Raw genomic sequence first — 121,896 nt, 5'->3', positions numbered from 1 at the left:
GACCTCCCTGTGCGCACCTCACCCCAGTGCACCCTCACTGGTGCTGGGGCCTCTACACAACCCAGTAGTGTGCCCCAATGAGGTCTCCTCCTCCCCTACAGCCTCAGTCCAGTCCACCACTTTAAATAACAACAGGTAAAATAATAGCTTAGTGAGCAGCAGCACAGTAGCACCAGCAGCATTTCAGGCAGCCAAACTGTGAAAGAGACTTTCTCTCCTCTCCTTCAGGAGCTTCTTCTCTGGTGTGTGTTAAGGCGTGCCCTCACTGTGTCCTTCCCCCCTCTTCCCACTCCCTCTCCTTACTTTTGTTTCCCTGCAGGCAAGCCCAGCTTTAGCTTCGAAACTTGAAACGTTTTAAAACATTTTGAGTACTCTCGTTTCATTCAAGGCTGTTTTGAAGCCCTTCATTTCATTTTGATTTTGCTGTTTTGAGCTCAAAACAGCATTGAAACGAAACAGCCGGTGAAATTTTGCACAGCCCTACTAGTCAAGTGCCTATTACAGAACTGCCTCTCTGGTCAGGGTTATGAACTTTGTTACTGCCAGGAGGAGTACGCATACCCTCTTCCACATCTCTTTTGCATATGGGCAGTCAAAGAGGACGCGGTCTATTGTTCTGGCCTCCCACTGGCAGGATTGCCTTAAGCAGCAAAGGACCCCAGCAGCTTGCTTCGCCTAATTCATTTCCTGCTTCAAGAACCCCCCTTTCTCATAAACAGACTCACAAACCTCCAAGTCAAGGACTGCATTAAAATGGAGCTAGGTGAGATGTACTGGTACTACAAGAAGATGGAAGCAAGCAACAGGCAAGAGATGGCGAACATCTTATGGAAAAAAAAAGACTGGCATAGGCTGCTCAGAGGTGAGCCCTCTGAAGACAGCAAAGATGACGATGACAATGGAGACAACAATGTATACAATGAGTAGAAGGTGTGGGCAAATGGGTGAGGGGGGCAGTTGGGAAGGGGGAGAAGAGAGGGGAGGTGGGAGGGCACTGAGTAAGTCCTTTGAGTAATTTTGATTACTTAAATGAGACAATGACAGGTGCGCAGTGCAGTTTTTGTAATGGGACGAAGGATGGTGTAACTGTAAAAGTGTGTTTTGGGCTGTCTAATGAACCACAGTGGTCACAAGACAGCTTGGTAGTGTGTGTGTGTGTGTGTGTGTGTGTGTGTGTAATTGTCTTGCAAAAAAGAAAAAAAAAAAATGATGATTCAGCTTACGTGGTTTTACTGACAGGGGAGATAACCTTCTTCTTGGCCTTGAATGACTCAGTATCGTTAGAGGGTGAAGGCCTGTCCCTTGTACTGCCAGCAGGCTCACCCCTGCAGGAGTACATAATGCTTCCAGTCATAGCCTTTGCCACGGGATAGGGTCCTGCAGGATGGCCGTGATCTCCCCAAGACCCCCTTACCATGCCAAGTTGGCCCACTGGGCACCCTCTATTCTCGCCCACCACATTTTTGATGGTATGAATGATAGGGAGGCTGCCTCTAAGTCCTCTTGTACGTGGTCGAAATTGATTCTCAGGACCCCATGGGTCCCCGGACCTCTGGTGGGTCCCGCTCCAAGATGGATGTCACAATTAGTGTTTCAGGGCATCCTAGCCTTATGGGCTATGCGTGGCTCCAACCACCCCTTTACCACACCCCAAGCCTAGCAGATGGTACTGACGTTGTTTGGTTTGGGTCTTGTTGTAATTTGGCCCCCTTTTCCTCCCTGGGGTCTCTGCAGCCCCATCTCGCTCTGTGCCTCCCTGGTGCTCAGGCTCTCCGCAGCCCCGCAAAGTGCTGCGCCCTCTCTGGCGCTGGGGTCTGTGCACCCCAAATGCTGCGCCCTCTCTGGCACTGGGGTCTGCGCACCACCCCCCCCACTCCATGAGGCCTCCTCCTTCCCCTAATAGCCTCACCCAAACCACCGGTCTTATACAGCAGTGAACAAAACACAAGCCCCTGGGCTGCAACATAAATTCAAGCCGTCCCGCTACAACATCATTCAAACCATACCGGGGAATACTCTGTCCCTTAACAGTATCAGCTGTTCCTGCAGTCAGGCCTCTCCCCTTTGCTTGCTCTGGGAGATCTCCTTCCCCCTTGGCTGCTGGCAGAGACCTGCCCTCCTGGCCTCAGCCTCGGGCTTTATATACGAGCCAGGCCCTGCCCCTTCTGGTCAGCTGATCGCTGGCAGGTGTGGGCCACTAACCTGTTCTGGCTGCCCTGGTAACCTACAGCTGGGGCTTCCAACTCACCACTAGGGTTCTTCCCCTGGCAGTTTCAGTCCTTTAAACGAGCAGGGCACTAGTGCCCTGTAACAGCCATCCCTAGAGGTGAGCAAGCTGGGCAGCTGCCCCAGGCCCCAAGCTTTGGGGAACCCTGCAGACAGTGCCATACAGGCCCCACTGTGGCCACGGGCTCTGCAGTCCAACCACTTGCCACTCCCTCCCCCCAGCCCTACACAGGCTGGTATGCCCTGGGCCCCACACACCCCTAGGGAGGCTCTGCCTCCAGTGCAAAGAACTTGGCTACACAATGTATGGTGATGGGGGATTGCTCTTGTGCTTTCCTTCTAGCTTGCTCCTTTGGCTTTTTGACTCGGGACAAGTGAGACTGGGAGGCATCTGAACTCCAAGGCCTCCAGGCTTGGTTCTGGCACGTAGGATGCCTGCCATGGATTTGGGAGCGTCTGAAGCCTCAGGCTGAAGAGTCTGGGAGGTAGGATACTTGCTGATGGTAGTGCCACACAGACTTGAACAATTGAGCTCTGTTCAAGTCGATAGAATTTGGAACTGATTTGGCTGATTTGGCGCAAGACAAAAATTTGAAAGAAAAAAAAAGAGGTTGGACAAGCACACGAGCTGGTCTAGGATTTTGAAAAGGGGAGTGCAAATGGTGAGGTACAGCATCTCATATGAAACAATGCACATGTTTCTCCAGTTAGACACCAGAAGCTTTACTAGCATGCTAGGAGCCTGGGGCTGGAGTATGCAGCCTAAGATGGAAGCACAAACAAATATAGCTTCATTGGAATGAGTTAAAAAAAATCTGCAGGGCTGCAAAATAAGAGCTTCATGATCAGGAGCAGCTAATAGACAGCAGCATTACAGAACAAAGGCTAGCCTGATTGGTGGAATATCAAGACCATTAAAAAGAAGAGAGGGCTGTTAAGACCTGCAGAATGAAGAGTTTAGAAGGGATGGGGTAGATTATAATGAGCCAAGAAGAAAATTGACTCCCTCAGCAGCTAACTAGAAATGCTGCCGCCACTGCCAAGCAGTTCATTTTAATCTTTGGACAGAGCAGGAATCAAAATGGGGTACAAGTGTACTTGTGCACACCCCATGATCCATCCTGGGACAAGCATTGACTAGGGATAATCTAAGCATAGTTGTGCCAGGAGTGCTCTGCAAAGAGCAACAGTTGGAAGCCCAGGAACACTCCCCTGGCCCCCTTCCTAGATAGCTGGAAGGTAACAGAAGAGCTCTGAAGAGTAAGTGGATATTGGAGAGGACCATGCTCAGCAGTAGAAGAACGAAGCAGAGCTCCACAACCGGCATAGTTATGAAAGATCATTAAAGCAGCAAGCATAAGCTTATGGACGGGATACAGAAAGGGGAGTTCAGGCTCTACAGTTAGAGGGTGCAGTGCATGGAGTTATGTCTTGCAATCCCCAAGTTGCAGAGCCAAATGGAGGGTCTTTGTTTTTTCCCATGCTTCTGGGCTTTTCCAGATGCCACATGGGGTCAGAAAGGATTTTTTCCCCTCCTGTTGCTAGAGGGAGTAGGTTTGTCTTCTTCAGAAGCATTGGGTGTTGACTGCAGTCAAACTGGGGATTTTGACAGCAATGTGCCAATGCTCCTACTGGGACTAAAAACTGGAGGTTCCTGGTTACAGGTTCTTGCCCCACAATTTAGGGTCAGACCAATTGCCAGATTTGGGATCAAGAAGGAATTTAACTGCATGGTCATACTGGTATGGACTCTAGGGGGTTTGCCTTTCTGTGTAGCAGGAGCATGGCTTTCTTGGATCTCTCAAGTGCATTTTAACAGCCTTTGCAGCAGCAGGATGCTGACAGCCCTCATTCCCTTGCTTTACCTGTGGTGAGTGAGGTGCTTTTGGTGTCTTTGGGCAATATGCCTTGTATTTGTGCAATGGGGTTGATTGTGTAGTTTTAGGAATCAGTTTGACAAGGATTTGTATGGGATGATGTGGATACGGATGACCCTGCCTTGAATGGGGGGTTGGACTAAATGACCTCTAGAGGGCTCTTCCAGCCCTACTTTTCTGATTCTCTGATAATCTCCAGATATATTTTTACACAGAATAGAAACAAATGAGTCATTTTCATAATACGTTTTGCATTTTCATAGTGCATTTATTTTTTCTGAAACTGTTTAAAAATAGTATGTTAATGCCCTAATGTGACACCTTTATAGAAGGTAAATTATATCCTGAATACAGTGATTTAAAAAAAATAATAATTACGATTGAAAATATAGCAATGATTAAAGTGTTACTTTAAACGTGGTCTGCTGTTTTACATTTTTGTGGTTACTCAAAAATGCATCTTCTTTGCAAACTACACATAATTTAGTAGCGATCTAAAATTCCTCTTTTATCTCATCTTTAAAGAGTTGATGTCAGAGTATTTCCTTTCCACCCTTCCTTATTGAGCATTTATTGGTTTTGACTCATTTCTGCACGTTATGTACATCAACACCTGTGCCCATTTAGCAATGAATTTCAGTACAAATCACAGGGAATTGAACAGACATCTCAAAGATGCATTACAATTGTTGCAATATTTTTAGAAACTCAAACAAGGAAATAAACAACTTCAGAAAAAGTGATTTAAATAACAAATAACTTATCTTTATAAACAGCTTATCTCCTTGAGAACAAAGAATAAACAAGGAGACAAGAGCCTTTTTTTCCTCTTCCATTATTAATTCAGATCACAATATGAATGGGTGAAATGTCAAGAATAATTGGAGAAAATCACAGCATAATCTTCAGCAAAAACATCTGATTTCTTTAAATTGTCAGTGTTTTTCTTAATAGATCTTCTGTTTAACCTTGTTATCCAAGATAGTGGGTAAAAAACTTCACATTTTGATCTACTCTGAGTTTTTCAGCATAACTCTGTATGCCTGCTGTGGTGCTGTGAACCACTATTACCTTCACATTGTGTAACACAGATACATTGGGTTGGGCCTCGGAGGTGCTGGAATTACACTAGTGCACACCTCCCAAAGTAGTACAGTAGACTCCCAACTTAGGCGTATATTGCATTCCTGAGAAACCTCGTGTATGTCAAATTCACACGACTCAAGGTGAATTTTCCCATAGGAAATAATAGAAAAGTGAGGGGTTGCGTTCCTTAGACCTCACATTTATGACACCAAAGGTACCAGAATAAAACCTTTTTCAACCAATACTTTATTTATTATGTTACAAAAACATATTGTAAACATATGCTGCTACCACAATGGCGCCACTGAGACTGAGCGAGCCTCCAGAATCCTGCTTGGGAACCCAAGCTGTGCGTAACTCTGTTTGACTCAGTTTACGCATTTTGCAAGGCATTCACATATATACATGAATGACGGACGTCTCAGGGTGTATTTTTCTGCTTGGGTGTTAATATTAATTCGCGTAAACACGAGACACAGGTAAGTTGAATACATGTAAAAAGGGTGTCTACTGTACTTTGTTTTCCATGTAAACCACAAGTATTTCTTAGATGTTGCAGGCAGTAGATTATGGGAAATGTATTCCTTGGGAAATGCAATGTAATGAGTACAGGTCTGCAGCATTTTCAGTATACCTTATCCTTGATGCTTCTTCCTCTTTTGTTTCCAAGGAAGGGGGTTTTAACAGTGCAAAGTGAAACTGACATATGCCTGCCCAATCCAACCCAACTGATCACCAGCCAAAATATAGGTAATCTAGGGCACAACTGGGTTTAAAATCATGGCTGAGATTCACTTTTACTTGCTCATGAAAGCACAAATTACACCCCCATGTAAAAGCATGTTTCATTCAACCTTAGAGGAGCTTGCCAAACAATAGTTAGCCAGGACTGGCTCAAATTGCCCTCCTCTGGATATCTGTAGGAAGAGGACAGGTTTATTTACCCTGGAGGCTCTGTAGTAGTCCCACCAATGGGACCTGCCCTGGCCAAACTAGCCACATCTCTTTTCAGTCTAGTACTGGCTATTTTGGGACCTGGGCTAAATGTATATTGTCACTCCAGTAGAAATTAATTCATGGTTGCTTCTCAACTTTACAGCTTCCTCAAAAGAAATTTCACTGCTGAGTTCCAGTTCCTGTTCCTGGGCTCCTGCTAATAGGTTCTGAGCTGAGCCAGGGCTGCTTATATTTAAAAAGCAAACAAGCATGTTACCAACAACTCATACTGCTTATAATGTCTTAGATTAATAAGGATGCAGATTCGTTCCAAATATAATTAAGTTTGTACTATTTAAGCTATGTTTACTCACTTGGCTTGAACAGCAGAACTGTCACTGAAGAGTGAGCAGAAACATTATGGTTATCATGAGATGATCAAAGCACAGTCTTTAACATTTTGTTTTCATGACTACAGCAGAACTGCAAAAAGTGCTAAATATGGAAGTGGTTAGCTTTTCTCAGACCATGCACATTGTAACAGTGATATGTGTGCTTGTGGATTGTTACAAGATGTTTAATGTGTGGACATGAGATATTTCACGGGTGTGCTAGGATGCGTCAGTACTAATAGCACTGGAATATTTTCATCTAGTCTAGTCTAACTTGACTCCCTTAAACCTACTCAATTCCATGCCACCAATATGTATAGAAGTCAAATCAGAAATAATTTCTACGTTAAAGAGCCAGAAGGTGTAAGCTAAAATAGTTCTTAGAGTATATCCATTAGAAAATGTCTGAGTAATAGATGGACATACAAAAATAGGCCAAATAGAAAAAAGCATAGGACAGAAAAGTACATTTGGGAATCACTTGTAGGAATGGATGAGTGAACATAATTTTCAGTCAATCTGTGGCCAAAAGCTTGTCTAACATATTTCCCAAATAAGCAATTGGTTCTATAAAAAATTAACACAAAAAATCCTTGTCTCTCATACAACTTATTTTTTCTAATTTCATGGTCTTCTATATCTGCTAGTTCATACATACACATACACACTTAATCTTTTCTTTAAAAGATGACGATGACAAAAACATTCAAACCTAATCAAGAGCATCAGCTGCTTGATGCAGAGATCAGGAAATCACTTTTCCATGTAAAGTGTTGCACAATTGGTTCAGCATATTATGCTTTTTTTGTATACCTCTGAGTCAGCATTCCCCAAAATCTGGACAAAATGTGTTGACGTTTACTAAATGTATCATCTTGGGCGACTGACAGAAAGCTGGAGCATCCTGACTGGTTTCTTTCTGATTAAATATGACTGGATTTTTCTCCACTCCTACCCACCCCTCTTAAAAGTAAAGGATTTTTACTATAAAAATAAATAGAAAAGATTAATATATTTATACATATACTTATGGATCCACACTTCGTTAAGAGCAGTAAGAGTTTCCTGTATGCCAGAATAACTTTGTTTAATTGTAAAGCAAAAAAATAATGTAGCAAGTTCATGGGTTGTGATTCTAAACGCTGAATTTTGGATCAGAAAGGGATACCAGGAATGCAAGACATACTTATCCTAAACTGACCGTCATCTTCTCCAAATTCAGATGAGATTTTTTTTTTTAATTTTCAGGCAAGAAGAAGCTACCACAAATAGTCCAACCCCAGAAGTTCCCAGATTCCATCACATTCCAAAACTTCCTTGCAGGTAAGTTCGCTTAACTGAAAAATCAGAGAAGAGAGCTCTTAGCAAGTTGATACAAGCTCTTATTCACCCTAGCCATTGGCACACTGGCACAGAAGCATCCGCTTCCTCATAAGACCATAAAAACATAAGAATTGTCATTTACTGGGTCAGACCATGGGTCCACCTTGCCCAGTTTTACACAGTGGCAAAAAGTAGATTGGGGCAGGCAAAATATGGCCCATTGGCCAGATCCGGCCCTCCAGGCCATTCTGTCTGGCCTGTGGAGCCCCTAAAATTTTTTGATCATTAATATTTATTTGCTCCTGGATGACAGGAGACAGGGGCAGTAGGACCCAGGGAAAGCTGGCAGGACCCAGGAGGAAGGCCTGCCTGGCCTTGCCCCACCCATGGCCCCTCCCTCCTCCGCCCTCCCACCCAGTAGTCTCTGCTTGCTGCAACTTTCACTGCTTCCCTGTCCACTTGCCAGCCGCTCCAGCACCACATGGGTCCCGGCTGCATCGCCAGACTGCAGGAGCATGGGGCCGCACCAGTACCTTGAGGCCAGGAGCGGGAGGTTGTGTGTGTGTGTGTGTGTGTGAGTGTGCAGTGGCAATGTGTAGGGGGTGAACAGGGGTGCATGTGCATCCCCTGAGAATGCTGGTGCACCCCCTCATACCAGCGTTCTCTGCTTAGGCGATGGGCAATGGGGGAAGGTGGGAGTGCTGGTACCCCCACCTTAGAGCACCGGCTGGGGAGTGGGGGCGTCAGGAGAAGCACCGCTGGCACTTCCGGGCATGCCCCTGGCCCTTCCGGGCATGCCACTGGCACTACTGGGTTGGCACAATCAGCTGCGGGGGGACTCCCCCCTGGTCACTGACTGGCCACTGGGGGAGCAAGTGCCCTCCCTACTCAGGAGGCACCAGTCGCCCGTGTGTGTGTGTGTCTGTCCGTGCAATGAGGGAGGTGGAGAGAGAAACAGAGAGAACAATGAGGGAGGGAGGGAGACAGTGTGTGTGTGTGTGTGTGTGTGTGTGTGTGTGTGTGTGTGTGTGTGTGTGTTCATAGGGTGAGGGCCTTCTGGTGGCAAAGATTGGGGGTCAGGGGGCGGGACTTCCAGTCCTAAGATGGTGACCAGGAGGCGGAGCACCTGTCAGGGGCGGGGCTACCCCATGCAGCCCTCAACAGCTTGCCAAAACTCAGTAAGCGACCCTCTGCCAGAAATAATTGCCCACCCCTGGAGTAGATGCTGAAGGGGAGAGTGAACTGGGTATGACTAGGATTTTTTTCCACTGTTTCTCTCTTACTTGCAGACTGTAACAGGGAGCCAGTGGCTCTGTTATGGAGCCGCCTGAGATGGGTTAATTGCCCATTAAGGACGCGCAGGTCGGCGCTGGAGTTGCTCAGCAAACTTGTTAACTGCTAATTAAGGACTCCCTGCCCAGCAGCGGGGCTGGCCGGGAGTGTGTTAATTGCCACTTAAGGACTTTTGTATAAGAGGACCAGAAGCTGAATGAAGATTGTTCCCTAGAAGGGGAACCAGAGCAGTGGCTGAGAGCAAGCCAGAGCAATGGGGCAGTTCTCCTGCACAGAGGCGCAGACTCGAAAAAGAACAGAAGCTTTCTGTCAAGGACGACAGACAGTGGTGCCTGCGGAGCACCATGAGTGAAGCTGGCACGACTATCTCCAGGACAGGTACTCAATGTTAATGAGAGACTTTGAATGAATGAAAAGGGGACCAGATGTATATGCAATGTCCCATGTAACAGTATGTCGTTTAAGAACTCGCCTCATCCCAGATAGGAGTGAGGGAAGAGAGAAGATTACAAACTGCCATACGTGGCATTGATATGGTGAGCAGTTGTTTCTTTTCACAGTGGAGGGCAGGACGAGCTGTGGTTTGTGCTTCCTGAACCTAACGAAGTGTGACTGAGCTTGTACCAGCGTAAGCCTGAACCCGTGACAGCTGCAAGAGATAGCAGCAGTACAGAGAGCGGCATGTTGTAATCGATATTAAAAATCACCTTTCCACCTGTGAGTTTTTACATTTCTTTACTCCCATCAAGTCGTGGCAGGAGAGAACAAGTGCAGGTATGGGAGGCAGGACTGAACATGTCCTTTTGATCGATCCAGGAATCCTGCTCAGAAAGTTTTGATGCATTGGCCGGGAAACCTGAAATAGGAATGGAGGCAATGAACACGGAGATGCAGCCACCGAGAGATTGGCAACAGGCCCATACCCTCACGGTCAGAATATTACACGGGCAACAGGCCCAAATGGAAGAGCTAGTGAGGGTGCGGACACAAGAGGCAGAAGCCAGGATAATGTCACTATCACGACAGCAGGAGCTTAGTGAGAAGCTAGAGGCCTGACCCATAGCTATTCACATGGGGGTGGAGGGGACCAGACTGCCAAAAATGACACCATCTGATGATGTGGAGGCATTCCTGGAAGGCTTTGCGAGAGCTGCTATAGCAGTGGGATGGGGCAGAAAGGAATGGGCAATACAGTTAGGGCCCTTATTGACTGGGCCAGCACAGGCGGTATACAGGGCCCTATCATGGGAAGAGGCAAGGTGTTATGGGAAGGTGAAAGAGGCCATACTATATAAGCTACAAATTTCCCCTGAAACACACAGGCAGAAATTTAGGGCAAAGAAAAAAATGAAAGAATTGTGGCCCAGGGTACTAGCTCAGATTTTAAGGGATGCAGCCACCCAGTGGATACAGCCAGATAGTATAACTGCCGAAGAGGTAGTCAACTTAGTATTGCTGGAGCAGTTTGTGAGGTACCTGGAAGTAAACACCTAGAAATGGGTAAAATGGCATCAGCCCTGGTCCCGCACAGAGGCCTTAAGGGTGGTGAAAGATTATACCAACACTGAATTTGACTATGAACCTGCAAAGAGGGAAAGAATAGGGAATACAGGACCCCCAGAATAAAGGGTGGTGGAATGAGGGAGGAAGGCTAAGTGCTAAAGAAATGAGGAGCTGGGATGCAAGAAAGGAGGTGTGTTTTAAGTGTGGAGAGAGGGGACAGATAGCAAGGTACTGTAACAAAAGTGGAGGAAATGAAGGGACCCATGAGTTTCCTCATGAAGAGCAGATCGACTGCAGTTTCAGGAGGCACAAAGGGCCATGGCCCAAGGCAAAGCCTATTGTAGAAGTGAAAATAGGGGATCTAGTAGTGCTCGCTATTGTCGATACAGGATGCATCAAAACAATGTTAAGAGCAGATTTAGTGACACGAGAGGTGGGGGAATTGATAACACCGGCAAATATGGTCTGTATCCACGGAGCTTCAGACACCTATCAGAGGAAGAGATTGAGGTTAACAGCATTGAACCAAACAGAAGACATCGCGGTGGGCCTGGCCGAGTCACTCCCTTGCCCTATGCTGTTGGGAACAGACTGGCCTCGTTTGCAAGAGGTCGTCACAAAAGCTACGGGGGAACTTAGCACCCGAGATTATGTGAGACAGGTTGAAGAAGTCTTGGCCAGGGCCAGGGTTATAGCACCAAAGATGGACAGGGCCAAAGAAGCAGGAATAGATTTAGAGGATATAAAAGGAGAAGGCCACTTCAGAGAATCCCAAGAGCAGAAGCCATTGTTTTGGAACATCTATGAAGAGAACCTAGCCAAGAGGGAGGAAGAGGTACTTAGACCCGAGTTGGCGGAGGTGCTACCCCAGTTTGAGGTAAGAAATGGGATCTTGTACTAGGTGGATAAAGGCAAGGGAGGAGAGGAGGTGGCACAGATCTTGGTCCCAAGACAATATTGGTTCCGGTTGTTGGAAGTAGCACACGCGTTGCCCATAAGACAGAGGCATGATTGAAACACAGGGTTTTTTGGCCCGGTATCTATAAGCTAGTAGAGAAATATTGTAAGGAATGCTCAGAGTGTCAGAGGGTATCGAGTTATAAACCTGCGAGAGTCCCGTTGATACCAATGCCCCAGGCAGAATGTCCTTTTGAGAGGATAGCCTTGGATATTACGGGACCTTTCCCAAAGAGCGCAGCGGGGTATCAGTATGTGCTGGTATGGTAGATTATACTACGTGTTTACCAGAGGCGATACTGCTGAGAAATGTTACAGCACCTAAGGTAGCAGAGGAATTAATAAAGTGGGTATCTAGAGTGGGGATTCCCTGAGAAATTCTAACAGATCAAGGGAAGACATTCATGTCAGGAGTACTGAGGGAGTGTGTAAGATTCTCAAGATAAAACAGCTCAGAACCTCAGTCTGTCATCCCCAGACGGATGGACTAGTCGAGGGATTTAATAGAACACTGAAGGGTATGCTAAGGGCATGCATTCAGGGAGATTTGTGAAAGTGGGAGTCTCTGTTGCCCCCGCTATTGTTCGCAATCAGAGAAACTCCTCAGGCCTCCATGGGGTGCACCCTGTTTTAATTAGTCTACGGACATAAGCCAAGGGGACTACTCAATATTATATGTGAGGGGTGGTCCGAGGGGCACCCTGAAAGAATGAAACAGCCCCAGTTTGTGCAAGATTTTCAAGAACAGTTAGAAAGGGTCTGGGAAGTGGCCCAAGAGAACCTGGGACTGAGCCAGCAAAGACAAAAACTAAATTACGATATGCAAGGGAGAGAAATTTTCAAGTGGGAGATTGGGTTCTAGTGTTGTTGCCAGACAACAGCCATAAATTACTGTCCCAATGGAAAGGCCCATTCCAGGTGACTAGATGGTTGGGGCCAGTAAATGACAAGGTCCAAAAGACCAAACCAGTTAGGAGGAAACAGAACTATCACATTAACCTGTTAAAGAAATGGAATGGTAGAGATGCATGGTTGATGAAGGAAGATGTAGGGGATTTGGATGAAGTAAAGGATCTGAAAATAGCGGAATTGGAGCCAGGAGAACCCCAGGTAAGGGATAAACTGTCAATGGCACAGGGAGAATTAACGTGATTGATATTGGAATTCCCTGATGTGTTCAAAGCCAAACCTGGTAAAGCAAAGGGGGAGTACACATTATTAGGATACCCGAAGGTTGCGTGGTAAGAGACCACTGGAGGAAGTTACCCCAGCATTTGTGGGAAGCTGTGAGGTGTGAAATCACCCAGATGTTAGAGGCCAGGGATCATAGAGGAGTCCAGTAGCCCATGGTGGAGCCCGCTGGTGATAGTGCCAAAGGTGGACAGCACCATACGAGTTTGTGTAGATTTTAGAAAAATAAATGAAGCGGTGACTTTCAACGCATTGCCTACGCCCCAGATAGAGGAAATGTTGGAAAAAAATGGGCAGGCTAAGTATATATCAACCTTGAACCTAACAAAGGGTTACTGGCAAATACCCATGAATGATAGGGATAAAGAAAAACTGCCTTTGGGACCCGGTGGGGTTCATTTCAATTTAAACAAATGCCATTTGGCCTTCACAGGGCGGCAGCCTCATTCCAATGTTTGATGGATAAGACATTGGCCCCTCATCAAAATTACTCCTCGGCGTATATTGACGATATTATAATATTCTCGCAGACCTGGGGGCAACATTGCCAGCATTTGTGGGCAGTCCTGCAAGAACTAAGAAAGGCAGGGCTGACAGCAAACCCTAAGAAGTGTGGCTTGGGGCAGAAGGAAACCAAATATCTAGGTTTCCAAATAGGTCAGGGTCAGGTAAGGCCCCTACAGGTTACCTAGGACCATAAGACAACTTAAGTCATTTTTAGGGTTCGTGAATTATTATAGAAAGTTCATCAAACATTTTTTGGAGATCATGGCCCCACTTACAGACATGATGAAGGGGAAACCTTGACTGCTAAATTGGCCAGAACCCGCAATAAAAGGTTTTGAGGAGACCAAACAATTTCTCTTCAGGGCACCTGTCCTATACATGCCTCAGTTTCAGGAACCATTTTTCCTAGAGACAGATGCATCAGGGTGTGCTATGGGGGCAGTGGTGTTCCAAAAGTGGCAGGGACAGGAATGACCCATAGCATACACAAGGAAAAAATTCTTGAAATTGGAGACCAGATATTCAATGATAGAACGAGAATGCCTGGCTATCCGGTGGGGAATCGAACTGTTTAGGTATTATTTATTAGGTCAGAAATTTGTGCTGATTACAGATCATGCACCATTGAAGTGGTTACAAACCACAAAGACTGATAACTCTCAGATAATGTGATGGACTCTTGTGTTGCAGCCTTTCCATTTTACAGTGGAATATCAAGTGGGAAAGAGGAACGTAGGAGCAGATTTCTTGTCCCAATCTACAACTAACATGGATGAATGACATTAAAGATAGGGAAGTGGGCAAAGAGAACATGAAGAGATGCCACAGATAGGAAGATCAACGTGGGAGCTCCAACTAAAAGGGGAGGTGTATAACAGGGAACCAGTGGCCCTGTTACAGAGCCGCCCAAGACGGGTTAATTGCCTATTAAGGTCGGTGCTGGAGCTGATCAGCAAACTTGTTAATAGCTAATTAAGGACTCCCCATCCCGCGGAGGGGCTGGCCTGGAGTGTGTTAATTGCCACTTAAGGACTTTTGTATAGGAGGACCAGAAGCTGAATGAAAATAGTTCCCTAGAAGGGGAACCGGAGCAGTGGCTGAGAGCAAGCCAGAGCAACGGGGCAGTTTTCCTGCGCCGATACACAGGCTCGAGAAAGAAGGGAAGCTTTCCTTCAAGGATGACAGATGGTGGTGCCTATGGAGCACTGTGAGTGAAGCCGGCACGACTATTTCCAGGACAGGTACTCAATGTTAATGAGACTTCGAATAAATGAAAAGGGGACCAGATGAATATGCAATGTCCCATGTAATAGCATATCATTTAAGAACTCGCCTCATCCCAGATAGGGGTGAGGGAAGAGAGAGGATTACATGCCACCGTACATGGCATTGATATGGTGAGCAGTTGTTTCTTTTCATGGTGGAGGGTGGGATGAGCTGCAGTTTGTGCTTCCTAAACCTAACAAGCGTGAATGAGCTTGCATATATGTTGTACCAGTGTGAGCCTGAACCCGTGACAGCTGCAAGAGATAGCAGCAGTATGGTGAGTGGCATGTTGTAGTCGTTATTAAAAATCGGAAGCTTTCCACCTGTGAGTATTTACATTTGTTTACTCCCAGCAAGTCGTGGCATGAAAGAATGAGGGCAGGTACGGGACGCAGGACCGAACATGTCCTTTAGATCGATCCAGGAATCCCTCTAACACAGCCCTTAGAATTTATGGTCTAGAAAATTCTAATTTAGAGGCTGTATCCCTAACTCCCATGCTCAATAGCTACTGATGCCCCTTCCCCTCAGAATTTGTCCAACTTCTTTTTCAATTTGGCTAAACTGTCAGCTTCTACAGCATCTGGTGGCAATGAGTTCAACACTTGAATTACACACTTTGTGAAAAAGAACTTCCTTTTAGTTTTAAACTTACTACCTACTAGTTTCATTTTGTGACTCCTAGTTCTTGTATTGTAAAAGAGAGTATATAATAAATCCTTACTTAATTTCTTTTTGCCATTTAGTAGTTTGTAAACTCTTATCATGTCCCACCTCAGGCATCTCTTTTCTAAACTGTATAGACCTCTTTAGTCTCTCCTCATCTGGAAGCTCCTCCATAGTGCTAATCCTCATTGTTGCATTTCTCTGTACCTTCTCTAAGTCTTCGATATCCTTTTTGAGGGATGCAGACCAGAGTTGGGTATAGTATTCAAGATGTGGATTAGGGATGTGAATTGGTAAACATATTCTTAATACCTTACCGATTATCGTTTAGCGTGGGGCAGGCAGCAGTCTGGTGGGGAAGGGAAGCTGTGCAGTGCCTCTGAAGGTGGCAGGGCAGGCAGGACAGAGGAAGGAGGGAGGAGGAGGGGAGAGGGGACTAGTACTTAGTATCATGGGGAAGCAGCAGGGGAGCTACAAGAGGCCTGATTTTTTGTGGCAGTGTACCCCACCCCTTCCCTGCCATCTGCCTTGAAGTGCACATGTACCCTGCAGACCCTGGTGCAGATGCTTGCAGCCTCCTGGCTGCTCATGGCAGGCAGCAAGGAGGCTGCAAGCAGCTGCACTGGGGTCTGTGGAGTCTGGGCCCAGGTCATTGCCGGTGGTGGGTGCAAGCATGCCTTGGGATGGACGGGAAGGGGCAGGGCTGCGCTGCCACAAGAATGATAGGGTCCCTTGCAGCTTCCCCACCATCTGTCTTGAGCCTCCGTGGACCCTGGTACAGCCACTTGCAACCCCAGCCCCTGGGCAGCCAGATGCCAACAGCAGCAGCTAGCAAGGGGCTTTTCCCAGCCCACTGCTGCCATCAGTGCATGACTGTTTAGGGGGCAGGACTGCCTGCAGGTAGCAGCAGTGAGCCACACTACAACCCCATAAAGCTGTGAGCAGCAGCAGCAGACATGGGGCTTTTCCAGATCACTGCTGGTACCCAGAGAATGAGTGAATACAGGCAGGGGCCAGTTCCTGGTAGATACACGTTCTCAGTTAATCGTTTAACCAAGAACATTAGGGAAGTTTAAATGGGTACTTATTCGATATTTACATTACTACTGTGGATGCATTATGGATTTAGAAAGGGGCATAATGATATTTTCCTTTTTACTTAAATACTTCCTAATAATCCCTAACATTTTGTTTGCCTTATTCACAGCTGCTGAGCAATGAGCAAATGTTTTTAGTGAACTGTCTACAACAGTGGTCACCAACAAGTGGTAGATCTCAGAGCCTCTTGCAGTAGATCTCAGAGCCTCTTGTGGTCAATCTGAGGCTGGGGCAGGGGGCTGAGTGCCCATGTGCATGCACATGCATGCCCCAGCCCAGCAGGTCATTCCGTGGGGGAGGGAAGGGGCAGGGGCTAGATCAAGGCCTCCGCGGTGAGGGACAGTGCCGCGGAGGCAGGAGTCATTGTACACCAATGGTCTCCAACCTTTTTAAGTAGGAAATCACCTCTGCCATTTAAAAGCAACCCAAGATCTACTGTGTGCTGCCGCCACTCTCCCTCCCTCCCCTGCACCCCACCCAGCAGGTAAGTCTGTGGGGAGGGAAGTGGGGGAGAGATCCAGGCAGAAAAAATTATTTGGGGGCGTGCCTCCCCAGCAGGTTAGTCCCACCTGGCTGGGGCCCCACTCAACTTACCCTGCTCCTGCCTCTGCAGCACTGCCCCTTACCAGCTGGGGTGACGGACTGTTCCTTCGCTCTGGACTCAGACGGATATTTCTAAGTGACACGTGAAGTTATTGTTTTGTAATGGTCTTTATGGCAGTTTCTTTCGATGTGGGTGTTCAGGTACTTCTCTAGGGCTAAAAAACAGACGACTGGTTTAATTTGGGGCTGACTGCCCTGGGTTTTGACTTGCATCAATTCGAGATTTGCCTCAGGCACTTAAAATCGGGATGAGGAGCTTGTAGATCTGTCGGATCCCAGGCTAAAAGTCATTGTCTCAGGATAACCCGGCCCTCTAGTTTTAAATCTAAATGCCTCCAGAGTTGAGCTCAAGCAGCAGGCCTGGAGCACCGGGTAGAGGGCGATCATATCAGACCTTGCCCCTTGCCCCACTGCGGCAACGCTTGGCAACACTTCAACCCATTGCCACATGTCCCTTGGCTGCACAAACAGGCCCCCAGCGCAGCACCCCAGCATGCGCTGGCTTCCCCGCCAGAGAAGCAACGAAGGAGAGGAGCGCAGGGCGCCGGCCTCCTTCAGCCGCAGCAAGACCGGGCCCGGGCGCTAGCCCACGGCCTGCTCTCTCCGGCCCGCTGCACCGCCCCGCCCCTTGCGGGCGGACCCACGAAACCCCTTCTCAGCGCCCTCCGACTCGCGAAGCACTCTGGGAGCTGGAGTTCTCCACCCCTTCTCGCGCGTTCCCCGCGGCGGCGGGGGAACTACAGCTCCCGGCGTGCCCCGCGCGAGCTCCCAGCGCATCCGCTGCGGCCGGGCGGGGGTGGGGGCGCGGGGCCGTCAGCTGTGCGTGGGGGGATAAGAGGCGCGCGGGCGGGTGGGGGTAGGTACCGGCTGCCGTCTTCTCTGCCTACTTGACTCCGTGGGTACGGTGTGCGGCGAGGGGCAGTGCTGGCGCGGACATGGCTGAGACCGTGGCGGACACCCGGCGCCTCCTCAGCAAGCCCCAGAACCTGAACGACGCCTACGGGCCACCCAGCAACTTCCTCGAGATCGATGTGGGCAACCCGCAGACCACGGGCGTGGGCCGCGCCCGCTTCACCACCTACGAGATCAGGGTCAAGGTCAGGAGAGACCTAGGCCTGCGGGCGGGACCCCCGGGGGGTCTCCCCTGCCCGCTGCTCCTCCCCGGGGGCCTGCAGCCCTGCTCTGGGCTGGGGGGAAGGGGGCTTCTTCCCCACGCTGGGAGCCCCCTGCAGCTGTTGTTTTCCTGCCCAGGGAGCTGCTGCTCAGGACCCCTGAGGGGAGCTGGGCACTGTGTCCACCCTGCTGGAGGCAGGTGGGTCCTGAGGGGTTGATGTAACCACGTCCCCATCTGCAGGGGCCTGAGCCCATTGGGAGACTCTCCTAGACTGGAAGAGGGAGTGGAGCTGGGGACAAGCCCCTGGTCATGTGCCTGCTTGTCTGCCCCCTCTTGCCCTCTGTTCTCTGCTCCTGCGCCATGCTGGAGGGACCCACTCAACCCCAGTTGTTGCACTTGTAATGAGGCCTCTACCTCCCCCACCCTATCTGTCCAGAGTTGGGGTGGGGGCAGGCAGATCAGGCTTTCTACTTGGGAGCTCCCTGTTGTGTTTTGAAAGGCTTGTATGGCCCCCTGCTTCTGGCAGGGCTGGCTTTGTCCAGGAGTTCTCAACCTTTTTTTTTCTTGTACCAGCACCCATTTGTAAATACCAACAGCCAGTGCAACCCAGTGCCCCTCACTCCTGACCTGCTGCCCCCAGTGTGTGTGGGGCTGGGGGGCCCCAAGCAGCCCTTCATAGGCTGGGACTCTGCCAGCCTGCAAGGGAAAACCCATGGTTTCCCACCTTTTTTTCTTCTTTAAAAGAAGAATCCATTTTTAAAGCCTGTTTGTGACCCTTTCATATAGTCTTGTTACCCACTTCTGGGTCATGATGACCCACTGCTCAGCTGTTGGTGCCTGGCTTATGGGAGTCTTCCCAGTGTTCCCACCCCCACACACCTCTCTCCTAGAGGTAGGGGAGGGCCTGTGCTATTGCAACATCCTCTGCAGGCTCTTGGGCTCTGCAGGGGAGCACTCCTGTGAAAAAAATGCCGAGTTCTTGTTTGGAGCCATAACAAGAAGCCATATGAAATTGAAGCTGTTTTTTGTGGCTTTGCTGCTACCCCAAAGGCTTCTGATTAGGAGAAGTGAAACTAATGATGTACTGGTTTTCCACCCAGTGCAATTCCAGAGGCAGTGAAGCTGCCTGTTGAGAGACGCAAGTGTTTAATTCAGGTTGTGCGCCTCCTCTTTTTTGTTGGTAACCTAGAAATTGTAAATTTTAAGTGAAACTATTAGTAATCACTTATGAACATTTCCTGTGCTCTCTCAGATATTGCCACCAGTTAATGGAGAACCTGGCAGGTGTTTTGGAGGTTTTAATAATGAAAGTGCCCCAAATGCCAGTCTGGGAGAAACTGGCTGCTGGAGGCTACACTGATTGGAACCTACATCTTTCTGTCTTGATCCTTCTGATTTGAAACAAATTCACCTAATCTTTGTCAAGTATGGCAAGCTTGTACATCTTCTGATACTTGGAAGTTCTTCTGGATTGTCAAGCCCCCACTGACTTCTAACTGAAAGATTACTTCTACAACCATTTCTTGACTAGCAAAGGCTTTATTTGGTATTCATGCTTTTTATTGCAACTAAAATAAAACTGTTTTCTGACCCTGTTGGCACCAGTGAGAAGCCTTCATTGCTTTGGCTATGGAATTGAATGCCAAAAAGTAGCAAAACTGTAGTGCAACTTTTGAGGCACTTGGTTGCTGTCTTTCACAACTTTCTATTTTGAAATTTCATTCTAATAAGTATACTTGTACATGGTATACTGCCAGGTGAGAAGCTATTCACTAACTGAAGTGAGAGGTGTCAAAGTTGCTTCAATTACTTGGGGTGGGGGGAATACCAGAGCTGTACAGCTTCCTCTTGTTTGGTGTTGCCAGATAAAATGTTGGGGAAGATCCACAAATCACAAAGTGCTGCAAAAGGTAGAGTTCTGCACTCTGGTAGAATAAGCCCTGAATTGGGTATCTCTGGTCCCTGCACAGTGAGGAGTAGGGTGTCCAAAAATGGCTTCCTCTGAAGCCAGAATCTTGATTTTTACCCCCCCCCCCCCACCATAAAGAAGGGTGTGATCCAAATCTTTCTTGTAAAGATTTAAGTGTGTTGCCAACCTAAGTTCATGGGGAAAACATTTCTTCTACTTCACAACTCAGCCTTCACTACAGCCCTGATTCCAAGAAGATTTAAGTGCTCTTTGTTTTGGAGGGACTAGAGAAAGGTGGTAGCAATGGCTGCTGTTCACTCTCTCCAATAGCCCAGAAGTAAGAATTTTCACCCAAGAAATGGCAGACCTAGATTCACAGTCTTTTTGGCCTGAGAAGCTCCAAAACTGCATGTGCCTACCAGAAGAGTTTCCTAACTACCAGATTGCTTTGGGGGCAGGGGCATTGAGCTATTAGAAGCTAAAGCTCTTTTTTTTTTTTTTTTTTTTTTTTTTTTGAAGAATGCTCAGAAATAGACTTTTGAGGGCTGGAGGTATATGTACAGGCAGAGCTAGATGTTTTTAGTATCTGTTTGTCTTTTGTTAAAGGGACTTGGGTTTTTAAGTGGTGTTGCCAGACATCACTGCAGCTATAATGTTAGGCTCTGAAATGGGTTCCAACCCCAACTGATAATAGGGGTTAAATTCAGTACCTAAAAGCTAGATTTTATCTTTCTTTTTTTCTTCCTCTGGAGGCAAAGTTTATTGCAATGAGCTGAATAGCTAGTCAACCTGCTGGTTGTCAAGCCCTCATGATTTAACTGTACTCTACATAGTTAATATTAACTGCAAATAGTTAATGAGAAGCTACTCTAATTGCTAGTTTGTGTAGCTAGTCTAGTTAACATAATCAGGGTATGCTAAGCAATGTCTGCTCTACTGGACTAAGTAGTTGGTGGCAGACAATAAAACAAGAGGCAACAGTCTCAAGTTGCAGCAAGGGATGTTTAGGTTGCATATTAAGAAAAATTTTCCCATGAGGATGATGGTAAAGCACTGGAACAAGTTACTCAGAGGTGGTGCAATCTCTAGCTTTAGAAGTTTAAGAGCCAGCTAGACTAAGCCTTAGCTGGGATGAATCTAGTAAGATGGTCCTGCTTTGAGCAGTGGGTTGGACTAGATAACATCCTGAGGTCCCTTCTAACCCTAACTTTCTATGATTATAGCAGCATTTTTTTCAAACAAGCATGTTGTTCAGGTTGAAGGTGCAATATCAAGAACAAGTAATAGAGCTGAGCAGGACAGCAGGAGATGTGTGTATCATCTTGATAAATGGGATCCTGTTATAGGATTTCTAAAGTGCTTTGCTGAAATAGCAAATGTGAAGGAGACCACCTTTTTTTTTAAAAAGGAGGCTTAGGATAGACTTCTCAACTAGTAGTTACTGCCAACAGATGCCTTGGCAATGAGTCAATAGATGACAGGATCTCCACTCTCCTTGGAGGGGAAGGATGAGGTAAGAAGGAAGTGACCCAATAGGATCTGGGTCAATTATTGTTTGGGATTTAAACACTCTTAAATGTTGCTTCTCTTCTAGAGGATGTAAGTGTGCTGAACGTGTATTCCAATTTAAGTTACTTAAGGCTCAGCATCTTCCTCAAGCAGTCTCTCAATTTTTAGTTTTGTTCACGCATGTGGGAGACTCTTGGAGATGGTTACTGAAGTTACCTACTTGCAGATGATTGGGCTTTTGGGGATAGGAGTCTTCTCCAAATAAGGAGACGTTAGCACCTCTAGAGTAGGTTGGACCTTATTCCCAACTAGGTGTTGTCACTGCTCTTCTTCCCCCACACACCTCTTCTTGACTGAGGCTTGCAAGGACAAGTTCCTTTCTTTCTCCCTCTTATTGTCTAACTGGCTGTTAGACAATATACCATATTTCATCCAAGTTCAGGGAACTACAGTAACACCAATCCAGGCTATTCAACTACATTCATGTACTTTAAAAGCATATAAACCCCTAGCAGATTTTATGCTTAAGATTACAGTTAACTGCTTAATTGTTTTAAGGTGCAACCTGTCCACACATTCATGCAATTGATTGATAGGAAGCAAAACCAGCCTCAAAATTTATTACATAAATGCAATACATTTGTTTCCATCTAGCCTTAAAATGAGCCTAAGTGCAGTCTACCCAGCCACATTTTTCAAATGGGCCCTAGCATGTTCCTTGCTAGCTGCTGATCAGTAGCAGCATTGGGAGTACACCCAGACCCTAGTGTGCTCCCTGATGGCTGTTGAGCTATTTCAGTGGCCAGCGGGGATTACACTAAAGGCCAGTTGAGCCCTGATGTCATCCTGCTGCTGCTGACAACTGTTGATCACTTGTTGGGATTGACCCCAAGTTCCCCCTGCACTGGTGGCATGGCAGGAAGTGGTATTGGAATTGCAGATCAGATCCCATCATGCCTTTAACTGAATATTTATTGGCAGCCATAGGTGCAGGCCATTTTGTCACTTGTTCAACTGAGTCATTTGAACTTGTCCAAGAACAGTAAATCTGTAACATGAACCTCTCCTGCTTCAAGTAGTTTGCAAATGCTGTGGTGACTTTCTGCTAGCTACTAGTTTCATCAAACCTTGAATATCTTCAATGCTGATTTAAAAATGTCATGACATATAGTGATAAGAGAAATAAGCTCCTTGCTTATTGTGTTGTTTGAACCCAAACCCTGAAGTTCTAGATTAGGGTAAGCAACTAGAAGAGGAAAAAGTTGTGTTATAACTCGTTGCTCTGTAAAAATATTTGGAGCTTCCATTTATAGATGGCCTGAGTCCCTAGCCAATACTTTATTGCACATGAATCTGCCAGGCAAATGTTTCCTGCATAGCTCAAATTAACTTTATTTTAAAGTAGATTCTTGTGGCCAACACCCAATGACAAGATGCTTATAAACAAGATATTTTCTTGGCAAACTACTTAAAGCCTCTTCTGCCTCTTTTTAAGTCTCTCCTGCCTATCATCTCTAACCAGTGTGCCTGGAATTTTGGCAATAGGCTTCAGCAGTCTTTGCAGCTCTCTCTCGAGTGTTTTATATTGTTTATCTACTTTTATGGGAAGACTAAATTTTAATTGATATTAACTTGATGCATATGAAGGTGACTAAGCAGTTCTGCTCAGAAGGCCCTGTCAGTGGAACAGGGATGACGTACTTGAATATCTTTTGAGGTAGGGGGCAGCCAATGAACCTTTAATAGCAGCTCTTTCAGAATTGTGAAACTTTGATATTCTGTCCTATTAGACCTGCAGATTATCAAAACTCCAAGAGGCAAGAGAAGGTGAGACCTGTAGAATGGCAAACTTGATAGATGTTCCTCAGAAAATTAATGGTTTGGCCAATTACAGGACAGTTGGCTTGTCCTCTGATAGCATACAATACTCTAAAATTCTTTTGAAGGAAAGAATTAAGGTAAACTAACAGCCAATAGAAAATGCTTTGAAGCATTGCAAAGAAAGGAGGATTGGGAGATCTAACATGATTAAGCAAGTGATTTTCTTTTTTTTCTTTTCTTTTTTTTTTTTTCCCTTTAAACTATTCCATTCCATTCCACTTCTGTTTGCAGTCAAAGTGCAAAGTCATGCACTTAGTCCCTAAAAGCTTGGATCTATTAGTAGTAAATGATAGGAGACATGGGTGTGTCTTAACTGTCACAAGATGACTGCACCAACAATGTAACATCTGAAAATGGCAAATTATTGCCTGATGGACTATTTAAGTGCATCTCCTACTAGAATTAGAAGTACTCACAATCTTAAAAGGCCCTAGTAAAACCTTATCTAGGACCTTCTTTAAAATCTTCCATGGTCAAGAAAGGTTAAATTAAACTGGAGTAGGCATGAAAAGCTGCTAGGATGACTAATAAATTTAATCCTTTTTAGGAGAGGGGACTACTACTAGAGTTTAGCTTGTCAATGAAGTTTGAAAGGGGTTATGAGTGTTCTGTGTGGAACAAAATATTTTGTTCCCTGGAGCTGTGGATGGGTGGGGTGAACACCAGGGCGGAAGATGCTATTTCAACTAAAAGACTATGCTGCCATCTTGCACTTCTTCCTTGTGCTATAGACAAACTTGGGCTGTAGAATATAGAAGAGATTGATTAGCAGAGTTGAAAGGTTGTAGAATGGATGTTGGGGGGGGGGAGTGCAAAAAATAGGGCTTCTCCCTTATAGGCAAATATCAATCCCTTACATGATAGTTGAGACCGGTCATGACTCTGTAGGTTCTTCAGTACTGTCATGCAGTTGTCCCAGTAATGTGAGCTGTTTGTGGCCTGCTATTATTCTTGAAGACTGCTTTGAGACCTTCTGAATGAAACTTGTCTTCATACCTAGTCAGTTATGGGCCTCTAATGCTGCTGTCTTATCCCTACTAAATTTAAGCCTATCTTGTGTGTGTCTTAGGTCTAATGATGCAGGAAGCAATTCAGTCCCTTGTCCCTTAAAGCAATGCTAATTCACAAGTAAACAGCTGTGGTTGAACTGTGTGAATTAAAATAAATAAATAAATAAAAAAAATTCTTGACTGATCTAGGTGGAAGCAAAGAGTTCCTTTTTATCTTACAGCTTCCTTCCAGCATAAAGCATTGCTGTCTTCTTGAGCACTTTAAATGTGTACCACTTTTAATGTGAAACTTGACTAAATAGTTCTGGGACTACTACTTGCTAGAAATATTCTTACGATTAAAATGTAATGGGCTATTAACAAAGCCACAAATAGTATCTTGGACAATTAATCAAACTTTTTATGTTGTGTAGCCAGATTATGACTGTTCATGGAACTAAATCAATGCTGCCTCACTAGCATGCTTTCCAAGCATAGTTATGGATGTAACTAAAATCTTGTATAGGTTTAGTAAAAGTTGTTTTTGTTGGGGGTGGGGGTAGCAAATCTGATTTGGGGACAGTCCCTGATAAAGGCTTATCTTTAGATTCAAAGACAGAAATTGACCTTGAAGAGAATATTCTCTTCAGGTATAAAAAGCCTCCATTAACATGGGGAGGGGGAGGAGATGGGACACATGGCTTATGAAATCTTGCATGTTCTTGGCCACTTGGCATGCCTGTAGCCTTCCTGCTGAGATGGTTCTGAACTCCTAATCTAAAAGGGGCATGCTCACTTGCCTTTTGGAGGTTAATAGCTGTGAACAATTGATCCATTGAGAGGTTCTGTAGCTGCCTTAATTTAATGGAGCTTGTTGAGAAGTCCTTGTTGCATCCCTCCTAACTGAAGGTTTAGAAAGCTAATAATTATTGATTATTACCAAATGGGAGGAAGCTTGGTGATAGTGGAACCCATGTTGTTACAGTCAACAGGAGGCAAATGCTTATACTTGAAGTGCAGAAGGAAAGTTAACTTTTTGTAGTCTGGTGGAGGTCTGTTGCTTTGTGACATACTTCATATTAAAGGTTGGGTTGTAATTGTGCTCAAAACAAACTTTACATTGCTTTGATTGCTACTGTAACAAGAATAATACTCTTAGTATCTGAATCTTGGTACTATTTTGTATATCCTTATAGGATGGTAACTTACTCTGGCAGTGACCAGCTAAACAGCCTTCTGAAATCTCTAAAACTTGAGAGAGGCAACACAACATAGTGAATTTCTTTGCAGGTGTTTTTGCATTTAAAACACTGAGTAGAAGCTATTCCAGCAGTAAGTTTGACTGTTTGCCTTTGTGCTATAAAAGGCACAGTACTAGTACCAAGCTTTACCACTTATTAGGCAAGAGTTAACCTATAAACTTACTCTGGAAAGGAATTAAACAGTTGGTACACAAGATCCCAATTACTTGAACAGCATTGGGCTACATGAGTATTTCATGGCTTAGATGCACCATCTCTGAGATGGATGGTGTTCTGATTAGTCAGAATACTATCCCTCTGCAAAGAATTTAGTTACTCTTCCCTAAAATATGAACTTCCTAAAACTTTGTATCAATACAAAGGAATACCTGCTTTTAGTTTTAAGTTCCTCGTTGCTGTTAACATTACTTAGCTGTAGATGCAGTAGTCCGGGAGCTGACCTTGCCTGTGAAGACTGAGGTGAAAGGCATGGAGTACTTCGGTCTTTCTTTCTGTTTCATCTGTCACTAAGTTGCCTCCCTCACTCAGTAAGGGACCCAAACTACTTCTAATCTTTCTCTTGGTTTCTACAAGCATGTTAGCAACCTTCACTTCCCTTCCAGTTGCACTTTGGCCTTCCTGACTTTATCCCTGCACACCTGAGCAATACTTTTATACTCCTTTCTAGTTTTGTTCAAGGAGTGGAAATCTTTTATAAACTTCCTCTTTGTGTGTTACTGCACTAAAGAGTTCCCTGCTAAGCCAAGCTGGTCTTCTGCCACACTTACTAGTCTTCCTGCTCACTGGGGTGGCTTGTTCCTGCATTTTCAATGAGGCTTCTTCAAAAATACAGCCAGCTGTCCTGGACTTGTTTTTTCTCCCTCAGACTGACTTCCCAGGGGTTCCTGCCCATGAGTTTCCCAAAGTAACTAGGTCTGTTTTTCTGAAGTCCAGGGTCACTATTCTGCTATTCCCCTTCCTTCCTTTTCAAAGGATTCTGACTGAGTCACTGTTGCCCAAGCTGGCACCTGTTTACTACATTTCCCCACCAACTCCTCTGTTTGAGGTAGCAGGTCAAGAAGAGCATGGCCCCTAGTTGGCCTCCCCAACTCTCCAAACTTCCTGGATGCCTTTGTACTCTTGTTTTGCTCTCCCAGCACATATCAAGGTGACATTTATTTTTAAGTCCCTCCTATGAGAACCAGGGCCTGTGATCTGGAAACTAATGCTAGCTGCTTAAAGAGAACCTCCACCTCCTTGACCTGGTGGTCTGTAGCAGGTGCTCACCATGACATCACCCTTGCTGCTCTGTCCTCTGCCAGGTGCAGTTTCCACCATGCCAGACCAGGACCTAGGTGGAAACCTTGACAATGAGTGGTCCTGCCTGGACAAACACCTCCCAGGTGCATGCAGAAGAGCAGGCAGTGGCAGTTGTTTTGGCATTGTAATATCTTCCAGCCGTTTATCTGGGTCTCTTAATCTGGACACCTCTTCCTGCCCCTCATCTTCAAACAGACTGTCCCTAGCAAACTCCCCTATAAGCTGTCTGTTTTCTGCTTCTTGATCGCAAAAGGTTCCCTTTTTCCTTGTTAACCTGTTTCTTCTTCCTTCACTGTAAGCTTGGTGAGATGGGAGGAGGGGGCAAATGCCCCCTCTTACTTTCTAGACTCTAAGTTAGACCCTTAACTGCTGAGCATTAACTACCTACACTAAATATGTAGGCTAGCTTTGCATGCTACAAGTGCACCAAATCACCAGACTTTTAACACCATATATGAAGCAAGGCTAAAGCTATTGCTATATGAGTAGGCAGAGCATAGCCAATATCAGTTGCTTCTTAACAGCTGATGCATCCTGCCCAGTGGGAGCTCCCTGTCCCCTTTTAAAGCAGCTGAAAGCTACCTGTGCCCCTGGCCTTAATTCAGTGGACCTTAACCAGTGTGTCAGGGTCTCCCTTCCCTGTCTTGCCCTGCCTAGTCATTTCCCTTAGCCCCTGACTGCCTGGCCTTTCTGAAAGGAGGTAAGCACTGTAATACATTCGGTATTGAAATGGGGTGCCACAAGTTATAGAGAAGTGCCTTGAGTCTTGAAAGGTTGAAAACCAACAGCCTGTTTAACAGAAGTGGGGGTGGCATGTGCTTTTCCCCCTCCCCCCCCAATAGGGTCATCCCTGCTGCCAGCAGATGCTCGCCAGCTCTGCCCTTCCCTCTGCTAGTAGCTTCTGTGGTTGCCCCCCCAGACTCGGGAGGTACCAGTCACCCGGATGTGAAGATGCTTAGTACATTATTTCAGTAATGCTTACCATTTATCTGAAAACTTACTGCATGCTCAACATCCTGCATTTCCTATATCTATCTTGAATGATGTACAGGCATATTGTAGCTGGATAATTTTTTTTTTTGTTCATACTTACTGTAGTCTGTAACCTGAAAATAGGACATTCTCTAGCCTCCCTTGGATAGCACCGGTCAGATATTTGAAGGAGTTCAGCTACAAGCTGCTACATCAATGAATAGAATAGAGATGCAGTACCACATAGTACACAAGCATAAGAACAGTTAACTTTGTAGTGGGTAGTATTGTACTCTAGAGATGCAGTACTATGTTAAAGCTTGAGAACAGGTTGTTAACACTTGGTGGCAAGCTGAGGAGGATGGGGCAGAAATAGTTGCTATTCAGATAATCAAGGATGTGCTATAACTCAATTCTTTTTTTTTTTTTCCTTCTTTCTCTCCAAGGGGGGAGAGAACCTGTTCTTGATTTAGACTGCTGAAGATGCAGAACTGCTGCTCCTTGAGACCCGAGTACCCATCACTCATCCTGTTTTTCTTGATGTGCTAACATGGTGAGAGGTTTCGGAAGTAAACAAGGCTGTAACAATTCTGGCTTTCCTAGAATACAAACTACTTGCTTATTGCCTCATTCTAAATGTGGAACACGTAACAATTGTTACCTTTTTGTTTCTACATCCAGACTGTAGCCCTCTGCTTCCACTGTCTTGTACTCTGTATCCTAAGTTGCTGCCATGACCTCCTTACCTATCCTGGTCCTTCTTGTATCTTTTATGCATATTTAGTTCAGACTTTTAGATATTAACTTCAGTAGAGGAGTTGCAGACACTCAAATGGCTTATGAGCAGGACTTGCTCCCTGTAATGAGTCCATGGAACTTGATGAATACCTAGAGTGTAGGGTTTTTGGCAGATCTTAAAGGGCTGGAAAGGCTAATCCATCTGAACAAGACCCTGCTTTAGAAGCTGTCATGAGGAGAACTCTTTGCTATAGTTAGGGTCTCAAATTTGCTAGCTTCATCAAAACATGAGCTGGGGAGGGGAAAGGGAGTCATTGCCTTCTACAGTACTCCAGAAACTAATTGGCAGGATACTTTGAAAAGGCATCATAACTCTCCCAATTTTGCATGCTACTGACTTGCAGTGCATCAGATCTTTTGATGTAAATAGTGTCATGAAAATGTGATTTTTTTTTTTTTTTTCTTTCCTTTGCCAAAGACCCCCAAAGGTTGCATGTTCATGGCTGTAAAGATCTTTCCATAACCTCTCTTGGAGCTAATGGCTTATGAGCCTGTAGCAGAAATAAACTAACTTTTTTTTTTTTTCTTTATCCAAACTATTTTAATGGAAATAGTTATATCAAGGCTACTATAACATACTTGAAAAGACAGCATCAAAGTAGATGCTATGGCAACAGGGCAGCTTTATTCTCATCTCTAAAAGAAGAGGAAGGGACCAATAATGCAGTGTTCTTGAGTCCAATTGGCAGCCTTTACTTAAAAAATGGAATTTTGCAGTCTTGAGGGAATGTGAAGTAACTGCAGCTATTGGACATCAGCTGTAGCAGCCCACAACTTTTTTTTTTTTTTAAGGTGGCTTTTTCCAATTCCTGCAGAACAGAGCAAACTGAATACCATGGAATGTTTTCAGCATGGCAGGGTATTTGCCACTTGATTCTTCTTACTGTTTTGAGAAATAATTAGTGAAACCAGTGGGCTTACCTGTAGGTTGTTTGGGGTTGGTTTTGTTTTGTTTTGTTTTTTTTTGGGGGGGGGGGGGTTTGGGTTTCTGTTTTTTGTTTTTTTTTTTTTTTTTTTTTTTTTGTTTGGCTGGTTTTTGTTTTTAAACAAGTCTAAAATATATTGGCACTAGTTCCACAAATACCTAGTTACAGGCCAATATGGCTACAACCTGTATTCCTACTTACAGGCAAAGCTTTCATTCTGATTTAATGACCAGTCTATGTGCAGTTTAAAGTAAAACTAAGTTACATGAAAAAGAAGGGAATGCTTTGCTGGAGCTTTTAAATTTGAATAGTTTTTCTTCCAACTTTTTTTTTTTTTTTAGGCTTAAGTGATTCTTCTGAATGCCAGCTCTTAGCCTTCATTTCTTGACTATAGAAAAATGTAATAGAGCAGTTCTTCAGTTGTGAAATAACTGAAGCTCACAAGAAGTCAGAATGGTGGGTGGTGGTGGTGGTCTTTTTCTTCTTGGCTTTTTCTGCTGTGTGGCTTTCTTGTGGTTTTTTTGGTGTGTGTAAACTTTTTTTTTTTTTTTTTTATAGATTCCTAATTTGAAGTCTCTGGGCTTATCTTGTGAATTATGTTGGCACTTAGGTGTGCAGTCATTGTATGGTACTCTGTGCCACCCTTGAAAAGATTGGGATACCCCAGAGCCTTGCAGCTTCCTAGTTGAGCATTACTGTAGAGGGTGAAGACCAACTTGCAATAAAATAACTTGCCTACAATAATGGGTGGGCAAGCAGATTGAGCCCTGGCACCCAAGTGGATCATGAGTGGGGTGCCTCACCCTGCTGTTTCTATTTTGCCCTTACATTCATCCAGCTCCAGCAAACAACAGTGGTGCAGGAGCAGACCTCTGAATGAAAAGTTGTGTAGAATGTAATTCCATAGGGTGGCAATAGCTGGAGTTAGCTGCTTCTGGGGGGAGAGAGCCCTCTCCTACATGTCAAAACACAGGAGATGTCTGTCTTTTCTTCCCCCTCCCCTCCCAACTTTTTTTTTTTTTTCTTAACATCTCCCCTCAATAGTAGTGAACTCAAGCTGTAGCATCTGCCTGCTGTCAGCCCTGTACATGGGTGGGAGGAGTAGCCCTGGCCAGTTGAACCTTGGCTGACTTAAAGACCTTGTTGCACACTACACTGAACTTATCAAATACCAATCCATATTGGTGCTGGCTCAAGCTTGGAGCAGTTGCACAATCAGGCTAGCGGAGGCCTAGAGGACTGAAAGGTAAGAACCTAGCCTTCCTCCTCCAGTTTACTTGTGGCTGCCTGCTCTGTCCATCCTGGGGGAGCAGGCAGAGAAGGGTTGGCCTACCTGCCTGGCCCCTGTCACTGCTGCTCTTCTCCAGGTTGAGCCTAGCCCAGAGAGCAGTGGCAGCAGCCAGCCAGGCAGATTAACCCTTCTCTGCCTGCTTTCCTGGACAGACAGCATGGGCAGCCACAAGTAAGCAGTGGGGGCAGTGGGACTGATCTGGGTCAGGGGGTTGACACTAGAGTGGCTACACATTGGTGTAACACAAGCTAGCTAAAAGATTGGAGAGAATTGTGCCCTGGAATAGTGCAACTCTGGAGCACCTATACATATGCAGAGTGGCTGCTCTGACATGCTGTAATTGAAATGTCTCCGAGCAGATGTGAGAATCACATGTGCATCTGTATCCCTGTGCTGAAAAATGGTGGTGGGGGCACTCTTAAAGCTTGTTCAAGCTTTAGTTAGTGCCCCAGTACCTTTTTTCCAGCACTGGGATTCTAATGCACATGATGCTCCGGGTGCTTTTTAATTGGAGCAGCTTGGAGCTGCTTTAAAGCACTCACTTCCCCGCCCCGCATGTTCTATAAACACCACTACTGCCAAACAAGTGCTTTAAAACTAGTTTCAGGTGTTAATATGTAGACAGTCCAGGAGTTAAATGCTCCAGGAGCTGCCCAAAATCACAATCTAACAATACTGTCTCTCCATGTGCATTGTATGCCATGTACTTCACCTCAAGTGTCTTAAATACTTAGTGTTAGCCAAGAACAGCTGCTTTGGCCAGCCCACAGCCAGACTGCTTCTAGAACAACTCTGCTTAGATGGGCAGCTACAAGAACCAGGATTCAATTCTGAGGTGCTGGACTTCTTGCTCAACTTGGAGTTGCAGGTGGGGCAGTACCCAGAGCATCAACGCACAAATTGGTGTACATAAATAGCTTCTCAAAGAAGGAAGCCATCAAGGTGACTAGGCTATTCTTGGCTTCTGCTAACACAGTAGCAGGCTCTAACTACACTCTAAATTCTGGAACAGTAGGGTTCTGTTACGGGGCATTCCTATGCCTGTACTCTTGAATGGGGAAGAGTAGGTAAGGGAAGTATACTTAGCCTGGTTGCAGGGTGACCCAAGAGGGAGGAAACTTTAAAGATAAGACAATGATATGTCTATCACATCTGCCAAGTTTTATAGCAGCACTGATCTGAGGCTTGTCCTACACTAATGTATGCTACCTCTCAAAACTGAGGCTACTCTACTGCAAGCACATGCCTGTGCTCTGCAGATGCTACTTAGCTTTGTCTTGAGTGTGTGTATTGGCTTGTCAGGACTGCTCCTGAGCTATGTTCTTAGCCACTTGTTTTGCACCTAGCATATTCTAAGGTTTAGTTCATAGGTACATCATGACTCTGGGTTCGGTAGATTAGAAGAAAGGTCACTTAAGTTCCCACAACTGTAAACTGGAGGAAACAAACCCTCCACTAATTCTGTGTAGTTAAGTAGTAACCAGAAGTCCAAAGAATTTTTCCCCTTCTCCAGAGTTCTGCTTTAGTAGCACAACTGTACCTTTTTTTAACTATTTCAAAGAAAACAATCATGATTATTTTTATGCACCTTTGTAGAGGTGAGAAATGGTGTAGGACCCTGTGCATGTTAGCCATGTGGATATGTAGTTGGTGTATGTTAACATAATCAAAGACACATAATCTGGTAGCCAGTGGTAAAGGGGTTAAGAAATTACTGCATAACACTTGAAACCAGACCCCATACATAGTAACTGAATTGATGTGGAGTTTACAAGTTGTAAAACCATCTTGGGCAACATTTTATATGCTAAATTGCTGTTGTAAGAAATGTTCAAGAGCCTTAAACAGTCCTTGAGCCCATGATGGGTGTATGTGTATTGGTGGAGAGTGGGGGAGAATTCAGTCAGTCCCCTCAGTCTCTCTTCTGATGGGTAGTCTCGCTCAACTGTCTTGAGCACATCATGGGTCATCGCCGATATCCAGACATCTGACCACCTGGTATGTATGGTGTGTGTGGGTTTTTGTTTGTTTGTTTGTCTAATACCATGAGGTGCCTCAAAATTGACTAAACTAGCAATTTAGCTGGATTTGTACCAAACTTTTTTAATAAACTCCCTGAGCCAAGTCTAAGATGGCATTGCCTCTGTTTCAACAGGAACTACAGCTTCTTTCAATGCCTTTCTAGGCTTAGATCTGAATCTCTTGTGGCTCTCTTACAGTGTAGGTGGCCTAGTTACTGTGCAACATGATGCTTTCTTGAATATTCCTGAATGCCCCCAACCCTGACTGACTTTTTTTTTTCCTCTGTTTTGGAAGGGCTTTTTGGGGTGGGGGTATATGCTTCCAGAAATCCTAAAAACAACAGCAGTGGTCCTGAATTAAAGCAGGAATACCAGCCACTAGTCCCAAACACTGTTTAGTGTAACATGTCTCTTCCAACTGAGTTTAGTAGAACTAAATGTCTATTTCCAAGACCAGCTACCTGTGCTCCTAGAGTATCTGGTTATGGTTACAGTTGAGGTTCTTGGTGCTTTTGGATCGTAGTTTAAGCCAGGGAAACTCTGGCCTAGTTGTCTGATGTCCATTTGAGCAGCCATGTGCCTTTTTAAATTTGGAAGACTTCAATGTATATCAGTATTTTAAGCTCAGTAAATAAGATGTTGTCTAGATCCTTTTTTAATTGGTAGAATTTTGTGAAAGGGAAGAATGATTCTTCAACTAGACTATAAGAATAGATGTTAATTCCAGCTTAAAATGGACTGTTGGACACAATCAAGTGTCTAAAGGTGCCTCCATCTATTGCCAACAATGGGGTTGGGGGTTCATGGGTCAAGCTCTGGCCTAAGGAGTTCTTCCCTATAGCCCACACTGCTGGGAAGAGACTAGAGTCATCTGGCTACAAAACCACCTGTAAAAGCCAAAAACATGCATCTTGAGCTGGTAACTCCAGGATTGACTTGCAGAATAAATCTTATTTCTTACCTTTTGGTTGTCTTTTCCTAGTGGAAAATGAAGCACTGGCTTCAGTGGCCAGATTTCTGTAGAGTACACAAGATGCCCTGATGGTGCATAATTTTGACAAAATGTCACCTCACTTCTCTTTGTAACATGAAAAGAAAAGTGGCAGGCTCTTGGAATAACCCCTTGGTGTAATTCTAATATTGGTAACGGAGTCAAAGATGCTATTTCTGTAGTCTCTTCCCTCTGCTGATGATGCTTACTGCTCTTTTAATCATGGAAAGTTGTCATTGCTCTAGAGTGAGCTAGACTCATCATCTGTTGCCTATCTACTAATGACAAGTTCAGATTGCAAAAGCTCTTCAATGAATAGTTCAGAAAGAATGTAGCTGGACTTCAGGAGCAGTTATCACTCCCTCATGTGACTCTTTACCTGACTTGCTGAGTAACAGAATGAAAAGCTAACTTTGCTGCTTGTGGGAAGGAGAGTGCCTAATGCATACATAGGTTTAGGAGGGCTGCTTGCTTGTATTGACACCACAAATTGTACCTACTTCTGACTTGGCAAGATCTCCCTTAAAAGGGGAAATGGGGGTTTTAAATTTGTTTTAAGCCCTTGCCTTCTAGCATTTCACTCCTGAAACAATTTGTGGTACAGTAGATAGGAGCCTGACTTGTTCCTCTCAACTCCTTGGTACGTAAAATAAATCATGGTTATCTCTATCAATAACTTACTAGTTACATGACCAATTCATACAATACTTAAGAGACTCATCATGACATGTCACTTAATGTGCAGATGCATTGGATAGAGATTTCCCAAATGCTATAAAGTGGACCTAGTTGTTCACTAATCTTCAAAACTGGAGGAAGTGTGGCTCAGGAAAGAAAAAATGCATTGCAAGTACTGAAATAGTTAACTCTATGAGTTGGAGAATCGCATGCGTGTCAAAAGTTCAAAAGGGAATGTGGAAGGTAAGATGAGCTGAACTGGCACTTCTCCTGCATTGTATCTGTAAGCCTGATGTATTGTTCAGAGATTAACTTCATAGACTTCATACCCAAGAATTTTCATACTTCTGGAAAACTTCTTCGCAGGTTTGATCTTAACATTGAATAAAAGAGCAGCTAATCCCTTTTGTCAAGTAACTTGAGGAGGAATCTTAATGTAAACTCTCACCTGCAGAAAATGCTCTGTATAGTAAAGGCCTCCCTATCTTTAGACAGTTTACAAAGCGTTAATATCTTAATACAGAAGGCTGAACTTGGTTAAAAAGCCAATAGGTGAAATCAGAGAGAGATAATCCAGTGCTCTGTTCCTGGGAATCTTCATTCTACGCTCTAGGGGGCTTAACTTTATTCCCTGTTGTGGGGGGGGGGTGGAGATTATTCTCTAGCACAAAGCCAGCATCCTTAAATATAAGCTTGACTTTTAGCATAATAAGAGTTTTGTTAGGTGCAATTTTGATCTTAGTTATTGCTTGTTGTAGTTACCTGGGAAAGACTTCAAGTGCTTTTAAACCTTCAGAGATTAGACTGCATGCCTGAAACATTGTGTTGCAATAGCCCCTGTGGAAGGTACAAAACAAAGCAGAGTTGCTTATGAATTTCTGGGAGTTGGTACTAAGTTTGTCTAAACTGAACAGTTCTATAGAGAAACTTATTTAGGATCTATGCATACATTGTTTATTTCATAAGATGCATGGCACTTCTAGGTCACTTAACTTATCATTCTGCCTAAAATTAAACCTTGAGTAACCACTAGGCTTAAGTGCCTACTTCAAACAATCCTCTAAATGTCCCTCAAATATGCAGTGGTCAATTTTTCTCCTTTTTTTTCCCCCCCCCCCTCCTCATTTAGCTTTAAATCCAGGGCTGTCCAACTTTTGTGGCCCTGGGGAAAGTGGCCCCTACAAGGCTTACTAGTGGAGCCACAGAGCCATGTAGGCACTGCCTACCCCATTCCCCTGCTGCAACATGCAGGCATACAAATGGGGTTCTGTCTTCCTGCCCCTTGCTGCACAAGATGTCTTCTACACATGAACCTGGGCTTGCCCTCAGTGCCTCTTGCCCCCTCACTGCCACCTGGGGGTAGAGGTGGGTTGGGGAGCCTAGAGGCTATGGCTGCTGTTGCTGTCAGAGCAATAGGGGTTGGAGAGAAATTGCAGGCCCCAGATGGCCATATTCCAACTCCTTGCATGCAACTGTGGGCTGCCAGGTAAACTTCCCTGGTTTAGTCTATGAAATCTTTAACTTCACAATGAGTTAAAATAGTGAAAAGTGAAAGCTGTTCAAGCAGCCAGTGGCTGCACTACCTGTTTGCTAGTGAGGGGTTTGGGGATAGAGGGGTCCCTATTTCCCTCCAAGGTTCCTGGTGTCTCCTAGAATACCTTTACCCATATTTGAGGATCTTGTTAAAGTCTGGGCAACTCTTCTCCCCCATCCTTGGCCATGAAATAAATTCCCTATTCCTATTGCTGCATCAAGGTTGGACTTGTTACCTGTATTAAAACAAAACAAAAAAAACCCTACCAATATCTTTTCTAGCTTGTGTGCATGGACCAAGTCTCCTTCTTCCATATCACTATACATGGACTTTGCCTACTTTCTATGGGGAGCATTCTCCTTCCCATGTATCTTCTATCCTCCAGCTCTCCAGTTGCTCAGGATTCCTTCTTTCTTCTCCCCCATTCCACAGCAGTGACTTAGGTCACCAGGGACTGTAGAGGGAACTCTAGCCCTTGAGGGGTAAGGACCACTATCTTGTGCCAGACCAACACTGGGCTTAAGGCAAAATTACATCTCTAGAATTCTGCAGTGTTCTCCTTGACTAGAAGAAAGGGTCTTGTGCATCCTGACTCAGACTTTTGTAAGAAGCAGTTTCCTCTTCTATCATTCTTCCTGTAGTGGTGGCTGATAATAGTGATGTGCTCTCTTTTTCAGACTAATCTTCCCATCTTCAAATTAAAAGAATCTACTGTCAGAAGGAGGTACAGTGACTTTGAATGGCTGAGAAATGAGCTAGAAAGAGAAAGCAAAGTGAGTAATGCTAAAAAATGTAAAGCTACCTAGTGCTCAATTACAAAATTACCTTGTATACAACCATTGCATATTTTTACTAGTGGTGGCATGGCTTCTCTGTGGTCAGCCAGGTGTTAAACAATGGTCCAGTGTTGCAATTTGTCCTTTTTATTTCAATTAAAAAATAAAAAACAACTTTGAGTGTTCTTAGCACCCTGAAGTGGCTGAAAGGTCTAACTGTACTTAACTCAGAATGAGATTTGTGTGTGACCCTGCTTCTGTGTGGGCAACACTAGCTTATTCTGATGAATGGACTACACTACAAAGTCACTGCTAGAGACCATCTTATATGCTTACTGGTCAGAATTTATGGAGATAAATGGACTTCTTTTTTTTTTTTTAATTTCAGGTTGTGGTACCACCTTTACCTGGAAAAGCGCTGCTTCGTCAGCTTCCTTTTAGAGGAGATGATGGCATTTTTGATGATTCTTTTATAGAAGAAAGAAAACAAGGTCTTGAGCAATTCATAAACAAGTGAGTTGTGAACTTTTTTGATTTATAATGCTAAAAAAAGTTGAGTTTTCTAAAAACTCAAACTTCAGTGGCAATGCTATATACAGAACAATCATAAACAGCTTTCTAGCTGAAGCCAGAACCCAAAACCATGCTCACCTCAGTTATTCAGGTGTTAATATTAAATTTCCAGTGTTAAACTCCAAGACTTTATTTATGCAACTTACTGCTCCAATTACAGCATTCAAAAATAGTTTTTGCTTGTCAAACTGAAGAAGGTATGATCCATCAGTTGAAAAATAAAGTTTACAATGGATTTGTAGCTATTTAGTTTCCTTGCAGATGTAAGGAAGGTGTTGTTGGCTTATGCATATTTTTATTTTATTGTAAAATATCCTTTCTGAAAAAGTATAAATGTTTCTCTCCAATAGAATCAGGGTTGAAAGGGACCTCGGGAAGTCATCTGGTCCAACCTCAAAGCAGGACCAACTCCAACTAGATCATTCTAGCTAAGGCTCGCTCTCTCCATAGCCACAAAGCCAGTCGTCTAACTGCCTTCTATGATGAAGTTGGTTAGGCTTGACTCAACATGGATTAACCAGGGACGACTGTTCCTGATCACCTTCTTCAAGTGCTTAGAAATAGTCCTTGAGGACTGTCACTGCTGTGCACTGCAGTGAAGGGTACGAGACCTTTGAAGGCCGTCAGGCGGGTACTTATGATGCTTGGAGTGGAATTGGGCACAGACGCTTATCGGTTGCAAAGCAAGATTATTTACTCATGCCGTTAAGGTGGTGAAAGACAGAGGTCGGAGATATTTGGTTAGTTACAGCTTAAGGTTCAAAGGTCGGTCTGCATGAAAGTTTGTCGGGCAGATAAACGGGGGTGGGGGGGGGAAATCGGGCCGGCAGGTCGGTGATTTACGTCTTAAGATTGGGTCGAGACGCAAGGGGGGCACTGGCAAGTGATCACACGTATCAGAGTAACTGACAACTTGATCAGAGGTCTCCAAGGTTCATACGGAGGTCCCCCCTTCTTCACGGAAGTGAAGATGGGTTTTATTTGTATATTAGCCAATTGTTTTTCGCCATGTCATAAATTTAATTACTATCGCCAATTGTATAGTGGTCTTAACTAGGGTGTTATCATAGGAACACTCCCCTGTCATTCCGACCACTTACAATGATTTATATAAAGCAAAGAAGGCAAAAGTTTTTATCTCTGTTAGTGGCGCATAAATAAATTTCTTTTTGACATGCGCAGAAGAAAAAACTTGTTATTTTCATCTTGTTAACCCTTAGTTACCTTGTATAGATTAAAACTGTTTTGATTAATATATTTCTTGCTTGTGGTATGGGCAGTACTTAATTTGGTTGTGACAAGGACCTGCTCCATTATCTGGGGTTTCTTTTTGTTTCTTCCCACTCCCATTCCCCCAAGGGCTGAGGTGAGGCTGGCCAGTCTGTAGTTCCCCCACATCCTCTTTCTTAAAGATTTGCACCATTTTATTTGTCTGAAGAAAGCCTCACAGACCTCATCCTCCTGGTCTTGTGGTCAGTAGTAGACATACCCACCATGACATCACCTTCCTTGCTCTTGTTTCCTACCCTAACCCAGAGTTTGCGGGCCTATGTCCAGTTTCATACTCCTGTCTTCATACACTCAAATAGTGTTCTAGCTACATGCCAAGTAACAAACTACCCAGGTAATTCTTTTACTTCTACACAGCCCAACTTGGGGTAACACAAGAACTCTCTCTCAAGGAAGCAAAGCTAGCATCTTATTACTTGAGTTTAGACCTGCAGTGATAGAAAGCTTAATACCAGTTGCATCCACAGATTATTGGAAAGTGAAGAGAAATGCTGCATAGATCTGTGAAGATGCATTTCTCAACCTTGATTTTTTTAAAATTTGAGGTTCTGAGGAAATAATAAGAATTAATCGTACTAGAAGATGAATAAGTAAACTGCAGCATTTGTAAACATGTCTCAATGTACGTAGGTATTTGTTCTCACTCCAAATCCATTGGAGTACCCAACAGTTTGGTTTGACTTTGGAAAGGTTTGTGTAGGTATGGGCATGTCCACAAGTTGGAGGTTGTGTAGATTAAAAAAACAAAAACAACACCTCAGTAGCTTAAAATGTGGCTTAGTTCAGTAGGGGCATGTGTGCACTGATGGATAGTGTTTGTCTTTTTAAAAAAAATCTCAGTTCAAGATATTCGTTGGCCTCCAGGTATTCAGTACTCGAACTCTTTTTTTTGTGTGTGGGGGTTAAATGCATATTTTTGAAGAGTAACTTGAGACTGGGGCTAGCAGATCTACTTAAGTATAAACTTGATCTGTTCCAACTCACTCTAGAGTGCTTCATTTGTCTCTAATAACAGACCCTAGTTCCTCTAAAATCATTTACAAATGGTTTTCTGAATACCCTCTTAAACCAATACTAAACCCATTTTTTCATTCATGCTTGGTGTGTCCAGACATCTTTATTACCCATGTGCTTCATAAATCTGGACTGACTAACCTGTTCAGAAGTTTGCCACCTTCCCCAGATCAGTATGTTAATGATGCTTTTATTGGTATCTCTTTTCAAAAACTGCAAACTGGGATTTGGAGGCTGGTAACCCTCTTTCCCCCTAATCATTATTGCTAAATAACCACTAGTGCTTTACCAAGCAATTTGTCTCAATCAGTGATGCATACAGCCTTCTTCCTAGAGAGAATGCCTTTAAGTAGATGGCTCCTCTTATGCCTGTAAGAGGATTTCATGGTAAAGCACTCCAAATGTCTTCAAGTTGAAGAGTAGAGCTCATGGCAAGCCTCCTTTTAGAAGTGGATACTGCACTGAGCAGAACACTTAACATGCATCTCTTGGAGGAAGACATGATGGAAAGGGAAGCAACTATTTTACTGGCAAGTTATTTTGAACAGCATACAGTGAAAACAAAAAGCATCTTACAACAGCATAGTATTTGGGTTCCTTGTAATTGGCTGTTTGCCCCTAGACAGACTTATTGCTGTCCATAAGCTTGCTGGGAAAAACTGAATCTATTTTGAATAGCTAACAATGCATTGATCTTGTGGAAATGTTGACTTCATTTGTTTCTTCTACCTGCAAGACTAGCTTTTAATGTAGTTTATTGCTGCTGGTCCAGCTGTATTTAAAGAGGCATCAATTACTGCTTTTTTCAGGCAACTCCTGGGTCTGTTTTTTGGTGTTTTGTGTTAATTTATGAATCAATAGAGGTTCAGCATAATCTACCTTAATGGCTTGAGCTAAGCTAATGAAAAGAGCTTTTTCTAACAATGGAGCATGCTGCTGTTTGGAAATAAACATGGTAGGGAACCAAGATCTCACCTGTTTAAATCAAGCATTTGTCATACTATGCTTCCATTTTAAAACTAAGGCTGAAGTTCAGCTAGGACTAGTTTTAACACTAATTCTCCACTAGGTCAACTAATGTAAAAGTTGCTAGGACACTTAAAGCCAGCAGGGAGTAGCTTCTAGGGGAGCTGCTGCCAAAGCTTTCAGTTTCTGGAGGCTTGTGACTTAGTTTTTTTTGTGTGTGATTTCCTTGGTAACCTGCAGAGACAAGCTCAGGTTGAGCTTTTAAGTAGCACTACATCACTCTGGCTGGGGTGGGGTTTTTTGTTTTGTTTCCCCTAGTGCAGTTGCCCTGATAGACTTATTGGCAGTCTGTGACAAGAGTCTTTGCTTCAAGGCTAATTTGTCTTGGTGACTTTAGTATAATGTACAGAGCAGACTTTCTGGTGTAGCTTTTGCAATGCAACTAGTGCTGCTGCTCTTGCCAGAAGAGGTATTTGCCACGTTTAGTAACATTTCAGAATACAATGCGTTTTAAAGCAAGTAGTTGGACCTGGAGAGGCAAGATTACCCTTTTCACACACCTTTTGGATCTTGGGTGGATACAAGATGGCACTTGCCTGCCTCCTTTCCTTCTTCCCCTCTCTTTTTTCCTTGGACTGATCAAGGCAGCTGCATTTTTGGGGTTAAGTTTGAGGGACAAGAACAAATTGACTTGTCTTTGGACACGAAGTTACCACTTTAAAGCACTATATTACCAGGTCATAGTTGGAGATTACTTTCATGTCTTAAATATGGCTTTTTTTTCTCTAATGAACTGACACACAATGCTTGCTTGAACATAGGTGTGGCATGGTACTTCCATAACATGGACAATAGACCAGTCTCCTGATGCTACTGGAGTGCTCTCTATAAACATACCACTAGGTGTATACCTAGGTCCATGAGGGCATCCACAAGCTGAAATACTTCAAGAGACTTTGTAGTGATGGCTCTTACTTCCTGTAGTGAAGAAAAGGTTGGCGTCCAGCCTAGTACTTCTTATGTTTGGTTGTGTATGCTAGACTTGTGGATGTGAGGTAGCTTTTTCAGAGCTCTTGGACTCTGACTTCCTAAAACCTGAGCACCTGTGTGGTGGTTTTTTTTTTTTTTTTTTTTTTTTTTTTTTAGCACTTTTTGCTTGCAATACTAACTAGTCTTTTTCTCTCCTAGAGTTGCTGGCCATCCTTTGGCTCAGAATGAGCGCTGTCTTCACATGTTTCTACAAGATGAAGTAATAGACAAAAACTACACACCATCCAAAATAAGACACACCTGAATGCTGAAAACATCTCCAACTCAAATGTTCAGTGGTTCTTACACTTGGTTTTAAGAGGTTATAGTTTGTCTTAGCATGCTGCAGATAAACTGGCACAGTAAGCCTCCACTAACCTCATCAGTACACTGCTTGGTCTTTGCATTTATTTTATGGTATTAAAGAGCTCACCCATTTGTAGTTAAATCCCTCAATCCCTATGACTAGACTTTTAAAATATGATGATCCACTTTCACAAGTCTCTCCACTCTTACCTGCAATGACCTAACAAAGTTTACTGACTTGGCCTTACTTTGAATTTGCACTGTTCTAGTATCACACTCACTTTAGTCAACTCTTATTCACTAGATTGTTTCTTTAACTGATGTAGTCTGTGTAACTTGTGTAGAAATGAGGCAGTCTGTTTTGGATACCCCCATGTAAGAAACACTTATGCAACTGTGTCTTCAAGCTTGTAAAACACTTTATACTGAAGTAATGAGGGAATTATCTTTATATTCTGTAAAGAAGAATCAGATTTATATACCAAGTCATTTGTCTAAAATTTTGAAATAAAAATGAAAATGCACTTCAGAGAACTTTTTTTTTTTTTTTACTGTCATTGGACACTTAATTTTATTATCTTCATAAAGTACTGAAACATTCATCTAATATCCCCACATCTCTAGGGGAGTATACTGCCAGCCCATAATGGGTAACAGTCTTTTTCCTGAGATAAAGGGAGCTGTGACATGGCTTTACGTTGGTTGGTTGGTTGGTTGGTTGGTTGGTTAGTTAGTTATCTTTTATGTACTATGCTTCCTATTGAAGAAAGAAAGACCTTTTGCTTTCATCTAAACTTTTGTTTAAGAGATTACAAATCAATTGGAGTGAGCTGGTAAGTCTTGTTTGCTTGTTATGGCAGAAATGTAAGAGATGGCTTGTCCTTGACAAATTTTAAACTTGAATTTTGAAACTTGTATCAGAACTTTTTATGGCACTTACTGAACTGCAGACCAGTTCACTTTTTTTGTAAATATGCAAGGTGTAAACCTGCAGTACTTTGACATCTAGACCTTTTTTTTTTTTTTTTATCACCCCTAGTAGGGGGAGGGGGGGTGGTGTGGTGGTGGTGGTCTTTTGTTTGTTTCTTGTGCTAGTGGCTTGTCTTTCTGGCTTTCAGGAAAGCCCTTTGGCAATGTGTCACTTGTTCTGGGTGGCACTTGCTGTCCAAAAGGCTAACAATGGAATAAGCATAGGCTTTAAAGCTGGGGAGACCATCATGACTATCTCTTCCTTATGGAGAGCTTGGATGTTTGGTCTTCCCTGGCTTAATGCTACTCAAATGTCGTTCTTAAGAATATATTAGAGTAATGAAGATTACTGAACTTGCATATAATGAAAACACTGCGGTAAATAACTTTTTTTTTTTTTTTCTTGGATGGGATGAAGAACAGCCATGTGGTTCTAGTAATGATCTAGATTGGGGTCGGGAAGATCCAACCCTGCCCAGGGTAGCAAGATGGGAATTGATGGTGCAACACAGATTTGTGGCGCACTTCAGCTTTGTAAGGGCGGACATGACAGCGCCTTACTACCACATAAGGGGCCAGGTATCCACAGCAAGAGTAGGGATCTGTGGTCTGTGATGGTTTAAAAAAATTGCCAACCCCTGCTAGCTGCACTAGAATAGAATGAAGGCTGTATTTCTAGGCTGGTTCTCAATCTCTTCAGACCCAAGAAAATGCCATCTCCCAGGACTGCAACTGATCTTAGGAGGAGGCCAAGGTCCTCAGCCAGTTTGCATAGAGCACATGCTTGAACATGCACATTTATGAGGGGCTATCAAGCTGCATACTGGAGTGCAGGACTGACATGTCAGCACCCAGTGCCATATAAAGGTCAATGCCTTGTGAGCACAGTGGGTCACCATCACTGACCACAACTGCTGGTTGGGGGCTGCCTGTAAGTCCATAGCCTTTTATGTAGTAACTGGATGACATCCTCATGCTCCAGGACCCTGGCCTGAGCTATGCCATGTACTTAAGTACAGATAGCCTCCCCTACTCCACTATAGCCTGTCACCTAGGGTGACATAGCCTCCTAGTGGCCCTTTCCCAGTGATATCCTGACATGCTCTTAGGCCCTGGCCTTGCCCAGGAGCCCAGGCTAGCAGATGCCCTGTCAGCTGCACAGCCAACCTGGTCTCCTGGACAGAGTTGCACCTATGGTACTACTAGCCCTCAGCAGCTCCAGCTCCTGCCCAGAGGGGGGCCTCTGCCTGGGCAGCCAGGTGCCACTGCCCTGTGCCCTGGGACACAGCCAGGAGCTGTACATCCTTGCTGCCAGCAAGGACTGACTTGAGCTGCCAAGCACACCTACCTAGTAAGCCCTTTACTGGGTGGGAGAGGCTGTTCCTGCTCCAGCCCCTGCCTGGCCTGGCTGCCTTCCCCTGGTCCTGGGTTGCCCCTGACAGCACACAGGGAGGTGAGAGATGGCACAAAAGCTTATTGAATAGCCTGTGCCCCAGCAGGTCTGGCTATGGCCCTCCTACATGTGGAGGAAAATGTTGATGCCAGTGATAATGGTGTCCTTGGCTGTGGGGGGCAGGGGCATGGAGCACAGCCACAGGTAGTCCTCCAGGTAGGGGTGAGGTTGTGGGGCAGGGTGACCTTGGCCTCCACCCTATCAAAGCTCTGGGTCCTGTGCCAGGTTTGCAGCTGTACCTGGAACACCATGGTGATCAACAGGGCACAGTGGATCAGGTACCCCCTGGTCCATGCAAACAACTCCTTGCAGTGTGCCTGGGACACTCAGCAGGGGCACACTTGGGGTACAGAGCCACTGTGGGGAGGACAGCTGGCCCTAGGATGCCTCCCTGGAGAGACCCCTTGGGGGGAGGGCAGGAATACCAGATTCTAACTGGGAACCCCTCACTCCCTGAGTGGAGGCTACAGAGGAAGACTGCCAGGTGATAGACACTATCCTGGCCTGGCGGTTGCCTTCATGCCACCTGCTGCCCTAGCCCCAGCTCTACCTTGCCTGCCTGCCTGCTGGCAGCTGCCTACCACCCAGCAGCAGTCCCCATCCCCATGGGCCTGAGCTGAGGTGCAGCAGCACCTCCACTGGTCAGCTACCCCTACCCCAGGGCCCCCAGCACCCATTCTCCCCCTGAGCTCAGCTCCACCACTCATCCTGGCTCCAAGGGCCCTGGAGCAGGAGCTGCCAGCAGTGGGGCCAGCCCTGCAAGTGGGCTGTGCTGGCCCTGCCTGCTGGAGGGACAGCTGGCTCCACTGGCAGTGTCTGCCATCACCCACAGGTGAGCCCTCTGCCTCCTGGGCTTGCTGCAGTATGCACACCCATGGGGGTGCAACCAGAGGCTGGAGTGCTGGACACCTGTCCCTGGGTTCCACCCCCTAGGTGCCCCCACCCCACTGCCCCCTATCGTAGGCAGGTGCATACAGCACACACTGTACATAGTCTGTATGGAGATGAGGATGCTTTATTGGTGGTGGAGGGGCTCTGTGTGGAGTGGGGCAATAGGGGTCTGGTATGGAGTGGGTAAGGGCTCTGTTGTTGGGGAGGGAGGTGGAAGGGGGAGGTCTGTGTTTGTGGAGGGGAATAAACTGCTTTTCTGAGAACTGTCTGCAGTGAGTGTGGTGCTGGCAGAGTGCAGTGGGGCTGGGGCTTGGGGCCAGGTGGGCTACAATAGGGAGTGCAAGAGGAGGTGGTTGGCCTCCACTGATGGGTGAGCAACTCTCTTGTGGCCCTGACTGGGGGGCCATCTTTAAAAGCTAGCTCTACTCCCTGGCCACCTGCCTTCCTGGCTCAGTGCAGCCATAGCCTCTGCTCTCTGTGCCATGGCTGCTCCACCCCCAGGCCCTGGGAGTGACGTCCTCTGCCCTGGGCTCCTACTCACCACCCTGCTCACTGTGCTGCCCTGCTGTGGGGACTGCCACTGTAGCTGCCACCACAGCTGGTACTCCTAGTGTCAGGCATCCTCCACTTGCTGTGTCTTCTCCACTCAGGCCTCACAGAAGAGTTCCCTTCGGGCCTGAGAAATGTTATGCAGTTCTCTGGTTGCAACGGTGACTTGGGCGATGTCGGTCTCAGCAACTTTGAGGTGGGTGGTGAGAGTGCACCAGCATGTCTTGAGGCAGCTGAAGGCACACTCCACCAGGGCACAGGTCCTGTCCAGGCACCAGTTAAAGTGTGCCTGGTGGGAGTCCAGCTGGCAGTGTAGGGGTGCATTGGCCAGGGGAGGAGCGGGTAGGTGGAGTCCTGATGAGGAGAGGCAGGACTGCCACCTTGCCCAGCTGGAAGTCCAGCACCCTGGGCACAAAGCACCTGCTCTCCAGCAGGGCGGGCAGGGTTGCAGAAGACACAAGCATCATGGGCACTGCCCACCGAGCTGCCTCTTACATTGGTGGAGGCACCGCAGTAGTCAATGTAGTAGGGGCAGTCACTGCCGGATGGGCAGGTGACATGGATGTCAGTCTCATCCAGGGCCCTGATGCACTGGGGGAAGCCCAGAGGACAGACCCTGCCACCACCTCCAGGGGGTGTGCACCCAGAGCACGGTGGGTCTCAGCACATCCTGGAGGGCACCATACACCTCCAGGACAGCCTTCCTGAAAGTCATCTTGCCCATGCTGAAGACTTGGCTGACAGCTCAGGTTGGCAGGCGTGGCCAGCTTGAGCAGAGCGATGGGCTGGCAGGTCTCCATGGGGAGAAGCCACTACATGGTGGTGGTCTGCTGATTGAGAAGCTCCTGGAAGGTGGCCTGGGTCATCTGGAATGGCTCCAGCCACTGCTCTTTGCCCCAGGTGGTCTGGATGATGTGCAGCCACCAGTCCTGGCTGGCTGGGTAGGCCCACAGGTGGTGGGGTAGGAAGCCAAAGAGCATGTGGATGGCCCCCATGGTGGTGTCCAGGTGTGAGTTGTCAGCATCCTTGCCAGGGTCTGAGCAGCAGCACGGGGTCCAGGCAGCAGGCACATGATGGGAGGAGGCCTGGGACACTGTAGTGAGCCAGGCCAGGTGGCTGTGCCACACAGCAGGGCCACCAGGGCCAAGACTGACTTGGCCCAGGTGGTGGTCACCATGGCGGGGCAGCACAGCAAGCAGGGTGATGAGCAGGAGCCCAGGGCGGAGGACATTGCTCCCAGGGCCTGAGGGTAGAGCAGCCGTGACACAGCGGGCAGAGCCTCTGGTGAAGCCACCACGTGCTGGCGCTGTGCTCTGCAGGCTGCTCCAGGCCAGGAAGGCAGTTGGCTAGGAAGCAGGGAGTAGGGGCTGTCTTTTAAAGATGGCCACCAGGGGGCAGGAGCTGATTGTTGCCAAGAGTAACAAATCTGCTCCCAAATGCCTGCCCATGGTGGGTTTACTCCACAGTAAATTACTCTGGAGTAAACCCATCCAAGAGTATTCGCACATGTTGATGTGTGCACTGAGGAACTGACTTGGAGGAAGTGGCCACTTCCTAAGCGTGAGGGTTTACTTACCATGCTAGCTCCTCATACTTTGGTTTTTACTACACCTATTCATATTTGAGCCCTGCTAAAGCCATAATTTAGGGAAGGGCCTTCCAGTGAAAGTTTGCCAATAGAGAGTCTCATCCACCTTGCTGAAATGATACTAAGCTTATCTCTCTTTCTTCTAACACACATGATCTTCTGTAGGAGGGGAGTTCTGTCTTTATATAGCTGGTTCTCAATTCTAGTGCCTGGGGTATCCAGGTTGCACCTCATGCTGGGGCTAGGCCTACTGCTATGCGGATGATGACTTCAAATGCATCATCAGTGGCACTTGCTACTCTTTTTTTATATGGAGTGACTTGTACTGGGCCCTGAAACTTCTGTCCTCTTCAGTGGCAATGCACAGGGGGTGCATGGGTGCTGCCCCTGAGAACACTGATGCACCCCCTGACAGGCCACGCTGCCCGCTGAAGTGACGGGCAGGGGGTGCAGGTGAGAGCACTGGTGCCCCCCTGCGAGTGCCAGCCAGGGAGTGAACACGCTGTGGCCACTTCCGGGTGTGCCGTGGCCACTTCCCGTTCGGCGCGACTGGCCGGTCGCTGACCGATTGCTGGAGGCCATGTGCCTCCCCCTCCGCCCGTCTAAGGTAGCACCAGTCACCCATGGTCCTCTCTGCCTACAAGCTATGTTCTTCTCAGTCACAGTATGACGTTCCCAAAGCAATGCACCCAGTTTCATGCAGTTATGGACAAACACCTGTTAATTTGGCAGCGAGACTGCCAGTGTGTCCCTTGAATGCCTTTTCTAGCTATGGCAAAATAGATGTAAAAATGATCATTGGACAGTTTGCTTTTCTGAATAATTTATTTGCTGAAAGGCAGTTTCAGGTTAATCAATTCTCTTAGTAAATTGGAGAATAATATAGCTAGTAGTTTTGGTGGGATAAAGAAGAAAGCTTTAAACATAGAAACAGTTTGTTTTCATATTGCCCAAAAGTTTGAATTGCTTAGTTTTGGAAGACTCACGTGGGACTTCAAGCACCATTCAGAACCAGTGAGGACAAGAGGAGTGGTCTTTAACACTTGCTTGCAGGGTGGGAGGCAAAGGTTGAAATCCACTCAGTGCCTGATTCTTAGCAGAGATTTGAACTGAGGTCTACTCATATCTCAAAGGAGTGCCTGAACCACCAGGTTATAGTGGCATTCTCTCTCTCAGTCAATATGTTAACCATGCATGCACAGCAGAACAGCTTCAGGAGTGGAGCCTGAGACACATACTCCAGAATAGCCAGTGCTAGTGGTAGGGAGTTCTCCTGAAACGTGAACTTACTTCAGATTCCTGCTCTGAATCCAACAGAGGGATTTTGAACCCACCTTCCTATTCCTTGTTGCTGTATATGCTAGTGGTTAAGATACACAAGAGCAAGGTTCTTAGCACCATAGTGTTAGAGCTACTATAGGGTAAAAGGGACTCCACCATCATGTTGTCCTCTTCACTGGTTTTATGAATGGTACTTAGGTCCTCTTGTGAATCTAACTCTTCGCTTTTTTTAAAACATGCCTAAAAATGATTGTTTGTACAGAAATGGATTTTTAAATATATTTTTCAGCAAATTTATTTTTCAGCCAAATTTAGTTGGTTGTACACCCCTAGATCCAAGAGTCTGACCATCTTAAGGTACATACAACAAGGTCTAACGAATGCGGTTGCAGAATTATATTGTTGTTCCTGCTGTTTGCTATAATTATGCTGATTTTTGGTTCCTTGTATTTAACACAGCTGTCTATTTAAATTGGCATTAAAAAGATGAAAAACTGCATACTTGAATCTTAAAACAAGGTGATTTCACAGGCAGCTAAATTAGATACATGCGTACTAGCCAGAGCTTCATGCAGTCCATTCTTAGCACTTGAAATAAATTGCTGCTCTCTGCCATGTCATGTTCCCTCTGCTCCTCCCAGGTGCACAGAGAGCAGAAAACACAAATCCTTACATGTGTTGTGGGATTACTGCATAGACAGAGGGTTTAGGGTGAACATAATTCCAGGATTTGCCTCACTTTCAGAAGGATGGTTCCACTCACTCCATAGCCACTCATACAAGACGGCAATTCCTCAGATGCTGAAAGCCGCAGCATCTATACTTTGAAGAACAGCCCTGTTTGCTTTATTTGGCCACTTTGGAATGTGTGACATGCAAAAGTCTTCACAGATCTGAACAACTGGAAAACATATGGGGTGAAATCTTGGCTTCACTAAAGTCAGTTTTACCACTGAATTCAGTGAAGCCAGGATTTCATTTCTGGTCTTTATTTCTTGACATTTAGAAATAGCAACATACTGTTGCATGCTGGTACCTCCATATAGTACTTTCACTGTATGTTCTTCAGTCACCACTCAACAATCCTTGTCCTTCACTTTCTTCCCTGCTTTTTGTTGACCTTCTAACTTTTTCTCTCCATCTGGGAGCTGATTCCCTTTCTCTGGATTGAATGCATAATTGCACACCTAAGTAAAACTGTCTTAATTGATTTTTGCCTCAAGAGCCTCTTGTTAGCTGCATAGTTGTTTAACTATCAGCAATGTGCATAGCATAGGAACTGCCATGCTAGAATAGATCTGTGACCCACCTAGCCTTTTATTTTGTTTCCAAAAGGAGTTGTACCAGATGCTTCAGAGGAAGATGTAAAAAGGCCTGTGGCAGGTAGACATCTATTTGAAGAATATGCCTGCTCTCTGCTTAGAAGAGTATAATGCTACCTAGAGGAGATTAAAACAGGGGTGGAGTGAAACAAGTTAAAAAAAACAAAGAAAGGCTAATTTAAATCCAATATATTTTTATTCTTTGTAAATACAATGAGTACAACTTTTTAACTTCACAAATCAGTTAATCCACTTTGTACAAGAAAAGTTTTACTCATTCTATGATAGTCCAAGTGCTGATTTTTCTCAGTGCTAGTTTCTAACAACAAATCAAAATTTGTAAAGTACAGCAGCTATCTTTTAAATGGTTTTTCCTACTTTTTCATATGTATTCTCATATCAAATAAGCAGCTTATAACGTGTGTAGATGATCAAGGCTTTTGTTAGAACCTGGAGTTTTCTAAAAAAAAGGCATTGGAGAGTCTCAAAGACGGTTAGCATTGTACCAATCAACCATCTTTATTTCTTCTAAAGTAAGCTTTTTCCCATTATTTTTGTGAGTTATTTCACCTTTCTGCACATCTCACTGACAAATAGTTTGGCCACCATTGCCTTTGGTTTCAGCACTATGTTGATGGGACAGCGATCTGCATGCTTAAATCAATCGTCTCCATTTTATTTGGTTTTGCTGTTTTAGACTTCCTTATCAGACTTATCTTTTATTTTGTTTTTAGGGATGGATGTGCGTGTGTGCATGCTTGCGTGCATGTGTGTGTAAAGCTCTTTTGTCTTTTAGGTGTTAACCAAACCAAAATTCTGGTGAGATTCTCATCAACGTTCACCAGTTCATTTCACAGGAAGGCCTGGCCTATTGGTTCCCAAACATAACTGCCAACATAAGCTACTTTAAAATCAGTTCTGAAGGCCACTTTATGATGTATTACAACAGAAGCAATGTTTTGGTAACCTGATTTTAAATGTTTCCTATAATATTAAGAACATATTCACCAATATAAGCTACTCTTAAAACAGTTCTGAAGGCCACCTCATGTCGCATAACAAATAGGAGCAAAGTTTGGTTACCCAATTCCAAATATTGAAAGAAATATAAAGTACCTTCTTTCACATTTTATCTTAATCTGCCGGCTAAAGGAGAGAATAACATAGTCTTTGTTAACTGTGACTGACAAATGAATTGCTACCACCCTGTAGTAACAGGAGAAGCAGCCAAATTCCATCCATTGCAGTCCATCTGTGTGGAAAAGCATTCTCTCCATGATCTAAAACACTCTGTTCAAGGCAGAAGAATCATATCTACTGGGATACTTTTCCTTTGTCAATGAGTTTAAAGGCTAACCATTCCCAGGCTTATGGTTCCTGTAGAGTGTGTTAGTTGAGGCTTATTCTCCATGAATAAAAGTTCTTCTCAAACTGTCCATCCTGATTGTTTATTCTTAAGGTAATTTATATGTCACTGGATTTGTACATATCTGAAAGCAGTCTTGTAATTGGCACATTCCCTATGGTCTTTTTGAAAAACACTTCTTCTATTGTAGATGGGCTTATTGAACGTAAAGCCGGCAACAGCAATAAAAGTTTTCCAAAACGGCAGGGTTGTGTGGGATACCTAGAATACAAAAACATAGGGAATCTTACTGAGGTTTTCCGTATTTCTCTAAAAGTCAAATTAGCTTACCTCATGGAACAGCAAATACCTGAATCAGCAAATTGTATGATTGGATGTTACTTGTGGGTTGAACCTTTATATTATATGAGTGCTTACTTATAGATTCATAGATTGTAGAGTCAGAAGAGACCACAATGGATCATTGTGTTCAACCCCCTGCCCCTGGCAGGAAAGAGGACCGAGGTCAGATGACCCCAGCCAGGTGACTATCAAGCCTCCTCTTGAAGACCTCCAAGTTAGATAATAGTACCACCTCTCTTGAAAGCCCATTCCAGATTCTGGCCACCCTTACTGTAAAAAAATTCTTCCTGATGTCTAACCTAAATCTACTCTCCACTAGTTTTATCCTTTTCTTACGTGAGCTGAAATGTTGACTTTAGTGGAAATGCTCCCGAGTCAGTTTAGCAGGATTTGAGCCAATATTTGTTATCTAGATATTTTGTTTAGTTTCCTCAGAAGGATAACTCCTACAGGGACAAAATGTTGTCCTGGCATCTGAGACAATAATCATGAATTAGGTGCAATTCACATGAGAATCATAAGTAAACTGTGTTGATAATATTAAAAATTAAATCTACCCAGCATGTTATATGAATTATTTTGCATGCTTCTGGGTGCTATATAAATACTGTTTAAATACTACGAGTTTACATTTAAAATAGTAAAACTCTGATTAAGTAGCTAAATTGCCTCCCCTGCCCTCAGAAAATCTGCATGTATAAAAGGCGGTTCTACATTCTCTTCAGTCACAGATCCCTTCCAGTTTTTAAAAAGTAAAACAATATGAGCCACATTTGGATCTTACTCATGCTGGTTTAACACCAACATAACTCTGCTAAATTCAGAGCAATTACTCCTAACTTAGTGTAAGTGAAAAAGGAATTGTGTCTAATATGAGAACATTCCTACTGCAGCCATTTAAGCCTGGACCAGTTGCCCTGAAATCAAATGATTTCACCAACGTGAAATCAAAAGATTGACACAAGTGTAAAATGAGAGAGAGAGCAGAATCAAGCCATTTCTGTTCATGTAATGGTACGTAGTGAAACTTGAGAATGAAATCCTGATCCCATTGAAATCAATGTGAGTTCTGCCATGGATTTCAGTGCAAGCAGGGTTTCACCTACAAAATTCCACACACTATTATGAGAATACATCAAAATATAGTGCAAACCATAAGGCACTGCAAAAAAAAAGAGAAACAAATGTTTTGTTTTAGATCCAGAAAACCTAACTAACAGCATTTTTTAATACTTGCCTTTCCAGAAAAGTGGCATAGATTTTTCTGCATTAGTAAAATGCCAATCAGTATGGATTTAAAATAATGAATTACCGAGGAAGGCTAGAGAGAAATAATGTTGTTCCTAATTTCTGCTTTTACTTTTTACCCATGTGGTATTGGGCCTAATGCTAGCTGCTGCAGAAATATTCATGGAAGAATATGATCTATCCAATATGTTTTACTGCCTGGCATCCCTGTTGACAGCAGTCTGGGCTGCGGCATAGTTTTTGTGTCACTCAGTCCATAAATCCCAAGCTTATGCCTGGGATTTTTGGAACCTAATTCTCCTCCAACACTGAAGCATACAGAACTATACCAGTGTACAACTAGTGTAAATAAGAGGATTTCCAAGGCATTCACCAGCGGAAAATCTGTTCCTGTGGAACTTGGAGTGTAACATCTTTGGCTTCTCCCTCTGACTGCTCATGTAAGCCTGAATCCCGTGGCATAATATTGATGTGGAGATTCTTCCAGAGGCCACAAAGATGCCACTCTGGCCCTTTCACTATGTACTGCTGCAACAGGCTGCTGTATGTTTGTTAACTTCCACAGTGTAGGTTACTTTCTTTAATCTAAACAAGTGGACTTCAAAGACAGTGAGCATTGTTTTTCTTATACATATAAAACAATTAAAAATGTTCTTGGGTTTGGAAAATAATTGAATTTAAGTGTAGGTGATAGCTGTGTTTAATTTTTAGGATTTCCTTAGGGATGTGTTGCCATTTGAATTCACACATGTAACTCACTGATCATTAAATCATATCCTTTATTTTATTCTGTTTCTATATAATGCTTATCACCACCATTTCTTAGTTAGTCACATATTTGTTCTCTCCTTCTGTCACCAGAGACAGAAATGTGTCTAGTGGAGTGTTTTGTATTAGATGTACACACACAGATAAATATGTAAATGGACATTGTTGTATGTTCATATTTAAGGCAAAGTCAAAGGAAGGGCCTGGTGCTTGGAGCAGAAGATGGTGAGGTTCGTGGTCATTTCTAAGGGAATTCATTCAACAGTCTTTGCCTGTCTTCTGAGAAAGCTATTTCTTGCACAGAAGAGCTTTATTTTTTTCACAAGAGAGCTCCATTGTCCCAGAAGAGTGAAGGGGTCAGTGGAAAGTGAGGAAAAGCCCTTGTTCAAAAGAGTAAATTTGAGTGTTGCTCATTCTTAGAACAATAGTAGAGGAAGATGCCAACAGTGGATCCAGGATTTCTCAAAAAGGGGTGCAGGAGCAGCAACCTGCACTACAGGGGTGGTTGCACCCCTAGCTGCCAGCCTTTTTTGCCCCCCTGATGCAGAAAAAACCCTTTAAAAGCCTCCAAGTCCCTAACGCAGGTGAAAATCCCCACTCTCCTTCCCTCCCCTCAACCCCTCCCTTCATCTGGGGATGGAGATAGCAAGCCACAGCATGACAGAAGAGTAGTTCCCTCCTCCCTGCTCCATTTCCTGAAAGCAGCTGCAGGGCAGGGGATTCTCCCTGCACATCCCCACTGCTTTTGTCACCATCCCCAACTGAGCCCAGCCTGCATGCAGCCAGACTGGAGCAGAAGGAATAGCCCCTGGTGCTTCTCCTACCCCCAGAACAGCAAAGAAAGCAACAGCAGCAGGTGAGAGAGATAGAGAAGAGGAGGGGAGGAGGGATTTGCACCTCCTTTAGGACCTTAAAAAAGTCCCCTGAGGCTCCTATGGTGTGGTCCAATCCAAAAAGGGAGGGTGCAGCCACACTACTGCACCCTCTGTGGATCCAGGCCTGGAAGAAGCAGTTTGATATGATTAGACCAGTGGTTCCTAACCTTTTTTTGCTGCAACCTGGTGCTGGGAGTGGACTGCAGTAGCAGCCTGGGAGCACGGGCTGGGGAGCATGTGGTGCAGCTTGTCTTTGGTGTGCGGTGCCACTGACATTGCCTCCGCAACCCTCATTTGGGTTGCGACCCAAGGTTGGGAAGCACTGCACTAGGCATTACAAAAATTTAGAAGGGGACAAGGGTAGTGAACTGCAAACGGAATGGGAAAGCTGCAATGTACCACAGAGAAGTTACACCCCTTCCTTTCCTTTCTACCTACTCCCTCCATCTCTAAATTGCCTCTCTGAATTTCAAGGCTAACTTAAGTAGGGGCAAGACCATTCAGAACTTACCACTGCAGCCCCTCAAATGGATGGAAGAATTGCAAAGAATGAGCTAGAAGATTCACCCTTTCTTCCGTTGCACTTTTCTCCCCTATGCATCTCTCCTCACAGTCCTAGTTGCCAAATGAACTGCTTGGGCCACACTCCTAGACTTGTGGCTCAAGTTGGGAAGTTATTCTAAGCAGTGGTAATATTGAAAAGACAGCTTATATAGTAAGAAGAATAGTAGAGTGGTTTGTAGATTGCATAGTGCCTTCCCAGTTTTATTCTTGTTAATTTTAAAAGGTGACAGTTGCACCTTCTTATGGTTGTTTTCTGCATCTTGATTATGTTACACAGGACTAGACTGAAGTGAAAATCTTCTTTAATGTTTTAACTCTCATAATTTTTGTTGCTATGGCCTGAACTAAGAGTCACAAGATCTCAGTTTTTCTGTTCCCATCTCTGGAATGGGTTCACTCTAGGGTCTTGGATGAGTGATTTCACTTCTCTGTGCTTCAGTTTCCCCACCTCAAAATGGGTATAGCAATACAGTAAAAAGATTTTAATTCTTGGAAGAAAAGTGCTGCTATTATTATATGTGTTATTGCTTTTATTGTTTTTGTTATTTAATGCTGTGAAAAATCCCAGATGAAAAAAACTCCATTTTCCCATTTATCTGAATAAATTCCATATCCCTTATTCCATTTGCAGAATCTAGGTTCTGCCACAGACATACATTCATCATTGACCTGGTGTGTGAAACTCTGGCCCCATTAAATCAATGGAAATGTGCCACTGCCTTCATGGAGGGTACCTACAACATTTTAAAAGCATATTGAAAAAAAACAGCAGTCACCTGGTATGGATGTAACTGTTCAGAGTGAGCTGAGCTTCATCTTGAAGGGCTGCAATGGCGGCAGCATTTCGAAAACTTCTGAGTTCAGAACCACTGTGTGTAGGTACTGGAAAGCAGATCCGTAACCAGTCAGTTTGACTCTTCAGTTGGTCAAAAACATTTACATTAGTGTTAATTAAATTTATCTAAGAATGCACTGTGATGTGTACAATGTTTTTAACGCTTACATGAAACACTGCCTATCAGTACTGAGCAGCAGAAAACTGTAAGCCGATGTAATTGGATCTCTGCTACAAAATGTTGTTTTAAGTAGCTAACTGATAGTAATCAGAGTGAAAAAGCAAGGGGATATTTCTGCTTACCAGCTTTAAAAGTGACAATGCATTTGAGACAGGCAAATTCGGTAGCATCTAGCCGAAGTTGTCTAAATCTAGCCACAACCTCCTGTAAAGCCTGTATTTCTGAAATAATTTTATTCAGCTTCTGAGAATCTGTATTGTCACCATTCATGCCTACAATAAAAACATGTAAAATAAATACTCTAATATTAAGGCATTTGCAGTATTTTATATTGATTTCTGACAAAATCCTCTGTATCAATATCTATTCAATTGTCACTCTTAGATATCTGATGCTATGTAAACTGACTATATTGTATGAAAGTTAATATAAAATCTTCTCTTGGATGATAACAAACACAGTAATTTGCATTTAAATGACAATGCAAGCAGTCATGAATACAACAAAACAACATTATTTGCATTTAAATATAGATTTATAAATGACAGGTATGCTCTATTGTTCAGTACAAATTTGTTATTCTTTACATGTTGTTCTTTTTTCAGTAATGTATTTTTATGGTAATTTCTATAACAAAGTCATTAAATTGTGCAATTCTTACCAGATACAGCCAGTAGAGTGTTAGCATCAACTGGAATGGCCCATTGTGCTATTCCTAGAACAAACAGTTCTCTCCAAGCATCTTCCAAAAGCATCAGCTGTCATACAATAGATGTACAATATAACATAGTGTATAATTTATAGATTTATAAACAATTTCACTATGTAAATTTCTGTTATTTTAAAAACTACTTTAAATGCCTGTCATGGTATTTTTCCCTCTGAGTACTTTAGCTTTTCTTTCATCTTTTTTATAAGGTATCTATGCCTAACTATATGTATTGTAGATCTATTACTGAGACTAATGACTTGTTTTAGGCTGTGGGTGGAGAGAATCTCCATGGTGTTAGGTGCTGTACAAACAGAAACAGAGACAGATCCCACCACAAAGGCCTTGCAGTCTATATAAACATCTATGCATATTTTTCTTGAGTAGGCTTCTACAGTGAAAGGCCTCTTCTCTCCGTGTGCACCTCAGTGTTGGAGTCCCCTGGGGTTCAGTGGTAGAATACTTGTCTGCCATACAGGAGACCTGGGTTTGATTCCTGGATGCTTATACAATCACAGCCATGGAGGCACCAAACATCTGGACTCAGTCTGGCCTTTGGATTTGGTCTCAGTGGCATAAAGGGGAGATGAAAGATCTGGGTAGCCTCCACTCCTCCCTAGTCATATGTGTTGAAGGTCTGGGTGACCTCTCACGCATGCACCATGATCTGGAAGGATTAATGGTTGCCACTAAAATCCTCAGTGTTAACAGGTATACGTGTAGAGGGGGGAATAGAACCTGAACAGTTCTTTTGGTGATGTTGCTTCTACATTAGAATGTTTTATGTTACAAATATATGATTTATCAAATCAATCGTGACCTCGTTTGCTAGAGAGTCCCTTCAAAGCACTACTTTATGATCACCAGAAATAGCTTTTTTACCTTTAACCCATTCTTGGCTGAATGAATCTGTCATTCTTAGATGGTACACGTAGCTACTTGCATATTTTCAATTTTACTTGTTTTCCTACTTTTGCTTAAGATAATCCTTGCAAACTGGTTGCTGATTTTTTTCCCCTTCAGAGTGAGACCCTTAGCTACAAACTTCCCTCACCTGTTTGAATCCAGACCCAAGAATTTTGGTTTGTCCCTCTCTCTGCATAATGGACCAAACAATTCCAAACCCAAGCAACCAAGAAGTCTGGGGTACCAAGATTTAGATCTGATCAGTGCAGTTTCTAGCATGGTTTGCTCACTCATTTGGTGATGTAGATTTTTTTTCACAGGGAGGCTGAATGGTAACCACTGTGCTATGCTTGCCTCTTCTTTTGCAGAGACAATCCAGTTGATTTCACTGGAGATGCATTGGTGTACAGGAGAGGAGAATTCAGCTTTGTTATGGCTTAGACTGGTAAAAACAGCACAGTGTAATTTTGCATGTATGGACTTTTGGCCTAGCCCACTTCCTTTGCCAAAACTTCATTAGTTCCATGATCTGGGCTGGGGGACATGCCATAGAGAGCACATGGTGACTTCCCCATAATGAAGCTGCTTTGTCCTTTTAGGAAAGGGAAGCAAAGCTCAGGACTTGATGATGCTACTGCCATGCTAAGACTTCTGTAAGGGGTTGCAAAAGTGGCCACACCGGTGCTTTGAAACTGGAGGAAGAGGTGGAGGGATTCCTAACTATCTGATTAACCTCAGCCTAATAAATTTTGCATGTTAGCCAAAGATTTTGCTTATAAACTCAGATGTTTCAACTATATAGTTTATTAGGGAAAAGGGAAAGTCACTTATCAGGCCTACCAATTCTGGCAATGTTTCTTTAACATGGAAAAAAGGTAGACAAAATTGTAATTTAATTTTCATTTTCTTAGACTCAAATGTGTAAGCAGCATATATCAGCAGTATCAATATCATGCAAAAAATGTAAATTCCTTATCATATGTCTAATGTTTAATACTTAGTATTTCAAACTGCATAGATTTCATTAGATTGAGGGATAGAGCTTCGTAAGTCAAAATACTTATCATCACAGTCATTTCATACTATCTAAAATGCATTGCAGAGATGTAATACAACATTGAGATAGTGACTGAAAAGTAAGTAATCATAACTCTATTTATACATAATCAATATTTAAATAATTGCATTGGCTTTTACAGTAACAAAGACTGCACAGCATATTATGCTACAGTTGAAAAAATGTGAAGTGTGGTATCCATCTCAGGTCTGCTCTGAGTAGAACAGAACAAACTCCTAATTATTTCTGAACACTGGAGACTATAAGCTATATCCTCCTCCAGATAATCTCTGCTTTATAAAGAACTGATATCTCTTTTAGATATGCAGGTTTCTGTGTTGTATGAAGAAATCAATTCAGAGCCACTTATTTCCTTTAAAAAATCTTTTTGTCACTCAGTCATGCAGATACGAGAATGAACTGTGTTTCCTGGAAGATATCAATTTCGTATTTTCTTTCCCACCTGAAACCTGAAGACTTCAGAAAGTTAAAGGGCTTTATTCTCTGAAAACTGAGTTTCTTCAAATTCCTATGCATAAAGCTTTAAAAGCACCAGTTTGATTAATTCATGCTTAATTTATAAATGACCCTTGTTTCTCAAAGTAATTAAAAAATCTCTGGGTTTTTTGAGATTGGACACTTATTTCTACTTTGCTCCAGAATAGGCAATGGTCTTCAACAGCTGTGACCAAACTGGCTTCTGAGCTGCATGCAGCTTCCAGGAAGCTTATATGCAGCTCCTGAGGAAAATCATTTAATGACAAATTATTATTTGCGCCAGAGTACTATACTCCGATCATGGACTCTGGAGCGTATGCATCTCCAGAGTTGTGTGTCCTACAGGTGGTCTGAAAGGATGACCTTTTGTTAGTAATGGGTATATTGTCAACAGGCTGGTTTTCACACTTTTCAAGATAGAACGGTGACATATAGTTATAGATTCACAATATTTTAATTTTTCTAGAGGATTTCTAAACAAAAACAGATCCTAGGAAATGATTTCGGACTCTGTTCAGGCAGACATCAGAGATATACAAAGGAAATTCAGACATCAATATCCATACCACTGTCAAATTAAATTTAATAGTTGTTCAATTACAAGAATCAACTCTCTGATTAATTATGGGAAAAAAGGCTTTAAAAATCAGATCTTTGAAATTCTCCTGAGTATGATAGAGGAACCAAGGTAGAAAGAAATTCAAACAAAATCCAAGAACTGAAAACCTCTTAAGTTTGAAAAGTTTTGATTATTTGAGCCAGAGTACTATACTCAGATTATGGATTCTGGAGCGTATGCATCTCCAGAGTTGTGTGTCCTGCAGCTGGTCTGAAAGGATGACCTCCTGTTAGTGATGGGCATATCTAAAAAGATCCTTGAAACTTTTTCAACTCATCCATTTCTAGAAAATGTACAGAATAATGGGAAAGATGAAAGGCTTCCACTTTAAAAGAGACTCAATGGCTATTACAACTTCTTTATATTCAGTATATGTAAAATAAAATATGTAGCTGATTCTCTTAAGATGACAGGATATTCTGATGTCTGTGACAGGTAATTGTCCTATCTTTCTGAGGAATGTTGAGTGGTATAGAATGGACTGTATTCTCAGGAATTCTTCCACTACCCCACCTCACTCCTCTAGCAGGCATGGCCTCCGGGGGAATTTTTATAAATCAAGACAAATTAAGTCCTGGCCCAGGTGGACTGCCATTGATAGTAGTAGATTGCATTATGAGAGAGCTTTCTTACTGAAGTGGCTGTGATATTCAGAGCAAAACCCATTATGCATGTGGTCTGGGCCTAATTGTACTTCCTTTGAACTCTGTGATAGTCAGATCCAGCCACACAGGAACAACTGTAATTAAGCCAATGGTGGTGGCTTGCATTCAGCAGTGGAAGAATCTGGGCCATTGTCTTCATAAATACAGTTTCCTTTTCACTGTTAAGTCTTTGGCTTATGCCCTCACTGCAGCATCTCAGCCAGTGGCCTTGAATGTACAAATCTGATTCACCAGTGACAATACTTAGAGGGAAAATGAATGAGGCCCTGCCTATTTAATTCTACAAAAGTACCCTCAAAATCTGGGACTAGCCCTGGCAAAGGGATATTTCAATTTATCTAAATAAATGCCTTTCTGTTTTAAGAAGACAACACCATTGCCCTTCTAAAAAGATCTTTTTTAGCTCCAAATGTGCACTTGTTTTTGTCCAATAAGGCTTACAATGTTTGGTCTATGATACGTTAGTGTATTCTATTTGGTGACTTTTAGAAGAGTCAATTAATATAGTTATATGTGCTATTTAAAATACAGTGTTTTTCTTTCTAGTAATCATATTACATAATTAAACTCAATAACATCAAAATATTAAGAATATTTTGTGATTGGGGTTTTGTATTGATTTTTTCTTTTATTATTGCCTGATTACTTTTCAGAATTAATACAGTATACACAATGCATCATGTCCTCATCAAAAATCAAGTCATTAAGAAATGACTTGGTTTGCACACAATTTACTTGAGGCAGAGGCAAGTTGTCACAGAGGAAAACAAGACAAATTAAGGAAGATTTTAATTAACAAAAAAAGGCAAGGAAAATTCTGTTCTCATCATCACACTGGCATGAAAGTGAAGTAACTCCATTGACATAGAATTATTACAAAATCAACTGGCAAATGTATACTACTAGAATTAAGAAGTATAATATCTAACTCATAAAGTACTTTTCATCCATAAGCACCAATGGATTTTAATATAGAGAAAAAATATCATTACCCCCATTTTACAGAAGGAGAGGCTGAGACACAGAGAAGCTAAGTGATTCACCAAAGCTTACATAATAGTAAAGCTGTGGAAGAGCCCAGAAGTAAAATCATGGATCCATGAAGTCAGATTGACTTTGTTAACCATTGACTTCAATGGGGCTGGGATTTCACCTTAGATCTCTTGTTTTCCTGCCTTTTGCCCTGCCCTCTGGAGTGTACTGCCTCTTAAGAAAAATTATCTTATATCATCATTTGTTCCCTTTTTGAGTTTCATCTGCTCTATAAAATAACTATTTCAGTCACATGAATATTGCTGTTAAAATAATATATCTTTGTTACTAGCCAGAACAAAAGCATTTAGAGCTCTGGAATGGTAAAAATCCAGATGCAGATCTGAATTTTAAAGATTGAACCCCTCTTAAATACTGTTACCAAGCTAAGCATAATTACTTATTGTGTAATCCTTACCTGATCTTGTAATGACAAAGTGGAAAAGGCTGGAACACTTTTGGCCCATTTGATGCTCATAAAGAGAAGTCTGGCTGCGGATTCACAAACAGATTCAGTAGCCACTTCATAGAGATACATAGGTGTACCATTGACTTCATGTGGATACTGTTAGAAGAAATAAAATAAGTCAATATCATATAAGATGAAGGAAAAACATCACATTGTTCACACATATACCCACCTGCACTTCAGCAATTATTCTCCTGTACAGTATATAATTCCAGCAATCCTATCCTTCAGCCAACAAAAAAAATCTTCCATTGGTTTCAGTGCCCCCTCTCTAAAGCATGTTACATGATTGCTGTCCATGTGAATAAATGATGTAGGATTGCACTACATGAAAAGTAAAGACAGACTATACCTGTAACAGTTAGTAAAAAAAGTCTGCTGTTATATAGCTTGATCCCCTACCTGCAGAAGTATTCAAATTCTGCTATAAGAGCAGGGAAATACTATATATGTTAAGAGCCCCCAGTTCAACAACTGATTCAGGCTTTATAAACCAGTTTGATTTACAACAATTTAGATGGTTATCTGTGCAAATGTGCCTATATATATTTTGATAAAGCAATATGGATATATTTTGGTTCTTATGAATAACTCTTGGATAGCTCCTCATTTTTCAGGTTACTGAAACTGTCTATATCATTTCAAAGCCAAGAAATAAACAGGAAGATCGATCACATTTGTGAACACAGCCATCTGGATAGACTGCAGTGATTTGTTCGGAACCTGACAATGGATTAGGGACTAATCATTATAGAGGTGGACATTTATTGAAGAGAAAGTCAACAATTATCCTAGTTTAGCATCTAGTAAGGTAGAAACAAGCTGGCTGATGTGTAGTCTGTAGGTGGCAGTACTTATACATTGTTCCACTGCACATGTGTGCATTTCTATGTAACACATATGCATATGTAAGACTGTTTAAAGTGCACGTGAGTGCGTTTAACTGCATAGAGCAAGAAACTCATATTTTACCCTCCATGTCAAAATGATCTTATGAATATTGAAGGTCCCATCTGGCAGTTCTGATTCAAACACAATTCTTGGGAAAACCAAGGGAATTTCTCATCCCTCTTAATGAACCCAGCTCTAAGCTGAGGTTCTCCCCACCTCAATTTTGTTTCTCAGTATTTTGCCTTAAATGTAACATCTTCTTGTCAGTCCTCTGCTGAGTAGAAACACAGAAAGATAGGGAAGGAAGGGACTTCAAGAGGTTATCTAGTCCAACCTGCTGCTCAAGGCAGGACCATTCCTGGTTAACCCATCTCATCCAAGTGTTCATCTAGCCTGCAAAGCGCGAGGTACATCAGCAGGAGAGAGCTGACCTTTGGAGTTGGCTGTGCAAGTCCCACTAAGGTCTGCCTTTCTGGAGTAGTGGACACAGCAGCCAGCTCTAGATTGTGGGGTTCCAGCTGGGTGACAGCAGTGAAGAAGGCAGGGGCAGGTAAAGCAGCAGAGGGGAAGTGTGGGGTAGCTCCATTCTCTTCCTTGTGTCCTCTGAAATACAGAGCTACTTGCTTCCTTATTGTGGATGTCCGTGGGCCCCTTTCGTGCTGAACAGCTGGGGCGGGGGGGAAGGGGAGGGGAGAAAAAAAGGCTCAGTTAGAAAATCAAGTGACTCAGAAAGGCTCCTGTTGGCTTCAGCGGGGCTCCTAAGGCACAGTCACCTAGTGAGCTGTGCTGAAGTAGTGGATCCTGCATGGCCAATGCCTTCTAGCATGCACAGCATACATCTTCCAGGGCAGATTGTTTTACCCAGACCCAGTCATAGCACGATCTGGTGTGCCTGGACATGCGTAGCCATCTCTTCAGCCCTGCTCTGTTACTAGTTACACCAGTGCCAGCAGGAGATTTAGAGTTATCATCACTTTTCCCTGCCCTGCTCACAGGTGGGTGGGTGGTGGGTGTGTCACAGCAGCCCGCAGGGCAGATCTGCCAAAGCCCAGGTGTTCATACTTGGCAAGATCCTGGCTATGCCCTTGCCAGGCAGTCTCTCAGATCCAGCAAAACCTTCTGTTTGGACAGGAGTCAAGCCTGAGCAGGGGGGCAGCGATCACTCAAGGCTGTGACCCGCCTGGGCCCAGGAAGTAGCCATAAGATTCCTCTAAGTGGTAGATCTAAAAGGCTTCCAGGACACATGGGACCTGGGCTGGGATGGGACTGGCATTATACGAGCCTGTGCCTGCCTCACACATCCTGCAGCCCCTGCCTTTGCCCTTGACCCTCTCATCTCCCAGAGCCCAGGGGAGTGTGCGCCCAGATCTAGGCTTCATTTGCCCAGGCAGGCCAAAGGGTTCAACTACCATCTTTGTTCATGTTGACTTCCAGGCACTTCTTCAGCCGGCAGGCCCGGCACTGGTTCCGGTGCGTCTTGTCCACTGGGCAGCCCCCCTGCAACAAGCACAGCACAGCCCTGCCATGAGAAGTGGGGACTGGGACAACCCAGTGCCTGCCCCACCACCCAGACTACACCTTGGCCTGGGTCCAGAGGAGGGCAACAAAGATGATCAGTGATCTGGAGTGGTTCCCTAGGAGGAGAGGATACACTACAGAGGCTAGGCCTGTTCAGTTTGGAAGAGAGATAGATGCTTGATGGGGGGACATGACAAGGGTCCACAATATACTGAACAGTGCAGAGAAAGGACACAGAGATTTTTTATGTGCTCTCTCACAGTTCAAGAGCTAGGAGTCATGAAATGAAAGGAGTAGGCAGGCAGCTTAAACGTAACCCAAGGAGGTTCCTTTTCACCCAGCATGGCGCTGCGGTGAGGACAGAACTCCTGGCCACCCGGAAGTGGGGTAGCTGATAGGTTAGCCACATTCGAAAAAGAGCTTGGACACATTCTTGGAGGAAAGGGGCATCAGGAGCTATTAGGGACACAGCCTCTGAATCAGAACTAGACCTTAAACTGCTGGAGGCTGCAAGGCAGAGAGGAACAGTGAGGAGGGAGGAAACCCTGGTCAGACACAGTTCACTCCCCTTTTTAGCCTCCACTTTGTCACTGTGTGACAGGAGATGAAGCAAGAAGGACCTATGGTTTGACATTGGCAATTCCTATGTTCTTATCCTTTGGAAGTGCCCCAGGCCCCCTGGGCACCTGGCTCCAGATCTGGGCTTAGCCAGACCAGGGAAATCTGGAGTGGGATCCACACATGGTCCCAGCAGGCAAGCCCTGGGGAAGTGGTGTTGAGCAGGAGACAGCTACCAGCCAGAGGGCACCCAGCCCTGCCCTCACCTCATTCTTTCAGCCCTGCTCTGCCTGTGCCCCATGCCCAAGGCTGGTCCCCTCCTCTGCCAGCCTGTCCTGCAGACACAGAGGGACACAGGGCTGGAAGGGGGACATGTAGCTGGCTGGGGTGGGGGGAGGAGGGGGAGAGCAGGAAGCAGGGAGCTGGGGGTTGGGTGGGCAGCCTTGTCCCAGCCTGCCCCTCATCCTGTCCTGGGCCCCTCCAACCACCTGGCTGTGCCCAGGCCATCCATGTCCTGGAGACTGACGTTTGACCTCAGGTCTGGGGAGCAGTGCCAGGAGCTGCCAGTGTTCCCAGGGTGGGGGGATCCCATGGAGGCCCAGCAAGGTGCAGCCCCTGCCCTGCTGGCCCCTGGGCCCAGGTGGTGGGGGGGGATGCCCGGGCAGGGGAGGTGCCGATCCTGGTCCCTACAGCCTGGGGGGTACCGGTACCTGGTTTCCCGACTTGCAGACGTAGGTCCTGTTCCTGCGGATGCTCCTCTTGAAGAAGCCCGAGCAGCCATCACAGGCATAGACGCCATAGTGCTTCCCAGAGCTGCGGTCCCCGCACACCTTGCAGGGGATGTCAAGGATGCGACCTGTGGGTGGGTGGGCACAGGGAGCGGCGCTGAGCAGGGCTCACCAGGGACCCTGAGCCGGGCTTGTGGCCCCTCACTGCCGCGGCAGGAGCTGGGCCGGGGGCAGGGGCTGGGGTAACGACAGGGGCTGGGTGCCCCTGTCCCAGCAAAGGGGACTGTCTGCACAGGGCTCCCCTGGCACCACTCTGCAGCATTCCCTGGGCGGAGGGAGCCCCGAGGTGCGCACCCCGCAGCTCACTCCGACCCCATGTCTGCTTCACCAGCCAGACTCCCCTTCTCCCCTCCCGCAGTGAGTCCAGCTAAGCCCCCGGGCCCGGGCTCGAGCTGGTTGGCAGCCACGACCTTTGTTCGCAAGGAGCCCGTCGGGTGGGGGGCTGGGCTGGAGCCTCCTCCGCGGCCCCTGGAGAGTTTCGGAGGCCGGGCTGCTTTGAGACGTCTGCCCGCGGCTGTGAAACAGCGCCTCCGGCCAGACAATGGGGACATTAGATAAAGTGTTAACTTAATGATTTCCCCCATTGAGACCCGTTTGACTGCCTCCAATCAGCCCGGGCTGCCAGCTACTCCCCTAAATGAGACTCGACAGCTGCTATACACAGCGCGGCGAGGGGACGGGGATTAGGGCAGGGCTGGGAGGGAGGAGGGGGAGGGGAAACTTGGAGGCGAGGAGTACCCCGCGGCAGGGGACCCCCGCGCCCCACCGGCCCCGGGCCCAAGGGGCGCGGGCTGGGCCCGGGCCGGCAGGTCGGGGCTGGGCCGGGCGCGGGGCCCGAGGAATGACGAGCCCTCCTCGCCACCTGCCTGTTGGGTCACCAGTGACCCGGCAAAAAGAGTAGCATGGGAATGCGGGTAGCGCACAATGCGGCGGGGGACGCGCCCCCCGCAGCCTCCCTGCGGCACTTCCCGCGCGCGGGGGGGCGGCGGCTCCGCTCCCGGCTCCGCCGCCGCCCCGGCCCGCCGCCGCCCGGCTCCTGCGTTTATGGCAGGGACGAGTTTATCTCTGCTTTCGTCTCTCTCTCTCCTTGGCCCCCTCCAGGCTCCGTGCACCGGGACCTCGCGGGCCAGAGCCGGGCAAAGCAACCCGCCGCACTCGGGGCTGACACCTGCCCTTTTTATTTCCCAGACTGTCTCCTCTCCTGCAGCTCTTGCCCTCAGCATTTGGGGCTCCTGTGCCCCCTAACCCCCCCCGCGGCCCGATCCAGCCAAAGTCTCGTCTTCCCAAGGGCCCGAAAGCGTGTCCGGCTCCTCGGATCCCTCCTGCTTTTCTGCGCGGCTTGTGCCGAGCCGGAGACCCGGCCTCCGGCCTCCGTGCCGCCGCCCGGCTCCCCGAGCCAGGCTCGAGAACCCAGCTCTACATCGACAGCTACGGCTCCATCGATACACGGACAGTTGTACAGATATATTTGTGTGTGTGTATATATGCGTGTGTGTATGCTTGTATATGTGTGTGTGTGTGTGTGTGTGTATATGCGTGTGTGTATGCGTGCATGTATGTGTGTGTACCTAGATGCGTGTGCGTATGTGTGTGTGTGTGTATATATATAGGGGTGTGCGTGTGTATTTTTCGCCAGGACAAGGCTGCCAGAGGGAGGCTGGGGGAGGTCGGGAGGTACTTGCTGCCCCCGCCCCGGGCAGGCCTGGCCGGGCCGCGCCGGAGCTGGGTCCCAGGAGCCGGACGCGGGGAGCGGGGAGCGGGGCTGGCCCGCGAAGCCGTTTTGAACATGTCCCGACAGGGGGTCCCGCGGGGCTCTTTGTGTGTCATAATTGCTTAAAGATATATGGCAGCTTCGATTACTGTAATTACCATCAGGGCTGTTGAAAGAAGCGGGGCTGGGCTGCGGGGACTGCTGGCCGGGGTCTCGCCGCCACCCAGGCAGGGATCAGAGCGGCCCGAGCTCCTGGGAGGGGCCGGGCCGGGCCGGGCCGGGCCGGGCCCGGGCCCGGGGGCTGCGGGACCAACGCCGCTAGCCCTCCCGCGCCCCGGCCGCACGCTGCTGGCCACTGCCCGCAGCCCTGGGGGCTCTGCCCTCTGCCCTCCCCGTGTGCCCGTTCCCCCGGGGGAGACGCAGGGCAGTGCCTGCCCGGCCCGGCACGGCCCTGCCCCTGGCCCTGCAAGGCCCCGCTGGACGCCGAGAGGCGAAGCCGCTGCGGAAAGCGCCGAGCCCGGGTGCCGCCGCCTGCCCCCGGCCCCGCTGCGTTGCATTGCCCTCCGCGCCGCCCGGCCCGGCCTTCTCTGTCCCTCGGGGAGCGGGTCGGCTGTGCCCGGCCCCCGGGGAAGGAAAGGCCCGTGGCCGCGGCTGCAGCCGGGTCCCTGCCCCACGCACCACCCGGGCCGCGGGGCTGTCCCGCGGGAGCAGCTCAGGGCCCAGCGGGCTGGGGCACCCCGATGGCGGGATGCCACCGCCCTTGCAGCAGGCCCGGAGCGGCGTGGCGCGGGCGGGTTGTTTCCCCGCCGCCTGCTCCATCTCGCAGACCAGCTGGATCCCCCCCCGCCGCCCTTAAAACCCCGCAGGGATCCACCGCACCCGGGCCCGATCCCTGCCTCCTCTGCCCACGGCGGAGCCCCGGCACTTGAGATCGGCTCCTCGTGGCTCAGCCCGGCCTGGCCGGGCCTCGCCCTCGCGACACGCAGCGCCTTTCCCCGGCGGGGAGGGCGGCGGCGGGGCAGGCAGCGGGGCCGCGGGCTCGCACGGCCCGGGGACAAAGGAGGATTAGGGGCAGGAGCAAGGGACGAGGCGCGCAGCCCGGGCCCGCCAGCGCCCGCCGCCGCCCTGCCTATCCGCCGCTTTTGTTGCTGGCTCCATCCACTTTCCACCCCCGACAGCCCCGCCGGGGATTACCCGGCCCGGCCCGCGGTGCGCCGGGCTTTAAATCCCCCAGTTATGCGGGACGCGGATTTAGGACTTAAGGGAAATGTGACTTTTCAGTTGTTTCTGCTTCCCTCTCTGCAGGATTACGAAGTGCTGCCTCGCAATCCTCTTGCCCCCGAGGGGCGATGCGGCTCAGTGTCACCGACCCGGTTGAGTTCCCAAGTCTTGGGACTTGGGTTTTTCGGTATGTTTTAGTCTAATGGGGGAGAAGCGAGCGCACGCAGCGCCTCTCGGCCAGCACCCGCAGCGGCGCCCGCCTGGACGTGGGCAGACCTGTTGCGCGCCCAGCGGGGACCGGGCGGGCAGCGCGATGCGGAGCAGCCGAGCCGGGGGCAGCGCGCGGGCAGCGCCGCGGATGACACGAGACGAGGCTTTGCACCCCCCCCCCACCGCGTATTACCCACTTGTTGATCCCGCCGGCTTGCTCATGCTGGAGTCCCCCGCGATCGCGACCTCCGGACAAAGTCTCGCCGCGCGGGAGGGGGCCCCTGCCCCGGCCTCCTGCCACTGACAGGTGCTTCCCAAGCGGCTAGAAGCGGCCCCGCGGGGCCGGGCTCCGCATCCCGGCGGCTCCGCCCCGGGCGCGGAGGAATGTCCCCGGAGCCCGAGAGAAAGTTTGCGGGGCCCCGGGCCGGTCCTGCAAAGGGAAAACAACACAAGAAGCAAGAAGAAGCACAGAGGAGAATCCTTCCGGGAGGGCAGGGCTGGCCTGGCAGGGGCGCCGGGAGCCGGAGTAGGTAGGCGCTGGCCGGGGCGGCGAGGCAGCGCCGGCGGCGGGGACGGGCCGTATAAGAGGGAAAGGATCCCCGGGCCCGCGCCGCTTCCCTGCGCTTCCCCCCAACTCCTGGCGGGGTGTGACGTCAGCCGTGGGCTGGGGAGGGGGAGGGGGGCAGGGAGGGGGTTAAATGCTAATGATATTAATGAACCTCCAAGCGGCTCCGGCGAGAATGCAGCCGGCCCGGCCGGGGGGAGGGGGGGCTGCTCCGGCCCGCGTCCCGCTTTCGTCCCCCTCCCGCACCAACCCCGCGGCCGGTGTGTGTGTGTGTGTATATCTGTGTGCGTGTGCCCGCGAGTGTCTGTGTGTAAGTGTGTGTGTTTATGTATGTGTGCATGTATATTTGTGCGTCTGTGTGTGTGTGTGGATGTGTATGTGTGTGTATCTATATGCATGTGTGTATGGTTGTGTGTGTTTTTATGGATGTGTGTCTGTTGTCTGTGTGTCTGTATGTGTGCACGTCTGTGTGCTTATGTATGTGTGATATGTGTGCATCTGTGTGTATGCATGTGTGCATGTGTGTGTGTATCTGTGTGTATATGTATACGTGTATGTACATGTGTGTGTCTGTGTGTGTATATGTGTGTGCATGTGTGTGTGTGTGGGGGGAGGCCCTGACCGCCTCCGGGCCCCGAGGTGCCCGAGGCCCGGCCGAGGCAGGAGGTAAGCGAGGCCGCCCAAGCCCGGCCTCGGCCGCGCCGCAGGGGCAGGGGCAGGGGCAGGGGCAGGGGCGGGGCGGGGTCCCCGGCCGGGCTGGAGCCAGAGCAGGACACGACTCTGCTCGCGGGCGTCCCCGCCGGGGGTCTCCCCACGCCCCGCCGACCCGGCTGCACCGGCTGGGGCTCAGGAGCCCGCTTGCGTTGCAGGACGGGGCCTTTGGGGAGCCCGCCTGCACCCCGCGCTGCGGGCTGGCTGCAGCCCGGCCCGGCTCCCCCCGGTCGTGCCCCAGAGGGTGCAGGCGGGGCGGTTCCCTCTGCCCCACACCGGGGGCACCGCCGTCACGGGGACACGGGCCCCCAGGCTCTGCCGCCGGGCCAGGGCCGGGCGAGGGCTGCAGACAGGGGCTCAGGACCCGCGCCTGCCCCGCGCCTCCGCCGTCCCCGCGCCCGAGCCGTGCGCCCCGTCCGTGCTCGCCCCGCGGGCCGGGGAGCGGAGCCGTGCTCCGCGGGCCGGGCGAGGCGGGAGATGGCCCAGGCCGGCGCCAGCCCGCAGCTCTGCCCTTCTGCTAACGGGGCTCGGGGCCCCGCGGGGAGCCCAGCCTGCCCGCACCCGGGGCCGCACCGCGACGGCGGCGGTGCCTTTCTGCCCCTCTTTGCGGCGAGGCAGGCAAGGGCCGGACGCAGCGAGCAGTCCTGAGCCAAGAGCCCCCTCTCCTTCCAGCTCGGGCCGCTCCTGCCCGAGCCCCGGGGGGCCCGGCCCGGGAGGGACACAGCGACAGAATCGGATGGATCAAGACACACGCTCCCAGCCCACGAACTCCGCCCTTTCCCGGGCAAAGGTTTCACTCGCCAGAGAGCCCGGGCGGGGGGGCGAGAGACGCCGAAATGAAGATGGTAGCCTCCCCCTCGCCCCCGGCTGTGCTGGCCTCGCTAAACCCTCTCCCCCCCGCCCGCCGGCCTCGCCGCCTTGAAAGCAGGACTTCCCTTCGCAACGCAACGACTCCCCGCGTTTCAGAGCCTCGCGGTCCTCGGTGTAGGTGGGGTCGCTGCAGCTAGGGGCAAAAGCCAACGCTTGGCAGAGACGTTTGTTTCCCAGGGTTTGCAGGGGGACATCCCCTGGCGTGGGAGGAAAAAAAATCAAATCAAATCATCTTCTCCCCCAGTGTCTCTGCAGCGGGATCTGAACATGGGAAAGCAGAGCAAGACTTGTGGCCCGCACCCCTCTCTTCCGCACACACTTGCGTGCAAGCTGGCCTGGGCCGGGGCTGTGAGTTCTCCATGGAGATGCCGTCCGGTCCAGCCTCAAGGACATTTGGGCAGACGAGCCTTTTCTTCGGGTACTGAGTTGTTCCCGTTGCCTGTCTCAGGACAGTGCTCAGAAAGCCCCGCTTGGGGCTGGGCTGGACAGGGCTGATCTTGCCCCGAGCAGAGGGTAGGACCCGTGGAGGTCCCTTCCAGCCCCACTTCTCTAACATCCTCTGGTCCTGCTGGGATGGGAGGTGCTGGCAAAGCCCCGCTTGGGCTCCAGGGAGCCGAGTGAGAGCCAGCTCATCTCAGAAAAAAGGTGACTCGAGTGGGAATCGATGTAGACCTCGCCCCTTCTATTATTTAGCGTGCCACCCGATATTTTCTGGAGGAGGAAGTTAATAGCTATGAATGGCTTTGGCAAGATTATTTTACAATCCGCGGGGTAGGAGCATTCAACGGATAGCCTACATTCCTCCAGTTCCCTTCCTGTAAACGATAGCGCCTAATTTACCTGTCAAAGATGTGCCACTGCTGTAGGAAACGCTTAGCAGCTGCGCTCACGGGGGCACGTTTTTGGGTGTATCGGTGTGGGTGAAAATAGGCAGGCTCTATTTCTTTGCACGGGTCGATTGCCAAAGCACACTGATGTTTCATTTTAGAATTAAAAATAATGCCTCGCGCATTCCTATGAGCTAAAATAATCTAGCCTAAACGAGGGACGGCTCTTTTGCACCATAAAGACAATGCGCGGATATCCAGGTTATTCAAACAAGCAGAACTGTGCATCCTCGGATGCTTACGCTAAAATGGGTAGCAATCACGGAAGGAGGACTCTGTAGTAAAATAGCTGAAAATCTTATTACACCGAGCAATTTCCTGTAAGGCGCAGTGTCCTTTTTCCCCTACTTTGATCAGAGATGCTAATAACTTGAAGATGAAATTTTACTGTTCATATATATAAGTTCCTTGCATTTCCAAGACCACTTGTCATTCTTGTAAGAAAAAAAAGGCAAAAAGGAATTTGAAAAAATGTTGTGTGTTGGATAAAATTGTCATGATTGTGGATGCTTGGCTTTTCTCTATTTCTTGCATGTCATTATTTAATGCATGATTTGGCACAAAAAATATTGCTATTTAAGGGTACAGTCTTGCAAGATCTTACTTATGTAATCCCACTGAAATGAATAGGACTACTGCCATGAAAAAGGATCTACAACATCAATGAGTACTATTGAATTACATACATATATGCATGTATTGAATTACATACATATATCAAACCATTTTCTATGTATGTGCAATTATAAATAATAATATAATTCTAAAATAGTGTTGGTATTATCAACACAATGGGTATATACATATATATACAATCAATTGGTATATGTATGGCTATGTAATAATGTTAATATAGCAGTGAAACCTACTGTATTTCTATGCATGCTTTGGGAGTGTAAATGGCTATCACAGTCCACAAGTGGTGTTCATAAACTTTAAATTAAATTTCTTATGGGATTCCAGAATAATGCAAGTGTTATATGGTCATTTTTGGCTCTCCTGTGCTGTAGCAGCAGAGACAAGGGGATTTATTATTTATCCATGATGTTATTTCCTCTCATTGTGTCTTATCACCACCTAAAAACAAAAGAGCAACTCTTCTTGAAACAAAAATACTTCTTTTCCTCTTGCCTTGTGCTTATTACCTATTAAGTGGAACCAAAGTTCATAGCTCTACAGTGAAAGTAGTTTTTTGGAGGTGGGCGAGAGACTAGGAAGATTCAAGCTACAAGAGGCTGTGGCTGACTTTTACTTTCTGTTGACAAAAGTCATAATTAAACAATGAGAGAATTACTTTCACAAGAAACACGTGTGTATATATCTGAGAGTGGTGGGCTTGGCTGGACTGTGATGCTCTTATTTTTCTGTTAATAGGGGACAGAGCAGGAAGGTCAGCTTAACCTTGGAAGTGATGAAGCAAAAGACTGAGCTATTTTTCTGGGCTTGGAGAAAGCAGAATTTAACGGGCCATGGGGAGCTAGCCTCATTTTTTCCACTTTAACTAATGATACCAGATGGAAAGGGCTACCACATATCTCACACAGGAATGAAGCTTTTGCATGAAGGGTAAGGTGTCCTCTAAATGGTAGTGCAAGGAGTGCAGATGTCTTGAGAACCTAGATTAAAGTCTTCTGGATTTGTAGGTCCATCCTGGAGGCTGAGCCTTCTTCCTTCCAAGCCTTCTTTTCTATTTAAAACAGCCTTTCTTCAGTAACTTCCAGTGATCTCCATTCACTTTGTCTTTCTGGGGGAAAACACTGGATCATTCATTCCCTTTCAAAAAGTGTTGTAAGAATTCCTCAGCACTCAGTGACTGCTGACCCCTCCTGCCAGCCCCCCACCCCCCCAACAACAAAAAAGACCCATAGATAAGTCCTGAATAACAGGAAACGTACGAAAAACCTTGGACAGCATACTATACTATAGTCCCCTACCAATTGTAGTAAATGGTTAGCACAAGGCATTAGCAACATTTTAATGGCGACCATCCCAAATGTGTCACCATAGACTTGCTAAGGACTTTTCATGTATGTCTTCAGTGACTGTGACAGGCGAAAGCAGGGATTCTTTGGACATGGCAATGTGGTATGCTATACTGGTAGAAGTTGTAACTCCAGCTTCTGGAATGGGATGTATATGCCTTCCTGATATATTTCCTCCCTATGCTCAAGGATTTTTAAGTCTCAATGCATTCCTAGTCAGCATATCTGGGTTCTTGATCCTGTAAACAAAATCTTTTATTGGTCCCTATTTCTGGTGTTAATAAGTGTCTTTCTGCTTTTCCTCTTTCTTTTTATTTTGGAAGCCTGTGACTCATGATGTCAGACACTCATTTTGAAGGATTATGCTTTGCACATTTGGGGCAGTAAACTAACTCTGCTACTCACACTGAAAAGAGCTATTCTAACAAACTTAAAACTCAGTGCAAGATACCACTTTCAAGATGGGTGCCACCTAGGGAAAGCAAAGGTGTTACTTGGCAACACACCTATATGATCACCATTACTGGGTTTTTGGGAAAAGCCTTGATTTCTCTTAGGGAGTGGTGAATATGAAACCCTCAAAAGCCTCAGCAAGTTCCCTGATGAATGAAAACAACACTGGGTGAACAGGCTGTTGTATGGTTACATATAGGGGAAAGATATTTCCATTACTTGTCTGCTTTCTGTTTCTGCTCTTTTTCACACCACTGTTTGGGGCAGAAGTCTGGGCCTGGTCAGGCCATGCCTTACTAGGCACTGGGGCAAGGTCTGTCAAGGAACATGAGAACAAAAATAAAAGCTGAATATCTCATGCAGGCAGAAGAGAGCATAAGCTGGTTGGCTATCTCACAGAATAGGGGTGGGGAGAGAGTATGTGTATCTATTGGAAAGACTGCGTATTGTGGTATGAAATTCTATTTTACATGCTTATGCTTCTCTTGTCATTATAGTCTTGGTGCCTTCCAGTACTACATTAAACAGTGTGACTAACCTTTACATTTGTTCCCTCATCCTTTCCCCAGGTGAAAAAATGTATGCAAGAGCCTTCTTTTTTAAGTTATTACATTATAATATATACTCTTTATATAATATAAACTTACCTGTTTTGTGTGGTTATGTTATGTTTATGTTAGAACAAGCAAGATCTAAGAAACTCACCTTACATTTGAGTTGGTGAATTTTGTGATGGTATTTAGCTCCTGTGAGAGTTCATTCCACAGTATTAGTTTGGTCCCTGAAGCATAGGCATATCAGGGCACCTTCATGCCATGGGCAGCAACATCACATGGGGCAGTGCTGGCTGCTATGCTGTCAGTGGTCATAGTTCCCCCTCAAGGCAGCATCCAGGGCTGCTGCCCCAGTTGCCCCCTCAGTCATGCTACTGCTCTGAAGAAGCTTGTTCTGACACCGTGAAGCCTGAATGCCTAGTTGATATAAATGGTAGTGTGCAAGGGGTGTAGGTGTTCCTCATGGCAGGGATATGGTAGGGGAAAAGACATGTGTCCTTGGGTAATGTACATACTGAAGTACTGCAGAGGAGCAGAAAGGTGACAGATGAATACTTTTGTATTTGGATGTTTCATATGAAGAGTGCAAGGGTTTTCTAAGTGGCACTGCAAATGGATGGAGCATGAAGGGAAAGGGTGAGGCCGCATGGAGCATTAGATTATTAGAAGCCTCTTCACCAGGATCATGTTTTCTCCAGTGTGGGAGGGAAGTTGCTTATTAGCTGTCTCTCACCAAATATTCCCCAGAGTAGAGGCTGGTGGTGACCATCCCCTGCCCTTTGATTTGCAATCATTTTTATAGGTTAAATCAAAACAAATGAAAATGAGCTATTATTAATTTGAACAGAAATAACTGGATAAAGTTGTGTGGCCTGTGTTATGCAGGAAATCACATTGGATGATCACAGTATTCCTTTCTGGTCCTTTTTCTGGCCATCCATGAGTTAATGAGTTTTGATTTCACATTATTGGTTAACCATTGACATCTCTCTTGGGCACAGCCAGAATATCTGACCCAGAGTATTTTTCTTCAACTAATATTTTTTAAGTAAGAGAAACAAAAGTTTATAAGCAGAGAGAATGGTAAGTGGAATTGGTGCTTGAGACTGTCCTCTAAATATTATTCCTACCATGGTGCATGCATTAAATTTCATCTTATTATTTCATTTGTATTTTAACACACAAAATATTGAATGTGTCTATCAGATGCTAGGTACATAGTATTCAAGCGGTTCATTCTCTGTAATGTGTGATATATCACCCAATGATTACATTAGATGATATTCATATAGCCTCTATGTATAGGTTCTATATGGATATTGTCAGGAGTGGCATTAGGGGAGGTTTAGAGGGCTATAGTTACCTCAAAATTTTCCTTAGCCCCCACATAGCCACCCCTCCCAGTGCCACCTCTGTCCAAGCCCTCTTCCTTCCCCTCACATACTGCTGCTGCCCTGTTCCCACTCACAGCCCACAGAGGCATGGCGTTTAAGTGGGTATAGTTAAAAAAATGAGTAACTATGTTTGGCCAGAAGATGTATAACACAGCCCCCCGCAATTTTCTGTCCAACCCACCTTAGCCCCCCCCCCCCCCCATTGGGAAGAGGCTGGCACCACCCCTGGATATTGTATATGAATCTGGAGGATATAGGTACTGTGTGTAAAAGCAGAAAAAGTGCTATCTAGGAAAAGATTCACTGCACTTGCAAAATATTTCAGCCACTGAGCTTCTTCTCAGTACTTTTTATTCATCACAGATGAAGCAAGGCACTCAATACCACTAGGCTTATTCGCAGCATTAATGAAATGCCCCATTAATCGCCTATGTCCTTAGAAAAGGAAATGTCAGGCTCAGCATGTACACCCACATTGGTATCTGACCCCGTCAGGACAATCGGAAGCAAAATCCCTAGCAAAGCAGTTCTAACTGGTATCTTGACTTATTTGTTACTTAATTAGTTAGAAATAAATCCCAGTGCCTTATTAGGTTAATAGCTTAACTGCAGATACATTCATTTTGGAGAGAAAGTATTTAAATTTAATCTATTTATACAAATTTGTGTTACCAATTACACCAATGACTCCATTGAAGATAGTGGAGCAATGCTGATGTAAAACTAATTCAGTGAAGCTAGAGACAGATCCAGTGTATTTGGAGGAAGGAAAAGCTACAGTATACCAGATTTATGCTTTTAAATCATAAAAGAAAAGACACAGACAAGTAGCTGTTGATACAATATGTAGCTATGCTGCAACATTTTAAAACTCTTTGTACAAAAGTATTAAAGAACTAATGGGGGCAAAGGTGCGTGCATGTGTGTGTGTGTGTGTGTGTGTGTGTGTATTTGGAAAGGCTGTCTCAAATGTTACTCTTTTATAGATTAATGACAGGTGGACTTGTTCCACACTTTGTATCACACTTTGTGTGATATCAAACAAAGGATTGTAGAAAGATAAGGCTGGAGGGATCTCAAGGGATCTCTAGTCTGATCTCCTGCTCAAGGCAGGATCATCCCAGTTAAAGCTATACCAACCAACATTTAGCAAACCTGCATTTAAAACCTTTCAAGAATGGAAAATTAACTTCTCATATTTCCAGGCTTGGAGCAGGCAAGCAGGTGGGCAAGGGTCTGCTGGGGATTTTCCTTGAAGATATATCCTAGCAGCCCAGAAATCCTTGTATCAGATTCAGGTAACCCCGGCACCAGTCTGGATGCAGCTACATGGGTATGAACCTCTATAGGCAATCTGTTCTAATCTTCACCTACCCTTACAGTTACAAAATTGATCACCATCATGTTTATAATGGCCCTTTTCATATTTGAAGACTGTTATCAAACCATTCCCACATTCACCTCTCTTCCTAAATCCCCACAAGGAATAACAGGTTGCACTAAGATCCTGGGAACTCATTCTGCATGTCTTTTCAAAGGACTAGATTCTGAACTGTAAGCAGACTCCACTAACTTCAACTGTGTCTATTTACAGCAGCTGAGGCAGTGCTCCAACATGTCTATTTAAGCAACTTCAGAGCCAACAGAAATAAAGATTTCCATATGCAACATGGAGTCAGTTGATGGTGTTCATTGCTGCTTGAGACTATTGAATCAAGGAGTGTAGCTCCATCTTATAAAAGGTTGAATAATAGTATGATCACAGTAACATTTATTGGCTTGCTGTATGATGTCAGATAAGAAGTTGCTTAATCACTGGAGGTGTTCAAGTTAGAAGAGGCTGGACAGCCACTGGTTGGGGATGAGCTACGCCTATGTTCTGCTATAGGTATTTCCCAAACTTTTGGGCTCTGCTGATTGCTGGGGGAGGGAATTCTGCCTCCTCTGCCCCCCTGGATGCTACATGTGCCAGGGTTTTTTTTTAAGCCTTCTCACAGGCACTGGGCTTTGGCTTCAGCCAGGGCTGGGGATTTTGACTGGGGTTTGCCCTGTTGGGAATTAAAGCTGGAGGTTTCTGGTTAGCTAGAGGGTCTTGCCAGACTGATCACCATATTTGGGGGCAGGAAGGAATGTTATCCAATGGTCACATGCTTCAGGGTGAATAAAGATCACTTAGAAAGGTTAGGAAGCAAATATAGCACTATATACTGCATTGTACAATTGGCCAGATACAGAGTCTGCCTTCTGACATTTTGGTCACTGATGAAGGCAGGCTAGTGAATGAGATGGACTAGTGGTCTGATTTAAACACAGCAAATCCAAGTGTTCTATGAGCTAAGTAATTAAGAAAACATAGAGGTTTGTTATAGGCATACAAAATCATGCTTATCAACCAGCTGTACTCACCTGTTTATACTTGAATGTATTATGCAGCATCCCACATGCATGTTTGAGGGACAGATTCTAACCGTGCAGTCCTTAATCATAAGTACTGGCTTAATTGGCTTCAGTGGGTCTGCTCATGTGAATAAGGCTTGCAGAATAAATGAACAAATGCTCAGATAGACACACGTGCATGGATTTGAAATAACAATTGATTATGAGTTAGCTGAGGTTTCACTCATTGAAATGCAATGCCCTTCTTTTTCAGTGGTTCTTAAAGTGTGGTCCCTGGAGTTGACTCTGCAATTTGTAGTCTGATCTGTACCATGAGCAAAGCCATCAACTCAGGAGCAAGGCAGAGTTCTGCACACTTTAACTTTGTGTGTTGACTTCCTTTTCCTGACTGATGCAGGGACTGCTAACAAAAACTGGACCAGCTGGCCCTCAAGGGAAACTTACCTTTGTCTATGTGTACCCTGCCAGAACAGAGAAGCTTTAGCTTAATACTGGGATTTCCTGGGAGTTCCATTGGTGAATCCTGCACCAGCATCTCTCCTGGGTATCCTGATGGAGCAGGTGTCGACCACCGTGATGTGCTGGTCAGCTCCTGGCCAACTACTGAAGCTTGTGGAACTCTTGCACCACTGCAATTCCCCCACATGCCATCCTTGAATGGATTTTTCATTTCCAGGCATCCAAAGACTAGAAGATAAATCACCTGTATATTGATGATGGCATATGAAACAATCTGTGACAATGCAGGGCTTACTCTTAAATGCAAAGAGGCCAATATCTACTTTTAACAGTAAAATCAAGAAGGACACACATATTTTAAACTGAGTACAGATCTTTCAAGATACTTGCTGTCCTGGCTGTTGAATTCACTTGTTACCTTTCACAAAAGGCTCAGCATCCTACTGGAGTAAGGCCTGACTGAGGCCAATGGATAGTTTAGTGGTTTCGGCAAAAAGAAAAACCTGCAAGCCCAGAGTCGAACACTAACAGCAAAACCAACCTGAATCACAATAGACCTTGAAGGGACCTTGCCTTTTCTCAACCTCTCCCCTGGCTATTCTTTGTCAAGACCTTGAAGGGACCTTGCCTTTTCTCAACCTCTCCCCTGCCTATTCTTTGTCACCCTTGCTCATTTTGTAATTTCTGCTATTTACTGGTAGATTGCAAACTGTTGTGTACTGGTGCTGTGGGTGTAATTCAGAAACTTAAGGAAGTGTAAATGAGATCTTCCCCATATGCTTATTTTATATAGTCTTATATACAGGGCTGGATTAATGTATAGCAAAACTAGGCACATGCCTAGGGCCCTGAGCTGTGGGGGCCCTGTCCTTCCCTCCATGGAGGTGGTATGAGTGGCCCCGTCTACTTCTCTTGCCTTCCCCTCCTCTCTTCCAGCCTTGCTGCCATGGTGGCTGCTTCCTAGTGGCAGCTCTGAGCCCCACTCCCCACAGGGCACAGAGTCAAAGTGGGGAGCGGGGTCTCAACTGGCCCAGGGCCCATGAGTTTGTTTGCCTAGGGCCCACTAAAAGGTTAATCCGGCCCTGCTTATATACACTTAGAACTGCTCTAATGTTGCATAACAAAGTTTAAAAGAGGATAAGTTATACATTGTAGAACCAGAAAAAGGAGCAACTTAAACAGGCTAATTTTATAAGACCATATTCTGAGTCCATGAAATGTAGGTTACATCTACTTACACACTCTTGCAGCTCAAGAAAACTAGGGGAAGGAGGGGAATCAAGGTGAGTGTAAAGTGGTCTAATTTTTACCATCCTAATAAAACTTTGAACTTAGCCCTATGTTTTCTATGCCTTTTGTAAAGTGTTTTGTATAAGTCCATACAATAACAAATGGCAAGTTAGCAATACTCAAGTGATGATCATTTTGAGTGAAGTAAATTATCTTGCCTTATTGATAGTAGACTTTAAATGATCTGATGGAAGAATTAAGCTTGTTATCACCCAGTGATAGAATTTCAGTAATGTATTGCAAAATGTTAGGTTGAGTGTCAAACAGATTTTCAGGGCTCCCACTACTGTTGACAACTTGCCCTTGACCTACCTTAAAAGACTTACCTTGGAGATATGTTTCCTCAGGTTGGTTTTGTTCCCCTTTGGCCAATCTACTTGGGAACTTTTGGCTAAGGGTCTCTGTTACAAAAGAACTACTCATTATTGATTAAGCTGGCATCTTTTGCTGAGGCTGGACACCTGCCATGCACACATTTGCTGATCCCCAGTAGGATACAGTTTCTTGGTGTGTACAACCCTGACCCTATGAGTCAGGCGGTTCATGTCCTCCCAGCTGCTTTTGGGTAAATAGAGGGCTTTATGATCCAGCATCACAGGACTCACATAAGCTTCCCTTCCACCCACTACCTACATGCCTGTGAAAAGGTGTTCCAGGAAGGGAGGTGAAGTCACACATGAGATTAAATGTTGTTTTTCACTCTTTCCCAAATGGTTGCTCTAAAGAGAGATTATTGAAACTTGATCCATTACAATAGCTCAGCTTCCTGTCTTGTGTGTATTTCTGGATGTTTGATAGGGTGTCAGCACTCCAAAATTTTGTCCTCCAGTGCTAGGGTATGTTCTGGCCCCCTCCATCTCTGCTAAACTGTCTGCATGTTTACAGGTAGCACCTAGAATAGAGAGTCAGGGTTATATCTACCTGGGCCCTGTCCCTGTAGGGGCACGAACTGAGAATGAAGAGTCAAAGTGGACACAGAAGGGTGTGGTCCTACCAGAGTTTGGATGGTGCCATGGGACTGAGCATTATCAGAGCTTGTGCAAGCTGTGTGTGTCGGTGGCTTTGGCTAGTAAAAATATTATAACATCTCAGTATTAAACTCACTGCTGGGCTGGGACCATTATAGAGACTCTTCTGCTAGGATGGGGTATGCAAATGGCTATGGCTGGCATTTGAAAGGAAGCAGATCCTTTGCTGATATAATTGGTCCTAGCTTCACTGAAGTCAACAGGACTAGAACAGTTTACACTGGCTGAGGATCTGGCTCAAAAAAGAGTGTAGGGCTGTGTCACCTCCTCCCCACCCCTAGACCTAAGGGAGCTGTTGTGAAATGCTACCATTCTGGTCCATTCATGGGTTCTGTCCTTCTTATGCTGGTGTCACTGATGATCCTTGGTATAGGGCTCTGGAGGGTCAGGCCCAGCTTGATGCTCTGAGAGCTGTATTGACCTTCTGGCAAAGTGCTGGAGCTGGCAAAACTTGCCATGTTGTGTAGAAAGCATAACAACGGCATGTAAAAGAACCCCTCTGAAAGGCTTTAAGAAGTCAGAGCTGCTATACAACAGCCTGGGAGCTTGTTAGCTCCCCTGCTACATCTGTCTTGAGATGAACAAGAGCTCCATCCCTCCCATTTATTCTTCACTTGATCTGCTCAAGATAAACAAGAGTCCCCATCCATGGCATTTTACCTTCCCCTACTTCAGCCTGTCCCACTTTCCAGGACAGAACCACAGACAGACAGACAAACAGACAGACAGAGAGGGATGCACCTTTTTTTTAGCATGGCTTTTTGCTTTTAAAGGTTGCTGCTGACAAATCTATCTATTTGGGGCAAATTGTCAGTGAGAAACTTCCGCTCGAACTCTTTGGGACAAAACTGGCTCTTTGAAAGGGTAAATCCCGTTGCATGAAGGTCTGAACAATGGCCAAATGTGTTGCTGCTGCTGCCGCCACTGCTGCTGCTGCTGCTGAGGCTGGGGCTGTGACAAAGAGCGGATTAATTGGTGCCGCGGCTGACTGGTTCGAGATGGCTCCACTCAGCCCGCGCTGCGGGGAGCCCCATTGACTGGGCCCCGAGTCCCACTTTTCACAAACTCCAAACAAAAGTCAATTTCTTTTTTATAAGGCGGGGGAAGAAAAAAAAATCAGTTCATGTTTGAGCTCGGGAAGTTGACTTGTTGGATTATCGGGTGTTATGTTCTCCCTGTCTCTCTCTCTAGCTTTAAAAGTTGCTTCTCCCCAGAAGACAAGAGTGAGAAAAAAATGGAAGTAAAAGCAAATCATCCATGCTGGGGGCTGTGTGCGTGAGTGTATATGTACCAGGGAGTAAACTCCAGCAAACAATCTCGGTTCTAGTAGAGTGAGGACGTAAGTGTTGGGGATTTGTGCTCATGCTCTTGTGTAACAACGATAAAATTCTCCATATGGTATAAGACCATTCTTGTCATTTTGTGCAATGCTTTTGATCCTTGGCTGAAAGGCACCATATGAGTACAAGATTGCATAAGGGGGATCATACATATGAATTACATTCATGCAGGACATCATGGCCTATTCCTGCTTTACCCTTGTTCATAGTCATTATGTAGACTTTCTCTTATGAGAATGGACTGTGGAAGTTTATTATTTTATATCTGACTTGTGCAGCCTCTCCTGCATTTCTTGCATTCCTCCAAGCAGAATAAGGCCCATAAACAGTATATTTGATGCATTCAGGCAAGCTTTGCAATTTATATAGGAGCAATCAGACAGAGAGAGAGAAAGAGGAAATTTCCTTTTTAAACATCCGGTTGTATACAGATGCTAATAGTAATTTCTGCAGTCCTACTATAATTAAGGTAATATTGGAATATTTTTGGGGTAGTTGATCATATCAATGGCTATGACGATCTCATGGTATTGGTATAACATTTCATCATGTTTAGTCCTTCTGTCAAAAGGCTTGTTCCTTTTAACATCACATGTAAAGAAAAGAGTTGTTCTCATATGGCTGCTAGCTTTCCCTTCCATAGGGCAGTGTGACAGAACCAGAAACAGAACCTTTTCTTGTCTTTATTCAGTGTAGCTGTTTGATTTTGCTCTCATTGGTTTTCCACCTATTTGGGTGAATTGCTTTGATAATGCTTATTACACCTTACAATTAGAATTATTCCACTTAAGAAAATTTTATATTTAAGATATTATTTTCAATCTAAATATTAACTTTTAGGAGAAATAACTTGTACTGTTGCCTTTAGCTTCGTAACGGATTCTGTATTATTTTCTATGGCTTTGTGATGGATTCTATAGTAGGCAAACCAAGCTTGAAATTGAGGCTTAAGAGCATGAAGTGAAGTGGTGTCTATTTCCCAGTTTGATTTTAAATGGTTTTCATGTATTATGTCTCTGTGGCTGCATCTACACGAGTCGCTTACTGCACAGTAACTCGTTACTTACTGCACAGTAGCTTGCAACCTGTATGTACTAGGCCTGAGGTTATGATTTGCCTTCCACAAAATTGATTATTGATTTTTAATGCTTTCAGTGGAACTTACACATTCTAAAAGTAGACACTATTAGAATTGAATGGTAGCAACATCTATTTACATTGCTCATGTAGCTCTGGAAGGATTTTTCCATTTGAAAAGAGCCTTCTAGTGAGAGAAGGTAAGTAGCGTCACCACTGAATTGCAGAGTTGAAAAAAAAATCCCCCTTGAATCCTTGGCTACAACCCCTGGTATGCAAAAGGATCTGCTTCTACTTTATATGAACTATCCTGAAAATCTATCTACCCTGGCTTTGAACACATTGTATAAAAATGGTTCCACTACTCCCATTGCCTGATCCTCTTATTTTTGTTTCTCCCTTGTATATCTAGCCTGAACTATTCTATTCTTAGTTTTCATAGATTCATAGATGTTAGGGTCGGAAGGGACCTCAATAGATCATCAAGTCCAACCCCCTGCATAAGCAGGAAAGAGTGCTGGGTCTAGATGACCCCAGCTAGATACTCGTCTAACTTCCTCTTGAAGACCCCCAGGGTAGGGGAGAGCACCACCTCCCTTGGGAGCCCGTTCCAGACCTTGGCCACTCGAACTGTGAAGAAGTTCTTCCTTATGTCCAGTCTAAATCTGCTCTCTACTAGCTTGTGGCCATTGTTTCTTGTAACCCCCGGGGGCGCCTTGGTGAATAAATCCTCACCAATTCCCTTCTGTGCCCCCGTGATGAACTTATAGGCAGCTACAAGGTCGCCTCTCAACCTTCTCTTGCGGAGGCTGTAAAGGTCCAGTTTCTCTAGTCTCTCCTCGTAGGGCTTGGTCTGCAGGCCCTTAACCATACAAGTGGCCCTTCTCTGGACCCTCTCCAGGTTATCCGCATCCTTCTTGAAGTGTGGCGCCCAGAATTGCACGCAGTACTCCAACTGCGGTCTGACCAATGCCCGATAGAGGGGAAGTATCACCTCCCTGGACCTATTTGTCATGCATCTGCTGATGCACGATAAAGTGCCATTGGCTTTTCTGATGGCTTCGTCACACTGCCGACTCATGTTCATCTTGGAGTCCACTAGGACTCCAAGATCCCTTTCCACCTCTGTGCCACCCAGCAGGTCATTCCCTAGGCTGTAGGTGTGCTGGACATTTTTCCTCCCTAGGTGCAGCACTTTGCATTTCTCCTTGTTGAACTGCATCCTGTTGTTTTCTGCCCACTTGTCCAACCTATCCAGGTCTGCCTGCAGCTGTTCCCTGCCCTCCGGCGTGTCCACTTCTCCCCATAGCTTTGTGTCATCTGCAAACTTGGACAGAGTACATTTCACTCCCACGTCCAAGTCGCTGATGAAGACATTAAAGAGTATCGGTCCAAGGACCGAACCCTGCAGGACCCCACTGCCCACACCCTTCCAGGTCGAGACCGACCCATCTACCACGACTCTTTGGGTGCGACCCTCTAGCCAATTCGCCACCCACCGGACTGTGCAGTCATCCACATCACAGCCTCTTAACTTGTTCACCATTATGGGGTGGGATACCGTATCGAAGGCCTTCCTGAAGTCTAAGTATACGACATCCACCCCTCCTCCTGTGTCCAGGCGTTTCGTAACCTGGTCATAGAAAGAGACTAGGTTGGTCAGGCACGATCTGCCTGCCACAAACCCATGCTGGTTTCGCCTCAGCATAATTTGTCCTGCTGGGCTCTCACAAATGTGAGCCTTGATAATTTTTTCAAATACTTTACCAAGGATGGAGGTGAGACTGACCGGCCTATAGTTGCCCGGGTCCTCCTTCCTCCCCTTTTTGAAAATGGGGACCACATTGGCCCTTTTCCAGTCCTCCGGGACTTGGCCCGTGCGCCACGAGCATTCGAATATTCCCGCCAGTGGCTCTGCAATGATGTCAGCCAGTGCCTTCAGCACCCTCGGATGGAGCCCATCCGGGCCTGCCGACTTAAAGGCATCCAGTTCTTCCAAGTGACTCTGCACCACCTCAGGATCTACGCATGGAAGTCTGGCGCCTTGCTGCTGCCTCTCTACAACCCCAGTGAGAGACTTGTTGTGCCCCTCGCTTAGGAACACTGAGGCAAAGAACTCGTTGAGGAGTTCAGCCTTGTCCCCCCTATCTGTCACCAATTGTTTCTGCCCATTTAGCAGGGGTCCTATTCCTCCCTGGGCCTTCCTTTTACTCCCAATATATCTAAAAAACAATTTCTTGTTGTCCTTTACTTGGGTTGCCATCCTCAGCTCCATGGTAGCTTTGGCCCGCCTAACTGCCTCCCTACAAGCACGAGCAGAGGAGGTATATTCATCTTTAGTGATCTCACCCTGTTTCCACTTTTTATGTGCTCCCCTTTTGGCCCTTAGGCTGCCCTGGATTTCTCTGGTCAGCCATGGAAGCCTCCTGGCCCCTTTCCCTCTTTTGCCTTGCTCGGGGATCGTCTTGCTTTGTGCCCAAAGGATCGTTTCCTTTAGGCACAGCCACCCTTCTTGGGCTCCCATCCCATCAAAACTCCTACTCTGCAGTGCTTCCTTGACTAATCGCCTGAGTGCAATGAGATCAGCTTTCCTAAAGTCTAGCACTTTCACCCTACTAGTTACCTTACCCACTCGCCGTCTTATGTTGAATTCTATTATAAGGTGATCACTGTCTCCCAGATAGCTACCGATCTGGAGGTCCCCTATCATGTCATCTCCCGTTGCCAATACCAGATCCAGTATGGCATTCCCCCTAGTGGGACCATGCACCTCCTGTGTCAGGTGGAGGTCCTGTACACAAGTTAGAAACCTGCGTGAGCGATGGGACCTTGCTGTCTGCGTCTCCCAGCAGATGTCCGGGTAGTTTAGGTCCCCCATGACTACCGCCTCTTTAGCTTTTATGGTCTCCGAGAGTTGCCTCAGGAGCCCCACATCTATTTCTTCCCCTTGGTGTGGGGGTCTGTAGCAGACCCCTACCACCAAATCCCTTTCTCCTTGCCCCCCATGTAGCCTAACCCACAATCCTTCTACTTCCTCAACCTCGGATTCTGTCTTGATTAGGGTTGATGTGTATTGCTCACTGACATAAAGTGCAACCCCCCCCCCTTTCTTCCCCGACCTGTCCTTTCTATACAATCTATAGCCCTCAATATGTACCGCCCAGTCATGGGATGAATCCCACCAGGTCTCTGTTAGCCCCACTAAGTCATAGGTGTTTAGTGCAAGCAGGAGCGCTAGTTCATCCTGCTTGTTCCCCATGCTCCTAGCATTAGTACATAGGCACTTGAGCCCTGCGACTGGTGCCTTTGCTGCCCCCCCGCTCCCAGTCCCATGGGGCCCATTGTTTCTTACCTTCTTGTTCCTTACCTGTTCTGTAGTGCTGGCCTCCCCATGGCTTGCAGGTTCCCAATGTTCTCCTTCTTCAGGCTGGGCTGTCCTTGTGGGTGCCACATGGTTTGGTGGTCCACAGCTTCCCCTGCCCTTGTACTCCCCTCCCCCCGACGAGCCTAGTTTAAAGCCCGCCGGAGGAGATCCGCCAACCTAGAAGAAAACACACGCTTACCTTTGGGGGACAGGTGAAGCCCATCCCAGCTGAGCATGTCCCTCATCATGATGTGCGGGTCATTGTCCAGGAAGCCGAAGCCTGCCTCAAGACACCACTGCCGAAACCGCCATTCTGAATAAACACAATCCTTACAATAGGTAAGTCTAAGGAAAGGTCATATTTTGTTTACAATGATTCCCTGTTTTCATCCTGTTCAGGAATCCCTACGTGGAGAGCATGAAGATTTAAAAGGCAAAATCTTCCACAAATTGAAGAGGGATTCAAGGTGTGAGCTATGGCTTGATGGCAGACTGAGGTCCTTATGCAAACGGGAGATCATTAGCCTGAATCCTCCTCTCGGCTATGTTTTGCTCTCAGAATCTTCATGGTTCCTTACGTGATAAAAGAACATGAAGACCATTCTTGCTTCATTCTATCCAGTTATGATCATGATTCTGTGTATTCAGCTAAAACCAAAAAATGGAAATTTGTGGGAGAGTGACCAAGCTGTATGAGGCTTCAAGGACAGGAATATGAGTTGTATCAAAGGTGGTGGAAAATTTTTTTTAAAAGGATGAAGAAGAGGCAGTTGGACTTGACTGAAAGGAGGTCGTTAGTGATTTTAGTGAGAGCAATTCCTTCAGAGTGAAGTGGCTAAAAAAACAGATTGAAGAGTGCCAGAGAGAAAGAGAATAGGTGAGTTCAAGAGTATGGGAGCAAAGTACTCACTTGAAAAGATGAGAGGTGAAGAAGAGGAAAAAATGTAATATAGGTAGAGAGAAGGGGAAAAAAATGGGAGAGGCATGCATTTTTAGTGGGGATACAGGTGCTTATTTGAAAACAAGGCAAGAGATCATTTAGGGATCAAGGAAAGAGAGAGATAAAAGTATCAAGTAAATGAAAAAACTGGGTGTAGGTGAAATCTAAGGGGCAGGTTGTGGGACTAGATGAAGAAAAGGGGAAAGATCTCAGATCCAGAAAAGATGGAAAGGACAAACAGATGAAAGCAAGGAAGAGGACTTTTTTCCCCAGGGCCATTATGCACACTATAAGCAAGAGATGAGGGATCAGAGAAGAGTAGGAGTGTTGGGGGAATTAAAAGGCAACGGGTGTCAGATGCTGGGGAGAGGAGAGTTGTAGGCACATGCTGCAAAATCAATGGATTGGCAGGAGGGCAGAGATACTTAAAGGCTGGAAGTACTAAAAGGCATGAAAGGAACAGGCGATGATGGAAGTGTGGAAATGGTGGTGAGAGGGACTGAAAGGAACACTGTTTCTTTCTCTTTCTCCAAGTCTCCCTCTCACCAACATCTCTACACTTTGTCCTGTCATAAAATGGTCCTGGCAGTAGAGGTTATCAGGAGACTTTTGGGGGGCTCTACTGCTGAATGAGGAGGAGAGGTGACAGGTCTTGCATTTGAATAGGTCAGTGTTTCCCAAACTTTTGATACCTAGGGTCCCCATTTTTTCTGGATTAAAATTGGTGGCACAATTCACTCTTACACCTGAAATGTGTGTGTGTGTGTGTGTGTGTGTGTGTGTGTGCAATCTTCAAAACAAAGGAAATCATACCATCTTTCTTCAAACAAAGGATTAGTCTCTATACCAGGAATTCTTAACCTTCTTAGCCTCAAGGCACTACTGCATAATTTTTCTGAATTTTATAGGACCACTGCTGAAAATCACTGAGATAGATCTAAATTCCAAAAAGATACAGAGGGGGACCTTGAGAAAAAACGTTGAGAAGCACTGATCTAGCTGGTGCCATTTAGGGGTGGTTGGGGCAGACCTCACACTGCTGTGCCTTGCTCTTTCTGCTGTCTACCTCCTGCCCCTTCCCACTCCCTGGTCTCTACCTTAGGGGTCAAAGGCAGTCCCTGCTGCTGAGGTTGCTCCTCCAGGGTCCCACATGTTGGCAACCATTGCCATGGCCCCTTGTACCTGTGCGGGCCGGGAGCGGTCCGAGGCTTTCGGGGGCGCGCGGTGGGCTGTGGCCGGGAGCCCGCTATGGTAGGGCGGGTACTTTTGCACGACGGACTAGAATTAGGCACAGACTCGTAGCGGTTAATTAAAGATTGTTTTACTTACACCGTAGGTGGTCGCGGTGCAGGCAGGAAAAACTTTCTTGAGTTGCAGTTACAGACAAACACAAGTGGAGTTTGCTAGGCTCCGCCGAAGACACACACATGGAGTTTGCTAGGCTCCGCAAAAACAAACACGACAGAGCTCTGGATACCCTTGACAAGCGCGCAAAACCGTAGATACGTCTTAAGAATTTAACGAACGAGACAGGAAGAGGTTGGTGGTTGATCAGGCCGCCAAAATTCTCTGAGACACACACAAAGTTTCTATTACTCTGCCACGTGCTCAGAGTCCCCATGAGATGGTTGTGGAGTCCTCTACAACTTGGGCAGAAACTGCTCAAACTTCTTATACGACTAGCAAGCCAATCACTAGCCGCCACGTGGGAATAATTTAGAAACAGCCAATAGTGGGAAACAAATTTACATACGGGTGGCGGGAACTCCTTTGCACCGGGGTTTTCTCTATGCAGCTGAGAATTGCACCGTGCAAAGAAAGCTCCATGTTGCGGGAAATAATTCTGCAGTGCCGAAGCGCACACAGAATCATTGGGTCATAACATCCCCCCTTGCTGAAGGCACAGCTGAATTATACTACATGCTCGTCACTCGGGTCGCCAGCAGCTCTTACAACGGGTTGTTGAACTAAACGGGTAAACACAAAATCAGACAACATAATATATTCGTCCTCCAGGGATCGAATCAAATAATAGCCGGCACAAATACATACACACACAATTATATTCATAATAAAGAATTGAACTATTAGGGCTTCAGTGGGCGTCATGGTGAAGTCGCACGTCAAGCCCTCACTTCTTCGATGATGTTGTCCTTCTTGGGGCTTCTCTCTGCCACGCACTCTGAATTCCAGATCTGTGAAAAGAATTCTCTTAAAACAGTTATTTCACTAATACTACAAAATTCACATGGAACCGCACGACAAGGCAGTCAATTAAACTCACTATCACTCCCAAAACATATAATACAGGTGTTTGAACACAACTCTACTCTGGACAACCCTCTCTTGTACACTCAAGAAGATGAAAGCATTGAGGATTCGTCATCCAGTTCTTCTAAATAATGAAAACCTAACTCATACGCCAGTTGCCATTGGCCTGCGTCTCCTAAAATCTGAAGTTGCCGCTTATTGAGTCCAGAACGTTGTAGGAGAAATCCAAACAGGAATTACTCCTCTGGTGTTCTCTGTGGCAACAGTGGGAGATTAGATTCGCGATGTCTTGCGCCTTGAGCCTCGGTCGGGTGTCGACGTTCCCGATCACTAGATATTCTTGGCTCCATCAGGATACGCAGTCGTGACAACTGACGAAGAAGATTACTCAAACTCCATGGACATGAGATCTAGCCATGAGGCTAGAGCCTCGTTGGATTCCATCCCAGATTCTCCGTAAAGCTCTTGTAGCTCTGCCCAAACATGAGTGTGACAGGTGGCAGTGCAAACTGCACCCTGTGCATCAGTCACTGGGTTGATCGTGGCTACAGGACGAGCTGTTGCTTCGGGAGTCATTGCTGTTATTGTTTCAGGCAGGAGGGGCGGATGCACTCCTCTGCTCGATTCTCCCTTCCGTCGGCAAGAAGGTGTGGTCGCTGGAAGCGACGCTGCGTCGGTGGGCGGGGTCGCCGGCCGAACTCTCGCGGGTTCCTCGGAAGCTCCACCCTTCTCTTCCGGTTCTTCCACGTGGTCTCCCTCTTGCTCGGCGCCATCTTGGAGCGGCGTCTCAAGATTTTCTTTCGCAGCCATCTCTTTAGCCGCTTGAACGGCCACACGCAGCTGGGCTCTCAAACTTGCATTTTTCTGTACTAAATTGGTTACTATATGAAACATTGCAGTTAACATTTTCCCCTTGTCATACCTCGGGGCTACCCTTCCATCTGCGGCACGTTCCTCCGTCTCTAAATCTTCGCAGAGCTCGGATGGAAGCTCGCAACTCCTCAATTTAGACGCCACCATGAAGGGGCTGAACCAGTCAATCTGTACCGGTTCCTCACTCTCTCGTGCACATCTTAGGCAACGGGCACGCTCCTGGGCGAGGGCCGGGTTTACTGCGCCTGCTGGGCTGACTCTGGCGAGGGACACAATCTCGAGGGGCCTAAACAGGACCCGCTCATCATTCATTATACACCCGAATGCCGCGGGGTGAAGATACACTTCCCTCTGTCTTGGGGCTCCGTCTTCGGAAGCTCCCTCTTCTCCCTTCAGCGAAAGATGTCTGCTGATAAACCTCTCACCCGTTCCGCCCGCCTGGTGGTAAGCGATATGCACCTCCAGTTCCATGATGTTTTCTACTTGGCGTTTTCCACTGCACCAAGGGCAGTTCTTAACTAATTCTAGTTCCATCGTGCTTTCCCTGGATCCCATCCTCGTCGCCGTGTGCGGGCCGGGAGCGGTCTGAGGCTTTCAGGGGTGCGCGGTGGGCTGTGGTAGGGAGCCTGCAATGGTAGGGTGGGTACTTTTGCACGACGGACTAGAATTAGGCACAGACTCGTAGCGGTTAATTAAAGATTGTTTTACTTACACCGTAGGTGGTCGCGGTGCAGGCAGGAAAAACTTTCTTGAGTTGCAGTTACAGACAAACACAAGTGGAGTTTGCTAGGCTCCACCGAAGACACACACACGGAGTTTGCTAGGCTCTGCAAAAACAAACATGACAGAGCTCTGGATACCCTTGACGAGCGCGCAAAACCATAGATACGTCTTAAGAATTTAACGAACGAGACAGGAAGAGGTTGGTGGTTGATCAGGCTGCCAAAATCCTCTGAGACACGCACAAAGTTTCTATTACTCTGCCACATGCTCAGAGTCCCCATGAGATGGTTGTGGAGTCCTCTACAACTTGGGCAGAAACTGCTCAAACTTCTTATACGACTAGCAAGCCAATCGCTAGCCGCCACGTGGGAATAATTTAGAAACAGCCAATAGTGGGAAACAAATTTACATACGGGTGGCGGGAACTCCTTTGCACCGGGGTTTTCTCTATGCAGCTGAGAATTGCACCGTGCAAAGAAAGCTTCATGTGGCGGGAAATAATTCTGCAGTGCCGAAGCGCACACAGAATCATTGGGTCATGACAGTACCAATGCCAGGAGCATGGGAAGAGTGGAGGGGATGAACTGCATAGTCTGCATCCACCTGTTCATGCATTCCTGAGAGTTGGGGAGAAGGCAGCAGAGGGGCTGCCTGGGGGCAAGGAAGGGTAGGTGGAGGTAGTAGTAGCAGCTCCAGTCCTCAGAGGAGCAGCCACAGGCACCACTGGAGTAGCTAGGGCAGGTGCAGCATAGCGGACAGGGGAAGAGAGCATTTACCCCCTTACACAGGGGAATCTCAGGGCATACTTCCATTCCTCTTGCAGCATGTTAGTGTGCTGCTGCACATCCTTTGGAAATCACTGGAATAGATTGTCATGTGCTGGTTGAAATCCATGGTGTTTAAAATAGGACTATAAGTAAAAGGAGACAGAGAAGTCAGGAAGACAAGAGGAGGAGCAGGAAGAGGGTACCAGGAAGACTATTATTGGAAGCAACTTTGAATAGAAGAAAAAAGACTTGCACCTTAGGTATGAATTGCAGGTAGGATTACAGAGAGATGAAGGGGAACTAAAATGGGATGGGACCTCTTTCAAAACAGGAAGTTTTGAAACAAGAATACTTGCAGGCACCTAGTCTCAGGTAAGGGTCTGTCTTAGTTGAACAGCGGGCGTGTCTACACGAGATGTTTTACTTGAGATTAAAGTTAATTACTGCACAGTAAGTGTCACTGTTTACAAATGCAGATGCTTACTTCACAGTAATTTGTTCTAATTGCCAGTACATTTGCTACCTGTAAATACAAGTAGAAAATTTACTCCCAATTACTTACTGCTCAGTAGCTCATGTGTAGAAGGCAGACTGGGAGCAAATGTGCTCCCCGTCAGCCAGGCAGCAGGGGGAGGGAAATTGCTCTTTGCCCCCAGGAGCTGCCTGCTGCTGGGCAGGCTCTGCCACTGAAGCTCAGGTGGGGATGATGTGCCCCTGCCTTGGCAGCAGGGAGCTCCCCACCCCCACTTTGTGATCATGATCAGGGAGCAGGGGCTTGGAGATTCTTATCTCCCAGCCCTAGCTCTGTGGTTGTGGGGTCTTGGCTGGGAGACTCTTATCTCCCAGCCCTAGCTCTGTGGTCTTGGGGCCTGGGCTAGGAGATTCTGATAAGAATTTCCAACCCAGGCCCCCTGACTGTGGAGCTAGGGCTGGAAGATAAGAATCTCCCATCCCTGGCTCTGCAACTGCAATTGCGGAGTGGGGGCTGGGAGCTCCCTGATGACAGGGCAGGGGAACTTTGTCCCTGCCCTGGCTTTCAGTGGTGGAGTCTACCCTGGCAGCAGGCAGCTCCTTGGGGCAGGGAGCAATGTCTCAGCCCTTTCCAGGAAACAGCCATCTCTTGGCCCTGTGATCCCTGCCAGCCCCTGGGCTAGCACCCAGGGGGAGCCTACAGCTCCCCTGGCTGCTGCAGGGGGCCAGTAGGGGGCTGGTGAGGGTGGGAGCAAACTGCTGCCATGAGTAGCAAATCTGCTCCTGCTTCCTTGCACATGTAGATGCCTGCCCTGGGTGGGTTTCCTCTAGAGAAAATCATTCTAGAGTAATCCCACCTTGGAGCATTTGCACATGTAGATGCACCCACTGTAGACATGGTGAATCCAGGTTTGCCCATTTTTATTGTTCTGTTCTTTATCAGCATGTCTCTTCAGTCCAATAAATCTCCACAGCTTTGATACTTCATTTGCTACAGTTTGCTCCTTCTGAGTGCTCAGCCTCAGGACTGAAAAATGGCTTTGCACTTACCCAGAGCTTGCACTTACTCAAATGTCATGTATGTAAGGCTCATTAAGTACATAGCACTGTGCTGTGGTAGTAGCAGTCCCCAAACTGAATAACTCTTATCCTTTCCAAGGCTTCTAAATGAAGCCCTGACACTGAGTAGATCCCCTTAATGTCAATGCGTCTAATGGCAGCCCTTTGACAGCTGCTCCCTTTCATCATCTCCAAGTACTTAACCTTACAATTACATTATAAAGCAGACAGTGGGCCTTAAAGATGCTATCACTTAAGTCAGAGATATCAAAGATATGGCTCACAGGACATAATTTGGGGTATAGACCCCTGATGTGATATGTTTTGGAGGTGGTGGGGTGAGGAATGGCTGCATTAAACTGTGTGACTCTCTCATGCCACTTGCCCTGTTGCCACTACTGCTCACTCTGATACCAGAGGTGGGTCTGGATTTAGCATGCAAAGAGCATGTGGTTAGGATCTGGCCTGGGGGTGGGAGCAAGTAAGTTTGACATCCCTGACTTAAGTGATTTAAGTTTTCAACCCAGTGGTTCTCTCAGGGGTGCTGTGGTGGCAGTGGTAGCCAGATAAAACTTCCCTGTGTACAGGGCTGAAGCATGTGTAGGCTTTGCTGCTAACCCTAAAGCAGGCATAAGAACTAGCTCATGCTGAAGCTCTTCTGGGTCTCCCACCTTCCCTCCTATGCTCTTCCCATATTCCCAGGAGATGCTGTGCAGGACCATACCAGAAAGGGTCGCAGTATGAGCAGGCTTTGTTGCCTGCTTTAGGGTTATCAGAGAACCTGAATGAGGCAGGGAAATGCATATGTGCCACCACCTTGTGCACCAGGTGTGCAGGAAAGTTTTACCTGGAACCAGTGTCATCCAGTTGAGAGCCACTTAGTTAAGTTGAACACAATAGTGGTTTTCATTCAGGGGTGCTACCACATTAAAAAAAATTGTGAAGGGGGACCCTGACTGAAAAGGTTGAGAACCACTGATTTAACCAATAGGTAGATAACTAGAGTATATTAAAATGTAGGCTAGGTCTGTGGTCTGCAAGGGCTTAAATTGCAGCCTGTGGGCTCTAACCTGGTAACTTCTTTCCTCATCACCCTGGCTATTGCCTGGGTCTCCAGGCTCCCCCTTCCTCCTCTGGCATTTGTTCTCCCTCCTCTTTATGACAACCTTTAAGATGTCTGAAAACTCCTATCATGCCCCATTAATTTCCTTCTCTCCATCATCACCACCCCCCAAGTCACTCCTAATGCAGCCACATCTTTCCTTCTTGGATCCTTCACTAGCTCCTCCTGTCTCATTCTTTCTCAAGTTCAAGGTAGTTTTTTTTCTCATCTTCAAGAGTCTTGCCTTTCCCACTTTCCTCTGTTCTTCTATTGCCCCTTGCCTCTTTTGTCCTACCATTGATGGCAGCTTCATATAATGTTGGCTACAAATGTCCAACTCGGGATCCTTAAAATTCTAGTTTATTAGGCGGATTGAAACACTGTAATGAGTTAAATCATAAACCTTGGGGCTGGTCCCCCCACACACACACATGCACACACATACACACACACACAGTAGCAGGCTACAGAGTCAGGTATACCTATCCTACAAGCGCTGGAGTCTGTTGTTGAGGCTTCTTTCAGCGTGGTGTTATCTTCCAGAAGGGGGTCACCGGCTGGTCCTTCTGGCTGGACAGGTCTGGTCGAGTTGGAGATCAAGAGGGTGCCACTGAGGGTCATTTTTCACTGCCTTTTATCTGTCCTTGGCAGACTTTGGTGACTCCCCAGTTTTCAGGTTTGCCCAATCCAGGGGTCATTGACCCTCATGGGACTTCCCTCCCTCAGTGGCTACTGGACGGCATCTGTCAGCCCCAGGGGTCGTCCGCATGTACGTGCAGGTTTGGGAGTCCATTGATGAATTTTGAATAAGGCTCTGGGAGCGGTTGATCTGGAGATACTCAGCCCAAAAGTTGGTCCCCGGCGTTGATTAACTCAGGCCAGGGCTTCTAGCCCTTGATCAGTGACTTTAGAGATTTCCTGGTTGCTACATTGTCTTCTACTGAGTTTTTCCATTGGTTGATCTGCAGCTTCCAGGTGATAATTGTGTCTGCTGCTATGTTACACATTCAATCACTGATTCACTCGCTCTTTCAGTGGCCAGCCTGATACAGAGAAGGACAGTTTAATTCCTGTCCTTGTTAACATTGTTACAATGTATAATTTACTTATGAAACTAAACACATTCAGTTGAAAGTTGAAAGGTGAGGAGTATAAACTATAAGCTACAAATGCCATGGCACACAAATAGATAAAAATACCAAACTACAAGGGGAGATACAAAATGCACACATACAAATTTTAAAACACAATTCCTTATCTTAAAGTGAAAGAGAGAGGAAGGAAGAAAAGGTAGAAAAAGAGAAACATATCCAGCAAATGCAGGCAAGAGGAAAAGGGGGCTTTCTGCTACACTACCAGTGAGCTTTCTTCTCCAACAGCCATCTTGGTGTTCTCTTCCACACTGCCCCATTCACGTAGGACATCCAACCTAAATCCATCAATGAAGCCACCTCACTTGTGATGCCTGCAAGAAATCAGCATAATTCAGGACTAACTGGCTGTATTTAAGTCCATTATCTTCAGAATGATCAGTTCAAACAATACCTATGTACAGAACCACATGATTATGTTTCCATTGTTCTTGTTTCCTCCCTTACCCCTACCCTCCATTGACTTGTCCAGTGCTTAGCACAATGTGGGGCCTGACCCTGACTAAAGCCTTCATGTACCAGTTCAATACAGATAGTGAGTAATATCAGTAAGAAGTGGAGGTTGCAGGATCATGCCCTTGCATCTCAGCTGGTGCATCTACATGTGCACTTTACTGAGGAGTAAACTAATTAGCTCCTCAGTAAAGCATCACCATCTACATGTGCACCGGTGTTACGGCACAGTAAATTAATTAAGTCTGCTGTAAAATAGTACTGTTGGGGACAGCACTACCTTACAGCAGAGAACTTTACTTCACTGAAACATGTGTGGATGCCAACCCCAGGTATAAATTGCACCTGGTCAGTGAGGACTTGCTCTCTAACCTGACTCAAAGTGCTGCTGTCCTGGGCACATGTATAGGTGCTGTGCCCAGGAGCAGTGTACTCCAGCACAAACCATACCAGAGTTTATTGCATCACATCAATTGCATGTGCAGATGCACCCAGCATTTCTTTTTGTGGTAAGAATAGCTTTCTTTGTTTTTCATGCCTAGTGCACTTCTGTTCTGAAAAGAGGCTATCTAGATACTACGGGCCAGATAGGCAAGGGGACCTTTTGGAGTCTAACACCTTCCTTTAGTGCCTACATCCAAAATACATGTAAGCACCTAATCCCCCTAAGCACCTAAGTTCCTCTGAGAATTCTCCTGGGTGCCTAAGGTTCTGCTGCTGGGCATAAACAGAACTGTTTATGTCTTGACAGTTAGTACAAAAATAGCTTGCAACTTGTTACACAGCTAAACCCCAATAGGATTCACAGCCTTACCCTCTTCAGGATCTATTGTAGCATCTGATTTCAGAAGTGTGCTCAGAGTACCTTTTACTGGGCACTGAGCCTATTGCTCCACAGTTTATTGCTCTCGGGAAGCTCCTGGGTGCATGGTTTACATGTGCACCCAGAGTGCAATGCATTGAGCCAGGTCACAGCAACCCTGACTGGCAGGGGGGCCTGGGGTCAGCCTGCCAGCCTGGCATTGCTTTGACTGGGCTCAATGTGCTATGGAGAAGCTGGCTGGGGCATGTGGGCGCTTCAATATGGGGCTAGCCAGCAGGCAGCCCCTGCACTGAAACACCCTCATGTCTCAGGCAGCCAACTCAGCTGCAGACTTGTATTTACTAATAAGTTTTGTGCACTCTAATAGAGACACATGTGTAGATGCTGAAACATTTATTGCACAGTTAATTAGGCAACTAAGCAATAAATGTCTCATGTAGGTGTGCCCACTCCATATGAAACCCAACCAGGAGCCGGAGGCATCCTTTCTATACACAAGTGGCTAGTGCACTCCTCGGAGACATGGGAGGCCAAGTTTCAGTTCCTTCCTCAGCCTGATTTAGAGCAGAACCTGGAACCCAGATCTCTGAGTAAAGTACCCTAATGATGGGATGCTCCAAAGAGGCTCTTTCTCTCTTCTTGTAGCTGTCCCAGTTTATATAAAAATAGTTAAATATTTATTGGCACAAGGACTGGATCCTGGTCTCCCGGAATAGCCAGGCATTCTCAATTTTTTTCTGGCTCATGAATGAATATTTAAGAAATATGTATCAAATGGATTAGTTTGAGGGAGAGAGGGAATCCCAGCCCAGAATCCCAGCATTAGGACATTTTTCTAGGAGGCAGGAGAACTGAACTCAAATCAGATAAGGGAGAGATTAAGACCTGGGTCTCCATCATGCCACTGACTCCAAAATGCAACCCCACAGCTACCATTTTTGGCACAATAAGACTAGTCTGGCTGACTCCAACTGGGAATTCCAAGCAGCTATTTGGTGGAGTGCAGATTAGATCCAAAAATCACTTTAGCATTTTCTATTGGCTATCTTGGGTAGTGCCTGCTCTTTATGGCAGCTGCCCATTCTGAGACACCTAAATCTCTCCATGCATTATGTAAGGATCCTCAGGTTGCAAAATCCACTAAGGACACCTAAACATTGGGGATTGCAATGCTTGGGACCATATAATGTGTAAGTCCCTCTTGTTAATCTAGTTTGACCCTTTTACTTGGCTCTGGCCTGAAAGTGAGCATAAATGCTAGAGTTGTATGGGATCTTTGAATTAAATCAAGCCCATTGTGTTCAAATGTCATACAGCTGACCTGTTCTGTACATGTATTCAGTCATATCTGCTGACCTATGTTAGAAAAATGAGTTTTGATGATTTTTGTTGTTAGCTCTGTGGAGCCATTACTGCAAACAGTGGGAGCAGAATTCTTTTCCACTTCGTATCTTGTCAACAGCACTGGCAGTGGCTACTCAGTTCCCATTAGTAACACATGGGCAAGCTCACTGAAGGCCAAGTGTTGCTCAGGTGTGGCTTTGAGCACAAATTGGGCTACAGAACTCTAATTGACTCTTGACCAGCTACAAAAAGAAAAGAGCACCATTCAATTTGAATAGCACAGGGTGAATTTTGGAGGGCTACCAGGTAGACAAAACATGTGCAAATTAAACACATCTGATGTGAAATCTTTAAGACATAATATATGTGCAATGCCCTGCTATTCTTTTTTATGAAGTCACGTTTCAGAGATGAATCTAACTTCAAGTCCACAAGGACAGCAATTGATATCTTTATTTTTGATGAGTGGACATGTTGACTTCTCTACGCAAGAGTGTTCTCCCTTTCTTGGATAAAATCTGAAAGTATGTCATCTTGTTGAATCAGTCAAGCCAGCATAACATGGATTCTCTGTGAGGATGGAATTTTAGTCAGCTAAGCTAAGTTTTAAAGCGAAGGCTTTAATGTCTGTAGCTTCCAAGACCAAATCAGAAAATGAGGTAAAAGTAGTTCAGTAAAATGTGCATGCGGTTAGTCATAATTCCATTGCTATCTTTATATTAATCCGTTCAAGTGGATTTTTTTACATAATGAGTTGGTAACGGAGCCAGTTTTCCACTAGAACTATTTTTCATGGCTATTTGTGCTACATTGTGGTTGTTTCTGTATAACAACTGGCTACATATAGTTTAACCGTGTAGTAGAACACTCTGCAACAATATCTGGTAAAAGCAATTGATTTAATTTAAATAGAGTCTGAAATTGAAGGAAGGGACTAAATTCTAGTCAGTACATTTTTGTGGCTTGCTGAGTCTGATTTGACTCGATGGATTCAGATAGCTAACTCAGATTCTTATGCACACAAAATCATCCATAGATTATGTGATATGAATGTCTCAAATGGCAGGAAATGTTTTCACAGTGATTTTGTTCAGTTTGACAACATTCCAAGATGTAAAATCTATTGTGTGGGGTTGAAGACAAATTTTATATGTTACTCTAAAACAGGGATGCCCAACTGGTGCCCAGGGCCCAAAGGGTTAAAGTGCAGCCTGTGGATATCAGCTCAGTCACCACTACCCTCATTGCTGCTGCAGTGGCCACTAGGGTCTCTGGGGCAGGGCAGGGTAGCTTGCTGCTTGTGCAGTGGAGCTTGAGCTTGCACATGGTGGGGTACGGAGCAGTGGCAGGCAAACCTTACATTGTGATGGGGCAGTTGGCACAGGCCCAGGAGCCCGCCTGGTGTGTAGCCCTCACAGCCTATAGCCCACTCAGTGTGCAGCACAGGGCCTGTGACTGGCGTAGCCTGTGACCCTAGGTGCTCTGAAGTTGTTAGGACAGCCCTGCCCTAACTCATTATTGAATTTATATCTGACCCATGTATCCAGAATTGACTCTCTCTGGCACTGTTAAAGACACACAGACAGTTAAAAGAAAATGTGCAATGCATCTAAGTTATTTATTATGCCCTTATTTTTATCATAGCATCTAGATGTCCCAACCAAAACCGGGCCCCTATTGCTCTGGGTAGCGTACAGGCACTCAGTCTCAAAGGGCTTAATAGTCTAAGTAGACAGGACAAGCAAAAGGTGGGAGAAAGAAGACAGTGCTATCAGGAATATGTCTGTATAGGCAGAGCCTGGCGTTGGGGCACTGAAAATGTTCAGCCAAATAGGTCACAAGAATAAAACGGAGTAATACAATAGCCAATAATACAGGGTCATGTGAATATTATCCAATAGCTGAGAACAGGGGTGCTCAACCTCTGGCCCATGGGCCAGATGCAGCCCATAGAGCTCCCAAGAGGTTGGGAAATTAATATTGTTACACCTCCCCCACTGCCAAATTTCCACACCCCCTTCCCCCAAAAGAGCCAGATTGGGCCCAGGCCATGCTCCCTTTCCCCCACATGGCTGAATTGAGGCCAGGCCATGCTCCCTCCCCCTAGTGTAGTAGAATTGGGGCCAGAGCACACCCCCTTCCACCCTGTGGCAGAATTGGGGTTGGGTCATGCCCCCTTTTGCCCTGCAGCTGAATCAGGGCTGGGCTACACCCTCATCCCCCAGGGCTGGATTGGAACCAGGCTGCTTCCCTTGCATGGCCAGATGGGGTCCTGTGAAGCTTGCCACCAGCTGGATCCAGCCCACAGACAGACTGGGCATTACCCAGCAGGCCAGATGGGGAAAAAGATTGGGCACCACTGGTTTAGTGATTAAAAATCATCACGTTTTCCACATAGAACCTGCTTCTGATCCAATGGAATTCCACAGGAGAAGGAGATGGATTTTTAATTTGAGTTTTTAGTTTAGCTAAAAATGTGTTAAAATTCAGGTAGCTACATAGTAACTTGCCTATCAACAACATCTCTGGAGGTTGGCCAGCAGGATATGATTTTCAGATAAACTCAGCTGCAATTTATACTGAGGAAATTGGAGTCAGACACTTGTTTCAGGGATTAGCGTTATTTTGGGGAGTTATGCTAGAGATGATTTCAACCTGATCCTTTGAGCCAGAATCCCAGATACTTTTTCAGTGCTGCTACAAGAAAGCATGTACGTGTTGAGGGGGGCATGAAGGGAAAGGGAGAACATGGGAGAAAAAAGGGGAAAATGGTTTTAAGCAAGGGGTCTCAAAGATGGATCAGATCCAGCCTGCAGAGACCTGCAATGTGGACCATGGGTCTTGGACTGATTGCATGTGGTGCATGCATCATGTGCCTGCCCTGACCCCATATGCTGCATGTGCCATACAGAGTCAGTCTGGCTTGTGCTGCATGTGGTGTGTGGTGCTGGAGCCAGTGCCGCAGTTGCTATGTGTGGCATGGGGGAACGGTCTGGGGTGTGTGCTGCATGCAGTGCCCCACTGGACTGGTCCTAATTACTCTGGAGCTAGTTTGTTTTGGGCCCACAGACCTGCACCATGCACCAGAGCCAGTGTGTAGGTCCTGTCCCGTGCAGGCACCTCATGCAGTGTGCACCCTGCACCAGCTCCATGCAAGAGCCCTGGACTGAGGCTGACATGTGCTGCATGCAATATGAAGGTTGTGCACTGCTTGAGGTGCCCATGTTGGTCCAGCTCTTGAGGGGCCGGATGAGTCTGACACACCTGCTTTAAGCAATCTCTGTCTCCTGAATTTTGGCCTGAGCTGGGGGTCTCCTGGTTCCCAGAAATATGGTCCTCTGTGGATTAGTTGCACTAGAAGAGAATAGTTGACAGCACTGCATTCTAGATATGTCCTCTAATTCAGTGTGGGCCAACCGTTTTGGCAAGCATGCCACAAATCAGCCCTGAAGCCTCCCCGAGTGCAACTCCAATCTTTTCCTCTGCCTAATCTGCAGCTCTGCTTTCAGTTCCCTGCCCTGTGCTCCCTACCTGATCTACTGGTCTCCTTTCTGCTCCCTCCCTAATCTGCCATATGTCACATACACAGACTTCCTGTGTCACTTGTGGCATGTATGCTGCAGGTTAGCCACCACTGCTCTGAGTCATGCAGGTGCCTCCTGACCAGTCCCTTAGTGTTACCACAGCATCATTCAGATTTTTGCCTTACGTGTTCAAGTGTATCCATCCTGTTTTGAGTAAATGACATCTCCTTTCAAGTTTTTCTATCAAAAACGTAGTAAATGCATTGAACTGAAGATACACCTACACGCTTCTGCTGTCTTTCAAAAGACATCACAAGTTATGTATCCAGGGCTGTGTATATCTCTGGTGACCTTGGGTACTTTGCGTATGAAGGGCAGAATGAAGCTGGGGTGGATCTGGGGAGGGGTGGAATGCAGTGATGCAGCCACATCTCACTTTGATTTCTGCGCCACCCAAAGTTTAAAACCAACTGCCTGGCACAAGCAGCAATATTTCTATTCAGGCAGCAGTAAAAGAGTCACTTGACTTCATGGCTCATTGAATCTACCCAATTCCTTCTAAACTCTTGATTCCACGGGCCTCTCCTTTTATTAATAGTCTTATTATTCCACTAATCAAGCTATCCTTTCTTCTGCAATTCTGCTATCTGTTCCTGGTAATGTAGCTCCTATTTCACAGCCCTACAGACACTTTTTAACTCTAGCTAAAACCATTAATTCAGGTGTGGAAAAATTCACTCAGGTGAACATCAACTCAGGTGGGAAAATAACTGTCAATGAATCATTGGGTGCACTATCAAGATGCTCAAGAAGGTTTGATTTTTGTTTTATGAATCTGAAAGATGTTCATTTAATTTGAATGACTGCGGGATTAAAGAAACAACATTTCTTGCCTAGTGTGTGCTCGTATGTAGTGCACGCATGTGTGTTACCTATTATTATTTTATTCTGTGCTATCCTTGTATTAGTCTACCCCAGTTAAAGAAAACTGAGGACTGTTAATTCCATGTATCTTCCATAAGTCAAATAAACACTAAGCCATTTATATCAGGTTTAGGATTCAAATTACTGGTGTGAAGTATTTATCGTTTATCATATGCTGTGTATTTTAATCACAACTTATGAAAAGGACATAATAGACTTGAGTCAGCAGGCACAAATGAGGACAGAGTTTTACTGAAGAAATTGTGGATACAGGAAAAGGCCACCACCCTTCCAAAATGCCCATTTGGGCGATTCAGTCAGTCTGAAAGAGAAGTGTATTTATCATCTTTGATGCCTCCAGCTCAATGGTTAGTGCATATTAGATTCCACAAAAGACAGTGGGTCAAATTCATTTCTGACACATCTCAATTGACTTCCATGGTTACATTCTTAGGATCAATCTGAGCCAATAATAAAGCAATAGTGTGTGTGTGTGTCTCTGCACTCTCTGCCTGAGACCATGCAGCATAAAGCCTAGGGGCTGTTGCAGTTGCAATTTGCTCGATAAATCTCATTCCTTTTGTTGACCTGCAGAAATTCGCATTCTGAAAAAAGTAATTTAAGCGTTCATTTGAATGTATATGCGTTTTGCTAATTTGTTTTATCTTGCATGGAAATATTGGTATAAAAGGTGTTTCAATTATGCTCTGAGGCAGGGACCTATGCATTCTCCACAGTCACAAAGACTTTAAATGGAGTTATTTTTCTGTCTATAATCGTTCCCCCTTTTAAGTACCCAGGCAGAAAAAGTAAGTTTACTGCTCCTAGCACAATGGCCCTCTTCACTTTTAGGTTTGGGAGACCTGGGTGACCTACGAAAGTTAATTAGAAGGTTAACAAAGACTAAGGCAGAGTAGAATACATCGCCTCTCCTCCAGCCAAAGATGTCATCCATTAATTAGGGAAATCGTTAAGGTGGCCTTTATTGAATCCATAGAAAATCGGCAGTTGGCGGTCGACAGTTTTGATCAGATTTTCCTCTCCCCAATAATGCTACCCTTAATAGTACGAAAAGCAGAGGGCTTGGGGTGGACCTGGGGGGGTGATGGGCTGGTTAGGGGGGGAAGTAGAGGAGGGTGGGAAGTATGTGTTTCAGCGACATTACAGTTAAACAGCCGCCAATTGTGACGGCTTTGATTCTCAGGCTACATGGCATACTTTTTCCATGATGTAATCTTTATTGAACCTGGAAGCTTGGGGTAGGGGGGAGCAAGAGAAACTCGCTGCTGTTGCTGCTGCCTCTCAGCCGCAGGAAGCTCTGAGAGTTAATATCCCAGGCATCGTGGGCAGAACTCACTGCTTTTGCATGGTAATACACTAGCTGACCCCCATTCCTTCCTAACATTCAATCTGTCTACTTCAGCAAGGGTGAGCAAACAGGCATCTGCACAGCAAACACTTTGTCCTACATTAATACATTCACTATAAGTTGAAGAGCTTTTATGGAATCCTTGCAGTTTTGCTAAAATTCCAAAGTGATGTTGCTATGGTGAACTTCAACTCAAACATTATATAATCCCAGCATTTTTAAATGATACATTTTAACCTATGTAAGCAAGCACTGGCTAGAGTTTAGGGGGATTTATATCTTCATGACTATTTAATTTCTAATTTTGCAGGTCATATTTAAACTACATATTGAACAAGCTTGACCTGCTCCTGTGGTTGTGGAAAGTTTAATGTGTACTTATTGCTAAATTTAATTAAGTCTCTGTGCACTTCTATCTAATTAATCTCTTTCAATGTACTGCTGATCATCCTAGTATTGGAGCGACATTTCACCTGCTCATGAGACGATTACCCTAAAATGATGTTTTTATGTTTAAACTCAGCAGTCAGCCCCACATTCATTGCATCTATTGACTATAGTGATGATTTTGAAAGGTTAAGAAATGTAAGATCTGATCACACTTGAGTGTCTGGATAGTTATCCAACTTTAGTGATGCCAAATGATAGAAAATGTATTTAGAAACTTAAAAAAATAAAATAGTTGCAGGAATATTACTTACAGAATTGGCTTTCTTCATATAAATAATAAATCTGTATAAAAATGTCAGACCATTACATAATACCAGGTCACTGAAAAACATTTCTACTCTTAATTTCTAACTCGACCCCAAATTCTCCTCATAGCAATAGGAATTTTGCTACTATTTCATCCCACCATAACATTCTCAAATGTTAAACATTGGTAGAGACTGCTGCATTCTAGAAAGAAATGATGAAAATAAGATACGTGCAAAATAATACTATTTTATTCTCTGCATTATTTTATACTTTATAGGTACAAGTCAATATTACTTCATTTTGTTTTAAATGAGTAATGCAATTTGTATCTAAATCAGTTTATTAAATCATTAAAACTATTAACATAGAAAACAATTTGTCTGGTAGAAAGCAACCGACAACACATAAATAAAAAATTCCAATATATTAATTAGGAGTCTTCTACTTCCTGATTTCTTAACCTCTGCTCATGTAAATAGTTACATTCATGTCAAGGGAGTGAGGATCACCTAATGAGTAAGGGTCATCATGTTGGAGCATTTGAATGGACATTTCTAAACTTTTTCCCCTAATTTTTTCAGTGGTGGGGATAATACCAAAGTGGGCAACACACTGGCTCTCTTTTTGGATTATCACAGAGTGCTTGGAATGCAACATGCTGCTGGAGGGGAATGGGAGCAGGTGGAAGAGAGGGGAGTGTTTGCAGTTCTTTACTTCTAGAGAACCTTTGTAGGGTTTACCACTAGCTTGACTTAGCTGAACTTCTGAAAAGTGTCTTCTTATGTTGAGCATCTCATTTGAGACATTTAATGCCTAATGTCTAGGAGTGCTGAGTACCTACAGCTCTGGATGGGCCCTAATGTTTTTGTGCCTTTATGCTTTGCCCTATCAGGTATGAGGGATATGAATCCATCATTGTAAAGTACACTGAGATTTACAGATTAAAGTGCCATACCAATGTTTAATACCATTATTATTTTATTATGACGCAGCTCTTCTTCCTTCATATGACTACTTGAAAAGTGACATTAAAGGTCAGCATCCAATGTTGTCATCTGCTCTATGACTTCTGTTGACAGAGTAAATTGAGGCTGTTCCTCTGGAGAAAGACCTTAGAGGGCAGCAATTCACTATGAGCTCCATGGTTTGGATGTGTTCTGAATACTCATACTGGGCTGTCCTTCATTTTGTACTGATTACAATATCTCTGTGAGCTCTGATCCTGTTGGCTGTGATTCATAGCTTTTGTGGCAGAGTGAAGTCAGGGGGTTGATCTGAAGAATGGGCAGTCAGGCCTTAATTCTTGACCCCTACTATTTTCTTATAGCTTTGGTCATGTGTCTTGTGGTAACTGCTGAAGGTTTTGAGAGCTATGGCCACATATCAGAAGGGATTCCTGGATGACGGGCAGCACCTGGCTTAGAGGATTTCTGTAAATCTTTACAGATGGCGAGTCTAGTTTCGTTGCTGCAATAATATTCTTTTATTATTGATGCTCTCTTTGGAGGGATGGAGGCAAAATATGCATGAGGACAGAGTCAGACTGTCAGTGCTGACTTTGGCATCCCTTTGATAATTCTCATTGTAGTATGCAATGACAATTTTTATATAAACTGCAGATGGATAGCACAGTGCCAATGTAGCACTGTGCAGTTGCTCTCTGGAGGCTTCCTTGCAAGCTCCATTGTAGAGGATGTGTGAGAGGGAGGCCAAAGTGTCAAGGGAAAGGAGCCAAGCTGTGGGTGATTAGCTGGCAGTTAAAAGCCCAAGAGGAGAGAAAGCAAGCAGCTGGCTGAGGGGTTCCCAAGGAAGCAAAGCCAGTTGGTTAGACCACAGGCTCTCAGACCCACTTATGGATGGTTTTTTGGACTGGCTGAGGGGGTCCTAAGAGGACAAAGTCTGTGTGTGTGGGAGCAGGCACACTGGCCTGCCTTCAAGGGGTTTCTAGCTATTGTGGACTGCAGAGCGCTTCACTAGCAGTGTAGAAGGTGAAGTGGGGTGCAGTTATTTAGGAAAACCCCTAGTTCTTCTAACTTATACCACGGGCTAGTCTGGCTCTAGGAGGATTCCCAAATAGGGAGGGCAAACAAATGGGCCACAGATAGGCCTTCCTATGATGTTGTTCCTGGAGTTGCAGCCTAGAATCCCACCCTTGGACGCGGGGAATGCACATCCCCATGTCTACTCCTTGAAAACCATCCCCTCTTCCTTCTTTCTTTTCCTTTCTTCTTCATTTCCCCCTGGTTTTGGTTTATTATGCCTCCAGAAGCCTTCCTCTTCCAGGAACAAATTCGTTTTGTTCTATTAACCCTCGTGTTGAAAAGTAAGTAGGAGGGTTTGAGTGGGCCAGTGCAGGAAATTATACTGCTATTATATATTCATCATATTTATCACAGTAGGGTCTAAGAACCGGCCCTCATTTTGCCAGGCCCTGGCCACACTGAGCAACAGATGGTTACAACCCTGAGGAGTTTACAGGCTAAATAGGCAAGGCAGACACAGGGTGTGAATGAGGCATAAGAGGAATGAACAATAAGATGGTAGCAAATGCCACACCAGTCCCAGGATATCTGGGAGGTTGGGTTTTGATAAGCTGAATGAATTTTTAAAAAGGGAAGGGAAGAGAGAAACAGGGCATGGAGAAGAGGTAAGAACGCCTGGGTAGACTGAAACTAAGATGAAGAGACTGTGAGCAATTGGAGCAGGCAATCAGTCAACACAGGGCAGAGAAAGTTCAGTCAAAACTACAGCAAAGTCTCTGAATGTCTAAAGGTTCTTGTTTTCATGGCCCTGGCTGGGCCCCATTTTACTCTCTCTCCTCCCAGTGAGGTAATATTTTCATGAATTGATCCTGTGTAACAGGGGCCAAGGCTGCTGGGGGAGAGCAGCTGGCTGCCACAGCAGGGGAGGGCAGGCTTGCAGTCCCACCCAAGTAGAAATCCCTGTATGTGGCTGGGGAGCCACATGGCAGGAAAAGGTGGAGGAAGCTTTGGTGTGCATGAGCCCAGTGCCTGAAGCCAAGTGGGCAGTCTGCCCCTGCTAACTGTTGGGAGAGGAGCTCCCAGGAGGGAAAGACTACTGGAGACCAGCAGGCAGGCACCCAAGGGATCTGGGGCAAGAGGGCTGCAAGGGAGGTATGGCTTGCAGGCAACATTAACCTTGAGGAGGAAGACTTTTGTTTTTGAAGCAGCTTGCTTGTGTTTATGTTACATTCTGAGTTTTATACAGGAGGACCAGCTTGTGACTATGGGGGCAGGTGTGGAGGCTACAGAAGGATGCCTGGTGGGCACTCTGCAATAAGCAGCCCAGTCTAGGATCAGGGACCCAGAGGGCTAAGGACTGATATAGGAGGCAGCTTGAAGGTCAAAAGCTGCATTGGGTTAGGGGTCCCCAACAAAATGAACATTAAGTAACATCTGTGAGGTATGGGCATGGCTTCAGTGGGGAGAAGGAGACCACAAATATAGCCTGTAAGGCAACTGATGTCCTGAGGTGCTGATAGGGCCATAGGGCTGTAACTTAGTGCCTAAGGGGCAAGACTGGGGCCAGCCAGGTGCAAGAGGTACCAGCTGGCCAAAGCACAAGGACTTACTCTGGAACACTGGGACAGCTTCTCCTACCATCATAATAGTACCATGAAGGCATGGCAGGTAGAAAAAAAGAGGGAGAGTCCCCTGAGGAGTTTGAATGGGGAGGCAGGAGCTGTGTGGACACCAGGGGGCATTGTGGCTGCCCCTGGCAAGTGGTCCTTCTACACCTGGAACAAAAAAGGGAGGGTGTGACAATAATATTTGCTCATGACACAAAAATTGGAGGCACCATCATGGGATCAAAAGAAAGCTGGGCAGGAAGGGACCTCATGAGATCCTGTAGTCCTTCATCCTTCTGAAGGCAAGATTATCCCTTACAACTGTAAATCATCCCAAGTGTCTAATGTTCTCTTGAAAATTTCCAGGGAAGGAGATTCCACAGATTTTTTAGGTAGCCTGTTCAAATGCTACCCTGTTAAATGCCACCCTTATAGTCAGAAAATTCTTCCTAATCTCCAACTAAACTTCCCCTGCTGCAAGTTGAACAACACAGCAAAAGATCAAAATATCCAATGGGAAGAAAAATGGATGACATCAAGGACTGCAGTAATATAAATGAAATGAAATTTAATAGTGTAGGGTACAAAGTAATTCACTTGGACTGTGGAATTTCTGCTGTAAGATCAGATGTTGGAAATGACAGAAGAGGAAAGAGACTTGAAGCAGCTGTAAGATGCATCAGACAAGGTATTTTTAGTAGAGATGGGGAAAATATTAATTCCACACAAGACAATATAGCGGTCACCTTTGCTTAAGAAAGATTGATTCAAACTAGAATAGGTGCAGATAAGGTCTCTTAAGGAGAGCTGGGGGTTGATAGCTTATTTTACAAAAGGAGCTTGGTTTTAGCCAAGTGAAAGGAAGGTATAATGGCCCTGTATAGAAAGAAAGGAAGGTATGATTGATGACTATAAATTCACCACAGAGCAAATATCAGCAGAAAAAAGAGTGATTTAAGCTTAGGGACAATTTTAGCAGAAAAGTAAACAAGTATAAAGAGTCCATAAATAAATTTAGAAACAAGTTTCTATACATTAGACAAGTTAGGTTCTAGAACAGATTCCAGTAAATGGGGGGGGACCCCTTGATCTGTTTTTAAGATAGAGCTTGATCATTTTACAAAAAGGATTATATAATGCAGCTGTCTGTGATAACAGGCCCTGGGCTCAATGGCTCAAACCCGTCCTGTTTCTTACCTCCCTGTGGAACACTGAGGACATCCCAGAGAAACAGGGACAAAAAGTCAAGGACCCAGTTAGAACAAGAGCTGAGAACTTCACACTGGGGAAAAGTAAGGGAGCAAGTACTTGGACTAGCTGTGGACTGGAAAATGAACTGGAAGTGGGTGCAAAACTCTCTAATTTGGTGCTTGATTCTTGTTGTGTTCACGCAAATAGGACTTTGTAAACAGATTTGCATCTATGGGGCACCTGATACTATCCTCCATCCACATCAGTTTCTTTCCTTAGTAAAAATAACTTTCACTCCTCAGGATTTGGGTCAAAAAGAAGGAAACGTTTTTGTCAAGGATGAGATTTATTTTTCAAAGGGAGAAATTATGACCTGACCTATCTATCAAATAGAGACTGAATAAAGGATTTTGCAGTGCACATAGAAATAAAAAAATGAGCAAAAAGAATTTTAAAAAGACAAAGGAAGACACAAAACAAAAGATGGAGACTTTGCAAAAGCAAAAGTATCTGGAAACTTCCTACAAAAGAGGGAAAGGTGAACAGTCAGACATAAAGTATTGTTAAAATAACAGCTACAAAGTGTCTGGGCAGATTTGGAAGCCCAGGTACAAACTTCTGTGGACTGGCAAGACAAATTATTGGGACAATTAGCAACCTCTCTATTGTGAACTAGACACTTCTCTAGGAAACAGGAAAGATATAGCAGAAATGGGCTCCACTAAAAATCTGCTCCAGGAACCAAAGAAACTAAAGGATTTCAGTCTACAATGGAAGTCAGCTGCCTAGACATAGAATTGTTCCAATTGGAGGCCAGACAGTAATGATTGTATATTCTGCTTGTAACCTACAGAGGCCCAAAAAAGGAGATGCTGAATAGTCCCAGCGCAAATAATGCAAACCCCCCATCCTTGTTGGGAAAATAAATCTGAGATACTAATTTGACAAAAATCAGCAACACAGACCAAATGAATGGCTGAGAAAATGGACAGGGCAGGAAGAAACTACCTCTGATTTGGCTGAAGACCTGAAATCCCTTGTGTTCCTGGGATAGTCAAATACAAATAGGAACTTCCCAGGTAAAGTGCTAGTGAGCCAATTTATAGCTCAAGATAAGTGAAAGAAAGCAAAATATTTTCCAAAAGCCCAGGGAATTGACTACTGCACTTGAGTCTGTTCTTGCAGTAGTGCACCAGAGAAGGAAGCAGTCATTAGTGAGGAAAATGGAAGTAGATCACTAGGAGCTCTTGTAAGTACAGCTCTGTGTCTAATTTGCATGCAAGAAAAAGATTCTAATCTCATGGAAATGATTAGAAAAAATTATACTTTTGGTTTGTAAAACAAGGAAAATTGGCAATAAGGAAAAAATTGAGGGAAGCAGTTTAATTAAATGCTATTATTATGGGGCGGGGAGTGCCACAAACAGGGATGGTTATACATTTGACAAGAACAAAAGGAGGCAAATGCCTAGTGAAAGCCCTTCTCCATATTTGGCAAATAGGAAAATTACCCAACCTGGAGAGTCCAAGCTTGGAGGTGCAAGAATCATTCTGTGAGGCTTGGTTTAGATCTCTCATGATTCTGGTTTAACTGGCCAGCTTGGATATGTGGCATGTGGAAACAGAGTGGGACTCAAACCTACCAGTTATTAGATCAAACATGCTGGAAAGGCAAAGTTGTTAGGAACCAGACACTGAACCTCATAACTAGTCTGAATTATGAGACACTGGCAAGGGAATGCGCATCCTTTCAAAAACTGGAGAAGCTGGGTTGGACAAATTGGTACCTGGAATCTGAGCAAAAGGTATGATACAGTATGAGGGTTCCGAATCTGTTTGGATTTTATTATGGCCAATGGGTGCATGTACATATACATTAATGTGCCGTTGTTCTGCACATTGAATTTAGTACCTGTAATAACAGGTACTAAATGTGCAGTAGCTGGTGCTACTGTGCAGTAGCACTGGAGCATGGTCTTAGTGACACTAAGATACAGTAGATTAATTCTACTGTGCCTTAGCATGGCTTTAGCCGTAACATTAGAATTAGCCTACTGCTCATTTAGCGTCTTGTGTAGATGCACCCAATAACTGTGTAATAAATACCAACAGAAGTATCTTACATATTTAATCTGTGAAAACTAAAATTAAAGATTTTTACAAATGAAAGATATGGCTCTGATGAAGCAAGTAATTAGTAGCTGATTTGTTTGCAGTGAACAAGTTGTCTTGCTTTTGTAGGGCAGAAACTATCCTAGCAGCTATGTGTTGTAATTCTTCTCCAGCAGAGGAAAGTTGGGGTATGGGAGGACGTTTTGAAAACTAGGATCCTGGTGGATTCTTAGGGTGCATCCCCACAAGCGCACACATGTATTTGCAGCACTGCAGACCTATCTTGTGGGACTGCAAATGGCATATGCCACACATGCAGGCATTTGCCACTCTGCTAATTTACATCCTGGTGGGTTTTTTTGACACTGGGAGAGCCTGGTGTCAATAAAAACCTACACCAGAAAAAAGTGGGCTTGCACACGTGGCAGCAGTGTGGAGCTTGGCCAGCCAGAGCCACGCTCTGGCTTCTGTCCAGGCCCCACACACCTGGGTTGTTGCTGCTGGAGTCTAGGAGGCCCCCAGAACCCCAGGTGCTGGCCCCAGCTTCCCCTACCCTACCCACAGCAACTTGCCATGTGCCAGAGTGGGTGTGCAGGGGCTTTCCCTGGAGACAACTAGCAGCAGCATACATTTGTGCTGCTGCTAGTTGTCCCTAGGGAATGCACGTTCCCACTTGTGGGGACATGCCCTTAGAGTATAACTAGATGTTGTCAAATGAAGCAGATCAGTTGTACTGGGATGTGTCCTAGCACAGCTGATCCACTTCATTGGGCAAAACACTTTGCTCATTGTCCTGCTGGTTGCTCTTGTGCAACAATGGGTGATATGTTCCTGCCCCTTACAGAGACATGCCCTAGGGAATCTCTAGGGCATGTCTCTATATGTGGGGTAGCAGACTCCAGTGTGGTCCTGGGGCTGAGACCAGCAATCAGTTGTTTGGCAATCTTAGCTTCAGGATCACACCAGATTGAATTTGATATTCTTTGATTGGCAGCTCCAGCCCTGAGACCACGCAAGAGTGTTGACAGGCAGCTGTGGAATCCCAGATTGAGGGACCCAGTCAACTGCTTCTGGAGGTGCAGGATGAGAGCACTGAAGGCCCAGGACCACCTGCTTAGGGCAACTGGAGACTGCAGACAGCTCTAAACTGACCATTTGTTCCAGCCATAAACCTAATAGATGTCCACTGCACTAAAGTAGCACAAATTGATACCACCACCTATGGCATGGCCACAAATTTTGGGTATTCGTGGTGCAACAAGGCATATGGATGACTGTTTGCTTGGCCTGTGTGTGACCATAAACATTTTTATGGTGGCACAAAGGCACTGTCTGTTTTTCCTCTTATTTGCTAAGAATCTAAAACTCTTACAGATCTGATCTCTTTTCATTTGCTGGTTCTTTTTTTTAAAATTTCCCCCCCAATAGGCTGTGAATAGTAAAAAATAAATAAATAAATAAATAAGTACTATGGTTGCAAAATATGAACTACTGGATCAAGTGTTTGTACAGGGGAAAAAGGTGAAAAGGAGTCTCAGTGTTTTAATTGGAATTGTTGTGGCCCAATACTGCACATCAGAGGTGTTGAATATATAGCCTATGGGGCTCCTTTAACTGGCCTGCCAGGCTACTGGAATTGTGGGGCATGGCATGAAGTAGGTGTGGCCTGCCATGGGGTACTGAGGCCCTGTGGCCCCACCAGACATGACTCTCAGCAGCAGGCGGGTGAGAGCTGTGCAACACAGACACAACAAGCGGCTGCCTGGTCCACAGCTGCTTGCCCCACTGCTACTGCTGTAGCTACTGCCTCATGCTTCAAGTCAGGATTCTGGGTGGGTTTGACACCCCTGCCCTACATGAATGAGTTTTCTTGGTTAGGAAGCAGGTGTGTTATCCTGATCCATCAGAGAGAGAGAGTGATACTGGGGCATTCTAACATCTTTAAATCATTGGCTCAGCTTTTAGAGGGAAGAGGCATGAAAGACCACTAAAGAAATGAGGCAGGCAGGCTAAATGAGGCTTTAGCTAGCCCTGAGCCTCACTTATAACTCTGGCTAAGGAAAAAGATAGCAGCACAAGATTCTGTTTGGAATAGGAAGCTAAACAAATGACTTTCCCCAGATAGATAATAACCTGCTACACTGGACACTAGTAGGTTCCATTCAATTTTCCATATTGCCTTTTAATAATAGGTATTGACAAGTGGAAACTGTTTCAAGGGATGGAGTAGAAATCGGCTTTCACAGCAGACCATGGCCTGTAGCAATCTGAAATATGGCTTTTGGTTCGTGCAGTGCACCTGCTATATCTGAACGGCTTTTGAAGAAGGTATTGCACAGCATGCTACTCTCACTTGTTTGTTATACCCAACTGATATCCTTGTTCATACTGGAACTTTTGAATAAGAACTGATACATTTCCAAATGGTTTGTGGCCCGTTTAAGGCTGCCAATCTGAAATTGAACCCAAAGAAATGTAAGGCATTCCAAAAAAGAGGTAATTTACCTTGGGCAGGCAATCAGCAAGGGGGGAATTTCTACTGACAAAAAGAAAATTGAAGCTGTGCAGAACTGGCCAACTTCCCAGACATTCACAGATGTGTAGAGTTGTGTAGGGTACTGCTTCTTCTATAGAAAGACTTATTTGTGGGTTTGCCAATATTGCAAAACCACTACAAAAAGTTGGGTGAGAAAAGGAAACAATTTTGGTGGTCAGTGGAGTGTGAGCTAGCATTTACAGAGCTGAAAAAGGCTCTTGTTCCTATCTCAACCTACCCATGTTTCAAAAACCTTTTTAGATTGGACACAGATGGTTATTGTCTGGGGACAGCACTGACAAAAGAACACAAATGACTTAATAGGATGGCGACTTACTACAGCAAAAGTTTAATTCTCTCGGGGAAGTTATTGTGCCACCTGAAGGAATTCCCATCAGGGATCACCTCTGTAAACACTTTGATCAATGTTTATCTACATGGAAGCTTGTGATCAGGCTCTGCCATGCATCTATGCAGTTGTTTTTTTGATTTAAGAATCAAGATATGCAACTTGCCAGATGGTTGGAAAAATTTCAATGATAAGAGTTCAGTTACACACAGACATAGGTATAAGCATGGGTGGATCAAGAATTTAAAAAACAGAGAGGTGCAGATGGTGTATCATCATATATAACTCAAAACATATTTTTCTCCAGGTAAAAAACCTAGAAGCTTTACTAATATGCTGGGGACCTAGCACTATATTATTCAGTTCAAGACTGAAGCAAAAACAAATATAACTTTATTGGAATGTGAATTAATTTGCTGTTATCATATATTATGTATAAAACACAACAAACTAGGCAAAAATACTCAAAAGATACTTTATTAGTCCTGTAGTCATTAGAATTAAATGTACATTTCTTTCAGATTCATAAAACAATCTAGCCTCCCTGAGCATCTTGACAGTATATCCAATGATTCACTGAAAGTTATTTCCACACCTAAGTTAATGCTCACCTGAGTTAATGTTTTCATACCTGAGATAATGTTTTTAGCTAGAGTTCAGAACAGTCTGCAGGGATGTGAAATAGAAGCTACATTAAGAGGAACAGCTAATACACAGTAGAATGCAGAAGAAAGGGTAGCTTGATTAGTGGAACAGTGAGACCATTAAAAAGGAAAGAGGGTCCTTAACACCTGTGAAATGAAGAATTTAGAAGGTATTAGTAGATTACAATGAGCCATGATGTCAATTGACTCCCTTAGCACTGCCTGAATAGAAATGCTGCTGCCACTGCCAGGAAGTTGGTTTTAAACTTTGGGTGGGACAGGAATCAAAGGTGGATATTACTGCATGAGTGCACACCCCCTGGTTCACCCCAGGCATAAGCATGTTAATATTGATGCCTTGTCCAGGGGACCACGTTGGGAGTCTAAGAGAAGAAGCCTATGTCACTAAGTGGCCAAATGGCACTTATCCAGGTACATCACTGCTAGTTTTGGCACTTGCTCACAGTCTGCAGTCTTATATCATGTGTAGTGTGGACATGCAAGTATCCACATGCTATGGAGCATGCACAGAAAAATATCTTTCTCATCTCTACAAATTTTTCTGTTTCGTCTACTGGAGCAGTAGATGTGGGACTGCAAGAATGCCCCCTGTCCCCAAGAAACTACAATCTTCCCAGAGAGAGGACCCTGATCTAAGTTAAGCCTAGTCCATAACTGGAAAATAAATTGGCAAATGCAGCCACCTTCTTAGGGTACAATGACTAAGGACATCACAGGCCCAGGTGGGGCAGCGTAGAGCAGGGGCGGATCCATAGTGGGTGCAGTTGTGCAGTTGCACCCCACTTTGATTTCTGCTCTACCCAAGCTTTAAAACCAGCTGCATGGGAGAAGCAATTGCCTTTCTAGTCAGGCAGCACTGAGGGAGTCAATTGACTTTATGACTCATTACTATCTAACTGATTCCTGCTAATCTCCATTCACTTCACAACTGTTAGTGATGCTGTCTCCTTTTTTAATGGTCTTCATAGTTTCATAGTGCTTAGGGTCAGAAGGGACCTAAACAGATCATCAGGTCCGACCCCCTTGATCTTCCACTATTCAAAGTCATCTTTCTTCTGCAATGTTGCTGTCTGTTACCTGTTCCTGGAAATGGCTGTCTTCTGTTTCTCAGCCCTGCAGACTTTTAGCTCTAGCTAAAAACCTTACCTCAGGTGTGCTAATATTAACTCAGATGTAGAAATGACTGACAGAGGAGTACTGGAGGCACTGTTGAGATACTTAAGAAGGCTAGATTCTGTTTTGTGAATCTGACTAAGAGATGCAAATTTAACTATAATAATTACAGGACTACTGAAACCATATATTTTGACTTTTGTCTACTTTGCATCTTTAAACTTAGTCTAGCCCAAGAAATTAGTGCACATTCCAGTAAAGTTATAGTTGTTTTTGCTTTGATCTTAAACTGAAGATCTGGGCACTGTACTTCAACAAGGACATGGAAAAACTTGAGAGAGTCCAGAGAAGAGCCACCTGAATAATCAGAGCCACCCGCAAGGCAACCATACAAGGAAAGGCTGAAAGACTTGGGCCTCTTCAGCCTAAAAAAAAAGAAGGCTGAGAGAGGATTTGGTAGCAGCTTACTGCTACATCAGGGGAATACATCAAGGGCTCAGTGAATACCTGTTCACCAGGACGCCCTTGGGGAAACCAGGAGTAATGGCCATACACTCCTGGAAGACCGTCTTAACACTAGGAAAAACTTCTTCGCAGTTAGGGTGTCCAGACTGAAATAAACTCTCTCCAGAGGTAGTGCAATCACCTACCCTGGAAATCTTAAAGAGGAGATTGGACGGTCACCTTGGTGGGGTCACCTGACCCCAGTTGTCTTTCCTGCCTAGTGCAGGGGGGTTGGACCTGATGATCTTTTGAGGTCCCTTCCAGCCCCTTACAATCTATGAATCTATTAATAATATAGTGCTAGGCTCACAGCATATTAGCAAAGGTTCTAGTTTAACTGGAGAAAAATATTTGTTGTGTTCTATGTAATGGTGTGACATACCATGTGCACTCCCTTTTTTCAAAATCCTAGATTTGCCTATGGCTTGGAGGGTAAATATGGATAAAGAGATTTTGGGTTACAGGTATTGGCTGATAATGTTGGCTATGTTGACAAAGGTGATTCTGAAGTCATACCATTATTTTAAAACTGCTATATATTTTCATTTGCAAAAGCCTTTGCCAAGTTAAGAGCTTCTATTGTGTAATGTTCAGGCAAAATGTATAAAACCTGGCAGGAAATGAGATGCCTACATTGGAAAGAAGGATCCTTTAAAACTGGGAGAGCCCCGATACACAAATGTCTTGTGGGGCATCAGTGGATGCCCCATGAGTTCATTGTGGGTAGAACCTGCCTAACTAACCTTGTTTCCTTTTACGACCAGGTCACAAAGTCCTTGGATGCAGGCATTGAGGTGGATGTCATCTACCTGGACTTCAAGAAGGCCTTTGACACTGTTTCTTACCCCATTCTCATAAAAAAAACAACTAGGCAATGGCAGCATTGATGCCTACACAGTCAGATGGGTGGCAAATTGGCTCAATGGTCGCACCCAGAGAGTGGTGGTGGATGGGTCATTTTCATCTTGGAGGAATGTGGGCAGTGGAGTTCCCCAGGGGTTGGTCCTCGGACCTGTGCTATTCAACATCTTTATCAGCGACTTGTAGGTGGGCATGGAAAGCACACTGTCCAAATTTGCTGATGACACAAAGATGTGGGGAGAAGTGGACACACAGGAGAGGAGGGACAGAATCCAACTAGATCTAGACAGGTTACAGAGGTGGGCAGATGAGATAGAATGGAATTCAACGCAGACAAGTGCAAGGTGCTGCATCTGGGAGAAGGAACCTGCAACATACCTATAGGCTTGGGAATACCCTTCTCAACAACACAGTGGCTGAAAGGGATCTTGGAGTCATTGTTGACTCCAGGAGGGACATGAGCCGCCAATGCAAGGAAGCAGTCAGTAAGGCTAACCGCCCCTTGTCGTGTATCTACAGATGCATCACAAGCAGGTCCAGGGAGGTGATCCTTCCCCTCTATGTGGCACTGGTCAGGCCGCAGTTGGAGTACTGTGTCCAGTTCTGGGGACTGCACTTCAAGAGGGATGTGGCTAACTTTGAGAGGATCCAGAGGAGGGCCACTCACATGGTCAGGGGGCGGCAGGCCAGGCCCTATGAACATAGACTAAAGGGCCTGAATCTATTCAGCCTCCACAAGAGAAGACTGAGAGGGGATCTGGTGGCCATCTATAAACTCATCATGGGGGACCAGCAGAAAATAGGTGAGGCTCTGTTCCCCCGGGCACCACCTGGGATAACAAGGAATAACAGCCACCAATCGATTGAAAGCAGGTTCAGGCTTGATATCAGGAGACATTACTTTACGGGTAGGGCTGCCAGGCTCTGGAACGGGCTCCCAAGGGAGGTGATGCTCTCCTCTATCTTGGGGGTCTTCAAGAGGAGGTTGGATAGATATCTGGCTGGGGTATTATGATTCCAGCATTCGTTCCTGCCCAGGGCAGGGGGTTGGACTTGATGATCTGTTCAGGTCCCTTCCGACCCTAGAAACTATGAAACTATGGAGCACTTCTGATCATGCTTGACTTCTGAGGCAGAGGCTGGCAATAGATCTTTGTTGGTAGCTCTTTCTTAATGTGGTCTGAGTCTGAATGGAAAGAAACCAAGAGGCTGTAACAGTAGCTGAGGTTTTAGTGAATTAATTCTTCATCAGATCTGGGGTCCCAAAGGTAGTTACATCAGTTTAAAAAAAAGCCTTTGAATCCAAAAAGTTTCAGCAGCTTTGTAAGTGTAGCCTGGGTGTACACGGGTTTGTACTCCCTCTCCAGCTGAGGGAATTATTGGCAGGGCAGTGTGCTGTTGAGGGACTCAACAGCCCAGTGGCCACCTCCGTCCCCCATAGAGTCAGGTCCAATCAATCAATTACTTAACTATATACAGATTTATTATCACAACAAAACCATTCAAGGATAAGGACATATGTATATAATCTATGTACAAGTTTACAAAACAATAAACCCTTATATAGATACTACATCCAATTTGGGCGGTGGCGGGGGGCCTCCCCTGTGGGGACCCTCTCTCCAGGGTAACTTACTACTACTCCACAGTCCTGGAGGGTTGCCTCTTATTCTCCAGATCATCTCTGTCCCCTCCAGGTTTTCCTGCCACCTGACTTTACTGCTGCCATCCTGGCTTAGGACCACAGGCACCGCTATGTGTAGTGGGTGTTTCACCTTATGCTAGGGGTTGGAGGCCTGGACAGCTTTGTGCAGCACTGAGGCTTGGTCTGTTCCCAGACCCTCTGGGCTGCGTCATCTGCACTGAGCTGCTGCCCCATGTTAGCAGCTGTAGACCCAAGCCACCTCAAGAGTCTCCCAGGGTCTCTCACCCTCCATGCAGCACCTCCTGCACCAAGCTCCCAGCCTTGTTCTCGGGATTGAGGACCTGAGCCACCCCAGGAGCTCCAAAGATCCTGCTCCATGCACTGGCCTGTGCACCGTTTCTCTGGCTGCACACTCGAGCCACCTCATGCAGCTCCTAGGGTCTGGATGCTGTGCCCTGAGAGCCTAACCACTGGAGCCATCCCCCACTTCCCAATGATAGAAGTCTTCAGGGGCTCTTCCTGGGCTACTGCTTCACCCTGCTGAGCAGCTCTCCTCAGCTCTTCTAAACCCAGCTCTTCTCTCTTCACAGTCCCCGATGCATCTGCCCCTCCCTTTTATACACTCCAGGGCTCTGCCCCTGAAGTCTTCCAGGACCTGACAGTTTGCAGTCTTCAATCAGGTCTGGGGGAGATCTTCTCTCCCTCCCCTCAGAAAAGGGGGAGTGATGTTATTTCTCTTGCTGCCTCCTGATTGGTGGATGGGCTCCACCAATCAAAACAGCAGGATCTCAAGCCTGGGATTCAACCCAAGCTCTGAAAGGTAAGCCTGCTACATAAGATTACACAGAACCACATCCCTCTCTGATCCCATTTGGTGGGAAGTTTTAGTTGGACTCTCAGGATTCATTTGGCCACCTTTGTGGAACAGCATTAAAGGGACTGGGTCCCATTCATTTTGTTGGCTCACAGAACAGCAGTATTCTAGCACTCCTAGGGTTCATCTACACGTGAAATTAATGTGAAGCAATAAATTCTGGTGCATACTGTGCCAGAGTTTATTGTCTCCATGTGCCACATCTTCACATGCCAAGGACCACGGCATGCTGGCATGGGGTCCAGGTGCTCCCATGTGGGGCTAGACAGCAGGCAGCCCACACACTGAATCACCCTTGTATCCCAGCCAGCCCCATCAGCATCTGCACATGTGGTGCTCACACTAAAAGAATGCGTCTGCACGATAGTACTTGTATTTACAAGTACTAACCTGCAGTGGAGTTAATTAGTTTCCTGTGGCCTAATATGGCCCCATGTGTAGACGTTGAGATTTACTGA

General features: G+C 45.6%; 2 protein-coding genes and 1 long non-coding RNA gene across 3 annotated transcripts; 1 reads left to right on the top strand and 2 right to left on the bottom strand.

Annotated features, from left to right (window-relative positions):
* Positions 1 to 7,510: 7,510 nt before the first annotated feature.
* Positions 7,511 to 17,606, bottom strand: LOC109286267 (uncharacterized). Its single transcript, XR_002094256.2, has 2 exons — positions 16,916 to 17,606; positions 7,511 to 7,854 (listed from the first exon to the last, which is right to left on the bottom strand). It is a non-coding gene; the product is annotated as an uncharacterized LOC109286267 (long non-coding RNA).
* A 165-nt stretch (positions 17,607 to 17,771) lies between these two features.
* SNX3 (sorting nexin 3) lies at positions 17,772 to 42,576 on the top strand. The gene is made up of 4 exons (XM_006258512.4): positions 17,772 to 18,021; positions 36,776 to 36,871; positions 37,263 to 37,387; positions 41,906 to 42,576. Exons 1-4 carry the CDS (start codon positions 17,860 to 17,862, stop codon positions 42,009 to 42,011), a joined length of 489 nt encoding a protein of 162 aa, XP_006258574.1. The 5' UTR covers positions 17,772 to 17,859; the 3' UTR covers positions 42,012 to 42,576.
* Positions 42,577 to 50,359: 7,783 nt separating this feature from the next.
* Positions 50,360 to 81,121, bottom strand: NR2E1 (nuclear receptor subfamily 2 group E member 1). The gene is made up of 10 exons (XM_019499879.2): positions 81,025 to 81,121; positions 79,394 to 79,636; positions 65,917 to 66,062; positions 64,540 to 64,627; positions 63,562 to 63,797; positions 62,189 to 62,335; positions 56,946 to 57,042; positions 56,407 to 56,556; positions 56,045 to 56,150; positions 50,360 to 51,732 (listed from the first exon to the last, which is right to left on the bottom strand). The coding sequence occupies exons 1-10, from the start codon at positions 81,119 to 81,121 to the stop codon at positions 51,570 to 51,572; spliced, it is 1,473 nt and encodes a 490-aa protein (XP_019355424.1). The 3' UTR covers positions 50,360 to 51,569.
* Between the last annotated feature and the right edge of the window lie 40,775 nt (positions 81,122 to 121,896).

This window comes from Alligator mississippiensis, chromosome 1, assembly GCF_030867095.1.
Source record: "Alligator mississippiensis isolate rAllMis1 chromosome 1, rAllMis1, whole genome shotgun sequence".
NCBI classification, from domain to species: Eukaryota; Metazoa; Chordata; order Crocodylia; family Alligatoridae; genus Alligator; species Alligator mississippiensis.
Note: the sequence above shows the minus strand (reverse complement) of the source record. Positions and strands in the feature narration are given on the sequence as shown.

Bases quoted from the DNA above. Each gene is read 5' to 3' on its own strand.
- SNX3 (XM_006258512.4), top strand. From the start codon at position 17,860: ATGGCTGAGACCGTGGCGGACACCCGGCGCCTCCTCAGCAAGCCCCAG. The intron at 18,022-36,775 runs GTCAGGAGAGAC...TCTCTTTTTCAG, and splicing joins CCTACGAGATCAGGGTCAAG to ACTAATCTTCCCATCTTCAA. The intron at 37,388-41,905 runs GTGAGTTGTGAA...TTTCTCTCCTAG, and splicing joins CTTGAGCAATTCATAAACAA to AGTTGCTGGCCATCCTTTGG.
- NR2E1 (XM_019499879.2), bottom strand. From the start codon at position 81,121: ATGAGTAGTTCTTTTGTAACAGAGACCCTTAGCCAAAAGTTCCCAAGT. The intron at 66,063-79,393 runs GTAAGTTTCCCT...ACCCACCCACAG, and splicing joins CAGGGTACACATAGACAAAG to GTCGCATCCTTGACATCCCC. The intron at 57,043-62,188 runs GTAAGGATTACA...ATTGTATGACAG, and splicing joins CTTTGTCATTACAAGATCAG to CTGATGCTTTTGGAAGATGC.